We start from the raw sequence: 144,179 nt of genomic DNA, 5'->3' as shown, positions 1-144,179 counted from the left end.
AGAGTGTAAACAACATCGTGGCCCCTGCAATTGTAGGATTCGTACTTTCCAAACTCACTCCATATCAGCTTCTTTATAATGTTCCCAGAACCATTGCTTCAGATACTGCATGAGGCAAGCTTTCTAGAATGCTCAGGGAGCAAGTGGTCTTAGCATAACACAAGATAGAAAACTATGTATACCACGTAATATCATTGGGGACATGTACAACTTGCACTTGGCTACATTTTGCTGCCGTCTTCTCACCTCCTTCTTCCGCTGAAGGCCTTTCCTTCATACTGCAGTTGCCAACTCAAAGCTCACTGTTGCTATTCCCCTAGTGTAACAAGCTTATTCCTTTTTCATAAAGCTATGCTGTTGAATCTCACACTTCCCAGCCACAGGCGTCTGTTATATCAAGACTCATCAAGGTGTTTTCCCTAATGGTATACCCAATTTTCTCTTTTAAAATATAGAAACACTCCAGCCATTATCTCTGTATCTCTCTGCTCTGTTTCCTTTTTTTCCTTTTAAACATCTGTTTATGGTAAAGGGTGTACTAGTGATTTCTGTATTACCCAGCATTATTCAAGGTGCTTTGATATTTGAACTGTAGTAAACAACTGAGTAAATAATGCAGCAGTTCAGCCAGGACAATGAATATGGGGAGGGATGCTGAATCATGTGTAGATATATAAATCACAACACAGCATTAATGTATTCTAAAGTACAAATGCATACAAAACACTGAACGAATAGAGAAAAGGAAGCAACTAGCAATAAAATATGTAGCTGAGTGTAGGGTCCAGGGAAATCTTTACAGGAGGGTTGACTCTATAGGCCCCAAAAGCTGAATTTTTGGATAGATACAAATGATCCAGTGGTTGGCATTCTGGTAAGGATGGAGGGTCATTTGAATGTTTATAATAGCTTTCAAGAACCATAAAATTTTATCAATACAGGTGGAGAACTACTCTTGAGAAGCATGCAAGGTACATTCATGGCTATCTTGTTATGTATCTCATGACTTTGACTGCTTTACATGGCCCCTGGTCTAGGTCTTCCCTACTTCAAAAGGAATGATCATGTAATATGTTCTAATGAAGCATAGTAGTACATATCCAGACGGCTGTGGACATTGTGTTGGCTCAATGTCAGAACTTCATAGGAACACTTGGGTAGATGAAGATTAGAACATGGCAGTCATTAAGCCATGGATAGCAGCCATTGTTGACTCTCTACCTATCAGCCATTCATTTTCTACATGCCCTCCACGTGTCCAGAAAATTCCATTTCCTTTGGCATTTATTGATGTGTGGTTTTGCACGTGACCTTAATTTTGGCCAACATAAAGAAAGAAAAGGTTTCAGAGATCTGGGAATATGGTTTAGTGGTAGAGTGCTTGCCTTGCATGCATGAAGCCCTGGGTTCAATTCTTCAGCAACATATAAACAGAAAAAGCTGGAAGAGGCACTGGTGGCTCAAGTGTGCTACCCCTGAGCAAAAAGAAACCAGGGACAGTGCTCAGGCCCCATGTCCAAGCCCCAGGACTGGCAGAGGAAAAAAAGAAGAAAACTTTTCAGAAACTTTTAAACCCAGAGAATCAAGACATAACAATGAGAATTATTAATTTAAAGTCCTGATGGGATTGATCCAACTGAAATTTACCTTCTTCATGTATATTTCAAAATATCATAGTTAAAATCTCTTTAATAAAGTAAGCTAATATTTTCAGCACAAGCCTCCTTGCTATTTTAAAGTAATAATTGTATGAAATGATCAGCCGACAAGCTGATCAGAGAAAAGTGGCTGGAAGAAATTAAGAATACATTCAAAGAGAAGGGATGGCTTCAGCCTGGTGATCACAACTTGTCACTTCATTATTTTATAAAGCTTACTAAAGAAAATATTGCATCATACAGAAAGCAAAAACAACATGGATTGGAGATAGAAATATTATGAATAAATAAATAAATAAAGCATATTGGAGGATAAATGTGGAGCTAGATTATTAAAGTACAATTGGTTACGTCGAGGTTTATTTGTTGTTGTTGTTTATTTTTTGTGCTGATCTTGGGACTTGAATTCTGGGCCTGGGCTCTGTCCCTAAGTGTGGGAGAATGTTTCTCTGACCTGTGGTGGACTCCATGGCACAAATTTGCCGAGCCTGAGAGCTTTGATAAGTAGACCATTCTGTTGACTCCAGAAGTTGGCTGGGCTCATTTGTTTGTGATCAGCTGAGCGAACCAAATATGTGTGCCAGTTTTCTCTGGGATCTCTTTTATGTCCTGAATCTTAGCTGGGACAACTGGATGGATGTCACCTAGGTATCTGTATTTTATTTAATCTGCAGACTGGCCCCAAAATGCTTTCTGAATACAGAGGAACAGAGGAGGGAACCACCAAGGCCTCTTAGATCCTGAACTGGCATAATCTCCTTTATGAACCTTTCTATTGACCAGTGACAAAAGGCTACCAGCAGATTCAAGGAGTGAGTAAATAAAAGTCACCTCTAAATGGCGACAGCTACAAGGATACAAGTACAGGAAGTTAGAGTTGAAGCCCCCTTTCTAATCAGAACTACATAGTCTCATTACATCATGCCTCTATTATTTGGGACAAACACTAGAAAGTTCATTTTACATTGCAGTTACTCTTTAATGGATGACTATTTTCCTTCCCATCCCACATAATGATTATGTTTTACAAAAGCCAGGTGTCTTGTGCTCACACAGCTCTTACTCCATATTTATTGTAGAAAATAAATGAATAAATAAATGAGTGATTTTTCTCTGCTAAAGAAATACACTCCTGCCAGACAAAAATGTGGGAGGCATTCATAGATTTCCTTCAGTTTTTAGGAGAATGAAGAGAATGAAAGTTCCTCTAAGATTCTATCAAGTAGCAAAACATATACTTCAAGTAATACACACACACACACACACACACACACACACACAACACACACACGCACAGAACTAAACAGCAGCTCTGTTCTAGGCTCTCTGATTCCTTTTTACGATCTCCATTAATAAATGTACTGATTACACTCATTGAATTTGAAAACAGAATCATTAGAATAAAATTATATTTTGGGTCAACTACAAGTACTTTAACTATTTGGTAAATGCACTGTCAGTTGGTTCAGTGAATCAAAACAGTAAGAGGTAACAAACAAAATAAAATGAATGTCTTTGTTAAAAGCTGAATATTTTCCTGTATCTCTTGAACACATTTGGCTTTGTGATTTATGGATAGACTTTCAATTTTCATGCTGTGGAATTATAGTAGTTTTCTCATACAGAATAAAGAACCAGGATTTTTTTTTTAAAGATAGCAATAGATTTTAACTGTTTTTTAAAATAGTGATTTTCTATGCTAGCAAAAACCTTTTTTTATCACTCATCAATTATAGGTTGTATAAATATGAAACATTCCACTGAACAACATTTATGACCTCTTGATCTAGCTGGGCTTTCTTTTTCTGAGTGTTTTATTTCCTAGAGGACTCACGTTTCTATTTTTTTACACTTGAAAATCCACTGAATGGAAATTGCTAAAGTAGTGCTGTGATTAAACTAGCTTTTAAAAAGTGAAAAACAACTGAGAGACATACAAAATCGTTTTTAGAGCTGTGATAGAAAAGCCCTTCTGACATGAATTTTTATTTCCCTTTTTTAAAAACTATGACCTTTGTAGTTTAAGAATTTATATTCTATTTTAAAGCTTATCTTTTCAATGCTCAACTGTTCTGTTGTGCTATTTTACAATATGCAATCATGTTCTAGATGGAAATGAAAATCTTTTTATGAAAAAGAAAAAAGAAAGAAAGAAAAGAAAACACAGCCAATTTACCTGCCTTTCCACTACTTAATAACATTACTCTGTCACTTGCTTTGCCTCAAAGGCTAGTAAAAGTGATTTGTGTAAAGTCCTTTATAAAGTACATTGTCCATCAGATCTGAGTTATAATACAAGCATGTTGTCTGCTAAAATACTCCCCATGTTTTAACTCTTCTGTTTCATATTTTTTCTCCTAGCTCTTCCAGGATCTCTTGATAAGTCTCCTCTTTTTCCACACCGTGATGCTCCTGAGAGCTATAACACTTTTTTACCAACCATCAACTGATTGGGGATTAGTATGCTCTTTTAATATAGAAATCATAAATCAAGAAATACAGCTTCCTTAACTATTGGCAACCTCCTGGAATTTGAATAGCCAAACGAAGTGGGTTTTTGTTTATTATTGTAGTTTCAGTATTGGAGCATGAATCCAGGGCCCTCAAGGTACTAGGAAATCACTGTGCTCCTAGCTCAATCTATTCACCTTTAAAAGAAAGACTACTTGTAATTTAAGATGTAAAATATTAATGGGGGAGATGAGAGTGCAGAATTCTATAGATAACATTTGTAAAACACAAGTACTGATGGCTGAACAGACTGTGAGTAGATGTTTCTCTGAGAACAGCCTAGACCTGGAAACAATGCTATCTCCATGGCAGCTCTTACCAAGACCTGCTGTTGTTTTCATTTTTTGTTGTCTTTGCTCAAACCATATGGCAGAGAAGCAGTACATATTTGTAAATAAATATAGCATGTGTCTAGGAAAAAAATAAAATAAAATACATTGTCAATAGTCAAAAGAAACAGCCTATTCTCCAATTTTAAGAACTATAATTCGCTTGCATAAGATGGGGAGTAATTAAAAAAGAAAGCTGGGGCTGGGGATATGGCCTAGTGGCAAGAGTGCTTGCCTCATGTACATGAAGCCCTGGGTTCGATTCCCCAGCACCACATATATGGAAAACAACCAGAAGTGGCGCTATGGCTCAAGTGGCAGAGTGCTAGCCTTGAGCAAAAAGAAACCAGGGACAGTGCTCAGGCCCTGAGTCCAAGCTCCAGGAATGGCCAAAAAAAAAAAAATCAAAAGAGGGAAAGAAGGAGGGAGGGAGGGAGCGGGAGAGAGGGAGGGAGAGGGAGAGGAGGAGGAAGGGAAGGAGGGAGGGAGGGAGAGGGAGGGAGGGAGGGAGACGGAGAGAGGGAGGGAGGGAGGGAGACGGAGAGAGGGAGGGAGGGAGGGAGGGAAAAGGAAAGGAAAGAGAACAAAGAGAAAGGGAGGGGGAAAAAAGCAAAGAAAGACCAAAAAACCCAAACAAACAAAAAAGCTTTTCCATTGAAAGCATGGAATGAGAAATTCAAATGTTAAATATTTATAGATTGAAATAAATACTCTGGAAATATAATGTTAAAATTTATGGTGAGTTACATTGTATACTACTATATATTAAAAATATTTCTAATCACTAAAAGACTTTCAAGTTTCATCACAAGACCTGCAACAGATTTGCTGTCTTGAAATAGTTTATATGTATGTGGTTATGTGTGGGACAAACTTTTGGAATCTAAGGAAATACTTTCAAGGCTCCAACTGTGCTACTTCTTGGTTATACAACTCTAAGCAAATTATTTTACATCTGAAATTGCAAATTTCTCATATGCAACTTAGTGATCATTACAGACTGTAAGTCATAAGTATTGAAACTAGTATTTTGATGTTTAGTGTAGTGATTGGCACACAGTGAAAGCACAGAATTAGCTAGTTATTTGTGTAAATTTTGACAGGAATGATACATTAGTGTCTTTTAAGTGGATAAACCTATGCTACACATTCTACGACAAAATTTAGGCATTTATCAGCCCTGTGAGGCATAGATATTGTCCATGAGACATAGATATTTACAAAGTAATTTCCTAAAGTATAGAAACCTGATCTACTTCACATATGTGTAATTCAAAATGATTGTCTCAGTTTGCCATGTTGTTCTTCAAGCCATTTAACATTTCCTGTATCTCTGAGTAATTCCATTCCTGGATTAGATGCTGTAAATATACATCAATTTAAAGCTACTAAAGAACTTGCTTCAGATTTCACCCTAAAACACATTGCCTCTCTTGCAGACTACTCAGACCACATTTAATTCTTTATGAAACTGATCAGGAGTATTGATCTTATTACCTATCAAGTATCACCATAGAAATCGTTTTATAAGGCAAGTAGCTCTATCTATGATATTTTCTACCAAGATCTTAAACTACAATGCTAGAAATTAAATTTCTAGATCTTATTACTTTTCTACCTCCCAGCTTTTAGATGGTAGCCAAGTAACAAAACCCCAGGTTCATATATTGGGATTTATGCCAGTTCTTCGATGGAATCCACCAACTTGAATGGAAAAAATATCTTAATTCTTGCTAGACAGTATTTGAGACATACAAGGAGAAACACTTTCACCCGTACTAGCTCAAAAAGAGGACTCAAAGACAAGTACAGCAACAGCAGGACTTTAATAGGGGTCTTGCAAGAGCAGGTGTCTGATAGGCACACCCTAGGCAAATATAAGATGCCATATATATGCCTAGGCCATGAGGTGCCCACTCTCCCAATTTTCTTTGGCTGAGTACTATGGGATTCACATTTTTGCCTGAATGTCATCTAATTTACATTATGTTCTATGGGTAATTTAATGCACCACTTGAGGTTGTATATATATCCATTATTACATGTACTATTATTATTATTTAAAATATGAAATTCTAAAAACAACTATAGTGTTGAAAAAGAAAGGAAAAGACAAGGAAAAGTAAAGAAATAAATGGAAAGAAGGACGGGAAGGAAGGGGAAGGAAAGTATGGTCCTCTGAATCAGCCCGATCCTTCTGTGAGCTGATGAACTGTGGTCAACATACCACTTGATTAACCAATAGAAAATGGGAAATCAACCTTGGACATAATCCCTAACAATCAGCAATCATAGAGAACTGAAATATGGTAGATTCAAGGGAGAATCAAATAGTGTAGTTCTTTGGAAAGGCAAAAATCAAGTTCAACAAAACAAACACCAGGAAGTGGATATTTGAAAGGAGTCAAGTAAGGAGAAGTGATAGATGAATGAAGAGTAGGAGAGGAAGAGAACTCTGTCAAGAATCCAATGTAGGGCTGGGGATATGGCCTAGTGGCAAGAGTGCTTGCCCTCCTATACATGAAGCCCTGGGTTCAATTCCCCAGCACCACATATACAGAAAATAGCCAGAAGTGGCGCTGTGGCTCAAGTGGCAGAGTGCTAGCCTTGAGCAAAAAAAAGAAGCCAGGGACAGTGCTCAGGCCCTGAGTCCAAGCCCCAGGACTGGCAAAAAAAAAAATAAAAATAAAAATAAAAAAAGAATCCAATGTACATCCTACAATGTTAAGAAGAGTGAAGGAAATGAGGGTAGGGGAGGGATCGGTGAAAACATCCAAAGAGGTGACATTACTCAAAATGTGTTATATTCATAAACTGCTCTGTTATGTTAAATGGCAATTCCTTGGTACAGCTACTTGAAGATAATTTTTAAGTCCTGTAGGCACTCCCGAAATATAATAATAATGATCATTAGAGCTATCTGCTGTTGATTTCGTTGACAGCAAGCCCAGGAAGCCTAGCTTTCTCTACAGCCATACTAGCACTAAGTGGTACTTCTAAAATTACAAAACAACAGATTATATGATGAGGAAGTTTGTAGAGGGAAAGCAGTCCTCTGATCTATCTTTTGCTAAAGCACACTGCACATGAATCTTTGACCTCAAATCAAAGTCATTTTCCTGACGAAACTCTATTTTTAGTAGCTTTCTCACTGTTTTCTCTAGATTTGTATCCACACGTGGAGCAAACTGAAATGAACGTGCTATTGTCAGAATGTCAATTATGACTTGAACAAATATATTAACATGTAAATAGTCAAACCTTTTCACTTTTTCATTTCCATCAAAATAAACGTTCCTTTGCCTTGAGTTCTGAACCTGCTGTGTTACCATTCATACTGCCAAAAAGAAAAAGGAAAAATGAAAGGAAAGTTTACATAAGCCACAAAGTTGAAAAGAAGCAGTAAGAAAGGAGAAGAAAAGGAAATGTCTCAGAACTATAGGAAAAAAATATAAATGTCAATGGAAAAGTTGCAGAAAAATACTCAAATCGATACTGCAAAAGGTAGGAAAGCTACACAGCCTCATCTTGTATTACAACATGTATGTTATCCTTAGAAATCAGTAATACACAAATTCAAGCCAGTACATAATACAACATTCATCCAGTAGATTGGGAGAAAAGTAAAAAAAGTTATGAGAGTGATGTGTTTTGAGGAACACTAAGATTAAGAACAGTAACAATCCCCATATTATTAGTGGGAATTTTGGGTAAAACTTCTTGCATAACACTGAACAAAATATGAAAATTGCTCACATCAATATACTTTAGAAACAATGGCAGACTTGAATTTGTGCGCGTGCGCGTGTGTGTGTGTGTGTGTGTGTGTGTGTGTGTGTGTATGTTCTATTTCTAGGGCTTGAACTCAGAGGTTGGGTGCTGTCTTGAGTCTTTCTTTCTCAAGGCGAGCACTTTAGCTACAGTTCTACTTCTGGGTTTTTGGTGGTTAATTGGACTTTCATGGATGGCTATGAACCATGATCCTCAGATATCGGTATCCTGTATAGCTAGGATTATAAGGGTGAGCATTCAGTGCCCAGATTCAAAAACATTTTTAAAGAAGAAAAAAAAGGTATATTGTATTCATAAACTGATTTGTTGAATGGCAACTGCTTTACACAGCTTCTTTTTTTTTTTTATTTTGCCAGGCCTGGGGCTTGAACTCAGGGCCTGAGCACTGTCCTTGGATTCTTCTTGCTCAAGGCTAGCACTCAACTACTTGAGCCATATCGCCACTTCCGGCTTTTTCTCTTTATGTGGTACTGAGGAATCGAACCCAGGGCTTCATGCATGCTAGGCAAGCACTCTACTACTAAGCCACATTCCCAGCCCCACAACTTCTTCTTAAAGTTAATTTAATATTTTAAAAAATGTAGAAAAGGGAGGTGAACAAATGTAGTCATGGTATTAAATATGCACTATGCAGAGAGAGAGAGAGAGAGAGAGAGAGAGAGAGAGAGAGAGAGCTCAGTCAGAAGGGAAAAATGGAAAAGCAAAGGAAGTTTTGATATTGTCCAAGAAGCATTACCTGACTTAAGAAATTGTAAGCCAATAAAAAATCAACACAAATAATAAACCCTGATGAATGTTGGAAGGAAGGAAGGAAGGAAGGAAGGAAGGAAGGAAGGAAGGTAGGAAGGAAGGAAAAGAAAAGGATCTGGAAGTGCTCCTGGGCTTTGTGGGATCTGGGGAAGAGGGTGAAAAGAAACATTTGGGAAGTTCTATTACACAGAGACAAACGTAGCTTCTTGTCAAGCCTAAAAGTTTAGAATCAGTGTTAATTTTATTTTGAAAGTATTTTCATGGGGTCTGGTAAGATTCAAAATAAGTTATGTATACACTTGTGTGTGCTTGTGTGTGTATATATATGTGTATCTACATTGTGAGCACAGACAAGACTTGTAGATTGTACCTATCATCTCAACAATTGCCCTTTTAATCTCAAATTATATTTAATACCTTCAGCTTCTTCTTTAACAGATCTATCTTGATTTCTTATTGATAGGCAACATGAATATGCTCAAAATTAAGCCTACCTTTCCCTGAAGCAAGAATCTTTTACAGACTAGTGAGCTATCTGTACAGTTTATGCAAGATTTTTTTTTTTTGTTTTGTTTGTTTTTTTGGCCAGTCCTGGGCCTTGGACTCAGGGCCTGAGCACTGTCCCTGGCTTCTTCCCGCTCAAGGCTAGCACTCTGCCACTTGAGCCACAGCGCCACTTCTGGCCGTTTTCTGTATATGTGGTGCTGGGGAATCGAACCTAGGGCCTCGTGTATCCGAGGCAGGCACTCTTGCCACTAGGCTATATCCCCAGCCCCTATGCAAGATTTTTTTAAATCTCCCAAAATGAACCTCTTGAGATCTCCATTTGCACTCTTTGTGCCCTTACCAATATCCAAATGTATCATTAAACAGTTAATCACTATATGTGTTTTCAATGGGTCCTGACAGGCATTGGCATTTGATGGTATAGCACATAAGCTCCTAGGTCAAAACTGACCATAAATGTGGAAAGTTTCCCTTGAAGTCTTTCTCATCTGTTTTTATCTCATTCTTCTTGGCAAATATCAATTCAAATAATCATTTATCTATGTCTAGATGATTACTATTCCCTTTTCTTTGTATTTTTCCATGCATTTGTTCTTCACAGAACTTCCTTTTTACATTCATCTGAACTCCAACTTATTTCACTATGAAAACAAGTATATATATATATATATATATATATATGTATACATATCACATTTCTAGAATACTTTACAATTTGATAAATGCTTTTACATGTATTATCCCATTCATGATCTTTTCATCATATTCATGGGCTAAAAAGTGATCAGCACTGAGGGACAATTTTACAAATAAGGAAAGTAAGTCAAAACAAAGTTATAAATGAGATTACAAAGGAGGAGAAATTCAAGTGGAGATTTTGAATTCCACTTTTTTCCCCGCATTTTCCAATATGCCATGATTAAATGGTTAACAACACTGTGGAGATGATTAGAATCGAGCAAATTACCAGATGTCCAGTGTTTGTTGCAAGTGGAAATTTGCACAGCTTTCACTCTGGATCAGATAATTTGGTCAGTGAAGCTTCTATGTGATACAAATGTTCTGCTGTGGTATTTTCTCTCTCTCTCTCTCTCACTCTCTCTTTGTCTCTGTCTTTGTCATTCTCCCCCCCCCCCTCTCTCTCTCTCTCTCTCTCTCTCTTTCTTGATCTCTGGGAAAAGCACACTGCCCTTTAACTTTCATTTCATCTGTGTCTCCCCTGCCTAGGAAGAAGGTGTTGTTGATTTAGGACCTGAAGACTCCTCTTAAATCTAAGATTGATGTGGATAATGTTAAACTAGACTTGCCAAACTCAGGTTATGTATGTGTGCTCACATTGAGCACCTGAGAGAATAGCTGGTGTCAACAGGGCTGTGATGAAACCATATAAGAAATGAATACAGCTTACCATCATTGCAGCTACACCACAGCATCAGGGAACAAGAGGGAATCTTGTATAAAAGAAGAAAAGGAAAGGGAAGAAAGGAGGATTTGCTCTGGGTTAAAACCAAAATGTGATATTTAACATCTGTAACTCTCCTGAGTGAAGATATCACTATATAGTCAGAAAAAAAAAAACTATTGCTGTTGCTCAGGTTTTGGAAAGACAATTTTATTATTCTTATATTGTTATACTTTAAATATGTAATGACTACTTTTGTCAACATTTCACAGGGAATGAATCTTCCCCATGTGATATTTCATAGAAAAACTAATTTATTTTGAAAACATATTCTTGTCTGAATAAATGAGGATCATCCTCTATTTTTAACATGTTAATATTAGAAAAAAAAACCTATAAAAATGCCCCCATAGCACCTGGCATGGAAAGCAGAGGAAAAAGTACATGTCACTGAAGAAGCTCCTACTAGGGCTGGGAATATGGCCTAGTGGCAAGAGTGCTTGCCTCGTATATATAAAACCCTGGGTTCGATTCCCCAGCACCACATATATAGAAAGCGGCCAGAAGTGGCGCTGTGGCTCAAGTGGCAGAGTGCTAGCCTTGAGCAAAAAGAAGCCAGGGACAGTGCTCAGGCCCTGAGTCCAAGGCCCAGGACTGGCAAAAACAAACAAACAAACAAAAAGAAGCTCCAACTATGTGTCCCAATCAATACGGATAGCTCATTTTATTTGACAGCAATCCTTAACATAAGTCATATGACCTAGATATTAAAATCAAGAAATCAAGGTTTAGACAGTTGGAAAGCATAACCCAAAGCTCGCAAGCAGAAAGTGACCAAAGCAGAATTCAAACCAGTTAAACTGAAACACAAAATGTCTTCCCTTCAATACCTACGCCTCTTCCACTGGGCATAGTACCCACCATGTGCAAGGTGAGCCACTGATGGTAACTGAGAAGAAACATCAGTCAAAATGAAACTTGTCCTAATCTATACAGAAGCAATGAAAGTAGAAAATGATCTGAGGAGAAATACATATTAAAGTAGGGTTGTTTCCTAAAATGTGCAAAGAATTGTTTTTGTTTTTTTCATCAGAAAACACTTGGCAGGAAAAAAAATTAAACTTTTAGTATACTTTGAAGGCTGTGTTTAGTTTGATCAACAGAAGTTTGAACAATGAAAAGTAAGTTAGAGCTAAGATGTGGAAACATAGAAACATTCTATCATCTTTCTTTATATTTCTTCTGTAATTTTTGTTAGCATACATTAGTTGTAATGCATGCTAAGGGCTTTATTGTGATGTCGCCACACAAGCATACCAATCTAGCAAATCAAGCAAAGCCAATCTAGGTTCTTTTTTTTTTTTGCACTTCATTAGGATATATATATATATATATATATATATATATATATTATCAAACAGAATTACAGAGAGGTTACAGTTTCATACATTAGGCATTGTATACATTTCTTGTACTATTTGTTACCTCGTCCCTCATTCCCTCCCTCCCCCTTCTCCCTTTCCCCTCCCCACCCCCCATGAGTTGTTCAGTTCATTTACACCAAACAGTTTTGCAAGTATTGCTTTTGTAGTTGTTTGTCTTTTTTTACCCTGTGTCTCTCGATTTTGGTATTCCCTTCCAATTTCCTCGTTCTAATACCAGTATATCCGGTTTCAAATATACCCAGATAAGATACAGAGAAAGTGTAGGTACAAGCACAGGAAGGTGATACAAGAAGATCATCATTAATAGAGGCTACAGTTACATATGGCACGTTGAAAGTAGCTACAACAATCATTTCCATAACATGGAGTTCATTTCACTTAGCATTATCTTATGTGTTCGTAAGGGTATACCTATTGGGCTCCTGTGATCCTCTGCTGTGACTTGCCTAAACCTGTGCTAATTATTCCCTATAAGGGAGATCATAGAGTCCATGTTTTTTTGGGTCTGGCTCACTTCACTTAGTATAACTTTTTCCAGGTCCTTCCATTTCCTTACAAATGGGGCAATGACATTCTTTCTGATAGCGGCATAAAATTTCATTGTGTATATGTACCACATTTTCCTGATCCATTCGTCTACTGAGGGGCATCTGGGTTGGTTCCAGATTCTGTGTGATTATGTTTTTGTTCTTTTGGATAGATACCAAAAAGTGGGGCTGCTGGGTCATAGGGGAGTTCTATGTTTAGCCTTCTGAGGAATCTCCATCCTGCTTGCCAGAGTGGCTGAACCAGATTACATTCCCACCAACAATGAAGTAGGGTTCCCTTTTGGCCACATCCCCTCCAACAGTTGTTATTATTAGTTTTCTTGATATATGACATTCTTACTGGGGTGAGATGGAATCTCAATATTGTTTTGATTTGCATTTCTTTTATGGCCAGTGATGTAGAGCACTTTTTCATATGTCTCTTGGCCATCCTCATTTCCTCATCAGAGAAGTCTCTTTTTAAGTCTTTAGCCCACTTGATGAGGAGGCTATTGGTTCTTGGCGGTTTTGTTTTGGAGGAAGGTAATTTTTTTAGTTCTGCATATGTTTTAGACATGAGGCCTTTGTCTGTTGAATGGCCAGTAAAGATCTTCTCCCAATCTGTGGGCTTTCTGTTTATCTTGAGAGCTATGTCCTTTGCCCTGCAGAAGCTCTGCAGTTTGATGCAGTTCCATTTGTCTAACCTTTCTTTGATTTGTAGCCTTTCTGGGTCTTTGTTAAGAAAGTTCCATCCTGTGCCAAGGAGCCCAAGTGTTTCTCCTTTAATTACTGTTTTCATGGTATCTGTTTTGATTTCTAGATCTTTGATCCATTTGGAATTGATTTTGGTGTGGGGTGATATATAAGGATCTAGTTTTAGTTTGTTGCATGTGTTGAACCAGCTTTGCCAGCACCATTTGTTAAAGAGGCTATCTTTCTTCCAGACTATTGTTTTAGCTCCTTTATCAAAGATTAAGTAGGCATAGTAGTTCTGTGGGTTCATTTCTGGGTCTTCATTTCTGTTCCATTGGTCTTTAGGCCTGTTGCGGTGCCAATACCAAGCTGTTTTTATTACTATAGCTTTATAATACAGCTTGAAGTTGGGTATTCTAATTCCTCCAGCACTGTTCTTTCTGCTTAGGATTGTTTTTGCTATTCTAGGTCTTTTATTGTTCCATATGAATTTCTGGATTGCTTCCTCTATTTCATTAAAGAATGGTGTTGGGATATTAATGGGTATTGCATTGAATTTGTAGATAACATTTGGCAATATTGCCATTTTGATTATATTAATCCTTCCAATCCAGGAGCATGGGAGGTTTTTCCATTTCTTTAGTTCTGCCTTAATTTCATTTTTCATGTTTTTAAAGTTCTCATCGTAGAGATCTTTCACTTCTTTGGTTAAGGTTATTCCTAGGTACTTTATGTTTTTTGTGGCTATTGCAAAAGGAGTTGTTTTCCTGATTTCAGCCTCGGTCTTTGGGTCGTTAGCAGAGAGAAAAGCCGTTGATCCATTCTAGGTTCTTAAATATCCCATTCCTTTTTCCCAAAACAATTTCAATAGCATTCATTGTTCTATTTTCTTAAAACAAACTACATCAACCATATTCAGCCTCATTCACCCGCCTCATTAGCTCTTTCCCCTCCAAATGGCATCCATCTTTCTCAATGGAGCCTGCCTCACTATCCTGTCAAGAATTTCCCCTTCTTTTAGTGTGTTAATTGATTGGTAATTAATTGAAAGAGGATATGTAGACTTACGTATCCTAAACTTTGTTCAGAAAAACCATCTCTACTGCTTTTCCCCATCAATAGTTCAACATCATGTTTCCCAACAGCTTTCATTGAGACCCTTTATGACAATTCCATCTATTCCTGCAATGTTTTATTAAGGTTATTGATTCTGTCTTTCCCCTCTTCCCTTCCTTTGTCTTCCAAATTGGTCCCTTAGTTAGAATCATGTTCTGTGTATACACATATAAAATCTATGTATATAGGTATATATGACTATATAGAGAGATATGTATAGAAACACATAGTTACATATATATATATATATACATACACACACACATATATATATATAACTCTATATATGCACATGTCCAGGAAGATGTACATTGTTTAGGTCTAGCTCCATCATCTTTCACAGGAAAGTTGCTTACCTTGCACTAATTGGAGAAGAATAACAGCATCAACAGCTGTTCTCTTCAGCTCATTTCCAGACTGGCATGGGGCAGTCAGTCCCAGTGCTAATGAAACCAGCACTGTGAACAAACTCACTTACTTCTTGGAATAAAACCCATAGCAGTTCCACAAGCTGTAACTTTAAAGTGTTTGTGTCTTCCTGTACATTTGTAACTTAATGGCACTAATAGACAATGTGGAAATGATTTTTTTTTGTCTAAAATCACTCCTGGCTATGTGTTAGATTTTGCCATTAGACTCCTCCCCTTAAAAATATAGTGAAATTCAAAAGCAAAAGGGGCAGTTTCACTGTGCCAGGTATAAAAACACTAGATAATTTGATATTTGTGCAAACATCATAGAGGATGCTTACACAAACCTAAATGGAATAACCTACTGCACACAAAAGTGGTGTAATAGGCAGCTGGCTCCCAGGGCTATAATGGAGAACACATCACCACACACAAGAAGCAGAGGCAAAGCTGATTTGATCAAGAGACCCAGAGAACATGAAGTGCTAAGCTGCTGCCAGGATAACACACTGTGCTGCTTCATAATAAACTTCTTAAAAATAGGAGTACATTTTAAAGTAAAGTAAAAAGTATAGCAGAGTATCAGGCCTGGGTGGCTCTTCTAGCTACTCTAAAGGCTGAGATCCAGAGTATTGTGATTCAAGGCTAGCCCAGCCAGAAAAGTCTGTGAGATGGTGTCTTCAAACTAACTAGCCAAAAGCAGAGCTGGAGGTGGGCCTCAAGTAGTAGAGCACAGCTGGTCTTACAGGCTGAGTGAGTGCAAGATTCTGCCTCAGTACTATCAATATGTGTGTATGTATGTGTGTGTGTGTATGTGTGTGTGTGTATGTGTAGTATAGTAAAACAAATAAGCCAGTAGCATAGCCATTTATGATACATATTATTGCCATTAAGGATTATGTACTAAGCATAATTGTGTATGCTGTATTTTTATGTGATTTTGAGTATGGTAAATTCCTTCACACCAGTATTACCACCAACAAATGAGGAAATTATTACAGGTTAGAATGGCTACCACGTCACTTGGCAATAGAAAAATTTCAGCTACATTTTAGTCTTTTGGGACTAACTTTGAGTACATGATTCATTATTGACAGAAATGTCATTAGGAAGCTTGAGATTATTTTGTTTGGGCTAGAATTAAGTGAAAGTTATTTGGTGTTTCAGGCAGTAATTAAAATGATAGTCTGCGGAGGAAAACTCTAGAGGGTCAATTCCCAGCAGGAATATTTGCTAATTGTGTTAGGGGAAATTACTTAACTTACTTAACTTTTTATATCTCAAATTCCAAATCTATGAAGTAAGCCTAGTAATAACAATATCAGCATGGCTCAAATATAAGTTGTTATAAGGATTAAATAATGTAAGCATTTTATAGTGCTTCCAAGTGATAAGCATAGATGAACATAAATTGTTTTAGCTTGCATCCAACAATTTACTAAAATACTCAGAAGAGCTTGAAAAAGAGAAACACTAGAGTCCACTTTGAAGTTTCACTCTATTTTGAAAACCATTTAGTGTCTGTTGAAAAGACCAGACTGCTGTCCTTTTTTTTAAAAAAAAAACATCTCTATGTCAATAAGTCTGGTCTGTATTTATTTCTCAACTTAATTTATCACATTGAAATTGAAAATAGTTCACAAGATTATGCAAGAATACTGGACAATTTCACTTCAGTTCCCATTGACTGGTACAAGAGTTGGCAGACTCTCAGTTGGCCAAGTATTCTGAGTACTACTGCAACCCCCAGCTTCTTCATCAGAGGACAAAGAACTCACTTAGGGCATTTAGTCTGCGGAAAAGAACTAGTTTTCTATGTATTTAAAATGCAAGAAGAAAACATCACAATATTATTCTTAAGAGATAAAACTTGTAAAGCTAAAGTAGAGAACATTAGTCAGAAATCTCAAGAAATTGTGACAAAACATTACAGGTCTAATGGTGTGAGCAATGGAAATTCTGATTCTCTCAGTTCTTTGGTCAGTAGGCTATAATATGTAGGTGCTGTCTGTTGTGGTTGCTGGCAAAAGCCCTCTGGTTGGTTTATAGACGATTGTTTTTCATTGCCTCCTACTTGCATACAGGACTCTAGCATCTCATCCTTTTTTTGAGAGAGTCCTTGCCTTACAGAGGTAAAGACTTCATGCTTACAAGCTAATTTCACTGTAATTACTTTTACAAAGTTTGTCCCCATGGACTAAACCAAACTGTAGGCTGTAACTTCAACATAGGAATTTGAAAGAGAGTACATAGCTCTGAAAAAGTTTGCTTATGAAAAAAATTTAAAACAAATTTAGGAACATGAAATGTGTACACCTGGAAAAACTAGAAGTTTACGCTTTATAACAACGAAGTAGACTGTCAGGAGGAACAGATAGGAATGTACAGAAGGAGTATTAAAGAAAAGTATTAAAAGCTGGAACAACATCACTTTGACAATAAAAAAGTAATTTTTTTAAGCTGGAACATAAAGTCATAACAAGAGCCCAACGACTTCCAAATAACTTATTACATACGTTAGGTAGACTAGTTATTCTCAAAGCCTTTAATCCAGGAAAAGGGATGCTATAATTAATACCATATCCTTAATGTCTAGCAGTTGGTTAAATTTCATGTTTTCAGGAAGAGAAAGAAAACTTCAAAGATAACTCTTAAACTGAAATATTTGGTGTGATGAACAAGATGGAAAAATAAGGAAGAATAATAGATTAGTAAAAATGATAGGTAAAGGGAATACAGAAGGTGGAGCAGCATAGCAAGCAATACAGTGTCAATTCCCAGTACTCAGTATATATGTGTATGTACATACTTATATACATCTACATATGTATGGGGATATATATGTATATATATATATATATACATTAATAAAGAACACAAGCCCAAGGAAACTCAAGGTCAGAATAAAAAGCCTTATGTAGAAATTGGCTCAAGAAAGTGGATAGATGAATTGTAGGAGAAGAGAAGAAAAGCTGCTTCAGAAACAGCATTTACAGCATTCGCAAATGTTAACAGAGGATCAAAATAATGATACACAATATTGACAATAATTCTAAAACCATAAATGTAAATAAGCTCAAATAATACTTTTAATAAAATCTTGATGTGATTCTTCTGAAAGTTACTTTAATGGAAAAACCAACTCATGCTGCCTTTTGTCCGTGCTGTACTTCCAGAACATACTGCAGTAGATGGCTAAATTAAATAAATATTGATTATGTTCTTATTGTCAGCCGGATGCAATGCTAGTTGCTGGAGATGTAAAGATAAATGTTATTTGATTTCTCACCTCAAAGGGCCTAATTTAAAAGATAAAGCTGAAGACATCCAATAGTTACTCTTAAAATAGTAGCAAAAAGCATCTAAAAATATAGAGAAGAAAGGCTGAAAGTTCTGACTATAGAAAAAAAGAATGATGGATTTTTAATGTGGAAATGGAACATTTAGTGCCCATTTAAAGTTGTCAGCCTGAAGTGTCCTTTCTCAGCTTCACACCACTGCTCATGGTCTTCCAGGGCTAATGTCTCCAAGCTTCAGGTTTCAGGCTACACCTAATTCATTCCTCTAATTACTCCAGAACTTACATTCACTCCTCCCATAATTTGGCAGAAGGGAATATAAAGCACACTCAACTTTCTCAATATCACGCAGTTGATTAGAGCAGAGTCAATATAATAACTAACTTAGCACTGTTAATTGTCTGAAACGTGGTGAAATTTGAAGAAAAAATATATTCTAGGTCATTCTATAACATTTGCTCTATTGAAATACTTGTTGATTTCAAATGCAACTCACAGGGAGCTTAATTACAGAGTCCCCAAGACCTTGTCCTAACCCTAGATTTAAATTTAACTCTTATAAGATGAACTTAAACTCTACAAATGTGTTTTAGAGCTGAGATAACAACGTCCTGGAAACAAAAAGTGAGAATAGAGACTAAATCTTTGTAAACAATAATAAGTCCACTCCTGAAATCAATGTCCTGTATTCTTAGTTGTGCTCAAGCATACAACAGAAAATGAACTATCTGCTAGAGTCCTCTCACACAGAATTTTGATGGAAGGTTTTCAACATTTCAGGCAACAGCACCAGATGGATTTGAAAGAAAGTTGCTATGAAGTCCTTCTGTGCGTTGGCAAATAGAAACCAACCGAAGCTTTGCACTTTATCCAGACTAACTCCTGCTGGGACTCCCAAGTTCTGTTTCCTGCACTAGAATGGTCTGGTCTGAAAAATTTCCCACTGAGCATTGTGGTTTTTCTCTGCACTTTTGTCTCTTTCTAACAAAAAAGAAACAATAAATTTAATCTGAGTAGTCAAAAGGATACAATTTTTCTGAATAAGTACAAATTTCAAGTGCTGCCCGAGACATGACAGCTGAGAGAAACTGGGGGATAACAACAATACCTCTGGGGGAAGATGGAGGGATTCTGAGTATTTAAAGCTATGGATAGGCAGACATATGTATTTGAGTCTACTGATTCCTTTCCTTTCTGTGTGCACTATGACTTGTGTAGTAGATTTGCTATATGAAACAGATGGTAATTCCTTCCTCAGAGAGAAGAGAAATCAACATACCAGTCACCACCCTGTTGGAAGGGTCTGTCTTTTAGATTGCAGCAGTTTTTCCACCTGGAACTAAATTTTTCAGAAAGCAAAGCACAAGCATTTCCAAGAAGAAACCTTTTAAGTTGTATCTGCATAGGGCAGGCCACCTGGGCTTAAGAACGGACCATCTGTTCACATTGGCAATCTCCATGAGAGGCAGGGAAGCTACTGCTAAATTGAAAGCTCCACACAGTCACTGCTGGTTGACAAGGGAGCCACCAAATGGCTCCCCGTGCTGTGAGCCATCCATGGGAGAACATTGAGGCCATGGTGAAGAGCAAACCCAGCAGATGCCCTCCACGGGGAAGAACAAGCAACATATTTGCAAACCATGCTTCTGGTCATATTTGACTTGTGAAGGGTTGAGGTAAACAAGCACATAAGTGTTGGCCTACTTTGGAGTGGGGAAGGAGAGAATGCACTCTCTTGAAATAAGATAGGCATCTTATCATATTGAATTTAGGAATTTAGTGAATTTAGGAATTTTGTTATAACATTTATAGTGTGTCCTTTTGTACCTCCATTCCCAGCAAATCTAAATTCCCTTTTGTGTTGAGATCATTTTTCTTTCCTCCCATGTCCAAGTTTTTCAAGAGAAGTTCCATCAACCCACCCTCTGAAAGAGAGTTTACAGATATCAAGAAGTGAGGAGCAGTGGGTGAAACTTTCCACAGGGAATGGGAAGAGTGTGTGGCCATGGAGGAGAGCTGAGGGGTTCTGCTTTGCTACCTTCTGTTTCTGGTCAGAGATGATTCTTGTCTCATCTCTTTAAGGAGCCAGAACCATTGGTGATAATCTTGAATCCATCCATGCCCCATTCCATCTTTCACACACTCATCATTATTTGACTTTTCAGAGCAACATATAAAAATTGCTTTTCATCTTCATGGTGATTTCAAATCTTTCCCCTTTGACCATGGGGAAAAAGTTTCTTTGAGTGTTTGTTTCTGCCTTTGGATATGTTTTAAAACAAAAATGGTCTCCAAACCACCACTAGTAGAACAGAAAGGAAATGAGATACACGGAATACATATGTATTTGTTCTTCATGGCATAACCTTAAATATCCCAATACATTATAGTATGTTTTCCTCAAAATACCTATACTCATAGATACTATGAGTCTCCATGTAAGAGGTTAAAAAAATCCAACAACTTAGATTGAGGGAGGTACTAAATAACCAGGCTTGTTCAGATTGTCAATAAGCCAAGCCAGATAATTCTTGCCTATAATCCCAGATACTCAAGAGGCAGAGATAAGAGATTTAGCATCTGAGGCCAACCTTAGAAAAGGTAACGGAGGAGGAGGAGGAGGAGGAGGGGGAGGGGGAGGGGGAGGGGGAGGGGGAGGGGGAGGGGGAGGGGGAGGGGGAGGGGGAGGGGGAGGGGGAGGGGGGAGGAGGAGGAGGAGGGCCAGATTCCTCCAAATCTCCCTTTTCAAATAGGTCCCACCCTCTCCTCTGAATTTAAAAGTTTTCCCAAGAAAATTCAAGAGTGCCATTTTTTTACTGTTTATTCCAGCCTTTCAGTCAACACCTGAGGATACATTCAGGCTATTTCATCTGGACTCTACAAGATAGAGTTCTAATTTCACCATTGCTAGCTGTCAGACAGGGTTGACCTAATTGATTTTACATTCAGCCTTTGTAAGTGTTCACTTCTTTGACTCTCCTGAGGCTTCTCTGTTCTCAATCCATTTCCTTTTCTTTCCTTTTGTCTTAAAAAAGAAGAAGAAAAGGAAAATAAAACATTCACTTCTTTACAAATCAAAGTCAAGTTCCATTAGCTCTGTATCTGTCTTCTACTCCAACAATGTTACTGTTAAAAAATCTCTTACTACCATTTTATACTCAGCCTTGTGTGTGTGTGTGTGTGTGTGTGTGTGTGTGTGTGTGTATGTGTGTGTGTGTATTTTCTTTGGACATAAGAATCTCAAGGAGCTGTGAATATGGCCTAGTGGTAGAGTGCTTGCCTCATATACAAGAAGCCCTGGGTTCAATTCCTCAGCACCTCATATATAGATAAACGGCCAGAAGTGGCGCTGTGGCTCAAGTGGCAGAGTACTAGCCTTGAGCAAAAAGAAGCCAGGGACAGTGCTCAGGCCCTGAGTCCACACCTCAGGACTGGCAAAAAAAAACAAAAAAAAAAAAAACAAGAATCTCAAGGACTTTATTGCTCTGGCTAGTTGCACAACATGATCCTCAGATGTCAGGCTTTTAAGTAGCTAGGATTACAGGAGTGATCCAATAGCACCCAGGCCCCTGTCAAGTTTATCTTTGACAAAAAATAAAATAGTATGGGCACCTACTGGGATTACAAAAACAAAAAAGACTCCAAGTTTTTGTAGCCTCTTAGAGCTCTAATAATGCTTATTAGTCCTTACTGTAGATATATAATCATTATTTATAAACTTTATGATGCAGAAACCAAATTCTTCCTTCTGTTCACTATCATCAGACCTAAAACACTGCTTGGCATTTGTGTAGTGGTTGAATATTTGTTGATTGCGGAAGGCAAGGCATAAGATAAAGCATGTGCCTTATGTTTCCTGGTTTTTCTTTTCTGATGTGATCACAAACCAATCTTTACCCTTCAGCTTCATGATAAAGAGTTAGATTGATATACTGACTTCACATATAGGTATTTCTCCCTTCCCTTCCTTACATGGTTTATTAGCCACTATTGTAAGTAACTCACTGATAAATCATGGAAAAATGTAAAGAAGTAATATTTCATTATTTAGCCATTTGTATGCAATCAGTACCTACTTTTCTCTGCAAACTCAGCAGAGAAACAGACTCAATATGCTCTTCTACTTTTTTCTATATACTGTCAAAGACATATTTCTTACATTTGTGCATTTTGTATATTTTCATAAAATACATTTATGATTCAGAGGCAGGGGGGATTCTATAAAAGTGTTGCAACCTGTTATTATGAAAGGAGACAATTCTTGCCAGAACAAATTTTTTCAGTAAGCTTGAAAAAGATTTGTGTAAAGAAAAAATGTGGATTGGGATCTACTGAGAGAAGAAAGCATTGTGCCCCAGTTCAAACATCCTAGACTATGCCCTCTTGATAAGGACAAAAGCATCAGGCTCAAAGTTCAGTTACCTTTCAAGACCTTCTTGTTAGTTTTACTGTTATCTTGATCTGCCAGGATTGTGGCATGCAATTCTGACTTTTGGAGTTGGGGTCTTTTTGGTGGTGACATAATATGTTACCAAGAGAAAATGAGGCTTACTGACCACCTTCCACGTGGATGTTGATTTTTATGCAGTACAGAGAGTAGATTTTATAGACAAATTATATCTCAGGTTCATGCCTGTGTACAGTTTAAGGTAAATGGAATATTCATACATATGAGTAGAATATTCAAATCAAGTAAAATATTCATATATGCACACAGTAACTTCCCAACTTAGGGGTTGACATTATGAATATATATATTGCATAATATATACCCATATACTTATGGGTATAAATGAATATATAGATATATAAATAATATATAATAAATATATATGGATATATAAATACAAATGAGCAATACATACTTGTATACATACTGACATGAACATATATATCCAACTTTGTAATGTCCACAAGTTTAATTTGCTATATTTAATTCCCTCTATTTAGAACCAGGTAGAAATCAGGCTTAGGATATCATTGAGGGACAAGAGCCATACCTAGAAGCAAGGAAAGCATAGAGGAGAAGGAAGAATCTAATTTATCTCCTTGTGTAAAAAAGATACATCTCTGTTACTTTTCTGGGAAACGTTGAAGATGATCACTCAGTTTCTTTCATCCTACAGTTGGTCTTGAACTGTCCAAAAGCTAATGTGATGCTAAGAAGAAAGGAAATTGGATGGATGGAGAAGTTGAATTTGTTCAAAATGTACTGTTTTCATGTACAGAAATATAACAATGAAATATCCTCTGCAGTGAATCAAATATATACTCACATGCATCCTCACCCAGTGAAAATTACAAGCTGCATCTTAGAGCCTGGATTTAAAACTTGTTATAGAGAAGCTGAGAACTGGTAGCTCATGACTGTAATGCTAGCTACTCAGGAGACAGAGATTTGGGGATCACAGTTTGAAGCCAGCCCAGACAGGAAAGCTGATGAGACTCTTACCTCCAATTAACCACCAAAAATCTGGAAGTGGAGCTATGGTTCAAGTGATAGAGTGCCAGTCCTTAGTGAGAAAGCTAAGGAACAGAACTCATGCCCTAAATTCAAGCCTCAACTACCAAAGGAAAAACTTTTGATTTAAGTAGTAGATGATGTAGCACATCACTCCAATGCCTCTTCAGAGTCAAAACACTCCACTTGGTGTCATTGGCACATCCCTGTAACCCTAGCTACTCAGGAGGCTGAGATCTGAGGATCATAGTTTAAAGCCTGGGCAGGAAAGTCCATGAGATTCTTATCTTTGGTCAACCACCAAAATTCAATAAGTGGAACTGTGACTCAAGTGGTAGAGCACTATTGAGCACAAAAGCCCAGGGACAGCATCCAGGCCCTGAGTTAAAACCCCAGGACCAGAACAATAACAAGAAGATACTCATAACATGCTGGTAATCAATGCCCATTGAAAGATGTGTTGCTCTCTGAAGGAGAAACTATGCCAGCTAAGGCCATGCCCTCTCCCAGGAGATGAGAGCAATCAAGACAAGATGATGCAAAACACAAACTATAGCTAGCTATCTTCCCTTTGTAAAAGGCTGTATCAGCTGCAGAGGACCCTGGGGGATGAGCAGGGGCTTTGAATTGCTATGGTGCTGCAATTCAGCATCTCCCTCTGGGTCCATCCAGCTCCCACAGGTGCTGTTCCTGAGAACACTCCCAAATATCTCTGTATCAGTCTGTTTTTCAGGAATCTAAAGTAAAGCAGTGTAAATAAATGTCCTTCACCGGGGCTCTTGGAGTTTGGGGAATAAATCAAATACAAGTGATGACCTGATTTGCTTTGACAAATTTCTTCCCACCAACTCTATCTTTAAGGAGGAGAATATTCTACATTTATTATACTTTCCATTCCATCTTGCTGGCATAATTCCAGTGAAGAAAGACAACATGTGTATGTCGATAAGTAGCTCTTTCTACTTTTCAACTTTGTGTAGGCAAAAACTCTGCAAAAATAGCAATAAACCTTTTCTCCTTCTCTGTGGTAATGAGAGCATGGAGTATACATATCAGCCAGTTTGAAACAATGCTGAGTCCTTGCTTATTTTCTGCTCCAGTAACCTTTATTGAACAGCAATCCTGTTGTACATGAGTAATATTTGTTTTATTTGGGGGGCTCTACAATTCTTTATCTAAAATTCATTGTATACCAAGTCTCATCTAGACTTCTCTACAGCTGTTTATGAGAGCAAGCTGGCTCAAGGGATTGGTGGCTACAAAAATAATTCAACATAATGTTATAGTTGCTTTTTACTGTGATGCAAAACAAATATTCTAGGGCTCATTTCTCCAAAAAAAATCCCTTCTTAAGTGAGAGAATCTTAGTGAATATAAGCATGCAAAATAGTTGCTTCATTTTCTTCCATGAATTCAGCAATACTATGCTAAGGGAAAGTCTAATGAGAAAATACTGAGCATTGATTGCCACATGAGAAGCAGGAGTTTTCTGAAACAGATGTTTTGTATATGGGTATACATCTCTGTCCCATTTCTATCCATAAACTGCTATAAGGCCAAATATTGGATAATACAAATGTCGAGGATTAGAAAACAAACATAGGAAAGAAAGAAATGAGCGCACAGTTTTTCCACCAAGCCACAGTGATTTTTTTTGTATTTGTGTCTCTAATAATGCTCCAAAAGCAGAGCTAGAAACGTACATATATTCATTCCATTGTAATCGACACTTTTTGCAAGCTATATTAGATCAATTTTAAAGCTCTGAGAGAAGGACAATAGTGAAATAAAGGAAGGAATCTAAGTTCCAATGGCACTGACTTTACAAGAAGTCTTTAGGGGAGGTGGTAGGGAGTGAAGGAGACAAAGATTTCAGTAGCAAAACCAAATTCAATTTTTCTTAGAAAGAACTTTAGAATGGGCAAACACAACTTCTCTAGAAGCAAAGATTCTACCAGAAATGTTCATGCTAGAACCACCAAAAGGAGACAACAAAAATGTCTCTTATAGCAACATTACAGGGGCTCTACCTAAGACATGTAGCATTCTGTTTCCAAAAAGGAGAACCAAGATTGACAGGGAAGAAGTTTCAAAGTGTCTTAATTAAACTAAATTTTAGACCGTAGGCTGCAATTTCACATGTCATGTCTGGCTACTTGCCACTGTTGGTCAAATAAAGAGAGATTAGCCTCTTTAGTACATATTCAGCCATCCTCATGATACACACGATTTGTGCATTTAAATGGACAAGGAGAGAAATATACGCGTAGTTTAAGAGTCCCAGTCACAGGCTGGGTATGGCGGGCCCTTATCTCAGTTTTGTTTTCTAGAGAGCATATGGGGTAAGTTTTTGGAGAAGTTATTGCTCTCAGCACTAATCAGCATAAACAAGTCATCGTAGACTGCTGGGTATTCTGTCCCTAAGTGGCCCTGGTATTTCTGAGCAGTATTTTCTATACCTTTCCTTAAAGATGTTATTGATCGGTCCTGTCCTTCTTGGAACCCAAGGTGATTGTAAAATGACTGCAGAGAGAATGGTGTGCTAAGCCTTTATCCTATTTATTGTTGTTATAGTTGTTGTTGATTCATGGGCTTAACCAAGGCAACATTTAAGTACCTTTTCCATTTTTACTTGACTCTAGGAAGACTCACAGTGTCATTTTCAATCATCTCTAGCTCTAGCATTCACTAAGTCTACCCTCCATCAAAGGAAGGGACACAGCTTTTAAAATACCCTTTAAAATGAGGAATAGCATGTGCATATAAAAGAGGAAAGGGCTGATGGCAGCTGCCCTGGGGTAATACATACCTCTGTATGTATTTTGTATTAGATCAGATAAAGTCTTGGCTGGTGTATTGCTTTTGTCATCTCCTTTTTATCTCCTCCTGAAGACTTATGGGAAATGTTTCCAGACAGAAAAAAGGGGGAGAATAAGGGTGGTTTTGATCCACTGTGTAAATTCTAGGCATAATCAAACAGTTGTTTTTAAACACAAATGAGCCTATTTCTTTCACTAAAGCTCACAGGATATACTGATTCTTGCCTTCTATAGAGCAAAACACATCAGTCTTTAAAATTATTTCTAATCTCAAGATTCTATAAAACAGGATGCTTTTTCTAGAAATAGCTACCTCCAGATCAAATGGTTTTATAGAAATATCTACTTCTACTAAACAATCACATTCATTTTCCTATCAGCAGCACCATCTTCTTTCTGGAAAACTCAGCAATACTCTAATAAACTTGCCTTGTAGAAAATCATATGTGAGTAAAGAAAGGAAGAAGTAGAGAGCCCATGTTTGGGTCTATAAGACTTCCTATGGAGAACATGTGTGTCACACTTCTTGATGCCTTAAGCAGCGCATACAGTGATGTGACAACTCAGTAATTTTTGTATAGTCATGAATGTTTGACGAATAGAGTTGTGTATTATGCAATTGGAACCACCCAAACAGAACCCTGATGTGTTTCTTAAATCCTAAGAAAGGCTAATATATTCTACTGAATTTTGCTTACACAGACTTAGTTTAATTAGCTGATAGTATAGAATAACAATATATGTGACATCCTCATAGTTCTGTATAACTAGATTCATAATTTCTGTTCATTATTGCATAGAGCTCACTTTCTCCTAATTCAGAAATAGATTTTATTTCCTCATGGTGCCCAAGTGGCCCAGCAAACTTAGGGTGCTTTGAGGTAGGTAATGAAGTTATGAACAGAGTACCTCATAGAAAGATTGGGTCACTCATATAGGCCTTCCAAAGATTTAACTAAACTATAACTCCTATCTTTATCCTATTTCTGGGCAGAAAAACCTTCCTATTACCCCTGAGACATGTAGGCTAACCCTGGCACAGCCTGCTGCTGCAGCAGCTGTGAAAACCCAAACTTAAGGCCATAGACAAAGACCATGGAGTTTGACTTGGTCAGGTGCCCCAGCATCTGTGCTTCCAAGGTGATCATGAATGACGCTGGTAATGGGCAGCTCAATGTTTCTGGCTGTTATCCATGTACCCTGGAGGTCCACATGATCTAACACTTTCTACAAGTGTCCTGAAATCCTGACACCCATTCTCCTAATTACCGATTAAGAAGTTGCAATTGATTCAAATACAAATTACAATTTCCCAAGGCCTTCTATTAGCCTGGTAACAGATGGACTGCTATCTGGCCAGATTCAGAGCGGCTTGACTTTGCTCCAAGTTGTGTTCTGCACACAGAAAAGCTTTGGGATAATGAAGAATTAGACCAATTCCTTAGGTTAGATGCCTACTCTGCCTTTCATGTAGAGGAAAGTCACTGGACCAAATATTCTCAAAAATATGAATGTACATCTTTATCTTTGTATTTCCTTACACGTGGAGCCACTGATTTTTCTCTCATCACTTGGATGCATGAAGCCATTTAGAGCCTGGGGATTAGGGAAGTGCCAAGGGGTATATTCAGCAATCACAGCACAATTAGAGTGAAGATTTGGTTTCTACCTCTTAAAATTGAATTCTAAGACATACAGCAAGACCGTAGCAGAAACAAAGATTTACCTAACAGAAACATTCATGTTAATTTTCTCATCATCTTTCTCCTATTGAAATATAAAAATAACTCCATGTCAGCTTGTTCTTAAAATTTTACAAAGTAGCATTCTTTTCCCAAATAGGAGGGGAAAAACAACTGGGAGCGATTTCTAGTTTCCACAGACTGAGAGAAGAAAAAGAGGATCCATTTAAATAAAAAATGAAAATGCTGTGTTAAAATTTTCTTATCTGGGCCCAATTCCTAAGGGAGAGAAGTAGTGAGAGTCTCAGAGTACAGATCTCTGTTTTGTTTTGCATACCATGTTAACTAAGAGGAGAGAGAGAGAGAGAGAGAAAGAAAGAGATCTGAGAAGTTTAACCCTGCAACCTAATAAGATAATTCAGAAGCAGCAATAATAAAGAAGAGGAAATACACAATAGATTAGATCTTGAGAGCCACTATTAACAAGACTCCAAAGTGATGGTGATAGAAGTTTATGCACACCTCCTTAGACCATATATGTAGTGTGCTAGGCAAATCTTAAGGTGATCTCCTCCATTTTTGCACTTGTAGGTTTGGAGCTCTTGCCTCTCCTTTTGACTGACTTCACATTAACCAATAAAATGGGGCACATTAAAGGGGATACCATGTCCACAATTAGGCTTCTAATATTATAACTTCTATTTTACTAATGAGTTTTCTCTTGCTCTCCCAGTTTCCATGTATTGGTGGAGCAAAAACATAGAGAGGTACAGATAGGAAATAGCTAGAAATAGCAATCTTGTCAGCCTGCCTCTAATAGAATATAAGTAACAAAAACAATGTTTTCTGGAAGTTCTAAAATATGAACAATAAGATGAAGAAGCCAGTCCAGTAAGTCTGTTTTCTGGTAAAGCATCTCTTCTTGGGTTACGGACAGTTTCCCTATGTCTCTCTACACTATGCACATGGGTGTAAAGAACCGTGTTATGAATCCCTCTTCTTATGTGAACGCCATTCCTATTGAATGCAATGAACCTTAACTACCTCCTTAACGGCTCTATTTCCAAATACAGCCACAATAAGGGTTAAAGCTCCAGCACATAAATCTGCAGACACAATTCATTCAAAAAGATGATAAACCCTGATAAAAATCTGTTGAGGTTATTCAGCATACCACAGCTTTGAATGCCAGCTTTTCAAAAAACAGAAAATTCAATAACAACAAAATAGTTGTTGGTTCCAGCTGTTTACAATTTCCATTGAATCTCTTCTATCATTTCATTTCTGCTAGTGTCATGACCACATCCATAAGAGCTTATCATTGGCTAATCAAAATGATTTTATTCAGTTTATACTATTTACTTCACAAAAGAGCGAAGTAGATTTATATTTCCCATTGCTTATGAACAAAATAGGGTCATCCACTTTTACTTTGCAATGAATTCATTTTTTGTTCATACTTTCTCCCACATCCACTTGCTGTAGTTGGACTGTAATAACTGCCTGAAATTGATCATTTCCATTGAGAAAGATACTTTTCGAGGGACAAGTCAGATACATCAAATGTTTTCCCTTTCATATTAATAAGAGAGAAGAGCCTACTTAGACTTCTATGTTAATCTTCTATTCCCTTCATGCTCAGAGCAATAATTAACCCTATTGTAGTACCTCTATGTTTCTAGTGAATTTTGTGTACCCATTCAATGTGATATTTGGAAAATACAATGGTCAGGTTTTATGGAAGCATGGGTCAACTGTCAGACTCACTCCACAAAGAATGACAGGAAGACAAGAAAATGAGAACCATGAGAAAAACACTACATAAATAATACTGGAGTCACATGTGTTGAATACAGACACACTGAGAGCAAACCAGGAAGATGATAAAACTGTCTTTAAGAGGATACTTCCCAATGTTGTGTTTCCATTATGTAGAAAATTGCTTCTGAAAATAACTGCCACAAAAAAAGAAAGCAAGCAGGTGAAAGAAATATGAAAGCAAAGAAATGTGAAAGAAACTTGAAGTGCCCTTTGTTTTTCCCAGCCATTAGTTATACAATTCAAAATCAGGCAAATATGTTCAAGGACACATTGACTATGAATTTAGGCTTTATAGCCCTGGGGTGGGGGGAGAAATTCTATTTGACACATAAAAAGATCAATTGTGGTGAATACAAAGCAAAATCGGTCCACCAATTCTTAGGTGCTCTGCTGGTTCCTTTCAATCTTCACAGGCAGTTTCACTGTTATGGTGATTTTTCCCCCACTCTGCATCTTTTCTCTGTTCTTATTCTTTATTGAGTTTAATTACAGTTATTGTTCATGGGCTGTTGAGCTTAAAAAATCATTTGCTGTCTTGTATATTTACCCTGCTCTTGATTCATTCACAGCTGTTCATCAGTGCCATGCTATTCAGACCCGGGAGTGAACTCACTTATCTCTACAGAGCAAGAGAAGCATTTTCATTTACTGAAAGCCCATAAAGGGAGAATAATAAAATGATTACAATGATAATGTTTGGTTCAGTTTATTTAAGTTTTCTTTATGTGTCAATATTGTGGCATGTATTTGATGATCTATTGTCATTAATTCCTGGAAATGATTCAAAGAATGAAGCTTGTTACACCTTTTCTAGAAAGATTAAGTCAAAGTCTACAGCCATCCTGGCACCTCTTCCTCACTGCTAATATCTAGAACTAGTTTTACCCTAGAGATATAATTCAAGAAAGGTCAAATAAAATGTATATGTAAAAAACTTTTGCTGGAGTGTCTTGTATTTCCACACTTCGAACTCAAATTTGTGTGAAGGCATTGTGTTGAAACAATTTTCTCTTACATGCAAGCTGTTGCCTTGGAGAAAGAACACATTAGCTAGCTACCATTAGTATGTGGAACTTGTTTCAGTGATGAGAGTAGAAGTCATTCACCAACTTAACTTCTTTCAGGAAAAAGTGATTCAGCACTAGCATTATCCAAGCATTGTTTTGGTTTGGCTCTTAATCATTTATGAGACCCTGTGTTGAATGTTTGGTTGCTAGCCTATAGTGCTGTTTGGAGGTTGCTGCAATCTTCAGGGGGTAAAGATAAGATCTAATGGGAGGAGTTTATGTTAGTTAGAGTGTGCCTTTTAGTATACTATTCAGACACAAGCCCCCTCCATCTTCTTTGTTTTCTGGAAAAGGAAACCAAAGAAAGTAAATGAGATAAAGAGCTGTGATTTACCATTTGCTGCAGGCCATTCTGTCTAGCCTCACAGTGAAGCCAAATATCTTTCCTCAGGCATTTTGTTACAGCAATGGAAAGCTGACTACTAGCAGTGAGCACTGCCCAGTAAAGTCAATCTCTTTCACTGAAATTTGCTAGAGATCTCAATATGGCAAACCTAAAAACTTCCTGTTTACCAAGTAAGGTCATTAAATGATGTACTATTAAAATGACTGGCAGGGAGAAAGAGAGAGAGAGAGAGAGAGAGAGAGAGAGAGAGAGAGATTTAAGGTTATGTAAAATTCACATAAAGTTATTGAATCAAATACTCCACAGAGTATCATAATCTGGATTATCTACTATCTTGCCATTATGCAAATGTTAAAAATTCTTCACATTTAGATATAAATCAATTGATGACATAGGCAAAGTTTTACAACTTACTTAAGTATTAAAGAAACAGAATACCTATAAAAGCAAATAACTTCTTAATTGCTCATTTTCTCAAGGAGTTTGTGGCAATCCAAGGTGACCTATATATTCAGATTTTGTGTTGTGTCCCGAACTAATGTTTGGTGACTTGAGTAAGACAGAAGTTTGAATTAGATAAAGACATAAAATCACATAAAATCAAGGCTCATAAAAATGTATTCCTATCAGTTTCTTGCCAGTGGGGTGGACAGATTTAAAGATAAAGGAGGAATTAAAATATTTATATGCTTTACCTTTTATTTAAGGAAAGCCATTCTGATGAGACACCAGCATTTAAAATGTACAGGACTTGAAATGTACAGCATTTAAAATGCCAGGTACAGGTGGCTCATGCCTGTAATCTTAGATACTCAGGAGGCTGAAATCTGATATCTGAATTGCAGTTTGAAGCCAGCTTGGGCAAAAAGTCCACAAGACTCTTGTCTCCAATTAGCCATCAAAAAGCTAGAAATGGAGCTGTGGCTCAACTGGTAGAGGCATAGCCTTGAGCAAAAAAGCTAAGAGGCTCGGTGTTCAAGCCACAGTACTAGAATTAAAAAAGAATTACTTAGGAGCCTCAGAATTACAAAGATGTAAATAAAATTTAATTGGATCTCTGTCCTCATTAGGAATTCATCTAAATCAAACAGGAATCAAAGGTAACTCTCTCTCTCCCTCTGTGTGCGTGTGTGTGTGTGTGTGTGTGTGTGTGTGTGTGTGTCCCCTACTCCTCCCCCACTCTCTCTAAAGGACAACATTTCACTGGACCTCAAAATGTTTATACTGATAGCTTGTGAAGAAAAATTCCTTGGTAATGAAAAGGTATCAAGTACTCCAGGAAACAAATTAGACCATATAAAACATAGATATAAAACTATCAGGTACAAAATAGTAGACAAGGTTGTTCTTTTTAAAATGATTTTTTTAAGATACATTATAAAACAAAACCAAGATACCAAGCAAACAAAAACATACAGGTTTCCAGGAATTCCTAACTCACATCTGTAATCTTTGCTACTCAGGAGCCTGAGAACTGGAGGGTGTTGATTCAAAGCCAGTCAGGCAAGAAAGCCTGTGGAAAAGTCAGTAGAAAAACCATCTTCAGGTATGGTGCAGGTGCCATGAGCAAAGAATCTGAGTGACAGTCTAGACTATGAGTTCAAGCCTAATAATGTCACACAAACACACATACACACACACACATGCACACATATGCTCATACACACACAGATTGATTTGGGAAATAGCAAACAATGTTTTAAAAGGAGAAAATGGTAGCTAGGCACTGGTGGCTCACATCTGTAATCCTAAATACCCAGAAAGCTGAGATCAAGGATGATTGTTTGAATCCAGCCCAGGATTCAAGTCCAAGAAAGTATGTAAGACTGTTATCTTCAATCAACCATCAACAAGCTGAAAACAGAAACATGTCTCAAATGGTAAAGTGCTATCCTTGAGCAAAAAAGCTCAAGGGCAGCACCCATGTCTTGTGTTCAATTCTTGGGTCCAACATAAAGTATAGAAGGAAGAGGGAGGAAGAAAGGACAGGGAGAGGAAAAAGGAGGGGAGAGAAGGAAAAAGGGACATGCGGAGTGGGAGAGAGAGAAATATAAAACTTAGACAAATAGCAAATCAGATACAAATTAAGAGATGACTAGTGAACTGAAAAACAGAAGTATGCTGAAAAATATTTATGGAAGAAATGATAGGAAATAGTGGGCTGATAACCCAGGCAGATGAAGGAGGCACATCTACTAAACAAATTTAGAGACACGAAGCTAGAGAAGAGAGAATTTGATGAGACGAATGAAAAATCTTTCTCAGCTGATGAATGTTCACAGTGAGGAAATTAAGTGTTAAAAAGCATAAATACAAAACAATAGCTCCTTCCTCTTCCTAAAGAGTCCTCCTTCTACATTCATGTCTTTTAAAAAATGTTTAATGAAATCTAGATTCCACATAGGGGAGGACACATGTGATATCTGAGTATGGCTTATTTACCTTAATATGACAATCTATACCTGCATCCATTTTCATGGAAAATGACATAGTTTTATTATTATTTTTTTATCAACTCTTTTTTTTAATTTTTATTATAAAACTGATGTACAGAGAGGTTACAGTTTCATACGTTAGGCATTGGATACATTTCTTGTACTGTGTGTTACCTTGTCCCTCATACCCCCCTCCCCCCTCCCCCTGTCCCCCCCGAGGTGTTCAGTTCACTTACACCAGTTTTGCAAGTATTGCTTTTGTTGTTGTTTCTCGTATTTTACCCTTTGTCTCTCAATTTTGGTATTCCCTTTGAATTTCCTAATTCTAATACCAGTACACACTGTTTCCCATACACTCAGATAAGATTACAGAGATAGTGTAGATACAATCACAAGAAGGTGATACACGAACATCATCAATAGTAGAAACATGGGATGTTGAAAGTAGTTACAACTCTGATATAACAATCATTTTCATAAAATTGAGTTCATTTCACTTAGCATCATCTTATGTGATCATAAGGGTATAGCTATTGGGCTCTTGTGATCCTCTGTTGTGACTTGCCTAAACCTGTGCTAATTATTCCCAATAAGGGAGACCATAGAGTCCATGTTCCTTTGGGTCTGGCTCACTTCACTTAGTATAATTTTTTCCAAGTCCTTCCATTTCCTTACAAATGGGACAATGAAATTCTTTCTGATAGAGGCATAAAATTCCATTGTGTATATGTACCACATTTTCCTGATCCATTCGTCTATGGAGGGGCATCTGGGTTGGTTCCAGATTCTCGCTATGACAAATTGCGCTGCAATGAGAATTGTTGTGCTGGTGGCTTTACTTTGATTTTGTTTGTAGTTTTTTGGATAAATACCCAAAAGTGGGGTTGCTGGGTCATAGGGGAGTTCTACATTTAGCCTTCTGAGGAATCTCCATACTGTTTGCCATAGTGGCTGAACCAGTTTACATTCCCACCAACAATGAAATAGGGTTCCCTTTTGGCCACATCCCCTCCAACAACTGTTATTGTTAGTTTTCTTGATATATGACATTCTTACTGGGGTGAGATGGAATCTCAATGTTGTTTTGATTTGCATTTCCTTTATGGCCAGTGATGTAGAGCACTTTTTCATATGTCTCTTGGCCATTCTCATTTCCTCATCAGAGAAGTCTCTTTGTAGGTCTTTAGCCCACTTGATGAGTGGGCTATTAATTCTTTGCGGTTTTGTTTTGGAGGAAAGTAATTTTTTTAGTTCTGCATATATTTTAGATATGAGGCCTTTGTCCGTTGAATGGCCGGTAAAGATCTTCTCCCAGTCTGTGGGCTTTCTGTTTATCTTGCGAGCTATGTCCTTTGCCGTGCAGAAGCTCTGCAGTTTGATGCAGTCCCATTTGTCCAACCTTTCTTTGATTTGTAGCCTTTCTGGGTCTTTGTTCAGGAAGTTCCATCCTGTGCCAAGGAGCCCAAGCGTTTCTCTTACTCCTTCCTTTAGTGTTTTCAGGGTGTCTGTTTTGATTTCGAGGTCTTTGATCCATTTGGAATTGATTTTGGTGCAGGGTGATATATAAGGATCTAGTTTTAGTTTGTTGCATGTGTTGAGCCAGTTTTTCCAGCACAATTTGTTAAAGAGGCTATCTTTCTTCCAAACTATTGTCTTAGCCCCTTTATCAAAGATTAAGTAGGCGTAGTTCTGTGGGTTCATTCCCGGGTCTTCAATTCTGTTCCATTGGTCTTCAGGCCTGTTCCGGTACCAATACCAAGCTGTTTTTATTACTATAGCTTTATAATACAGCTTGAAGTTGGGTATTGTAATTCCTCCAGCACTGTTCTTTCTGCTTAGGATTGTTTTAGCTATTCTAGGTCTTTTATTATTCCATATGAATTTCTGGATTGCTTCCTCTATTTCATCAAAAAATGGTGTTGGGATATTAATGGGTATTGAATTGAATTTGTAGATAGCCTTTGGCAATATTGCCATTTGGATTATATTAATCCTCCCAATCCAGGAGCATGGGAGGTTTTTCCATTTCCTTAGTTCTGACTTAATTTCGTTTTTCAAGGATTTAAAGTTCTCCTCAAAGAGGTCTTTCACTTCTTTGGTTAAGGTTATTCCTAGGTATTTTATGTTTTTGGAGGCTATTGCAAAGGGGGTTGTTTTCCTGATATCAGCCTCGGTCTTCGGGTTGTTAGCATACAGAAAGGCCATTGATTTTTGAAGGTTTATTTTATATCCTGCAACTTTGCCAAAGTTTTGCATCAGCTCTAGTAGCTTGGGGGTAGAGTCTATGGGATTCTTTAGGTATAGGATCATGTCATCTGCGAAGAGAGAGAGTTTAACTTCATCTTTACCTACTTGGATCCCCTTTATATTTTCTTCTTGCCTGATTGCTCTGGCTAGGAATTCTAGTACTATGTTGAAGAGCAGGGGAGAGATTGGACATCCCTGCCTTGTTCCTGATTTTAAAGGGAATGGCTTTAGTTTTTCACCATTTAGAGTTATGCTTGCTGTTGGTTTGTCATAAACTGCCTTGATTATATTCAGGAATGTTCCCTGGAATCCCAGTTTTTCCAGGTCTTTTAGCATAAATGGGAGCTGGATTTTATCTAACGCTTTTTCCGCATCCAGAGATAAAGCCATGTGGTTCTTTAGCTTGCTCCAGGTGATGTGGTGGATTACATTAATTGACTTGCGTATATTAAACAAGCTTTGCATCCCTGGGATGAATCCAGTTTGATCGTGGTGTATGATTTTTTTGATGATCTGTTGAAGTCGATTGGCCAGAATTTTGTTGAGAATTTTTGCGTCTATGTTCATCAGGGAGATCAGTCTGTAGTCCTCTTTCCGTGATGAGTCCCTGCCTGGTTTTGGGATGAGGGTTATACTGGCTTCATAGAATGAGTCTGGAAGTGAACGTTCTCTTTCAATTTCATTGAAGAGTTTGAGAAATATTGGTGTGAGTTCTGTTTTGAAGGTCTTGTAGAATTCTGCAGTGAATCCGTCTGGGCCTGGGCTTTTCTTGGATGGGAGATCATTTATTGCCGTTTCTATTTCAATACTGGATATGGGTCTGTTTAGGAGGTTTAAATCTTCATGGTTCAGTTTGGGGATATGAATTTTTTCTAGAAAATCCTCCATTTCTTCCAAGTTCTCGAATTTGTTGGCATAAAGGTTTGCAAAATAGTCCCTTATTATTTTCTGAATTTCGGTTATTTCTGTGGTGATGTTACCTGTTTTATCTCTTATCTTGTTTGAGTGTGCTGCCTTTGTTTTTTGGTCAGGATTGCCAGGGGTCTGTCTATCTTGTTGATTTTTTCAAAGAACCAACTCTTTGTTTTGTTGATTCTTTCTATCGTTTTTTTTTTTTTGTCTCTAATTGATTTATTTCTGATTTGATTTTAATTATTTGTTTCCATCTATTGACTTGGGGTTTGGCTTGTTGTTCTCTCTCAAGGAAATTAAGGCGCATCCTTAAATTATTGAGTTGCTGTTTCTCCAGTTTGTTGATGTATGCACTCAGAGATATAAATTTTCCTCTGAGTACTGCCTTTGCTGTGTCCCAAAGGAGCTGGTACTTTGTGTCCTCAACTTGGTTGAATTCCATAAACATTTGAATTTCCGTTTTAATTTTTTCAATGACCCTCTGATGGTTCAGCAGTGTGTTGTTTAGTCTCCATGAATTGTAGCAATTTCTGTGGTGGCTGGTTGAGTTGAGCTCTAATTTTATTCCGTTGTGGTCTGAGAGAATGCAGGGAATGGTTTTGATACTTCTGAATTTGTACAGATTTTCTTTGTGCCCTAAGATGTGATCTATTTTGGAGAATGTTCCATGTGCTGCCAAAAAGAATGTGTAATCTGTCCTTGCTGGGTGGAATATTCTGTAGATGTCGATTAAGTCTAGTTGGTCTATGCAATTGTTTAGTTCTGTGGTTTCTTTGTTCAGTTTTTGGCGTGTTGATCTGTCCAGAGGTGATAGTGGAGTGTTAAAGTCCCCAACTATCAATGTGTTTGGGTCTATGAGTGATTTTAGAGCCAGTAGTGTTTGTTTGATGAAGTTGGGTGCTCCTGCATTTGGTGTGTAGATATTTAGAATGGTTATTTCTTCCTGTAGGAGAGATCCTTTTACTAGTATGTAGTAACCTTCTTTGTCTCTTCTTACCTTTTTTAATTTGAAGTCAATTTTGTCTGATACTAGGATTGCAACTCCAGCCTGCTAATGGGGGCCATTTGCTTGATAGATTTGTTTCCAGCCTTTCACTTTTAGAAGATGTTTACTTTTGCTGGATAGATGTGTCTCTTGGAGGCAGCAGAAAGATGGATCTTGATTTTTGATCCAACTTATGAGCCTATGTCGTTTGATTGGAGAATTAAGTCCATTAATGTTGACAGTTAGGATTGAGAGATGACCGTTTGTTCCTTTCATTATCACTGTCTTGTTTAAAGCTGTGTCTTCCCATTTCTTGATCTGATGTTTACTAATTAGGGTTCATTTCTCTCTCTGTATTGGGATCTTGATTATTTTCCCTGTATAGTACATCTTTAAGGATTTTGTGTAAAGCTGGTTTGGTGGAGATATATTGTTTCAGTTTTTCCTTATTGTGGAAGACTTTTATTTGACCTTCAGCTATGAAGGAGAGTTTGGCTGGGTACAGAATTCTTGGTTGGTAGTTATTTTTATTTAGAGTTTGGTATACTTCATTCCAGGCTCTCCTTGCTTTCATGGTCTCTGCTGAGAAGTCTCGGGTAATTCTGATTGCTTTTCCTTTATATGTGATTGTTTTCTTTGCCCTAACAGCTTTGAGAATTTTTTCCTTGCACTCTGCCTAAGCTGTTTTTATCACAATGTGTCGGTGGGATGTCCTATTCTGGTCTGGTCGATTTGGGGTTCTAAATGCTTCTTGTATCTGTATAGGCCTTTCCTTCTGGATATTTGGGAAGTTCTCAGCTAATATTCTGTTAAATAGGTTTCCTATCCCATTAACCTCTTTCTCTAAGTTTTCCTCAATACCTATTATCCTTAAATTGGGCTTCCTGATCGTGTCTTGAATCTCCTGTAGCGATCTGTTTTATTGATTGGACTGGATTTGTATTGATTTTTTATCTTTCTCCATAGAATCTAAGGAATCTTCAGCTCCCGAAATTCAATCCTCTGCTTCAGTTAGTCGGGACTGTAGGCTAGTTACTTGATTTCGACTCTCTTTTGCTTCTGACTGGTCTTTCTTGATAATTTCCATGTCATTTCTTTGGTCTTGTATGGACTTCTTTACTTCATTAACTTCATTACTTTGGTTTTGAGAGTTGTCTCTCAAATCTTTAAGCTGGTTAGCTATCTTTTCATTTGACTCTTGAAGTTCATTTATCTTTCTATTTGTGGATGCCATGAAATTCTCCATTAATTTTTACTTTGCCTCCTCACGCTCTAGAATAATTGACTGAAGAGATACGAACTTTTCATTTATCATGTTTATCAGTAGACTTTGTAGAGCATTTTGAGGGTTCTCTTCTATGTCTTTGATTGGCTGCTCTGCTTCCTGCTTGTTTTGAGTGGGAGATAAGACTTCATTGTTTGCCATCTTTCTTGTGTTTCTTCTGCCCATTTGAATTGGGGATGCCAGTCTACCAGCACCTGTGAGCACCTTTTAAGACCCAACGCAGCCCTTACCAAGCACTGTTGTGTAAATCTTACAAGTTCACAATTATGTACAGATACCCTGTATACCTGTCTATAAAATTAGATTTGGTGTTCCTAAAGAATACAATCTCAATATAACAACTGATCCTGCACCCTGTATTCAGTAGTTACTTATTTACTGTTACAACCCTATAAGCAATTCTTGTTTTTATATTAAGATCTTTTAGGACTGGCTTTCTCTATGAACCCCTTTGATTCACTCTTATTAAGCTAGGATACCCGCTATCCAATAACCAGGAGTCATTGGAGACTGGAGGTCCAGGCAGTAAGTTAGGAGGGTAAGTTGGAGGTAGTAAAGAGAATAGAGTAAAATGTATTGGGGAGGGGAGGTGGTGATTTTGGTTTAGTTTCAGTGACATGGAAGTGTCGAGAAGAGTAGAATCAGTAGAGAGAATAAGGTTGCGATGATAGATAATGGAGAGTTAGCAGAAAAGAGTGGAGCTGTTCTTCATAGGGAAGTAAGTTTTAAAGAAAGAGAATGCAGAGAGAGAAATAAAGTAAAAGTAGTAGGAGACAGACGCACACAACAGAGAATAATTATTTAAAAAAGAAGATAAAATAAAAAGGAAAAAAATTTTAAAAATCAGCAAAGGAACAACCCAAACAAACAGAAAAGAAAAAAAAAACTTGATTAAACAAACTGGTAAAAATAGAAAACATGGGGAAAAAAAAAAAAGACGACATTTCCAAATTGAAAAAAAAAAAATATTTTTTTTAAAGTTTAAGAAATGTTGAAAAGATAAAGAAAAAAAATGGAGTCTTCTTTGTTTGGGTCGTTTTTCCCCAGTCTCTGGTTTCCTTATGATGGTCTGCAGTCTATATTCCTGATTTTCTGGGTTTGGCAGAATTCAGCTTGCTCCTCTGTTTGCTGCAGGGCCGTGGCCTTTACAGACTGCCTTTGAATGGGCTGGGAACTCAGCAGGGAGGGGCGCCTCTGGTCTCTTTTACCCAGCTGAGAGGTGCTTGCCTGTGCAAGGCTTCTGCCTCCTGCACCGGGCGGCCTCTTTTGCGGAGGTGGCTTTGGAAAGCAGCTCCTTTTCGGGCTGGGAATTGGGCTTCCTCTGTGACGGGACCGTTTAACTGTCTCAGGAATCTCAGTCTGGTGTTCCCCTGCCGCTGGGAGCTGGTGGCTGTTTTCGCTTTAAATTTAGAAGTTCCAGCGGGCAGGGCGGGGCACCTCTGGCTAAGCCAAGGCCCAGGGCACACCTCCCACCTGGGCAGGGGGCGTTCTCCTGGGCGGAGTTGGCTCTTGCTGATTGGTCTCTCTTGCCCTTTTCAAAGATGGCTAATTTGACCTCGCTTTTCCCAGGCCCGCTTTAGTTTCAATCTGGTCTGACCCTATGCCAGTGGCAAAGATGGCGCTTTGCTCTGGCGGTGGGGGCAGGGCTGCCTTGCCGGAGTTGCTCTGTGGTCGCGAGTGAGAATATCTTTCGTGGGTACTCACGCTTTCTCGGCGATTTCAGGTCATCCATGCTCAGCCGCTGGCGGGTCTCCACTGTGTGCTTTACTTCCGTGGAGTGCGGGTTGCTGTGATGGGCACTGTGCTGGTGCCCGACACTGGCGGGGCGGTGGGAAACCGCCCAGAGCTCGAATCTGTGTTTTCAGATGTGCAAAGTCGGTTTTTCCTTCCTGGCCAGAATCCCTGTACTATTACAACTTATGCTGGTTGTATTTCTAGTGGTAAAAGTTTCTATGGGGTGAGAAATCTGCAGTGCTGGAGGGAGCTGAGCTATTGCACTGCAGCTGCCCTGCTGTCTTCCCGGAAGTCTAGTTTTATTATTTTTACTGCTGAATAAAACTGACAAAGATAATTCTTAATACCAGTATGTTTTAAAAAATAAACAAAATTTCTTTTTTTTTCATCAAAGACATCTTTTTATTTGGAACTAAGTTTATATTAATATTGCCTAATTCTATTTTTTTGTATTTTTTTTTCAAATTTTTATTATAAAACTGATGTACAGAGAGGTTACAGTTTCATACGTTAGGCATTGGATACATTTCTTGTACTGTTTGTTACCTTGTCCCTCATACCCCCCCTCCCCCTTTCCCTTTCCCCCCATGAGGTGTTCAGTTCACTTACACCAAACAGTTTTGCAAGTATTGCTTTTGTAGTTGTTTGGTTTTTTTACCCTGTGTCTCTCAATTTTGGTATTCCCTTTCAATTTCCTAGTTCCAATACCAGGTTTAGGCATGTCATAGCAGAGCATCACAAGGCCCAATAGCTATACCCTTATGAACACATACAATGATGCTAAGTGAAATGAACTCCATGTTATGGAGGCAATTGTTATTTCACAGTTGTAACTACTTTCAACATCCCATGTGTATCTGTAGCTTCTATTATTGATGATGTTCTAGTATCACCATCCTATGGTTGTACCTACACTATCTCTGTAATCTTATCTGAGTATATTGGAAACCGTGTATACTGGTATTGGAAATAAACAAAATTTCTGAGTCATAAATGTTGGTGTCAGAAAATAAATAACACTAAATATAGTAAAATATTTTGTGGCAACCATAATAAAGATATTATATATCATAATGTTGGTGAGATACAGATAAATATATATATATATATATATATATATATATATATATATATATATATTTTTTTTTTTTGCCAGTCCTGGGGCTCAAACTCAGGGCCTGGGCACTGTCCTTGGCTTCTTTTTGCTCAGGGCTAGCACTCTACTTCTTGAACCATAGCACCATTTCTAGCCTTTTCTGTTTATATGGTGCTGAGGAATCGAATCCAGGGTTTCATGTACATTAGGCAAGCACTCTACTGCTAAGCCATATTCTCAGCTCCTAATCTTTTATTTAAAATGAAACATATATACTTATTAATTTAGAAAAGAAACAGTCTGAAAACTAATGAGCAAACCATTCAACTTAAAATATTAACATTTAAAAATCTCTATAATATTCTCTCTTCTCCTGAAAAACAACTAAAAGAAGATAAGTAATAAAGATAAATGCAAAAATACTAACATTGAATTGCATTATTTGAGAGAATCAACCAAAATAAGCAGTAGTTGCTTACAAAAGGCTAATAAAATAAACCAGCACCTTGGGTATTTTAAATGTAGACATAAAACATATGATTGGGTTTGAAGATATATTAAGAATATAATGATCCAGTCATTTTATCAACCAATATTTTGTTTGCCTATTGATTTATTTATTGTCAAGGTAAAGTACAGAAAGGTTACAATTACATACATTAGGTAATGAGTATTTTTCTTGTCCAACTTGGTAACCTTCTCTCATTTTCCTCCTACCTTCCCTCCTCCCCAATCCCCCATCAATTGTATAGTTCATTTACAACATATTTTCTTGTAAGTATTGCTGTTGCATTTCTTTGCCTTTTACCCTTTGTCTCATGGTTTTAATGTTCCCCTTCTATAATTCAGACAGACATATATAAAACACCCAGGGTACTAGAATCAAATACATTGACAACAGGGGCTAAACCATAGGTAAGACGAACAGAGGAAAAAATAAATAATTTCACATAGATGGAACTGAAGACCCAGAAATGAACCTGTAGACCTATGGCCACCTAATCTTTGATGAGAGAGCCAAAAAAAAAATAGGATGGAAGAAAGAGAGCCTCTTCAACAAATGGTGTTGGAAAAATTGGCTCAAAACCTGTAAAAAAAAAGCAAACCCTAAAGCTAGACTTTTTTATATCACCCTTTATCAGAATCCATTCCAAATGGATCAAGGATCTTGAGGTAAAAGCAGATACCCTGAAAACATTACAGGAAGAAATAGGAGAAACACTAGGGCTCCTTGGCACAGTTTGAAACTAACCAATAGTAATTACACAAACAAGTTTGAAAAAATATTTATAACATGAATCAATTTTCAGAAAAAAAATCCTACTTCAAACACTGATGTAAAACACAGGAGAGAACTAAAATATTCATATAATCTTAAGTAAGCAAATGTTTAATTGAAAATAATACCAAATGAAACTACTGGGCTAACATAGTTTTAGAAGTGAACTCAACTAAACATTCAAGCAACAAAAAAAAAAATTACTTTCTTTGAAAGGAAATGAAGAAAAAAGAAAAACATTCCCAACTCTCCTTATGGGTTCACATAACCCAGATGTTGAAACTGGAGAGCATCGTAATAAAAGCAAATAATCATTCAAGGGCTTAAATATAAACATCATGAATTTAATAAATAACAACAACGATTCTAATGTACACATTATAAAAATAGATATTTTCATGGAATTACATAAATATTAAATTAATAAACTGGGGCTATAATTTAGCTTATTTCAGAAACTTAATAGCAGCTAGTCAAAATTCACAAATGTAAACATTTATTATTTTGATTCATATAAAAGTCCCAAAGACAGAAAATGCAATATTATTTACATATTCATGCTCCAATATGTAAAATTAAGGTCAACCAAGAGAATAATGGAGAGCAGTTGTTTAGATAAGGTGGAAATGAGTGAGTTGTAATGGGGTGATACACATTATAGGATATCAGTCCTTGAAAGATGTTTGTAAGATTTTGAGCAAAGTTATTGATATATGGGAGTTTGCATTATTGTTTTTGTTTTAAAATGTGTCTACAGCCAGGTGCAGGAGGCCCAAGCCAATAAACAAGCTACTCAGGTGGCTAAGATCTGAGAATCACAGTTCAAAGCCAATCTGGGCAGGAAAATCTATGACACTCTTATCTCCAATTAAAGACAAAGAAAAACCAGAGGTGGTTTAAGTGGTAGAGCACTAGCTTCAAGCAAAAAAATTCAGGAACAGAACCCTGGCTCTGAGTTCAAGTCTCAGAACCAGCACTGAGAGAGTGACAGAGAGACAGAGAGACAGAGAGAGAGACAGAGTCACAGAGACAGAGACACAGAAGCAGGAGACAGAAAAAAGGTAGGTTGGTAGATGACAGACAGACAGATAGATAGATAGATAGATAGATAGATAGATAGATAGATAGATAGATAGATAGATAGATAGAGTGTGCCTTCCTGTATAAGAAGCAGCTGTGGAAAATAAGTAGGATTTGGAAAGTACCAAATCATGTTACAAATAAAGTGGAAAAGGTAGGTAAAATTCTGGTAGCTTCCATGAAACTCAGGAAATCAGCTCAGACTCACTTATTCAATACATATTTGCTGGCTACTAAGTTGCACATCAAAGAGAAAGAAGAAAAGCCTGTTTCCTGATTCATAATGTTCCAAAATTGGTTGATCAGCAAAGTGGGATTATACCACAATAAGATGAATAAGCACAGGGTCCATATAAGAACTGCTGGAGTGGCTGGGAATGTGATTTAACTGCTAGAAAAAAATCAAAGGCATCATCTAACAAACGAGAATGGAAGACTAGGAATTCTGCCTAGAGCAGAGAAAGAAAAAGGAAATTCAAAAGAGAGCAGAGATTTCTAGGTAAAAGAAAAGTTTGTGCAATCAACAGGTAAAATGTCCAGATTCTTGAGAAATTCAGGTGATTTAATTTTCATAAAAAGAAACCACCCAAAGATCAAACTACACAAAGTTAACAAAAAGAAAAAGGAAAGAAGAGCTGGCAAGTGAAGCCGATGAGCTCAATACTAAGGGTAAAAGAATGGAGCTTAAATAGGAAATGGCTTATTGTAGATTCGTATCATAGAAAGATCCTTTTGAACTATGAATGTTTTCAGTATGGAGAAGACTGGAAGCGGAGTAGACAAGAGGCTTTGGGAAACACTATTGATGAGAGATCGGATTTGGGAGAGAAAGGAGGAAATACAAGGATCCTACATGTATGTATAAATACACAGACAAGAGCATGTGAAATAATTGATAGTACAGAGTGAGGAAACTGCTTATAGACCGTTCCTCCTCCACTCCCCACACACATTTTATTAGCATCAATAACTTGTACAAGGGAGCTTCATTTAGACATGGATTCACATGGCATAAGGTAGGATGTATCTTGGTCTGGTGACACCTCTGTAATTCTTCCCTACTTTCCCAACCATTCTCAATAAACTTCACCGTTCTATTTTCACACATTTTACTATAATTCATATTTTTTATTGTATTTACCCTCTTTCACTCCTTGTTTATCCTTCTTTTCCAGCTAATACCCACACCCCAGATCAGACCTGTTTTACCTTCTGCTCATTCATTTTTGTAAAGAATATGTTAATCACACAAAAGGGTTTCATATTGGTGTTAGGTCCTCTCCCTGAGGGCTACATGCAGATGCCCCCACCTCATTAAGTCTCCACCCAGTTACCTGGGTAACCTGCAGACCTGGAGGCAGTTACCTCCCCTTTCCCTGAGGTCACCTCCTAATCCACCTGGCCACACCCCTTGCCCCTGCCCTAGATATAAGGCAGGGCTGGGTGGGGTCTCTCTCTCTCTCTCTCTCTCTCTCCCTTCTCTCTGGCCATGGATCATCTTGGCCACAGGCCAGCAGTTCGGTAATAAACATTCTCTCCTGCCTGAATACCGCGTGGCGTTCTCCTTTACCGGCTACCTACTTTAAAAACCTAAAATATATGGTGCCGTGACTCGGGAAGGGCTTAAGAGTCAGGACAGGCGGAATTCCCATCTATTTTTCTCCTTTTTCTGGGAGTATCCCCAGTCCTGACGGCCCTTTTTCCGCGAACCGAACTGCTGTGAGTCGCCACGTGGCACTTTTCACTAATACCATTGCTGGCCTCCACCTCCACCTCCACACCACTTGTCTACCCTGGTGAGTGAAACTGCTGCTGCTCGGGTTCTCTGCCGCTCCGTCCGCCGCTTCTGCCTGCCGCTTCTGCCCGGTAAGCTCATTCACTCACCAGGCGCCTCCCTCCCGTGCTTTTTGGGTTTTGCATCACAGTCACACCCGAGCCGGGACACTGCTAGCACGCCTCTTGACAATGAGGCCTGCTCGAAATACTCGCTCACATACAGTTTTTGCCACTGCAATGAAGACTCTGCTAGCACACCTCTTGACAGTGCAATGAGGCCTGCTCGAAATACTCGCTCAGATATAGTTTTTGCCACTGCAATGGTACATGGTTAGAAGTCACTTATATTCAGGCTCTCTCTCTTTCTCTTTTCCTCTCTTTCTCTTCCTTTTTCTCCCTCTCTCTCATCTTCCTGCTTACTTGCTTACTTTATAAAATTCCCAAGTCGTACCATCGTTGTGTGCCTTGCTCACAAAGCTGCCTCTTTTCACAGAGCTTCGAAACTGAGGCTTGACCACCAATGTGCTTTGTCGGCAAAGATCTAAAAGTTCTTTTCTCCAGCATTGACCACGTGGTGGATATTGGGTTTAACAGGCATCAGCTCAGGTGCCATTATGCCATGCCACGTGTTCTCTGTTAGTGTGTTTGTGTCCTGCCACCCCCCTCAACATGGCATCCCACTGGCGTTTATCAAAATATGGTTTCTTCATTTGATAATCTGAAAATTGTTGTTTGCTAGCAAAATTGTTTTTCTAACCAACCACGTGGTTTTAAAATATTGGGCAAAAAAATGTCATTTACTATTGGAATTCCAAAAGACTCTACTGTTGAAATTCATTTTTGCATGCTGTAAAACCTATGTGCAAAGTGTGTATGTCTGTGTAAATGTCATTTGTTAATATGTTCATCTAGCTATATATCTGTGCTAAAACTCATCACATCTATTGAGTTTTGTCATTGCAGAATTCTGGCAAGTATTTGGTCAATTCTTGACAAGGTACAGGTAAGCTCTAGTCCCCTTGGTCTCGTTTTAATTGGAAATAAAAAAGGGCTTTTGTGACAAAGACGCCTTGGATTGCAGTTTGAAGCCAGCCCGGGCTGAAAATCTCTCTCAAACTCCAACTCCCAATTAATCAGCGAAGAGCCAGGCTGGAAGCATGGCTGAAGAGACTTATCTCTTACCAGCCAAATGCTGGAAGTGGAGCTCAAGTGGTAGAGTACTAGCCTGGAGCAGAAGTGCTCAGGGACAGTGCCCAGGCCCTGAGTTCAAATCCTGTGAATGCCATCAGGGACAAGCCATCCCAGCAACAAGCACCTAGATCCCTGGGACTCAGCCAGTTCAGGGAACAAGGATCATGGAGAGGAGTAAGAGGAGAATTATGTCAGATCCTAAATGGAGTCACTTTGTCTCGCCCTTTCAAAATTAATCAGAGCCGGGGGATCAAGAGATAGTAGCTTGTCCATCTAATGTCCATGCCTGAGTATAAGAACTGTCCAAGTAATCCAATTTTTAATTTTGTGCCCTAAACCCTTCCTTTTGCCTTAATTTTTTTTTTTTTTTTTTTGCCCAACCCCTGCCTCATGAGACTTCTTCCAGGCTTCATTCAAGGACTGGCATCTACCACCAAGGGACCTTGCTGCTCACCTTCTCCAGGAGAGGCCACATTTCTGCCTTTTACCCCTAATGCCGACGCCCCTTGTCAGCAGGAAGCAGCCAGAGAGAGTCTTCGTCCTTTTTCATTACTATTAAAAGGCTGGAATGTTAGGTCCTCTCCCTGAGGGCTACATGCAGATGCCCCCACCTCATTAAGTCTCCACCCAGTTACCTGGGTAACCTGCAGACCTGGAGGCAGTTACCTCCCCTTTCCCTGAGGTCACCTCCTAATCCACCTGGCCATACCCCTTGCCCCTGCCCTAGATATAAGGCAGGGCTGGGTGGGGGTCTCTCTCTCTCTCTCTCTCTCTCCCTTCTCTCTGGCCATGGATCATCTTGGCCACAGGCCAGCAGTTCGGTAATAAACTTTCTTTCCTGCCTGAATACCGCGTGGCGTTCTCCTTTACCGGCTACCTACTTTAAAAACCTAACAATTGGTATTTCACACATGTGTATACAACATGTTAATCAGCCTGACTCCCTCCCTTATTCTCTCCATCCCCATCAGTAATATTCCCTTTAATTCAACAGTTCTCAGGGAGTTTTATTTTGGTTTCTTTATTCACCACTGCAATGCATTTCAGTATTTTTTGCCCAATACCATTCTCTTTTCCTTCCAGCTTCTAAATATCTCAAAGCAATTAGATACATACATGGATGAGAGGTAGATAGGTAGAGAGGTGGAGGGAGGGAGAAAGAGAGAGAGAAAGAGAGAGGTTGGATTTTTGAGACATGAATCTTAGAAAACTAAGTAGAACAGAGAGCCACTTAGCTCTGCAACCGTGGGGGGGAAAATGGAGAAAAATGTGTTTGCTTTAAGTCTGTGGTGTCTCAATCCCAGTTTAGTGAATCTAATCTTAAGCCAGGCTTCAGCCAGATAATAGATTAATGTAGCGATAAAGACTTAAGAGATAATTGTCTTCCTCCGATAGCTGAAGATATGACATAGGATTTAGGTTGTACAGGTAAGTCGTGGAATTTGAGAGGAGAAGCTGAAGTATTTAAAGAGTACTGGTATTCTGAAAGTGGATAAAAATAGAATTTCATAGATAGTGAAAAGTAAATAAAGAGGAAGCTGAGAGTAGAAGAGGAAAGGAGAGAGAGTAGAGGAAGGAGAGGTAAAAGAGAGAGAAGGAGGAGAAAGAGAAGGGAGGAGGAGGAGGAGGAGGAAGAAGAAGAAGAAATGAAGAAGAAGGTGATGATCAACAGCCATTTTTAGGTACTGAAGCCATAGGATCTGGTAGGAATGACCAAGAGAAGTAATTGCTATTAAGGAATGAGGTAAAATTCAGAGCTGCAGATGTTGATCCTACTTGCCAAAGAAAATGAGACATGATAACTTTGATTAAAACTACAAGGTAAGGATAATACAGATGAAATGAACAGAGAATATGCAAACAATAAACAACATACATAATTTGATTCACATCTTGTCACATGGTGGAAATAGAACAAAGCAAAAAAAAAAAAAACCAAAACACACAAACAAATAAAACCAAGTTAGAATCTCACACCACAGGTTTGGCATCTGAGACATTGTGAATACACTGAAAAGGTGTATGTTTTTATCTTTGTACTTAAAATACTATTAAATAAGACTGCTGTGCATAGCCATTGAAATACATTTAGTAACTTTACTTAATACATTTTAGAAACTTCCAATCTGATCCATAAAATGGAAATCCCAACCAGTGTCTCAATGTATTTCTGGATTTCTTACTCAATCTTTTTTCATTGTGTTTATGTATTTTTTTCTTATTTCTGCCTGTATCTTATTAAGACCTTCTTCTTAGTCAACTATTGAGAAAATATGGAGTACAAATTGAATATGCAAGGGAAAATCGTATGTGCAGAACTACATCAGAGCATGAACCTAGTTTAACTACCTTGTAACAAGGGCTAGCAATTAGACCACAGTCAAAGGTGACAGCTCTGATAACGGAAATAATCTCAGAGTCTCTACCAAATGAAAACACAGGCATTGCTGAGTAATTTGGTCTATGGAATCATAATTTAGTGCAATATATTCTTTCCCAATAGCTCATAATCCACATTTGTTAAAGATAATAAAAAGGGCATATGGGTTTCTCATCATACTTTTATCTTGTGCAAATGATTTTTCCTCAATTAAAGATTCATGGCATAGTTTAAGTCATATCTCTTAGAGCTTATACATAATGTAAAACTCTTTACCATGACCATTTGCCAGTAGCAATCTCTTTTACTTTATATTAGCATAAGCAATTCCTCCCTTGTGGTATGCTTTAGCATTTCCTATTAATTTACTTGTAGGTAATATTCTCATTTTAGCCATCTCCTGTGATAACATTAATTAGCATCCAAAAAGAGGCCCTTGTAAGCTACACAATTTGACTCCAATTTTTCCTGTTTTATTAGCATTTTTGACCTTGCCTTCACAATAGAACTGCTCAATGAAAGGAAAACAGCCTTATCTTCCCAATGCCTCCTGCTATCTGCTCTGAGTACAGTCTTATGTACCAAGGAGATCATCATGCTATTCCATTTTACCTCATTTTGTACTTGGGGCATTCTATAAAGTAAATTGGTCTTTATTCCCAGCTGTCTGAATTGTGCTGTTCACAAAAATCTCTTTGAATTTATCTTGTGCCAGAAAATATGTGCTTGCCAAATGTTACAGGTCATTTTGCCTCTTTCCAAGAGGAAGGGGAAAAAAATAGAATCTTCTCCTGCTATGCGCTTAGGAAATGATTTGTCTCAAAGAATTGGCAAAGTCTTCAGGATAAAGAGTAAACTATAAAAGCAAATAAAAGACATCAGTAGAAACAGACTAAACTGTATGTGTAGTATAAAATCATAGGAAGGGAAAAGTGTCTTCATATCTACCCTGGCCAAATGCTCAAAAACAAAGAAAATACTTGTTTGTAGCCACATTTTGTCACTATACAACTTCTGTTTGATTAAGTTCCATAAGAGCATGTTTTCAGTAACTAATATGAAAAGATCTGCCTATTTTCTTACTCAGATGGAGGATCCTTTCCTTTGTTCAACCCCAACCAAAGCACCCAGTGTCTCATACATACCATCTCCAGCAGCAAATACTACCTCACACAGTCTTGGCAAGTAGTGGATAGTCAATAAATGTTAGTGCGTGCGCGCGCACACACACACACACACACACACACACACACACACACACACACACACCATCTCTTCATCAAGATTAGAGTCCATACTGTCATAGTTTTCTTGCGGTGCCATTCTACACTCTAAGCTAAGCCTCATTCATAGAAGGCATAGATACAAAATAGAAAATACAAACAACCAGGTCACTACATCTTCCCCATTCTGGCTTTTACCATTTCCCACATTTTTAGTAGTTAATTGGAGATTAAAGCTTCACAGATTTTCCTGCGTAGGCTGGATTTGAACCTGTATCCTCGGAGTCCTGAGTAGTTAGAATTACAGGAGTAAGCCACCATCTCCTGGCTCATTTGTATAAGTGAGATTGGGGAAGTTCAAAGGGTCTCCATAAGCAATATTCCTGGTCTAACCTTCAGGTTCTTTAATTCCAAATATTAACTGTACCCACATTATATGCCAATACTTGCAAAACAATTGAACTGCAAAATCCACTTGTATGAAGAAGTTTGAGCTTAGGTAACTTGAAGGTAAGAAACTAAAGAATTTGAAGTTTGATTATAAAACTGCAACATCCCCTTGATTTATGATTCCATCCAACCCACGTGGTCCCACAGCTCCTAAAAAACACACACTGCCAGAAAAGAGGGTTTGCACTAAATGTTTTTACTGGATTTTTCTTCCAAGGAGGTAAGGAGACCCAGTACTGAAAGAAAAGTCAGTGCTTTACTCTAAGGGCAAGACTGGGGACAGGAAGTCATCCCAGAGGTCAAAAATCAAGGATTCTAGGCCACATTGAAACAAAATGAGTGATCAAATAACATTCACGAGGCAACCCTACCCTTGGTGCTGGTAGAAATCTCTTAAAAAAATTGTCAGTGGTACTGGTGTATGAACTCAGGACCTAATGCTCCCAAGCAAGTACTCTACCTTTTAAGGCCTTATGTGCTAAGTTATTTTTCAGAGACGATCTCACTCTTTTTCCTGAGACAGCCTTGAAAACCTCCTTATCTCTGGCTCCTTAGTGGCTGGGATTAAAGATATATATTACAACTCCCAGCCCATAGTGAATAACTCTTATTAGGCAATGGCTTGTGGCTATAGGGATACCCTTTTAAGACTATAAGAGGGGAGGGGGAAAAGAGATAAATTTCTTTTGAGGATGCAAATAGTAGAGGTGATTTTTTTTAAAAGACAAAACTCACAGCCTCATTTATTTAGCTACTTCCTAAATTGGGAAATATTTCATCTAAGAAAACCATGAACTGAAGCTACTCAGTCCCTTTACCTGCCTTGTTTACAGCTGTTACAATGAAGAATGTATCTGCTCCTGACACAAGGACAGGTCCCCATGACATCTGCATTCACAATGAAATGGGGCTGACAGTGAAAAAGCAGCCCTCGCTTTCCATTTTCACTTTGAGTACTACATTATAATATGTTTCTCCCCTATCTCCTGAAATGCATTTTCTTTTCTTGTACAGGAAAAATTGTGACTGGACAGGTAATGATCTCCGGAGAAAAAAATGGAGCATTAACATTCTCATAAAAGTCACTGGGGATATCAGTAGAAAGACATTTTTATTTTATAAACAGAAGGTATATCTAATACTCATCTAGCATTTGGACATTCAGCCCTGACACTGTACATGAGTTATATGCACTTATATATTCTCTTCTGTTGCATCTATAAAATTTTAATATCATTTATTCCAACAATAGCTCCACAAGAGTCCTCATTCTTTAATCTGCTACCAGTAACTTTTCAGAAAAAGAAACCTGGACAGGTTTAAAGAAAAACCTCACTGACTTGCTCAGTAATGCATAATTATTCATCCCAGATACGATCAGAAGTTAGATCCAAATGCTGTGTACCTACCCACCAACTTCCAAAAGTGATTGACACATTTAGCAATTAGAATGCAATTTTGAAGGAAATACATTACCAGTTTGACATCTGGAAAGAAGAAATCTAAATACTTATTAGACTCTGGTGAAGATGCGTCTCCATTCACGTTGGTTTCAGGCCTTCATGATGCCATTTTTAAAGTCACTTTCCATTTTCAAAACTGGCATGACTAGCCAAGCCTGCTGCAACTGTAGTTCTGTTTCCCACAGGTTCCAAAGCACTGTTTGCTACCTGAACATGGCTAGAATGGATTCCATTGTTAAGAGATGGAATAATCCATAACCAGGCACATTTCTAAGAATCAAAAATGTAAAGAAAACAATATTGGAGTTGATAATTTTTCTAATGGTTCTAATAAATTAAAGGAATTTTGACATAACTTCTGACAAATATGTATTATAAATTCACTTCTGGCACCTTCCTATTAGCAATGTTGGTGAATGTGGTTGAGAAAGATTTTTTTTGAGAAATATTATTGAATTAAATAAACAATAGACTAGATGGTGATTTAAAATTAACAAGGACTACATAGAAGTAAGAGACAAATTAAGAACTGTTTTGTGTGTGTGTGTGTCAGTGCTGGGACTGAAACTCAGGGCTTGGACACTGTGACTGAGCTTTTTCACTCAACGCTAGTGCTCTGTCACTTGAGCCACAGTGCCACTTCTGACAGTATGGTGGTAAACTGAAGATAAGGGTCTCAGAGACTTCCTTGTCTGGGTTGGCTTTAAATTGCGATCTTAGCTGATGGAGTAGCTAGGACTATAGGTGTGAGCCACCATATCAGGTCAGTTGTAAAACTTGGATACACTGGCCTCAAGTAGGTCCCAGTGTAACCGATTATACTAATTATAGATGTATTAAGAGCCTTGGTTCACAGATACTGTTTCATTCTCCATCCTTTCTAATTTCCTATTGCCATAGCAATATGCCTTTAAATTCCCAAATGCCTTTAAGTTCACAGAGCTACAGGGCAGAGATGTAGTAAGGACCCATCAGGAGTTAGTACAAAGTTCAAACTGAAGTCAAGTCATAGAGTAAAAGTGGAACTCTCCATACAGGTCAGTGAGTGTTCAGAAATATCTGGGCATCTTTGAATTCAGCTGCTATTCTCTTCAGGGTGAGTAGTGAGAAGGGTTTATACCTAACCTGTCACACCTGTGTACCAATTTCCAAGGCCATAGATCTTCAGGGAAGTAGGAAGAGGGCCAAAAGGTCTGTGAAAGCATAACATCTCTGTGAGCTTCACAGAGGTGCATGCTTCTGTTTGCTTCTCTCTCCCTCTTTCTCTTACACACACACACACACACACACACACACACACACACACACACACAGCCAGACAAAGGAAACACGGCAAATATTATTTGAACTATGCCCGATGAAACAACATATTATTTACTATAGCAGAGAACATCCTACCCTATAATAGAGACTAAATGTCTCACTATCAAAATTTGAATTCTATGTTGTTTTCCTATTTTCTGGTGTGAACAAATGACTGAACTTTCTAGATCAGTTTCTTTATCTGTAAAATAAAGGTGGTTTAAAGGATATGGTAAATAATAAAGGCGATGAGACATGTTTTCTAAGATATAATCTACAGGAAGTCCACTGAGAAAAGTGGCAGCAGTTTATTGGTGAGTTACTGCCGGCCACAAAATGGGAGAGTGGGAAAGTGAACCAGAGGAAGGAAGGAAATAAATTAAGGGCGTGATATTAAACAAGTTGCTGCATGTCGACTGGAATGCAGTCTCAGTGGAAACTTGTCAGCATAGGACACAGCTCAGAGTAATTCTGACTGGGGACAAGCTTCAAGAGTATTACCCAGAATTCTTTATCTGCTATTGGTTATAGACTACTTACAAAGATTTTGAACCCTTCAGAGCTCCTGTCTTGTCTTATATTGTCTGACTACCAGGGAGGTCCTATAGCCAAAGAGGATACTTTCATTATAGTAAAAGGTGTTCTGTGAGTACTCCAGTAGGAAAAGGTAAGTGCTTATTAAGGCTCTGCTACATAAATAACATCCATGGAACACTACCTTCTGCATAAGGCACATACTAAACCCCAAGTCAAATCACTACTTTTCAGTTAAAAATTTATATGAAGTCAATTATTTCAAAATGAAAATCCTTAGCATTTCATGCTTCTTAGATATTCCTCATGTTTGTTTGTTTGTTTTACTAATCCTTAGGAAAAATGACTCAACCTAGACATTTGGGAAGTTCCCAAACATGCTACCAGTACTGAAAATGAGGCGGGGTGGGCTGGGAATGTGGCTTAGTGATAGAGTGCTTGCCTAGCATGCATGAAGCTGGGTTTGATTCCTCAGCACCACATATACAGAAAAAGCCAGAAGTGGCGCTGTGGCTCAAGTGGTAGAGTTTTAGCCTTGAGCAAAAAGAAGCCAGAGACAGTGCTCAGGCCCTGAGGTCAAGCCCCAGGACTGGCAAAAATAAATTTTTAAAAAATTAAGGCAAGAGTGAGGGTGACTAAATAATGTACCGAAAGCTTCCCAGAAGGCTACGAGTCTCCTTCCATTTCACAGAAGAGGGCTGTGTCATTTATTTTGACTAGCTTTTACCTTAGTTTAAAACAAGAAGAAATCCAGGTGTTTATCCTAAGATGTCTTTCCTTCCTAAAACTCTGGTGTGGCTTCGTGTGGGAACTGAAGTTCTGTAGCTTTTAGTGACCTACAAGAGATCAAAATAATTATTCTACATCAATGCCTCCCATATATCCTATTTTCCCGATGAATCATCCATTTGGCACATTTATTTTGATAACTCAACTTTGTTGCAGTTCTGTTTTCTTCCACTTTCCTGAGCATTTCAAGACTTCAAACAACAAAAAAAGCTGATGTTTCACATTTCAGTAATGATTGATTTATATTTGGCAATATACTGTTTCTTTAAACAGCATTCATTTTCTATAACAACTTGAACTTGGAAAGAAATAATACCATGATAAGCAATAATATTTCCGGCATGACACATGTGTTGCAAAAAAAAAATCTCAATGGCTGTGCATCCAGACAAAATCATAAAATAAACTAGAAATTTGGCTCAAAGAAAACAAAACAGGGAACAAATGGATTTTAGTCCTAGGAATGAACACATGATTATGGATCTGAATAAGATTCACATTCAGAAGGAAATCTGAGTTTGCAGATGCAAAATAGATTCTCTTCTCTCAGAAGGCCTTGACCAAATGACAAGAGAATTTCAATCAGTACTTATGAACAATGAGTCATTCTAGAAAGAATAGGGGTTCAAAGAGAGAGACAGACACAGAGACAGAAACAGAGACATACACAGAGACAGAAGCAGACAGACAGACACAGAGATAGAGAGCAATGAGGAAAGGCTCAGAGTAGATGAGAAAAGTCCATGAAAATATTCTTTCTAAATCATAAAATATATGTCAGTCATGATGTCAGAGTTGAGTAGTGTTTACTCAACTCAAATAAAGTAAAGTCAAGACTGTGGAAACAGGCATACACTGAAAATCCCCACATGGAATTTTATTACAAAGCAAATGTTAGCCAACCTGCCACTTATTGTATGTCAGGGACTTTACTGACTTTGAAGCCCCACCATTGTCTATCCATGTGTCAAGTCCTAAATAAATCCATGTGGATAGGATAATTATACTCCAGGTATATGTGGAAGAGAAGATAAAAATAGGAATGAAAAGACTTGATTTTCAAGTGAAAAATCATGTTATCTGATGAGGCTTTTATCAGTCCTTGACATTTATCTCTAGCTAAATTAATAAATACATTTCTGTATGTTACTCCTTGTTTGTTGGAGGGGCCTTTGGTGTGGGAGGGTAACATTATACATGAGAATATAATAACATCCATCCTATTCTAGAAGGTCCGAAGGTCCTCTGAAGGCCTACTCATTGTGAAGTTAAAAATGATGCACTTAACAAGTAAATACTACAAATTTAACTGCTGAAAGAGTACTACATGTAGCACTTTTCTGTGCATCACCATCAGCAACAACGAATGCTGCACTGAAAGGTAGAATTTGAAATCCCATCCATGGCTTAGGGAGTTCTGAGTTGGATTCTGTGCTTCCACAATATCTCCATGTGACTGTGCATGGATTAGATTTTGGGAAGTGCTTGATTAGAACACTGTGCAATGTTTAACAATCAAGGACGTCTAGTGAGACTCCACTTAAAATAACATTTCACCATTTCTTTCTATTACTATCTTTACCACCAGGGTACGTTATGTAATGATAACCCGAAGGACAGAGACCCCTATAAGCCTAGAATCGCTGCACCACCCCCCGAGTTTTGGGGTATGTTTACTAATTTTGTGTCTTCTCTATTTCTAATGTTACATCTGAACATCATCACCCCGTTGCGACCCCCTCCCCGTTCCACCCGGCCTGTGGTACCAGCTTCTGTTAGGTAATACGGTCCTCCTAGTACTGGTACCATTTGCACTCTCATTCTTCCAGTTCATAGAACGTAGTTGATTTCATTTCCTAATCACTTGTATACCTTCTCAGCTTCCTCTGTTATCTATATATTCATTCTTTTTTGAATTATATCACTTTTAAAGATTTCAAATGATTTTTCAGATTTCTAAGTTCTCCTTAACTTATGAAGTGGCTCTTTCTTCTCTCCCATCTCTTTCCTCTCTCATTCTCCTTTCATCTGTTTCAGTACTTCTAACAATCTGTATCTATGGATCAATCTTTACATACTCTAGATCTACCATTTCCTGTCTTTGTGATCTTAAGAAAATTCCTGTCCCCAGCTAATTTTGTCAATTGGAAAACAGGAATAAAATTCCTCATATTGGTATTATTGGTATTAAAATGGAGATTATTAAAATGGAGAAACAGATTAGGGAACTGAAACCCTGCTTCCAGCTCTATCTAGCTGTATGCAGTAAGGAGTAAAACCCTCTGTTCCTTGGGAAAATGTGATTACTGTAGAATTGTCTTTGAGGACTAACAAAACATGTTTGAAATATGTAGTAGAACAAGAACATGGTACCCACTAGTGATCGGCAATTGTTATTTTGTACACTGCCACATCATTATCATGCTTATTGCTGTGAATCAGGGAGAACATTGCAAGTGGTACCCCTTTTCATTGTATTTATTTTCCCATATTTCTTCCTCCTGCCTAAAAAATAAAATAAAATTCCAAGTCAGGAGCTGGTAAACTGCAATCCTAGCTATTTGGGAGGCTTAGATCTGACGATCATGGTTCAAAGCCATCCTGAGCAGCAAAGTCCATGCGTGAGATTCTTATTTCCAATTAACCATCAAAAAGCCAGAAATGGAGCTGTGACTCAAAGTGGTAGAGCGCTAACCTTGAGAATAAATAAATTAATACATAAATAAGATGGATGCTGTGGCTTACACCTATAATCCTAGCAACTCTTGTGACTGAGATCTGAGGATTGCAGTTTGAAGTCAGCCCAGGCGGGAAAGTCCATGAGACTCTTATCTCCAATTAACTAACAGAAAAACCAGAGTGGCACTGTGGCTTAAAGTAATAAAATGCTAGCTTTGAGAAAAATAGCTCAGGGACAGCCCCTGGGCTCTGAGTTCACGCTCCATGACCAACAAAAAGGTAAGATGAAATAAATAAGCAAGTATGCTCAGGGATAGCACTCCAGCCCTGACTTCAAGTCTTAGGGGAAAACAATTCTTGCCTACTCTTACTGTTAACTAATAGTACAAATGGTAAGAAAGTTGACTTGTATTTTTCAAAAGACAAAACTTAACTCTTAATGTTTTCTTGTCATCGGTGATTTAAAAACCAAGCAAAACTATAGTAAAATATGTCTATGATCCTATCTTTCATGCTTCAAAACAAGTATTTATCACAGTGAAAGTAGAAATGACTATTTACATAGGGAAAATTGCACAGAAATGAGAATAGATTAAAACTATGTACAACCACATGGATAAGTCTCTCAAGTGTAATGTTGAGTGAAAGAACCCAGAGGGCATCTGGGGTGGTTCAATTTACATATGATGTGAGAAGTCAGAATAATGGTGGCATCACCACTGGTGATGGGATAGGAGCTGATGGATGGATATATTCTAACCCAAAAGCTCTGCTCCCAGATCACATTGTTTGTCACACAGATGTGCTTTGTGAAAATTCATGTGACTGAACAAGTATGTGTGTGTGATTCTCTGTTTATGCTTTAATTAATGAGGAAGACAGGTAAAGTAATTCATTCTCCCACCAGGAAAACAAAACAACTTGAAATACAATGCTTTCTGTTTACATTTGCCAAGATCCTTTCTCCTGCAATCCATGAAATTGATAAGACTATGACATACTTTAACTTGAACAGAGGACTACTGCTTCATTATTACTTCCTTTGAGGGTATCTTGGTGAAAGATACAATTAATACTGTCTTCTAGTTCTTGAAAGAGTACAAACTGTACAAAACATTTTGGGTAGGAAAGAAATCATCAACTTCAAAATGGTCAAAAGAATGTTTTTCTAGTCCCAGGTCTGTTTTCTTGTTTATTAAATGCCTTGTAGAAACACATGAAACCCACTCTATGCTGCATTTTCTTCTTCAGCAAAATATTAATGTTGATACTTCAGGGCTTCCTATCTGGGGTGTATACACAGAATATAAGGTTACCAGTATATCGTAAGTAAATTTCCATCCAAACACCAGTGGATAACTAAAGAGTTCATTTATATGACCTGTTTCTGTGACTTACTTACATTAAGTTCTTGGGCTTTTTTATCCTAAACAGACACAAAACAAAAAATTGGGGCCTAACAAAACACAAAAATGGGGCTTTGGAAATTGCACTGAGATAATGTCAGAACTCCTAAGAGTGTTTTCTGAACATGGGCTGATTCACACTCTATTCTAGTTGGTATCCAACACTGTCTGTATGTTATCTTAAAATGCATGCAAATATCTTCTTTACCATCCTCAAAGAATCTGGAAGAAAGATCAGTGCACCTGTCCCTCCACCCCATGCTTTATAATTGAGCGAAGTCACATCCTTCCTATTGCACAGGCTTTCTATTGTAAGGAAGAATATGCTTGAAAGCCATTCATAGAAATGCCATGGCTGTTACAATGACCTTTGTAACAAAAGGAGTGAATCTAGTGGCATTTTGGAGCTTTCTTGTATTCTAATTGAATATTTCATTTCCTTAAAAAAAAAATTGACCTTTGTCTCTCTCCTGTACCCAGGTTTGAAGAGTTTAGAGCAATTGCAATTACAATGGGACCTGACCTATAGAATCAGATTCAGGATTCAGGTCACTTTCCTGAGATGGACCCAAGATTTAGTGAGAGGTCAGATGTTAGCAGGAAGAACAGGCTGAAACAGAAATGCTGAACTTAGTTGACTTACCTATGAGATTGGCTTATGGTGTACCTTAAAATACATGCCTGGATGGGAATTAAGAACCTGGCTGGTCAACACAAAAATAGGAAAAGATCTGAAATCCAAGTCAACTAATCTGCTCAGCTTGGTCCAGTGAGAGTTTGTATAGTCTTTGCTGTGAAAGGACACTGGCCATGAAACTCCAACTAGCAGAAAAATTTTAACCTCTTCCACTCTGATGGCTAGACATGGTTTCTGCTTCATTGGGGTAACTGTCAACTGCAGGCCTATGGCAGGAATCCACAGTCAGAAAATTCAGCTTCTTTAGCTCATTTGTCCAGCACTGAGGGCTTCACTCAACTTCAACCATGGCTTGTGAGTTCAAGGCAAAACTCTCCAATGATGATTACACTGTCAATTACAGAACTCTATGTAAAAGAGATTCTCTGCAATGCTGATGAGAGCCATCCACTCAGCCCAAAGGAGCAGATTCCTGACAGAAAATACTGTTCAAACCCTTGTCAGACAATAGGTATTTTCAGGGGGAAAAAAGTCTTTGTTCTTTGAAATTTAAAGTTGCCTTCATATACCTTGAAGCCAATTCTCATAAGGATTTTAAGTGCTTTAAAGAAGTGAAGGTACTCTATTTGTTGCCTTTAGTAAATCTATATATGTTCATTATCAAAATTGTGCATTGAGCTTTTATGTTTTATATCCTTACTAATGCTTTGTCTGCAAAAATCAATCAACTACCAGAGAGGATATTGCAGTTGGCCATTCTGAATTTTTATTAGCTGCATACAAATTTTAAAACATTGTTACATCCTTGGTGAAATTAAGCTCTTATCTTTATGTAGTTACCTTCTATGTAACAAGGTCCATTTTATCTGATAATAGTATAATTGAATCATCTTCATCTTGATTATTATTTCCCTGGGTTTTTTAAATCCCATACTTGTATTTCTTATCTTTCTATCACCTTCCTTATGCATTAGGCATAAGGCATTCTAAGGCATTCCTTAGGCATTCTAAGCAAATTTGTCTTCTAACTAGTATGTTCATCACATTTTATTTATCTCACCTACATATGTGTGTGTATAAAGCATGCTTATTTCTTCCATATAGTTCTTATTTTTATCTATTTATTGTTCTATTTTTCTCTTTACTGTTTCCATTTTGTTGCTTATCTTAGAAATCATTTGTAAATTATCAAAGGAAATAAGCTTTCAAAAGGAATCAAGTGAGCAGGGCACTAGTGGCTCATGCCTATAGTCCTAGCTACTCAGAAAGGTAAGATCTGAGGATTCCAGCCCAAGCAGGAAAAAGTCCATGAAACTCGTATCTCCAATTAACCACTACAAAGCCACAAGTGGAGATGTGGCTCAAGTGGTAAAGTGCTAGCCTTCAACAAAAAAGAGCTCAGGGAGAGCACCACGATTTTCAAGCCCCAGGACCAGCCCAAAACAAAACAAAGAAAAAAGGAACTAAGAGAAACACAACATGAAGAATTAATCATTAAAAATATTAGCAGTAAAAGTTAGAAGATTTATACAACAGGAAAAGATATTGTTCAAAAAGAAATGTACCCTATCTGACTTATGTAACTGTAACCTCAGTGTACATTACTTTCATAATAGCAATAAAAATTCATGCAAAGTATATTATTAGTAATAACAAATATAAAGAAAAATTAAAACTCTAGAGGAACAATATCTTCAATGATGTTGTAAGAAGGCTAAAAGATCTTCTTGGAGTAGATCATTTTCTTAGAACATTAAAATTTTTCTGAAAACATTGTCCAAAAATTACTTCGATTATTCTAAACAATATTTAGAAATTAAAATTTGATCTAAATTAGATATAAATGTGGAATTAAATTTAAGGTAAAAGTTGTGTGATTTGAAAGCAAATTTTCTAAAAATGGTTCTAAACGGAGAATCATTTCTCTAAAGATCGGTAATGTGGAAGGATCCTTCATGGAGACATTGGTCACTACAGGCCTTCTTCTCAGAACTTTCCAATTATATCCTGTGCACTTTATTAAAATTCAGTTACTGCTTTATGCCTATTGTCAGATATCTTTGGAATATTAACCTTTTATCGCATATATGGTTTGCAAATATTTTCTGCTATTTCCAAGTTGGATCGTTATTAGTTAACCATTTCCTTGGCTGTGGGAGAGCCTTTTTGTTTATGTACTATTATCCTATTTTCCCATCTTCACTTTTGTGGACTGTATTTTTAGGGTCCTATCCAAAATTTCATTGCCTCAAACAATGTCATGGCGCTTTTCTACTGTTCTCCCACTAACACAAAACCTCGATAGACACAAATAATTGCTAAAAAAAAAAATGTGTATATTGGTGTAATGTGATCAGATTGACATTTAAGCAATTTAAGCAATTTAAAGGGAGATGGAAGAGATGCCAGACTGGAAGCAAGAAACCCTTTAGGTATAAAAGAATTCTATTCATAGCTGCAAGATGTGACCAAGCCTAAACTAAATCAGCGGCATGCTGTAGTGATTCATGGGTACCAACAATATTTGCAAAGCAAGAATTTTATTTTGTCTACCATTAGATAGAAAGTAGAGCCATTCACAATAACATGAATAAATATTTTCAATGGCTATTTAGTATCATTTTTTATGGTGACATGGCCCAGTAATTACTAAGTGAGAAAAAAGTAGCTGTGAGAAAAGCAAGTACTTATTGAGAAAAACAAAAATCCTGGAAAGATGTAGGAGAGAAACTAGTAAATGCACAAATGCAACAGCTAATACGGAGAACTAGATCACCAGTCTCACTGAAACAAATGAGTGATTTTTCCCAAGACAAGGTCTTACAGATAATTTAAATACAATTAAACAAGGGGACAAGCAAAACAGAAACATTGCAAGTGATCCTGGGTTCTATTTTTCCCCATTGGACACAAATCTTTGTTCTACAGAAGAAAAGGCCCCTGTTAATAAGAATTTCTGTTTTGTATTTCAAATAGTTAACCAGCTTCTGTGCTGTTTTTCTGTTTTAGATCCATGATCTATTGCAATAACATACTAGGAGCAACTTCTGAAAAGCATTTCATAAACAAATACCATTATTTTAATTGCATGTCAGTGTTTTTATCACGTTTGCAAGAAGAAACACAGTCATCTTTTTTTACTTTTCTAGTAAAGGAGAGAGGAACAGATCCCAGGCTGTTGTATTCCTTGCTTTGCATGCACAGGTCAATGAAGAAAACTGTTGAGAAGGGGAGAGGGTGCTTACTTACAGTAAGTGTCATGGGAAGACTGAGTTTCTCTTTAACTGAACAATAATTAGGCTATTGGTGACTGCAGAAATATCAATTTTATGGAATTCATTGAGATATTCTACCAGATAAGTGGGCAAAAAAGGAATTGCTGAAATATTAATTATTCCTTTTTAAATATTTAAGTATTTAAAGTATTTATTGAAATGACAAACACATGAAAAAGTGCAAACAATATTTAAAAGAGGGTTATACCTGAGTTTACTTATATGTTAAAAATTTAGTGAAGTCAAATGATGAAGGGATAAGAAACACTGGATAAGTGCAGAATACCTTACCTATGAGGTAACCCAAATATTTGGTAAATGAGTGAATGAACTGAATTTTGTCTACTGTTTGATAGTACCTACTTAATTATAAAACTTTCTTAGCCTAGAGAGTAGCAAAACATTATCAAAATATAGTATGTGAAAAGTAAAACAAATTATGATATGTGCACTGACTGACTTACAGACATGGCAGTCAAATCACAGAAAATTTCTGAGCTCTGTCGACCCCAAGCTTCCTGTCACATCCTTGTCATTTTAAAGTTTCTCTTCTCAGAGCCTTACAATCTGAACTGCAACCTCATTCAGTTTGTTTCCCAAGAAAGGCACACATAGTCCTGTGCTTTACACATAGTAGACCCTCAATAAAAGTTGTATGCTCCTTATTTCAAATTCTGTCTAGATTTTCTGACTTACCTGTTTAATATTAAGTATCTATTTTCTGACTGAAGGGGAAAAATAATTCAAGGTAAACCATGCAAATTGTCAGCCTTTTTATATAACCTGACTGAAGGTAAGTCTTCCAATTTGAAAAACTTTGCTGGTATTATTGTTTTTAATATATAACTGAGTACAGGCATGGATATTTCATCTGGTTCATAAGTTAAGTGAAGATGGCAATAATGGTCCGGGGCATTATATAGGTAGTGTAGATGCTTAACATGCAAAGTATTTGGTTCAACCTTTGCCCTGGAAAAAGTAAAATACAATCTTTTACACATTTATTAAAGATTTTTAAATATATTCTGACTATATAATAAAGCATTACAAAATCTTTTATACTTTGATTCATACTTTGTATCTTCCCAAGTCTTGAATCATCCAATATCTTATACATATTCAATAAGTGAAAATGCAGAATATAGGGTTTTTATTGTTTTGGGTTTTTTGTCCATAGTGGGGCTTGAACTCAGGGCTTGGACACTGTCCCTGAGCTCTTTTTGCTCAAGGCTAGCACTCTACTACTTTGAGCCACCACAGTGCCACTTCTGGTTCTCTAGTGGCTAATTGATCTAAGAGTCTCACAGATTTTCCTGCCCAGCCTGGTTTTGAACCATGAACCTCAGATATCAGCCTCCTGAGTAGGTAGCATTATAGGCGTGAGCCACCAGCAGCTAGCTAGAAATAAAGTTTTTTTAAAGAAATTTTTCTATGCCATATTTTTCCTTGAGCATGTTATTTGTTACAGGGAAGATTTTGTTGTTCATGCTCATGACACATAAAAAATGAAATATTGCATAAACAATTCATTTTCATGATAGTCCAGTTAAATGCAGAGAAGGTTTATTTTCTTACACATTAAACTATAATACCTATTTTCATATATATTTATGGGAAAGTATTTGAATAATTCTGGTCTATATTAAGTCTAGTTCATAAATTATAGTACTAATTGAAATGAGGTTATTTTGAGTGTACTTGTATACTCTATGAATTGCTAAAATTAGGTTCTAAGACATATTCAGCCATATACTTTTTCACATATATACTATATATTTGTTAATGCCATGCACATGAAAAGAGTGAATGAGGGAAGGAATTTTTTAAACGATGTCATGATTCCATTTAATTTTGATTCTTTCCTGCAATGTAAAATAAAAGAAGATATAATGTTACATATTGCCAGTAATAAAAAAGCAAAGTGATTAGCATATTTCAATTCTATTTATTTAGATGACCCTACAATTGTATTCCTTTCCATTTGAGCTCTAAACTTAGAGCTTAGAAAACACCACATAATTATGCATTGTAAGATGTTTTGTACTGATGCAAAGACATCAGGAAATAAAACATTTAATGGCCAGGTTTCTTGTAGCTCTACAACTTTGGCTAAGTTATATAGTTTTTCTCATACTCCATTCCCCTATCAGCCACTGAAGAAGTTTACCAACAAGTCTCACGCTTTTCTCTCTCAAGGCCAAGTCAAGGGTAAGTTGGTGAATCTCTGAAGTCTTTAAACATATAATTTGTCCTCCAATATGTTATTGGAAAACCTATTTAAGGAATAAACACATACTGATGTTTGCTGATCATATTTCTTCGGTGTTAATGTTAGCACGCCTTTTGTCCCTGAAAACTACTAGACTGATGTAAACATGATCAAATTCAGATGTAATGTTCTCAGCATATATATTTTGAGAGGTAGCATTGTGTTCTACTAGAGGCACATATTGTTTGTCCACTTTTGGTGCTATTAGCAACCATTGATAATCACTGCAGAGATTCATAAATTCTACAAGATTTTCTAAATTTTCTCATGGTCCAATCATACAGAGACATTGAAAGAAAGTGTTTGTATTCAATTTGATGCAACTTTTTACTTTTACTTCTTCAACAGAAGTGAAATGGGCATAACTACAGATTTTGCATAGGCATTTTCAAATAAAAATATTTACAAGTCTGTAAGAGGTACAGAATGGCAAGTAAGAAAGTTACACTTTAAGTGATGCTCAAATTTAACCAAAAAAAATTCATTTTGTTGTAGCCATGGCAAGCATCATCTGTTGGTTTTCACTCTAAATAAGAATATATAGTAAGAAAGAATCCTAGAATGCTTTAAGAAATCCAGTCTTTTAGCCTTTGCATGAGAAACTTGAAAAAATATTTCTTTCTGTAGTGCAAATAGGAGTGACAATTTCCACCTTTAGCACTGACAGGAAGGAAGAACTATTTACCAAATTTAGCAATAACTTTAATGAGAAGACCCCCTTCTAGTTAAGCTGCAGCAGAGCAATTTTCCAGAGTGCATAGAGATGAAGTGATATTCCCACGCACGTTCACGCACTGGGTGAAAGAGGGGCCTCATTATAAGCTTCCTGAGCTACCACACTAGGACATGTACCTGCACTGGAGAGAAGCATGGTAGAACTGAGCCACGGCATAAGTAGCTAAGCCCAGAGAGTGGAAGGCAATCTCTGTAGTCATCATCCAAGGCTATTTCTGCAGCAAATAATTGCATGTGAGTCTTGTCTTAGTGCCCATGTGATCTTTTGGCATAGAGATGGCACATTCAACAAAGCCTCAAAAAGAGCAGTTTCCACTGGAAGTGCAGGCAAATCCATATCTGAAGTACAAGGCACTGAAATGAGCAATCAGTGATCAAAGAGAAAATAGATAAAATGTAGATATAGATAGATATTTATATAGATATTATATCTATATTTATATGCATTTAGAGAGAAAGAGTTAAGTATCAATAAGGAAATCATAGAAAAATTTACCAGGAAAATTCCAACAAGATATTTGTGTTCCACAAGGTTATGCAAAATATCTAACATTAAATATATATTTCTTCATAAAAAGTTTCATACAACGATGAAGTTTCTAAGCATGCTAGGACTTAACAGTCTTAAACTGGGTACCAGTGGCTCATTCCTATAATCCTAGCTACTTGGGAGGCTGAAATCTGAGGATTGAAGCCAGACTGGGCAGACAAGTCCCCATGAGACTCTTTTCTCCAATTAACCAGAGAAAACTAGATGTGTCACTATGGCCCAAAGTGGTAGAGCTCTAGCCTTTATCAAAAGAGCTCAGCAACAGCACCAAGGCCCTGAGTTCAATTCACAGGACTGACAAAAAAATCTTTAAATAACTATGCCTTTCACCATTCATTCATTTCTTCATTCTTTCATTCATCTAAAATTTGAGCTTGTATGTCTAAACATTGGAGATATAGAAGCAATATAAAGTTCTATCCATCTGACTTTTAAGATATTTCAGTAGTGTACCTTGTCCAGTACAATTATGACTTCCACTTATTATACTTCAATAAAAATGTGATACAATATAAATAAGAAAGAAATATTTTACAGATAGCTTAATAAGTAAAAAGTCATTCTAAGTGAAGTGAACCAGATCCAAAGAAACATGGACTCTATGGTATTCCTATTATATGAAGCTTATAGTCTTAACTGATTTTCTAAATCAATGATCTATCTATCTATCATCTCAATATTAAACTATAGTTGTGCTAAGTTCCTCCCAAAGAAATTACTGTAGTGATAGGAGAAGTTGCAATGGGAATGTGACCTATCCGAAGAGGTCAGATGCTTCAGATGAAAAAGAAGCAGGAGAGAGAAATGTACTGTTCTAAGGAAATCACACAACCTCACATAATTAACAGGAATATAACAAAGAATTAAAAGACAGCTCAGTGCCTGGAGTTCCAAGGTGAAAGAGAATGGTATAGGAGACGTTTCCAGAAGAAAGACAGAGGTATGGCCAAGACAACTTGATACCTCATATTGGAAATACTGTTTGTCGTCTTAAGAGATTATTGTGTGATTTAAAACAGGACTGTGGAGGAATAAGCAGTTGGAGGGGTGATGACAAACAACAGTAACATATTCAGATCTAAGTTTCTAAAGGAATTTCTGACTACTTTGTAGAGAACAAGTTAACCAATGGTAGTTTTAAGCAGTGGTCCTATCCAAACTGTACCTGTGCATGCATATAACACGATTATCTATTTACTTTCCTTGAAAATTGCTAAAAAAAAAAAAAAAAGACCTATGATTGACCAGTGATATACAATTCAGACATTCGTAACTACCTGTTCCACTTCCACTGGAACTTTTGGCTGCTGCTAGGAAAAAACAACAACAACAACAAAAAAAAAAAACAAAAAAAACGACAGTTACAATCAGAGTGGTGTAGGGAAAAGAATACAAGCTTCGTGAAGGGACACACTTGTCTCTAAACCTTGGCTTACCATCACTCAATTTGGAGATATTGATTATTTATTGTCAGGTCTCCCAATCTGGGCACGTCTAACATTGGAGACTTGGTAATTTGGGATTACAAGGGGTTTATCTGTGCATTATAAGATATTTAGACAGATCTCTGGCTTCTATCCACTAAACATCAGTAGGCTTGCTCTCTTTTGAGAAAGAGAAATGTCTCCAAATGTTGCCAAATAGTGCATATTGGAGTAGGAGCTCTATGTACTGTCTTAGGTAATACTGTAGCATCAAAATACAAATACATAATTGATATGGAGGTAAATATTTGGAATAAATAATTATAATGAATTATAGAGTGCACATTAGCCCACAAAATTATAAGTAACATTTTTCTTTGGTAGGGATCAGAAGCCTTGGAGAAGAAACTGTTAAGATGCAGGTCTCTGAGGCCCATGACCTTCAGAGCAGCTGAAAACCTGAAGAGGATTCACATCATCTGAAGATGGAAATGAGCTGAGAGCAAAAGCTATCAACTCAATTCCTGCATGGGTTTTTACCAAGAAGCATCTCTGATTTTCTCTACACAGAAGTACCTATTCATGCCCCCTCTTATTGTGTCCTCCAAACAACCCTAGCAGTATTTTCATCATTACAATGAATTATTATATTCTAGAAGAGAATAAAACTTTTATTATACAATCTGTTTTGAACAGGAACCTTTTGTTATTTTTAACATACCACTTAATTATCTAGTGACAGCTTATAGGCTTACTTTAAAAGCCTATTGATTGGAAGATTGATGGTTTAGAGCCTGAATAAGCAAAGGACAGACTGCAAACATTTGGGAGCTCATTTAAAATGTTAACATGATCTTATCACCTTAGAAACAGCCTTTTTTATGGGGCTCATTGAGAAAATAATTGTCTGTCCTAAAATCTGTTAGAATTAGCACATATATCCAAAGATCTATTAAGAGATTAAAGTTTCAAGATTATGCAGTTACTACCTACCACTTTATGTTTATTAAACTCCATATGGTCTGAGACTTGGTTACCAAAGAAATGCTTGTATTTATAAAAGAAACTGTCCTAGAATTTTCTCCTTTAGGATAACTGTCTTCCTTTTAAGATAACTAGATTTATAATAACAGGTTTCATTAAAAATTTGCTTTGGAATCTGCATGCCAGTGGCTTATGCCTGTAAACCTAGCTAAAGCCAGAAGTGGAGCTGTGGATCAATTGGTAGCAATTGGTGCTAGCATTGAGGAAAAATAAACAAAAAACTCAGGGATAGTTGGTTAATTGGAGATAAGTGTCATAAAAACTTTTCTGTCTGGGCTTGGAACCACAGTCCTCAGATCTCAGCCACCTGATCTGACAAAGGAAGATTGGAGGCCACTGGCTGTTTTAAGCAGCTGGAAGTCCAAAATCAAGATGCAAGCAGGTTTGGTTCCAATGGACTCTTTATGTACCTGACTTGAAGAACAAGCATCTCTTAAAATCTGAACTCTTTCCCTGACAATATGATGCAATGAATTGCAACAAATTTCACTCAAAATTGACTACAATTAGCCTAACTTACTACAAAATAGTCAATTGTAACAAATTTACTATTACTACATTTTAGATGCACTTGAGTTCCAAATGAGAAAACAGAGTACATGGAATTTAACAGTTTTTTTTTAAATTCCCTCAGAGGATTTGATATTTTTTTCTTGTTTTCCAGATGTAGAGCTTATTACCTCATTATTCTTTTGAATTCTTCTTTTTTGGTACAACCATATTTATTTTATTTAAATTATCTTTAAGTAGTTGCACAAAGGAGTTGCCATTTAAGAAAGCAGTTCATGAATACGATTCATCTTGATCAATGTCATCCCTTTCAACATGTCAGAATTATATTTTGTTACTAAATCTTCTTAGAAAGTAGACATTCTCTTGAAGGAAATGGGTGAGTGTAAGAGAGCTAGAAAATCACACAGATTAGAAGCAAAAGCAGTAATGATAAGAACTATGGACAGACTATGAACACAAGATTAAAACCCTCAGATCTTGCGAAGGAGTCTAGACCTAGTACAGGGGACATTGAAAATTAGCAGGGACTGTTCACATCAAAGGATAAAGAATGAACTAACATTTTAGAGCAATATTCCACTTCATGCGCATCATTGCTTCAAATCAGATGAAACAGAAAGCATGCCTTACTCAACTAAGAAGTTTTAAATTAAATTTAAGAAATGAGATACAAAATATTTGTTATTACCAGTGAGTGGGTCCTGAGTACAAGTAATAGATCCATACATCTAATAAAGTAGAAATTATCTACTATTTCTTCAATTCAGAAATGTGAATGTTTACCAACTCTTTCATAAAATTTATTAATTCTCTTCTCACCAAGTAGTAAGTATGACCATGGCTTAAAAATCTTGCTTGCCACAAAAACAATCTAGAGAAGAACTTTCAGATAATCATTGTTATCTAGAAGATAACTTGTAGATAACCATTAAGAAGTACTTTAAAGGACGAGGTAAAAGTACAAGAAATGTATCCAATGCCTAATGTATGAAACTGTAATCTCTCTGTAATTCAGTTTGATAATAAAAATGTTAAAAAAAAAGAAATACTTTGCTAAGGATGATTTTTTTTTCAAATTTGTATTGTCAAACTGATGTACAGAGAGGTTACAGTTTCATACGTTAGGCATTGGATACATTTCTTGTACTGTTTGTTGAATAATTACTTTCTTGTCAAAGTGATGTACAGAGGGGTTACAGTTTCATACATAAGGCAGTGGGTACATGTCTTGTACAATTTGTTATATCCTCCCTCATTTCCCCCCTCCCCCTCCCCCTTTCCCTCTCCCTGCAAGAGTTGTTCAGTTGGTTTACAGCAAATGGTTTTGCAAGTGTTGCTTTTGGAGTCATTTGTCTTTTTATCCTTTATCTCTTGATTTTGATATTCTCTTTCCCTTCCCTAGTTCTAATACCAGTATAAACAGTATCCAGAGTACTCAGATGAGATACAGTGATAGCACAGGGGCAACCACAGGAATGGGATGCAAGAGGATCGTCAACAAAGAAGAAAGCTATGGTTTCACATGGCATGTTGAAAGTAATTACAACAGTGATATAACACTCATTTCCATAACATGGAGTTCATTATCTCACTTAGCATCATCTTATGTGTTCATAAGTGCATAGCTATTGGGCTCTTGTGATCCTCTGCTGTGACTAGCCTAAACCTGTACTAATTATTATATAATATAAGCTTCACTCTAAACTCAAATACAGAAACCTGCTCTCTCTAAATGACATGCAAATCTCCATGCAAGATTCTAAACTTGAAACCTCATTAGCACTGGTTTCAGAACCTTTATCTGTCTTTTCTTTATTCTAAAGTACATTCTCCAAAATTGCTGGTTATCACACCTTTCAATGACCTTTTAAAAGCTGCCAAATACGGTCTTTCAAAAATGTTAGACTGTGAATGCAAAGTGATCCTTTGACTGAGATGAGTATACTAACATAAACAAAAGTTAAATAGTTCAGCTACAGAATTTATCTCAACAACCATGAATCAACAAGCTAGAGTTCATTTTAACTCTTTTGTTTCTGTGGTGACATATTTCCATCTACTTATTATCTTGTTACCAATAATTAGACCAAAAAAAAAAAAACTAGTTTGGCTTTTCCTAGTGCACTCCAAAATAGAAAAGGCAAGGATCTCCCAGAACTCAAACACAACATAGGTTGCCCCTTGATCCTTCTTGCTTTTAATATGTCTTTATACAAATACAAAAGATTCCCTATCCCTTTTTAAGGCTTAAAAATGGCCTTATATGTCTAAGTGATATGACTCTAGACAAAGCATCAACCCCCTGAGACAATGAGTTGCAGAAAGTAGAAATGTTCATTGTTTTGCATCACAAGTAGCTCATTACACATTTTCCAACAAAATAAAACATTGTGGTGACCTCTCTTGACCTGACTGGCACTTTCTCTTAGGGCAGAAAAAGGCAAATTGACTCTTTCTTCCAAAGTAATAACAGCAATGACAACGTAATTGGTATCCAAGTGGCACCTTTCACAGGGACTGCTATAAAGCTCTACATCAAAGGCCAGCCCACCACGAAAAGAAAAGATTCGAGTTTAGCACAAGATTTGGCTGAGTGTATTTTTGAAGTGCTGAAACCTTCCAGTGGCCTTGGACTTTTACCCTCCCATGTCCTCTTGAATAAAGAACTGGTAGTTCTTTAAGACCTTCTATTAAAACAAATACCATTAGCCAGAAAGTGAAGCAGAAAGACATATTATTTATCACTGACTGTGTCCTCAACACATATTTGTCTCTGATGTGCCCTGGGATGTAAAATACCTGCAATCAATGACACAAAGTCTGTTCACTCAGTAACCAGGGCTGTTGGTTTGCTCAACATTTAGTATGTAACTCAATCCTCACAACAACACTCTGCTACAGCAATAGTATTATCTCAGGGTTAATTTTCTTTTATGTTTGGTTTTTTGTTTTGTTTTGGGGGTTTTTTGTTTTGTTTGGTTTGGGTTTTTTTGGTTGTAGAGCGTGAACTCAGGGCCTGGGTACTGTCCCTGAGTTCTTTTGCTCAAGTCTAGTGCTCTACCACTTTGAGCCACAGTTCTACTTCTGGTTTTTGAGTGGTTAATTGGAAACAAGAGTCTTATGGGGGCTTTCTTTCCTGGGCTGGTTTTGAACTATGATCCCCAGATCTCAGCTTGCTGAGTAGCTAGGATTATAGGCATGAACCATCAGCACCCAGCATTATATAGTTTTATTGATTGTAGGATTAAGACTCAAAGATGTCTTCAGTCACATCCAGAAGCGGCGCTGTGGCTCAAGTGGCAGAGTGCTAGCCTTGAGCGGGAAGAAGCCAGGGACAGTGCTCAGGCCCTGAGTCCAAGGCCCAGGACTGGCCAAAAAAAAAAAAAAATGGTGACACTAATTTCCATTAGGTAAACAAAGAATGGGATTAATTCTGATCATGAGAAGAATATTATAAATTGGACACCCTCTTCAAAGAGGTTACTAGGTAGAATCATTCTGGCAGGCATTATGATCTCCATGTTCAGGACATATAAGAGCACACAGAAAAGAAAGTTGTTTCATCTCTGCTGAAAAGCAGGTGGTGAATGTGGTTAAAGACATATACAGCACTGGAGTGTGACTGGGCCTTCTGTACTCATTGCTTTTGGCTTCTGAGCATAGCATATTGGAAGCAAATTGAACAACTGAAACAAAGATACTGACAGCCAGTCTCTTTCAGTGTGACCAAGATGCAGGTGGCCTGGCAACAAGACTGTAGATGCTCCACATTGGCAAGGAATAACACAAGAAGAGAAATAGTCCAAAGTAAAAAAAAAAAAAAAAAGCATGCCAAAACATATCACAATGTCAGCCTCAAGATGCACAGTAATCTTACATATACAAATGAATAAAACTTTACAGGAACTTATATGAAATTTCCTCAAAGATGTAGGAAAGAAATGCAGCAATATAAATAGTGAGATTGGCAAGCAGTTACTAATGAAATAGTAGCATCAAGAACTGCATAGTTCTCCATCTGAGATTCTAAGAGCACATTGAGCCTTTGTCTCTTAAGTTGGTGGGTCTCAAACTGTGGTCCAATCACCACCCTTAGCCCTGGCAATAACTAGGAATGTGTTAGATATGCAAATTTCAATCCCTTCCCCAGACCAACAGATTGAGAAACCTAATCATCATCCCTAGTTTGCACATTAGAAAAAATTACACTGATTGGTTAAGTATAATGATTCCAAAGTCAATTAAGTAATAGAATTTGATTAAAATTGGTTTTATGACATACTGTACTCTCAACATGATCAACTAATTTTGAATATAAGCAAAATTGTGATTTTTTTTTCCATGATGTTGGCCATTAGATCAGGTTCTCTAAAGAGTGCATTCCTAGTCACAAAGTGATGGAAATGATTTCATTATCTCACCAAGTTTGTAAATGGGAGCATGTGAATCATGCACCTTGGAAAACCAAATCTGCCAATTATGTTGAACTTTGTCAAATTTATTAATTGTTTGAATCATGGTTTCCTTTCTTTGTGTAATGAGCACATTAACATTTCCTGCCTCAGGGATGCCATGTGGATCACTAAGAAGAGATTTGCAAGTTCTTTACTACATCTGTTACATTTCCTATTATGTCTCTTTTCTGCTCTGAGAAGACTGAGTTACTCCAGGGCTGTGTATTAGATGAAAGTCACCGTAGAGTCTTTGTATAGATTTACAAATCCAGCCATGGAAATCTGACATATTTTCTTTCATTATCCACAATAAAGTTTATACTTTGATAGCATTGACATTTGGGATCTGGTAAACTTTGTTGCTTCTTGTCCACTGAAGAACAACAGCAGAACTCCTCATATGACATGGCTGTTAGCAATCATAAAATGTCTTGATATATTGTCAAATCCTCCTATGTGCAACCTATGGACCTCATCTTCAGTCACATACTAGAACTTAGTCTCAGTGGGATTGAGACATAAGTGAGTTAGTCTACCCAGATACCAGGGAAACATGTATTAAGTCTTCCAAGGGGAGTTTTTGCGAAGTGGACTTATAAAATCCCCATTTTGACACATAGTTAATTTTTACAAAGAACATATTTACCTAGAAGAAGCAAATTTTTGAACTGGACCAAGCAATTTAATAATTTAGGTAAAACAAAATTCAAGTATTAAATAAATACTGGTGTTGTTTGCCTTATAATTTTCTTAATTTACCCATATTACACTGTTAACATCAGCACACCATAAGCCACCTGAGAAATTCTTGACAACTCCCATTAAAATATCATCTCTATTTTTGTCAGTCATGGAGCTTGACCGCAGGTCCTGGGAACTGTCCCTGAGCTTTTTCACCCAAAGCTACTACTCTACCATTTTGAGCCACAGTTCCATTTCCAGTTTTCTGGTGGTTAATTGGAGATAAGAGTCTTAGGGACTTTCTCCGGCCCTCCACTGGCTTCAAACTGCAATCCTCAGCTCTCAGCCTCCTGAGTAGCTAGGATAATAGGTGTGACTCACTGGCATGTGGCTTACTTTCTATATTTTTAATAAATCATTATAAACATAACTAATAACTCCACTATTCTCAGATATAACTTTTAAGGTGTTCAATATTCTGCCCTTAATATAAAAATATTTTAAACCTGGACTCTAGTGCTTATGCCTATAATCTTAGCTACCCAGGAAATGGAAAGTAGGAAGGTTATGGTTTGAAGCTAAGCAAGGCAGAAAACTCTAAGACATCTTATTCTAATACATCCAATTAACCAGCAAAATGTGGGAATGTAGACCTGACTCAAGTGGTAAAGCACCAGCCATGAGACAGAAAGCCAAACAAGAGCATTCATCCCTGAGTTTAGCCCTGGTATATACACATACACAGGCATGCATGTGCACACACACACACCATTTTTCATATGATTGATGTGTACCCATTCACAAAGTAATGAATAAATGAATGCATATTGTTCAACCCCCTCCAGATGAGTATTGGGCTCTATAATAAAAGAAGCTGATAACTCTCTTAATTACTTTAACTCAACTATGTTGCCTTTAGGAAACAGCTTGGAATTGAGTTGTAGAGGGTCCCTGGGGTCAAAAGATGAAATGGTAGCCAGGAACAAGAAGATGATAATAATATCCAACTGATGAGTGTCTGCTTATAAATTTATTCTAGGGGATAAGAATTAGTCTATGAATTCAGCATCATTGGAGTATTTGTAACAATGTCTTACTTAACCATCCATATGGGTGGAATAATCAGAATACTGGTCTTGATAATTGGAATGCACACTGGTGATTGAATCTAGCTTGTTACATAGTAAGTAGTCTGAATGCTTGAAATAATGTAAACTGTTTCTTGTTTAGATTAATCCATATAGCTTGTCCATTTGGTGTGGTCCAAGTGGTCAGATTTGCCCTATATTCAGAGTGAAGTGTAGTTTACTACAGAGTAGAGAATATAACTAGGCCAATTATTATAAATTGGTCCACAGTGTACCTAGAGTTGAGTTTCTCAGATGTGACCAATTTAGGCAGGAAGGTCTGCTTGGAGTTACCAGTCCAACTGAGCCATCATGTCTAAACTCACTGGGGCCCAGGTAATTGGATGATTCACCAATGTTCTACCAAGTCTATTTCCCAACACTGTGTATAGTTAGATATTTCATTAGTCATTTTGGAGAATGACTTTTCTACCCGGGCTGGCTTTGAACCACAATCTTCCCAGTCTCATTCCATTCATTCATTTGCCAGAGAAATCACAAAAGCCATACTGAGCTGAACTGCAGAGGCATTTTTCATTCTCTTAGTTGGGAATACCACTATAAATTAAAGGGTTGGGTACTTATTTCACTCAGGCAGCCTCAGTTAGGTTGTGTCTTTTTTTTTTTCTTTCTTGACATTCCAAATGACATTCTTTCCAATTCCAGCTCCTAGATCTAGACACAAGGCAGAACCTTCTTTTCTGATGAGATTCAAAACTCTATTTCACTGTTATCTGAAAGAAAAGTAACCTCACCGAACAGACAAACAAAAAGAAAAGTCAGCTAATACAATGACTGTGTCCTTCACCTTGTGGTTTACTTTTTTACTGCTCTTGTTCAAATAGTTATTTACTGGATCAAATGCTTGTCTGAAAGGCACTCATGAAACATAAGCAATCCTTTTTTGGTTGTTGTTTCAATTTTTTTGTTCTTGTTTTTGTTTTAATACCAGGAGGAAGCCTTCCAATGACGCTGACAGGGAAGAGCAGATGTCTGCAGTTTATTTTTCTTGATTGGGTTTTAATAGAATTTGCATAGGGCCTTATTTATTTTCACTTTATCTCATTAGGGAGTCTGGATTCCTGGAGCCAGTGAGGGCCAATGCTGTCCTGGTTGATGGATGATGAAGCTGTGTGACCAGGATCATTTGCAGAAGAGCCTGATCCTAAGAAAAGACAGAGAATGATATCCACTTCTGGGTAGCAAATGAAGACCAACTGGTACAAATTCTTTCCTAGGGTCGCTAGAAAATAACCATAATGATCACTCTAAGATGCATTATGTGAAAACTCTGCTAAGTACTTCATGGGATTATTTTAATATATTTATAGCTGTGAGTAAAATGTAGTCCTACAATTCCTTATCAGCAGCTGTGATATCCAAACAGCACATTCACAATGGTCTCTGGCAAACTTAATAAGGGAAAAACTAGAACTATTATGAGCCTACAAAATCCTCATTTATTCCATTTTGTGTGAATATTCATATCCTTACTACAAAGTAGTACTTTGGTGATTACAGGGTGCTACATACTCAGAGAAGGAAGATGTGTAATTACCTTTCTACATGCTAAAATAAAAACCTACTTAACATCTAGAAAATGCTAAATTTCAAAATCTGGTCCCAAAGTGTTTGGAGAAGTGATTGGGATATTATTATTATTATTATCCAAACACTAAGGATAATGTTGATTTGCGAAAGCTAAACAGGTTGTAGCTAATGTACTTGTAGGAGAGGTGATCTATGTTTGGTGAAATAGGACATATTTATATAGAATTTAAGTATAATTTAGGTCTTATTGGTTAAGCTATATCTTCTTGCTCCCTTAGCCCTCCTCAGCCTTTCCTGGAAAGAAAATCCTTTAGTACCAGTAGAATGGCTGTATAATTTGTCTAACCTGGGTTCCTTGTGGAAGATAAGAGAGTTCTAATCATAATTCCACCAATACAAAAAGCACTAAACAGGACAGTCTGGTGCAAACTGGGACAAATAATTTTTCATACTTATATAATTCCCTTATTCCAAAAATGCACTCCAGATAGAAGCAATCACTCTCCTTGTGGTAAGTTAACACTATTCTTACTCCATTAATCTGCACTCACCCCCCCCCTTACTTTGTCCCCAACGCCTTTCCCAGAAGAATGAGCCATTTGCTATTAAAACTTTTATTTTCTTCCTTTGAAATCTTTCCACCCTTCAAGACACAGTGTTAGAGAAACCCAGTTCAGGAAGCTTCCTTTCATTTCTCAGTGCCTTCAATATAGCACACTTAATGGAAATGATCCAGTACCATGCACACCAATGAAATCCCTGGCTGTGTGAACCCAGTGTTAATTGGTAGACATCTAAAGTACATGGTTCTTTTTGGTCTTTTAAAATGGAAAATTTCCTTAGTTGTTAGACTGAGCTTTCTGGGACCAAACTGCACCTAGATATTTTTCAGTAAGTTTCCAAGATAAAGAAAAAAAAAGCCACTTGATGTCTATTAATTCTGCCAGACACCAGAACTAACACTCTTTCTCCAAGAGGAACATTTGCTTACCAAGCACATCTCATTGACCACTCTCAGGCTCTGTATTTAAACTGATGCTACTCTAAACTGTGGCCTGCATAACTTCCTTCAGAAATACTCGAAGTCTTTGTTAAAATCCCTACCCTAAACCTGCTATTTTAATTTGCTTTCTGGACCAACACTCAAAACACTACATTTCAAATATAGTCCCAGGTGATTATGAAACCCAATATAACAAGAAAGTACTGCTCAAATTAAACTAGATTAAATGCTTTCTTTAATTTCTAGTACAACAATCTTCCTTCTTTCCTTCCTTCATTATTTAGCACTTTATTCATTTATTCTAAAAAATTCAAGAAGTAGAAAACAGCAGCAAACAGGAGCATTTGAAAGAAGAGACATTTGATTGCATTTTCTCTTTTTCCCTCTGTCTCTTTCCTTCCTATAGCTGAAACACATACCAGCACCTAACCATCAGAAATGACAACCCACTGGGTAAGTAAGTAATAAAGTAGAATGTGAAGGAAGTACTGACAATTATTTACTTATGTATTCAGTAGTTTTAACTTCCTTGATCATTTTCATAATTATATAGACTACATATGATTTATATATATTATTCCAGAATAGAAGCTATAATCCACTTGTGGTTACTGAGCCTTTGACATGTAACTAGTCTTAACTGAATCCTCTAGGAATATAAATAAAGCCAATATTTCAAATATTTTGTGTATGTGGAGAGAGGGAGTCTGGGGCTTAAACACAGGCCTGAGTGCTGTCCCTGAACCCCTGAGCTTTTGTGTTCAAGCTTATCTCTCTACCTCTTTGAGCCACAGCTTCATTTGCAGGAATTTTTTGGTAGTTAATTGTAGACAGGAATCTCACAAGCCTTCCTGCTTGGTTTAGAATTACCATCCTCAGATCTCAGCCTCCTGAGCAGCTAGGATGCCTGGCATGAGCCACCAGCACCTGGCTTAAACATTTTTATAAATAAAAATTGTGAATTATTTCATTGGTAATTTTTGGAGTGATTACATATTGAAATGCTGAGGACATATTGTAGATGTAAATATATTGATAATAATAAACTTTGCTTATTTTTATTGTATTCAATGTGATACATTTGAGTAGATGGTTCATATCACTTCTATTGAGTAGTGTTGTAGTAGGTGGTTACAGTGGTGCCAAAAGGGTACGAAGTTAAGAGAGTAGAGAGCCAAAGGGCAGGAAAACAATAGCCCTGGAAACATTACTTCTGAGAAAGAGCCTAGGGCTAGCATTAAAAAAAAAAAAAAAAGATGCCTATGGAATTTTAGTAGAAGGACTCAACCCTCTCTTTATCACTACCTGGCATCACATTTATTGTGAATAATATTTGTGCATGTTTGCTTTTTTAAAAGTCTTCTTCCCAGAAGCTAATTTTAAAACAGTTTCAAAGAGAAGAATGCCATCCTACTCCATCAAATGCTAAGTACTCAGTCAATATTTGATAAATGAAGGGTGATGCAATACTATCAACAAGTTTACGCTTTCAGGATACCAACAACAAATGCTATTCAGGAGGCTGAGATATTGAGGTTCACAACCAGCCAGATCAGGCAACCCCTAAAGAATCTTACTGTAATTAACTAACAAACAAAGCCAGAACTGAAAATGTAGCTCAAGTGGTAGAGTACCAGTTGTGAGTAGAAGAACATGTGAGGAGCTGAGTTCAGGCCTCCATACTGACACATTGCATTCGCACACATGCACACACACACACATACACACATACACATACACAAAGTTTTTCCTCACTATTTTGCATAAGCTTTGCATAGGTTTTTGCATAGTTTTATGTAGTGCACAGAGAGAAATACACATAGACAGGGAGGGGTGATAGAGTTAAACATCATCTCCTGAAGCAGGCAGGCTGAAAGTCCTGAATCACACATCATTCTCTTTTATCTAAAGCCCCATTTTTTCAAAGATGTCATGTTCTGCCTTATTTTTCCACCACAGATAATTTGGCCTTGTGAGAAGTACTTCCTTTGTTTCTTATGGGTTTGTGCATTGTCTGCAAGGGCAGTGTTGGGGCAACAGAATCCTCCAGTGGCCTATTAATGTCTGGGGTCAGAGAACATTTTTCCTGACTGAGACAGATAGGAGACATAAGTATTCCTATAGTCATGTCTTTCTCTCAGAGGATTCTAAAACCCTAATCACCACTTGTCTTCTTTACAGTTGTTATGGTGATTCAACATGTTTGGTTCTCTTGCAGGCCTTCAGATAAAGTGAAAGAAAATCAGATATCAAAAAGATACACTAAAATTGTTCATACCAGTAATATTCGTAGCACCTTCATGGTATTCATCAATACAGGATGGATAAATGAATTATGGTATATTCATCCAGGGATTACTGTATATTAATAGAAGAAAGAAACCACAATGAAACCAGTACCGTGGATTGACCTTAAAACAAACCCAGACTATAGTTATGTCTTGTGTAATTCCATACATACAAAGTATGAAATCAAAGTAAGCTCATTGTTAAAAATATGCATGTTTGACCCTCTTGGGAATAAGAAAGGAATGCAGGGAAGTCTTATCCAAGTCTGGTTGCATAACCATATTCAGTCTGTGATGTCACTGAACTGCACACTTGAAATAGATACAAATTTATCATAGCATATTCTACTGCAATAAAGAGTAAAGGATAAAAACAGCAGGAAAAGTAGCAGAGAAGGAAAGAAGTAGAAAGGAAACATCAAAATCTTTATTTGTTATTGGCCTATGGACTACCTAATGCTACTGGACTCAAGAAATGTCCCAGCTAATACCCATATAAAAGATAAAAGCTCACAGAAATTTATAACCACTATAAGAAACTCTCAACATCTATCCATCAATTATACTTTTTGAAATGGAGAGAGTAGGAAACTTCCAGGCCAATCTATCACCTGGCCTTGTTGTTCCGGGCTCTTTACTGCAAAAATTCCTGTCCTAGTCTTTGAAGAAGCAGGTCGTATATAGGAGTGCTAGGACAGAAGGGGATAATAATGATCATCTAAAATCCACTCATGGGTGGGGGGCTACAAAATTAGCAGAAAGATAAACAGGAAAACCACCAAGCAATTATAAGGACATTTCAATCCTGTGGAAAAAGTTCAAGAAAGAAAGAAAACTTTCCAGAAGCTTTCTATCATCTGAATTTCTATACTTCATTATGATTAATTATAGGCCTCTATGATTATTATTTCTCAAAAGTAAAATTTGTTATAGAATGAAAAGTGCATGTGTTTATACATTCAACACGTATTGATTAACTATTTACTAAAGGTCAGGTACTATGTGAGATGCTGACAATATAAGAATAGATGAGTTGTAGTCCTCGGTTTGAAGATATCATAGATCAAAGGGGAAAGATAAGTAAATAATAATACAGGTAGAAATAGAAAAGGCACATATTGTTTTAAATGGCAGAGATAAACTGGTGCTAGATGGTAGATATTGAAGGAGAGTGTGTTTTTTCAAAACAAAAGTCCACCCAGCTACCTTGGAGGGGTACAAGATCTTTGATGGGTAGATGAGAGCCCATGGTGGAATGCCACAGCAAGAATACATTAACTCCAAAGCATATTTCATGAAACCAACAACGAGAAGTCTTAAAACTCACAAGGCCACAGTTGCATTCTGATGAGTCATCAAAATCTGAAGTAGTTATCCATCTCCTGGACTCTTCTCGCTTGACCTACTCAAGAAAATTTCCACCTTCTATTTCAGTAAGTTGACTGAATTCTTCTCTTCCTCTATGCATCTGAACTTGAGTGTTACTGGTTATCATTGTCCTGATTTTAAAAGTCTGGTATTTTATCTTACACTTTCTAGGAAATGCGCATACTTAACATCCTCTTTTAGGTACTCATTTAAGAGGAAGGAATCCAAGCTACAATGAAAAGAATGTACTTTCTCTACAGAAAGCTGCCCAAAGGAGATGCTTCAGCTGGGATTTTAACACTGTCAGAACTTCTTGGAGCCAATAAGGGGTGGGGTCTCTATGTTTAAAAAAAATAATTCAAATCCAGAAAGATATCGATTGTTTTAGAAGAGATTATAATATACACTTTCAAGGAAATGGCTCTTGAGTCACAGGGTCTTGAAGTTATCCTGTAGAATACAAAGATTATTTATGCAAAACAAATTTAAAGGAAATCAGTGTAAATAAACATCCCATAGCCCCTTTCTCTCAAAGATGTTTGAAAATGTCTGGCTGCTCAGGAAATGCTATCTGGAATGAGTTAAGAAGAAAGGCATGCGTAGAGACAAAGGATCTTAGAATATCATAAACAAATTTTACTAAACTAATAAAAACAGATAATAAAAACAGATGTGAAAAATCTCTCATCTTGAAAGTACACCTGTCAAATTATATGTATGAACTCAAAAGGCAGATTCAAGATTATGAACCTCTAAAAATCTAGTAATCTTTTATACATGTTTTTTAGCCATTTACCTTCTCACTTTGCTTAATAAATATGAGTCTTGGTAGTGATTTCCAACTGTTTCAAGTGCTCACAGTGCTCTCTGTAAACCAATTATATTCTTGGCACTCTAACACAAAGGATTAATAAATTCCTTCCTCTGTCTGCATGTTTACCTTATCATTTACTTAGTGTTTTGTTCTAATATTTTCAACATTTTGTCCTGAATGAAGCTTAGTTCTTCCCCCTTTAAAAAGAGACATAGTCTAGTGGCAAGAGTGCCTACCTCATATACATGAGGCCCTGGGTTCGATTCCCCAGCACCACATATACAGAAAATGGCCAGAAGTGGCGCTGTGGCTCAAGTGGCAGAGTGCTAGCCTTGAGCAAAAAGAAGCCAGGGACAGTGCTCAGGCCCTGAGTCCAAGCCCCAGGACTGGCCAAAAAATAAAATTAAATTAAAAAAAGAGACATAGTATTTTTTCTTCCTTTCTCTAGAGTCATCAAAAGTTCCATCAGAGTCAGACACTAATGGCTAATGCCTGAAAATCCTAGCTATTCAGAAAGCTGAGATCTGAGGACCACAGTTCAAAGCCAGCAGTAGTAAGAGAAAGTCTATGAGGCATTTATTTCCAATTAGCCAGCAAAAAGCTGGAAGTGCAGCTAAGACTCAGTTATAGAGTATTTGTCTTGAGTTGGGGGAGGAGGTGCCCAGGGAAGCACCTAGGCCCAATATTTTAAGCCACTGGACTGACTGACCAGAATGTACACACACCCAAAAAAAAAAAAAGCTTAGTTAATTAAGAACATTATCATGCTGGATTTCAACCAATTAAAAGAGGCATATTTGGCTTTCTTCAATTTTTCAAAATTTATTGTAGGTACTATTTTGAGTTCATTAACTAGATTCAATTATTCCCCAATGTTCAGTATACACTTTTTCAATTACTATAGGTACAATTAGTGTCAACTAAAACTGGATTTTTAAAATAATTATCATAAAGAGTTGGACACTGATGGGCTCACACCTGTAATTCTAATTACTCAGCAAGTGGAGATCTGGAGAACTGCAGATGGAGGGGAGCCTGGGCAGAAAAGTCTACATGACTTCATCAACAAAATAATAAGCAAGAAGCTGGTCTGAAGGCATGGCTAAAGTGATGGAGTACTAGCCAAACAAGCCAAGCATGTATGACGCCCTAAATTCAAACTTCAGTACAAAAAAAAGATCACCAAAAAGAATTAAATTTCATCTTCTTGAAGCCATCTCTCCAAAAGTCCAGTTTTTCTCTTCCAGTTCCATCAGACACTGATCAGGTAACATTATGCCAACCTGATGAATGGAGTCTGAGTGTCATCAATAGGGTTTCTCTAGAAATTTTGTCTTTGGAGAAACTGAATGCGGCATGTCATTCTTAGAAGGATGTTTTTGAGGATGCACAGGGAAGAGAAATAGGTGAGGATGTGTCATAGTCCCACACCATTTTGTAAACCCATCTTTGTTCTCAGCACTACTCCTTAGCCCAGCTTCTGTCTTGAGGATTTCCTTGTTAATGGCTCGAATCACAATGAATCACAATACTTTTCATGGTATCCTTTCCAATGCACTTGCTACTAGTAAGGAAATAGGGGACCCGATTATACTTGCTTCCTTGCTTCCTATGGTTTACTGATAATTATCCTCTTCTATATTCTTCATGCTTGTTTGTTGACAACATTCAGAAAACTTTGGTATGTTTTTGTTTTGCTTTTATATAAACATCAGTGCATTTCCTAGATTTGAGTAGTACGTTTTTTGCTTTCATATTTTCCCTTAGCTGAAAACTTAGAGATTCCAACTAAGAACTCCAAGTTATATGAGTAGATTATTGATAGTCCATTGCTGTAAAAAAGGGTTCATAAGCTCATTGAAGATTGGATTTGTTTTCCCAGTCCTATATAAATTCAGAAGATATCCATAACATAGTAAATAATCACTACTAAATAACCTTCTCACATGGTACCAGTAACCATATAGAAAATGTAATCTTAAAATGGTCTCCTCATAATTGCAAACTAAACAAAACAAGAAGATGCCTTAAAACACATTTAACAAGTAAGAGGAACCTATGCAAAAAATTATAAAACTATGTTAATGAGTATGCAAGAAAATAACAGAATGATGTGTTATGTTCCTAAAAGATGAAAGGGGTGGGTTTATGTCCACAGATGAATTATAAGTTCCACACATAGCCAAGAATTTGCCATAAAATGGAGTCAAGAAAAATATTGGATGAACAACAAATCAAAGAAAGATTAGACAACTGGGATTACATCAATCTGAGGAGTTTCTGCATGGAAAAGGACATAGCTTGCAAGATAAATAGAAAGAACACAGATTGGAGGAAGATCTTCACTGGCCATACAACAGACAAGGGCCTCATATCTAAAATATATGTAGAACTCAAAAAATTAAGTTCCTTCAAAACATATCCTCCAAGAACCAACTGCCCCATTAATATGTGGGCTAAAGGCTTAAAGAGAGACTTCTCTGAAGAGGAAATGAGAATGGCCAAGAGACACATAAAGAAGTGCTCGACATCCCTGGCCATAAAACAAAGTTAAAATATGTACTGTGAAATATATGTACTAACTTAAACATAATAAAAAATTTTAAAAAGAAATACAAATCAAACAACGTTGAGATTCCACCTCACCCCAGTAAGAATGGCCGTTATCAAGGAAACTAATGACAACAGATACTGGCTGTAATATGGCCAAAAGGGAACCTTACTACACTGCTGGTGGGAGTGTAAACTTGTTCAACCACTACAGAAAGCGGTATGGAGGTTCCTCAAAAGGCTAAAAATAGAGCTCCCCTCTGATCCAGCAACACCACTTCTGAGCATTTACCCAAAGGATAACAAACAAGGGCATACTAAACCTATCAGCACAACCATGTTCATTGCAGCACAATTTACCATAGCTAAAATATGGAACCAATCTAGTTGGCTCTCAGTAATAAAATTCTATTCTATCAGAAAGAATGACATTGCCCCATTCATAAAGAAATGGAAAAGCTTGGAAAAAATCATACTAAGTAAAGTGAACCAAACCCAAAGAAATATAGACTCTATTGTTTCTCTCATTGGTAATAATTAGTATATGTCTATGATAGTCCTAGCAGATAATCACAATAGCTCAATAGCTATGTACATATGATCACATAAGATGATTCTAAGTGAAATGAACTCAAAGATATGGAAACAAGTGAATTATCATTGTTCTTGTTATTTTTAATGTACTTGTGAAATTATTTCTCTTTTTTTTGTTATCTTCCCTATGGCTTTAATCCTGTTGTCACTGTATTTGATTTTGGTACCCTGGCTATTGTACATATGTTTGTCTAAATTAGGGAAGGGAAGGGGGACATCAAAATGGTGAGACAAAGGGTAAAAGGTGAACCAATGGAACAGCAATACTTGCAAGACAGTATGTTGTAAACTAACTGTACAACTGAGGGAAAATTGGGGATGAGGGAAGGTGGAGGAAAAATAAGGGAGGAGGTAATAAGTTTTGTTTTGTTTTTTGCCAGACCCACGGCTTAAACTCAGAGCCTGAGCACTATCCCTGGCTTCCTTTTGCTCAAGGCTAGCATACTACCATTTGTACCACAGTGCCACTTCCAACTTTTTCTATTTATGTGGTGCTGAAGAATCAAACCCAGGGCTTTATTTATGCTAGAAATGCACGGGACCACTAAGCCACATTCCCAGCCCTGGAGGTAACAAATTTGACAAGATATGTACTCACTACCTTACATATATAACTGTAACCCCTCTGTTCATCACCTTGACAATAAGAAAAAGTAGTTGAACAATGAACGAATTCTATTTTTATATCAGCTCTAAAATATTGTGAATTAATCAAAGGAAAGTCTGAAGTAAGTTGATGGATATACTTTTTACTTCAAGTACTCAATAGCCTTACACAACTAGTCATAATCTTATTAGACAGCTCAGATATAAAACATTTCCATTATCATGAAAAAGTTCTTTTGGTTAGCCAAAAGAACAATAAGCTATAGAACAATAAGAAAAGTCAGTTCTAAGACCAGTAGTATCTGAAAGCTTGTTTGAAATGCAGAAACTGGGGCCATATTCCAAATGTTCTAATCCAGAAACACTAAGGGTATATCCTACTTCCCCATGCATCTGAGCTCTAGAAAGTCCTCCTACAGTTAGTTTAGAGCTACAGCTCTAAACTATTTTTCCTTCAAGCCCCATGGCAATTGCCTCCACTAAAGAGAGCAAGATGGAGACATTCCAATGCAGTTGCTAGTGCAGAAACACTTGCTTTTCCTCCCCTTACTTTCTGGGTCAAGATAAGAACAGGGGAGCAGGGGGATAGGTAGATTCTATAGTGTAGAAATAACAGTTTAGAAATAGCAGGAAGTCAGGACATAATTTAAATAGAAGAATTTCAGAAATGCCTGTGAAGTTCATGAAGCCTTGCAACTTGTGATCACTCATGCTAATACTAACCCTGCTGTTATGATGGTATTCACCTGTGAGATCTGACCTGAAATGGTGATTGGCATGAGATTCTCTGGCTCAGAACCCAAGTAAATTGAAGCATCTTGCTGCTAGAGATCTCAGCTAGGCTTTGCCCCTCTTCATTGTTATCCTCACTGCACCCTTAGTCTTCAATTATGAACTAAAGAAATATCCAAAGTATTTCAGACTAAGTCAAAGAATTGTATAACCTTACATTCTTTCTGGAATATAATTCTTGCTACAAGAATTGTCTCCAGTGCTAGATGGTTACTGGCTACCTGCTGTCATCATTTTCAGGGAGGTGAAAATGTTCTCTACTTGTTTTGATTAGTGGCAGCCGGTGGTTTAAACAACAATTTCTTCAAAGAGATGACATTATAAGTGCTGGAGACAAAATGATGTTTGCATGTCTTATACATATCTATTTGAAAATATCATGAGATATTTGGATAAAGGACATTTTACTACACAAGACACTTTTAGAAGCCAAAATGTACCTAGTGCAACAGTGTCTTTGTGATTATGTATGATTTCTTATCATGCTCTAAATGTCCATCTACAGATCCGTGAGAGAATGTCCATGGCTTAGTCCAAATCCTAAAAGCCTTTGAAATAGTATGGGAAGGAGGCATTATTCTGAAAGAAGAAACTTAATAGGAGCTCCATACCTGTTTACTGTAGTCTGTGCTCTAAACAAAAAAGCATTCAGATGGGCTGGGATGTAGCTCAGTGGCAAAGTGCTTGCCTAGCAAGTACAACATCCAGGGTTCAATCCCCAGTACCAAAAAAGAAAAAGACCAAAAAAAAAACACAAAAAGCATTAAGGACTGCAATGTAGTTCAGTGGTAGAGTACATGCTTTTAATACACAAGCCCCTGAGTTCAGTCCCCAGCAAGACACACAAAAAAGCCCACACAGTCATATATATACTTTTACATTAACTCTGTAGATAGGAAACACATAATGATTCCATTTATATAGATGACAAAACCGAAGATCATGGGGTGTAAAAGTCTTGTCAAAGTTACCCAGCTAGTAAATGTCCATTTCACACTCTGAGTCAGAAAAGTAACATTCATTTCTACTTGTTAGAAGGGAAACAATGGCAATAGGAGCAATGTTGTGAATATTGTTAGCTTGAAACTTGCTGAAAGCAGTTCTTAGATGACCTCACCAAATAATCACACACACACACACACACACACACACACACACACACACACACACATGCACACCCCACACAATGACAAAAGTGTGTTGAGGGATGTGTTAATTTGTAGTTATAATCTTACAATATATAAGTAAAGTACAGCAAGCCATCACATTGTATACCAGCAGTGTCTATATCTGTATCACTTCTCAATTATGCTTCAATAAAACTAGTTTGAGCTCCTCTGGACTTCACTTTTCTTGGATTCCATAGGCTACCTCTCAAAGCCACATAACAGATCTGAGAAGTGATGAACTTTCCGTACTAAAAGTGGTTGTCATCGCCTGAGCTGTAGAACATCCAAGTGATGGAAAAATCAGTAATGAGAGAGAAACTGGGACTACAGGTTGTCACTTTGGGGTTTCCTGTCTTTTGGTAAAATGCTAATTCTTCGGTGTCATAATGGCTAATGGGTTTTTGAAAGTTCTGCAAAACTTAAGAGCAGTAGTCAAGAATAGCAGCTACAGGGCTGGGGATATGGCCTAAAGGCAAGAGAGCTTGCCTCGTATACATGAGGCCCTGGGTTCGATTCCCCAGCACCACATATACAGAAAATGGCCAGAAGTGGCGCTGTAGCTCAAGTGGCAGAGTGCTAGCCTTGAGCAAAAGGAAGCCAGGGACAGTGCTCAGGCCCTGAGTCCAAGGCCCAGGACTGGCCAAAAAAAAAAGAATAGCAGCTACAGAAGTTCTTTAACACAACACTGCATCCAAGATGTTTGGCTATCTGTGACTTCTGTGCCACAGCTGAAGTAGAAATACAACATATATTGAATGTGCACTATGTGATAAAGCACCGACATCAATGCTTTCAACATGCATTACTTCTGTCCAATTTCATGATGAAACTTTGAGGCAGGCGTGATAGATGTCCTTACTATGACTTGTTTGACTTCCTTATTCTCTCAACAATCAGTTATTGAGCTTTTTCTATGTGGTATTCCCTGAAGAGAATTGTTTGGAAAGAGAATCTGTGCATTCAAATCACTCATTGATTTCTGGAAGTGGCGGGGGAGCTGGGGGGATAGTGATGGCATGCATGATAGAGCACTGAAATGACAAATATAGCCCCAGAACATTATGAGAATCATGAAAAGGAGCAATGAACCAAAAAGAGGCTGAAGCAGTGAGTAGTAAGTTAATCATACAAAAGAAAAGGATACAATTCCACAGGGGAAATTTGCTGAAGAACCAGAGAACAATCATGCCACAGTACTAGGGAGAAATCATTAAAAAGTAAGGGGAGATTTTTAGAAAGCAGTATGGGAAATGCAAGAGAGGTCAGGGATGGGAAATAGAGTTAGCCATATTGAGAAACTTAGCTACTTTGTCTGAGTTTGAAGGTTCCACTGAAAGGAGAAAGAGACAATCAGAGCAGCACTTGAACTCAAGTATTCACCGTATTATAAAGGGTAGATTTGAGAAGAGTTAGGGTGCTGGAAAAAAGTGGTACATAGCACTGCAGTAATCCAGGTACAAGTTGATAAAGACCTGAACTTTGGCAGGAGAAACAAGAATGGAATGAAGAAAATTAAGAAATTTTTATGGGGGGGGGAATGAATGTCAGAATCTTAAGGTAAAATCAACTCTACGAAATTAAATACTTTACAGTAGGCTACATGATAAGGATGGGGCAAGGTCTAGAATACAAACTCCAAAATGGGATACAAGAAAAATTGATGAAGAATCCCTCTTGTATAGACCGCACACTTTTAATCCAGGAAGTAATCAATGCACTGTGCTTACCTCCATACATGTATACTCATTAATCCATAATTTGTTTGTATAGAGGTTTTAACTCAAGGCCTCATGGTTATTCAGCTTGCTTGCTCTGTTGGCCCTTTACCACTTGAGCCACAACTGAAACCCCTGCTTTCATGCTAATTAAAGGTGGAGTCTCCCCCTTTCCCTCCCCCCCCCCCGGAGGTGTTCAGTTCACTTACACCAAACAGTTTTGCAAGTATTGCTTTTGTAGTTGTTTGTCTTTTTTTTACCCTTGTCTCTCAAATTTGGTATTCCCTTTCAATTTCCTACTTCCAATACCAGTATACACGGTTTCCAATATACTCAAATAAGATTACAGAGATAGTGTAGGTACAACCACAGGAAGGTGAGGGAGGGGGGTATGAGGGACAAGGTAACAAACTGTACAAGAAATGTATCCAGTGCCTAACGTATGAAACTGTAACCTTTCTATACATCAGTTTGATAATAAAAATTTGAAAAAAAAAAATAAAGGTGGAGTCTCATGGACTTTAATACCCAGCCAGGTTTTGAACCTCAAGCTTGAGTAGCTAAGGAAACAGGTATGGGCCACGTTCATTTGGAATAACATTATAAATACATTAAAATATCAAGATGTAGCCTTGAAAATCCAGCTGCATCTTAAGAGGTAAACCCTCAACCCAAAGGAGGACCATTGTTTGGGAAACAAATATTAAAGCAGAGTTGGATGACTTCCGGGAGTGAATTGGGAAATAGTGAAAGCAGGAAAGAAAGAAAAACAGATATAAAAATAACTTAGAAAGCAAAGGACTCGATGAGGCATTACTTAGAATTTTCTTTTACTGCAAACAGTTTGAATTCTTTTCTGTTTGTAGCTAGAGAGAAAGCTTTATGACTGGATATCCTCTGATTCATCCAAAAACAATTCAGTAGCATTATCTGGTTAGGTAAATACAAAGTATATAACCACACTCATGAGCAAAAAAAGGAGAATTTTTGCATCTGGCAAAGCCTGATCCTTCTCATCTCTTTGGGAGCCAGAGAAACTGCTGGGGAGAAAATGGCACATTTGCATAAAGACTGATGAGTCTTCTGAGAGGAAAATATGTAATTGCATCCAGAGAATTTGTAGTAGTACAACCTTTTCAATGGTCCTTGCCATAAAATAGCCTCATGTATCTAAAGGGAAGGTCAACGTTATATGAGACAGATGATCTGGCTGTAAGCATCTGGGGAAAACATGAAGGATACTAGTGAAAGTCCATTTGGACAGAGCTCTACTCTCCATAGTGTACATTCACACAGAGACATCTGTTATTGTATAGCTCCAAGATCTCTTTGGGATTCCAAGTATGGCACCATAGCAAGACCCTTCAAGAGTCGGTATGACAATGTATCCATGCATCCTTGTACATTCACTGGACTATCCAAAAGGCATTTTTACAGTGCTGCATGCTGTTGATACAAAAGTCACAATAGCAAAAGGTCTGCTCAATCCTCCAGCTCCCTAGCCCTGGACCACTGTACCACTGGACTGGATTATCAATGATGATCAATTGTGCACCATATGGTTAAGAACTATAGAAAGTTCCCAAAAGAGGATTTATAGGTTGTTTTTTAATAGAGTCTGCAGGTACTCCACTAATTATTTATAACAACAAAAGTCATGCAAATATATGTGTGGCATAAAGTGAATATAGTGTGATAGTGTGCTATTTAATAATTTTTTTATTCCATTTATTTACCTGCTATTCTATTTAGCTTACTTTGGATCTGCTGCTCACTCTATTGTTTATTTTATTGTGTTACAGAGCACTCACTCACCCATTCCATAAAGGTGCTTTATAACAACATTACAAGATATACTAAAAGGCACTTAGAACATGAAATTTACAGGAAGAAAATAGTGACATCTTTTAACTTAGTATCTTAAGTCTGGTCATCAGTACTCCAGTTAAATTCCCTTTGTCATTCCTGTTCCTGTATTCTAATATGGCAGTCTCGTAGCTGTTTGTAATTAAAGCAGAAGGCTAAATTAAAAGCGAGAGGAAGCAAGCCGGTTTGTCAGTCATATTAATCCCTCTGAAATCACTGGTCGTTCCAATTAACAGCCTCTTTCTGAGACATTTATTGCTCTTGGCTTGAACTGAGGTCATTAAAATACTCATGAGCAAGGTCCTCAGAAAGCCTGTTTAAATACTCTCCACAAGAGCTTGGGCACCACTTTTACTTTGCATGGATTCAGAGAGAAGCCATAATAAAGCAAGCCCCAAGGCTGTCATCTTTGCTTTCTTTACCTCGTTTTATTACCTGAGTTCATGAGCCTGTTCAGAACTCACTCCTGGATATCATCCATCATCCCAGGGAGAAACCTATATACTTCATTTAAAATGTAGTTCTGAAAGAAAGCAAACATATAAATTAAATAAACCCATACATATGGCATAAATTCCAGCCCCCCTGAATATGATTTTACACATTGACTTAAAAGATGGCCGGGCATAAAAAGCTTGCTACATGGCAAGATGAATCACAGCCTCTTTATTAACCTATGCTGAATTAGCCTTCTCACACTGGAATATTTTATAGCATTATTTTATTGGCAGTCACTGTCACCAAGTAAACTACAAAGCAGTGACTGATGTAGTAGAACTCGACAGCTTGACGGATCTAGATTACTTGTAAAAGAGAAGTATTTTGCCGAGCGTTGCAACGATAAAGCAATCTGATGCTCATAAAAGGAGACAGTGGATGGTGGCCAGTATTAGCTGCAGTTGAGCTGGAGAAAATGACCTGGTGAATTTCTCACATCACAAACCCTAATGTTTTCCAATGCTTCTGTTGGTTTTTGTTTCAGTTTTTGGTTGTTTTCATTTCTTTTATAACAAACATACTACGTTTCATTGCTGTGCTCAAATGAGACATTTATTATACACTTAAGTCTGGAAGGGAAGTAACTAGATTATAATATAGGTAGCTGCTCAAGCTGAACAGAAAGCATTTATATGCAAGGAGTGAATGATTCTTGTCTTTCTCCCCTAAACATTGCAACAGATTCTTTATTCATCCAGACAAGACTAACTAAAGCTTTTTCTTAGAAGAAAAGGAATGACATATTAAATAGTTTCCTTGGTGCTATGAGTTTGAAATTTTAAGAATGCAATGCCACTTAGCATTACTCAGTAATAGGTAGAATTTATTTTATGCAGTGTAGAAGAAACCTCAGTGTCATGAGCATAATTTATTTTAAAAAATGGCTAAAGTCCATTTACCTGAATTAAAGAAAAGGAGAGATTTCTAGGTGTGGAGGAATAAAACAGGGATGCCATTGCTCTTAAAGAAGATACTAGGACCCTTAATTTCTTCCTCTTCTTTCTTTTTCAGTTCCAGCCATTAGGTGAGATTGTACTACACCACATACTTCAGTCCACAATATACTGCCTTGCCACAGAAACAACTGAGGCAATTAATCATGGACTCAAAGCACCAAAACTATAAGCCCAAACAACCTTTTCTCTTTTTACATTAATTATCTCAGGTATTTATTACAGTAGCAGAATGCCACACCAACATAAAGTATGTATCACATGGTAATTCTACTTATTTTTAATATTTGAGAAGGCTTTATGCAGTTTTCATAATGGCTATACCAATTTACATTCCCATCAACGATTCTTTCTCCACATTCCTTCCATTGCTGTTATATTTCCTTTAACTAATAATTTCAATATGACAGGTAGAAAGTGATACATCACTATACTCAAAACTACAATGCAATGATCGGTGATAGACAAATACTTTTTCATATATTTGTGAGCAATTTGTATGTCTTCTTTTAAAAAACATAGACTCTTGTCCTTTGCCAATTTAAATTGGAATCTTTCCTCACTATTAAGTTGTTGGAGTTCTTTGTGTTATGGAAATAACCCCTTCTCAAATGCACAGGTTACAAAAGCTTTCTCCCATCCTCTACTCCCTCTCATTCTGTTTACTTTGCTATTCAGCAGCTTTTGTTTAATGCAATCCTATTCATTTACTTTGTTTTTATTGCCTGAGACTTGAGGGTCAAATCCCCCCTGAAATAAGATTAGATTCTGGTTATATTCAATTCCCCAAATATATAGCAGAACGATTGGCATGTAGAAAACACTCATTAAGCTAGGTGCTGGCAGCTCATGCCCATAATCCTAGCTACTCAGGAGGCTAAAATCTGAGGACTTGCAGTTCAAAGTCAGCCCAGGAAGCAAATGTACAATAAACTACCCAGAAAAAGCCAGGAATGGTGCTATAGCTCAAGTGGTAGAGTGCTAGCCTTGAGCACAAAGAAGCCCAGAGACAGTGCTCAGGCCTTGAGTTCAAGCCCCAGAACCAGCAATAAATAAATAAATAAATAGATAGATAGATAGATAGATAGATAGATAGATAGATAGATAGATAAATAAATTTTGTTGTCTGAATAAAGGAAAAATAATCAAGGAGATGCTTTTTAGTTACAATATTCAAATCTAAAATTTAAATCTAGGTTATTATTTATGATATAAAAAACTGGACCCCATTCTTATTTCTACAAAAGGGATAATAAACTATTTATCCCATAAGGTTACAAAAGTAGATAACATGTTGGGACATGTAAATGGTTTATCTCTGGTTGAATCATAGCCTACAATAAGTCTTGCTTCATTACCTCTTTCTGATATTGCTATTTCAACTCAGAACATTTCTACCTGCAGGTAGCAAGGCACCTGAGTTACAGTGCCTTGAATATATAATAATATAATATCTGTAATATATAACATAATAACATATAATATACTCTTTTTATATAAACTATATGAGTAAGAGAAAGCTGCTGAGATTTTTTTTCCCTAACACTCATTGACTCATGTCAAGAGTAGAACTATCATGCTGGGCAATCAATTCATATCCACGGCTCTGAATAAGATGACACCGTCCCAAGATTGCACATCAATAAACATCACAACTTATGCTGTGTGTTATAAAACCAGGTGTCACTCAACTCATCTCCTGAATTCCAGATTGAATCCTTCATGGATTTTTTCCAGCAGTGAAACATACCCATACCCTACAAGTTTCTAGCTTTCTCCTTGTCCTGCTTAATTTTTCTCCCTATGATTTTTTAATACATGATTTTGATCACACAAACACAGAGACAGAGACAACGAAAAAAAGAGGGGAAGAGCTATAAATTTGTGGGCTATAAATTTGCTTTCTGTTTATCCTCCAAAGCTAAAATGTAATGGCCTTGAGAAAAGGTGTTCATGTGTGTTGTGCCACTTGCTTCCATCAAGGAGCATACTTGTAATATACAGATTGTTTCTCAGTAAGTCTTTGTTATTATTAGAAAAGATTAAGCCTATTTCTCATCTTTCATTGAGGAACATTGTAATTCACATTCTTTCTGTGTTTAAGCTCCACTGTTCTTAGCAAATTGAATTTTGAGATGGCTTCTTCACTTGTAAGCATCAGTTCACATATGAGAAAAGACAAAAATAGTAGGGCCAAACCTGAAAGAGTTCATTTCATACACTATGCTCTTTCTCTATTCTTAAAAAATTATGCTTCCCTAAATCATCATGACAGATTTCCACTTCCATAATATTCATCAGGACTGTGTCTAATGACTGTGGGAATCTAGCCGCACAGGAATCTAGTAGCCCAGTTTAGGCTTCCTAGTAAGCAAAGCTGAAGAATTAGAAATGGAGGGAGTCAGTAGAGTTTCTGCCACAAATTTCTTACTGATCTTAAATATTATTTATATATAATGAATGAATTTTTATTTAAAATACCATGTATTCCAAATAACGAGTCCTTGATACCACAGCTTATAAAAATACAGGTACATAATTTCATGTTAAAGAAAGATAAGAGGAATATAAACCATTTTTTCTAAACTAAAGGAGCTATAAACTGACCAGTTACATGTCGTTTTTGGAAATGTTTCAAATTTACACATTTTGGGGATGAATCTCACTTGTCAGATTGATTCAGGTAGTAGGCAACACTTACCTAAAAGTTAACAAAAGGTTCCTCAGTTACAAATAGCCTAAAAACAAAGATAATGGCTTCCCTTCAAGTTTACTCTGTTTTGAAGCTTATACACAGTGTCAGACATTGAATCTATGCTACAGTATTTTAAGGTAGGATAATTATTTACAGTGTAAACACTGTCATCCTCAGGCTGGGAATGTGGTCTAGTAGTAGAGTTCTTACCTTGTATACATGAAGCCCTGAGTTCGATTCCTCAGCACCACACACACACAAATATATATATATATATATATATATATATATATATATATATATATATTCTGGCTATATATATACATATATAGCCAGAAGTGGCACTGTAGCTCAAGTGGTAGAATGCTAGCCTTGAGCAAAAATAATCCAGGGACAGTGCTCAGGCCCTGAGTTCAAGCCCCAGGACTGGCCAGAAAAAAAAAATACACTGTCATCCTCTATTTAGGATTTAGAAAAACAGAATTCAGAGAATTTGAGCAACATTTCAATTTAATAGAGAAAGAGTAGGATCTGATCTAGGTTTGTGTTCACTCAAAGTTGTGCACCCATGTTCAGTGCTTCACTTCAATGCATTTTATTGTAGTGTGTCATTAGAAGTTATACACTGCAAAATAACAGACTGATTTTTTTCTCCTAAGCCAGGCATTCACCCATCCAATCGAAACTATTTTCAAATTGATTGAAGGTTCACCATTGCTCAGAATTCTTGGATCAAAGAGAAAATAGGTATTTACTAGATTATACTGACTTTCTCTAATTAAAAAAAAAAAATGAGGGAGTTAAGTTGTCAACTAGACTCCTAGACTGGCTCTCATCAATACCATGTGCCATTGTCAACAAAGCAAATCTTTAAACAGAAACAAAACTTGTTAAAACTAAAAGTAAAACTGTAACCTCTGTAATTCAGTTTGATAATAAAAAATATATATTAAAAAAAAACTAAAAGTAAATTTTACCAAGAGATAGACTGTTCCATGAACAGAACTCCGTAGTCTCTGTCAGTTCGCATTTGCTCTGGGGCTTTATGAACTTCTACAAAAACTGTCTTGATCAGTTTCATGCCAACTCTTGGGAGCATTGCCAGTTCCTTCCTAAAGTATACAGTTTTTGTCTTTCAGAGTTTGAAGTTCATGAATTAAAGAGAAAACAGAACTTACAAATTGCCTTGACTACTTCAGTTTATAGCATTTCTTCCTTGTCCAGACAGCATTCCCAAAGAAGGAAAGCAGGAAGAAGAAGACAGAATTTCCTTCCTCCTTATAAAATAGAGCTGGACCAAAGTTTAAAAATGAAAGAAAAAGAACTACCATTATTGAGAAACTTTCTGTACCAGATTTTTCATATCTATCATTTCTCTGAATCTTGTGTAACATGTATTATTATTTTCATTACTTCCCAGAGGATAAAACTGAGACTCACAGGGACTCAAGCTTAAAAGCAAGCCCATCTAGCTACTGCACAGATTTTACGACACATCTGCAATAACTTTCAAGAATTGTCTTTAGCATTCCCACAATCCAGCTGTGGCCACACTTTAGCTCTCTAAATTTCTTAAGATTATCACACCAGGGCCAACATGAATCAGTAAAAAGTAGGACCCTCTAAGCTAAAGCACCAACAATCTCAAACTAATTGGAAGTTTGTTCTTTCTCAAAACTATTGTCTTAGAAGTAAGAGTAGTATAGAAATTAACTGGCAGCTCTGCTGTATCAGATAGCCAGACATCAGGGTTTTGGTTTTTTTTTACTTGAAATAGTATATTCACCTGCACTAGATAATGAATGCTGAAATACTGCCTAGATTATGGATAAGAGGAAAAAAAACAATAGTGGATTGGCAAATCAAATGGAAAAAGTCATTAAACAGACTTGAGATTACCTGAAAATGGTTCCTTGTAAAGAGAGATTCAATACAATCTATATATGTTTGTTAAATAACTGCTTGTAGAACATATATAGCTGTAACAGATGAAGTAGGAAATGTTCTGTCGGGTTGAAGGCATTATCTGTTAGCCACATTGCTAAGTGACTCACACTTATTAAAAGTATGGAACTGCTTGAGACTAAGCCACACCCAATCAGTAAGCTAAACAGTAGCTGATCAGTAGTGGCTATCCCAGGGCACTGTACTTACTAGGCAAGCACTTTGCCACTAAGCTATAGCCTATTGCTATCTTTTAAAATAGACTGTTTTTCATTTGTAAGAATGAGTTAGCTCTAAATAGAAGAGGTACAAATAAACCAGGAAAGGACATTGTGGAAAGAACCTGGCCTTTTTCTTTTAGAAAATAAAAAGGAGAAGCAGTATACATAAGCCTATTCAGCTTATTTGGCTTTGACAACTAGCTTACAGTGTTGTTTTAGATGACATGAGGAAAAATAGTCAGAAGACCTCAATTTTCTGTAAATCAACTGAAAATCTGAATAGTTTTCCTTTGTTAAATATAAAAATAAAATCATGGCCCTTGCTCATAGTAAGTATCTCAGAGCTGTTTAGGCACTTTACTACAGGCGCTCTGGCTCCTGGAGTTTGACTCTCCTGCTCCAGACCTGCCATACCTTACATCTCTGTGTGTTTCCTTCTTTCCCCCTCTCTTTCCTTCCTTTTCTTTATTTTAATTTGCGCTAGTCCTAGGGCTTTTTTGCTCAAGGCTAGTGAGCCACATTTCCTCTTCTGACCTTTTTTTTTTTTGGGGGGGGGGCAGGGAAGGGGAGATAATTGGAGATAAGAGTCTCAGTTTCCTATCCAGGCTAGCTTTGAACTACAATCCTCAGATCTCAGCCTTTTGAATAGCTAGGCCATGAGCCACCAGCACTGAACTTTTCTGTGTATTTTTTCAAAATGAAAATATTCTATATACTTCACACATTGTTCACTTCTTTGCTGAATGTCATCATAAGATTTGTGTTTTAATATTTTATAAAATTGTTTTTCACATAAGTTTTATTAGATTTGACATCAGGGTTTTTGAATCCCAACATCAACCTCTTATTCTTGATTAAAGCTAGCACATCAGCATCAGAGACTAAATTTTACTCACTAGAAGTGTGAAAGACAGAATGTTGGAACTGGAGGCATGGCTCAAGTGGTAGAGCTCCAGCCATGAAAGAATAAGCCAAGCAAATGCATGAGGCCCTGAGTTCGAATCCCAAAATCGGAACAAAAATTAATTAGCTAATTTAAGTAAAATTAAGTTAGATGATGTGTTTGCTTCTGTTTTAGATATATGATGAGGAAAGTAACTGGGTTATTTATTTCTGATAGCTTTTGGTCAGAGTTTAATTGAATGATAGAAGCTAGCTGTGAGTCTTAAGTTCAGTGGCTATGGATACTGTTAAAGTTCAGTAGTTTCCATTGCTTAAAAAAAGTATCCATGGACCTCAGGGGACAAAAGAAGTATTTTCAAACATAGGGCACACTGTCCTTCTTGGTTTGGGGGTTCAGGGTTTTGTTTTGTTTTTCTTTATTTTGCGTTTGTTCTTGAGACAGGGCCTCACTAGCTAGCCAAGGCTGGCTTTTTGCTTATGAGCCTCCCAGCTCAATCTCTGGAGTATCTACAAAGAAGGTGTCATTTTTCTTTATTGAAATGGATTAGTCTGGAAATCCTCCCACAATATCATCTTCTTATTACAGCAACTTGTGTATTTTATTTTCAGGAGATAGTTAAAAAAAACAAACCTGGTTTTCACATCCAAATGACTTTAAGACCTTTCTGAAACTACAGTTGTAACAAGAGGATGATTGGCAGGCAACAGAATATCTACAAGTTTCTTGTAGAATTTTAAAGCTTTTAATTAATATTAATACTGAAGTTATGTAGGGACCTGCTACCATTATGCAATATCCAGTTGCAATCATAGCTTATGAGTGACCTAGCTGAATAAGGAAAGCAAAAGGCAGCTTCACTAGCTTCCCTATTCACTGATTCCCATAGGGCTGATTCCTGCAGAGAGGTCTGCAGAATATAAAAGAATATTAAACAGCCTCCCTTTCCCAAAGGAGTGATTGAAGAGCTTCTGAAAAAGCCCCAGGCACACAGCAGATTGGCAAGTCATGTCCCTGCTAGGGTAATGCCACCATCCTACAGACTCAAATCACTGATTCCCCTTTGAAATCTCTCTTTGTAACTCAAGATCTAAAGAGAATAAGAAGCTTAATAATCAGGGAGTGTCAGGACTTGACCAGAAACCTCATTAAATGTGGTCATATTCTTGCCTGAGAAACTTCAGTGCCTTTGCTAAATGGAATGAGAAGATTATACAAAGTTGCAATGCAAAAGATTACAGTAAGTTGAATTTTACAAATAATAAATATAAAGTGCTAAAGAGCCCCTCACTGCTCCTACAAAAGCCATATCCTTCAAGTCTATTATGTGGATGGTAACAGTGATTAATGCTCAGTGAAGTGGTTGAAAGCTTCTACTTCAAACTCCTCTAACTGTGTGGCTTGAGTCCTGGTGTTGCTACTTCCATGACTTTTTCAAAAAGGAAAAGGCAAAACTTGAATAGGAGAATATGTTCTGGAGTTTAAGATACAGGTCTATTTCCTTGTACCTATTATATGTGATATGCAAATTTCACAGAGCTTGTTCTGAAGCAGAATAATAAGGAATGGAAAAGGATCACATTACAGACTGAAGAACAATTTTCTGGCTTATTAGAAGAACTGACATTGTTCTAAGTTGACAGAGATATCAGAGGCCTGTTCTCCCTGGGGTTGCTCCAGTGGACTGCTATAACCTACTTTCCTCTAGCAATTTCACAGCAGGGAGTCAGTATAGTTATGGTCATAGGAGGAAATTAGAATCCATTTTTATGATTAAAATCAGTGTGGTTATCTTTCTGCTTCTTTAACTCCAAGTATACAGACACCTTGATTATGAGAGAAACATATAGGATAATTTCAAGACTATGGAAGAAACAGTGAAGAAGAAAGAGCACTGGGTTCAAGCTTGAGGGCCTGAAAATCAGTCCTAGTTTGGTTTTATTATGTCATGATACTAAATTAGGTGAATCCAAAGTCACCATAAACTTCATCGGCTGAGAGTGGAATGACTATTCTGCAGACTTCTCAAGAAATGTTTAGAAGATATCAGTCCAAAGTACTTTACAAATCAACATGTTTTGTAAGCATTTTCTTTTTTTCTTAATAATTACTTATTTATTGTCAAATTGATGTACAGAGGGGTTACAGTTTCATACGTAAGGCATTGGGTACATTTCTTGTACAATTTGTTCCCTCCTCCCTCATTCCCCCTCCCTCTTTCCCTCTTCCCCCATGAGTAGTTCAGTCGGTTTACACCAAATGGTTTTGTAAGTATTGCTTTTGGATGTAAGCATTTTCTTTTAGCATGTAGTTTATGCCCATAATGTAACATATAAAAGTAACACAGCCGGCCAAGCACCAGTAGTTTAGTCTTATAATCCTAGCTACTAAGAAAGCTGAGATCTGATGATTGTGGTGGAAAAACAAATCTGAGAGACTCTTATAACTAATTAACCAGCAAAAAACAGAAGTGGATTTGTGGCCCAAGTGATAGAGCACGAACTTGAGTTTTTAAAAATAAAAGCCATGTGAGAGAGGCACTTAGTTTAAGCCTTAGTACCAGTATGCACGCATGCGAACACACACACACACACACACACACACACACACACACACAAGACAAGATACATAACATCTGTGTCTTTGAAATCAAATAAAATTAACTTGATGCAATAGAGCCTAGAATACAAGGAGAAAAATGAAGCTTGAGAGTTAAGCAGGGGCTACGTTATGCACAAATTTGAAGGCCGTACCTTGTTGTCTGTCCTTGCTTAGCAGTTGGAACTGGTCTACGTCTGAGCAGTGTTGCTCTTCTACTTTCTTGGTGTTTCTCATTTTCCTCAGTTATCTGGATACTGAACTAGAGCTTGCTGGTCCATTATGACTTGCCTTTGAGTCAGGCCACATGTCTGTTTGCAGCAGGCAAGGCTAGGCTGCTCCAAATGGGTTCAGAGAGTTTCAGCAGAACAAGAACAAGAATGGGAATCTCCTGGGGTGTAGGCTGAAAGTCATGTGATGTCAGTTGCATTACGCATCATTAGTCATTACAACTTCCAAAGCGAGCCTAGATGTGAAAAGGGAGAAATAGACATTCCTTCTATCATTTGTTTTATATTTATTTTCCTTAAGTATTTGTACAAAGGTGTTTCAGTTCAACTAGTCAGTTTGTGAGTGCAATGCATCTTGATCAATCTCCTTGCTGGGCAAGGTGGCAGACACATATTGCAAAGGACTTTGGGGAACAAAGCCTGGAGGAAGTACAATGGCCGCTTTGCAATCATTTCACTCCATACATGCTAACAAGTTTGGTTAGTGTTGTCAATGCAATAAAAAGCCACAGACAGGGCTGGGGATATAGCCTAGTGGCAAGAGTGCCTGCCTCAGATACACGAGGCCCTAGGTTCGATTCCCCAGCACCACATATACAGAAAACGGCCAGAAGCGGCGCTGTGGCTCAAGTGGCAGAGTGCTAGCCTTGAGCGGGAAGAAGCCAGGGACAGTGCTCAGGCCCTGAGTCCAAGGCCCAGGACTGGCCAAAAAAAAAAAAAAAAAGCCACAGACAGTTAATAAATGGCCCATCATTAATGGTATATAATAACAGCAATAATAACCCTTTACATTTATTCACCATTTACCATTTCTCTGTTTACAAAATGTTTTATAGTAAAATCTCTGTCCGTGTGTGCGCACGCGCGCGCGAGTGTGCATGTATGTGTGTGTGTGTGTGTGTGTGTGTGTGTGCTGGGACTGGGTCTTGAAATCAGGGCATGGTTTAGGGTTGAAATCAGGGTTAGGTTTTTGCTCAAGGTTAGTGCTCTAGTACTTAAGCCAAAGCTCATTTCTTTTTTTTTTTTGTTTTATGTTGTTTTTTGGGGGGGCCACTCCTGGGCCTTGAACTCAGGGCCTGAGCACTGTCCCTGGCTTCTTTTTTGCTCAAGGCTAGCACTCTGCCACTTGAGCCACAGCGCCACTTCTGGCCATTTTCTGTATATGTGGTGCTGAGGAATCGAACCCAGGGCCTCATGTATATGAGGCAAGCACTCTTGCCACTAGGCCATATTCCCAGCCCTGCTCATTTCTCTATTTAGTCTGGATAATGGGAGTGATGAGTCTCACAAACTTTTCTGTCAAGGCTGACTTTGAACCTCAAACCTTGGAACTCATCCTCCTGAGAGAGCCCCCATGCCTAGCTTTATGTGTGCAATATCTTAGTTAAGTTGCTCAAAAATCTTGACACAAATACCTATTTTCAAGCAGGAACTAAGAAGAACAAAATCCATATAGCCTTATGGGTACCCAAGAAACAGAAAGCTAACCAAAGGCCAAAATGAAGAAAAATATACAATAGGGTGTATCATTTTTAGCACCAATGATTCTGCTGTGTACTATAACTCAAGTCCTTGGTGTCCTCTCATCCATATTCATAGGTACTTTTCTACATAATTGTTTACTGAATTGCTTCAGCTATGGGACTTTCTTTTAAATAGCAGTTAAAGTTGGGAGTCTTACCAAGCACTGATGTCTCCCATCTGTAATCCTAACTACTCAGAAGACTGAGATATAAGGACTGTGGTTTGAAACCAGCATGGGCAGGAAAGTCCATGAGATTCTCATCTCCAATAAACTACCAAAAAAGCCTAAAGTGGAGCTGTGGCTCAAGTGGTAGAACACTGGTCATGAACAAAAGAAGTTCAGTGACAGGCTCAGGTTCTAGTACATGTATGCACACACACGTGCACACACACACACACACTCAGAAAACTTTTCACACAATTCATAGAGGAGCCATGTGCATCATGAGAAGCTGCACTCTGTCTGAAGCATTCCTTCTGCATTATCTGGTTCTGATTCAGATCCTAGGGGAAACATTTTATAATTCCATCATTTGTCAATGACTGAATTAAAGCATGAAAGTTTTTTTGTTTGTTTAATAAACATTCTATAGACAGCATTCCACTAGAATTCTGTCTGGTAGAAAGGCAGCCTCTCCCCTCCTGGCCCCTCCCTTCTGTCCCCCTATTCCCCGCAATTCACTCCTATGAGGTTTTACCTCCTTTTGCACATCATTTTAATATTTCTGATCTATTCCTGGGTCTGTTCTTTAGATTCTCCTTTGAACAAGTTATAAGAGCAGCTCAGTACCTTCATGGTGAATTAAATACAATCTTAAAATTTTAATACTTACATTAAACTTATGATTTTTACTTTTGATGATAATTTGTTTTTGTTTTGGAATCTGGGTTTGTAATCAAGACTTTTAGCTTCCTAGGGCATAACTCGAGCCCTTTTTGTTTTAGCTATTTTTATTAGAGCCTTTGGCAAAGCTATTTTTAATAAAATGTATGATTCTCCATTTGATATACTAGGCAAAAATTGTATATTATCAAATTCACTTTTGAGAAACCCTTAAATTGTCCCTAAAATACATTCTTTCTGAAATTTCAGTTCATAGGAGTTATTTTCAAAATGTAAATATTTCTGTAGTGGTCTGCTCCCTAGGGAATCCCAATGCATTTTCAAAGATTACTGTCTACTGCAGTTTCTTATTTGCAGTGTCAGTTTCTGTCTTCTGTTGCGCGGAACACATCCTGTGAGTCAACACATAGGTTTGTAAAGATAACATCAGTGACTCTCATTGTTGGCTTATATTTCTCTATTCGTTAAATTTATTCTTCAAAGATCTACTCGTTTTTCTCGATCATTCAAAAATGTGTTTCCTTCCTTTTTTCTTTCCTCCTTTTCTTTTCTTCTCCCACTCTTCTTCACTACCAGTCTTCCTTCTTTCCATTCTTACCTTCTTCCTTTTCTTTCCTTCTTTTATTTTTTCTTCCTTTCTCCCTCCCCTCCTTCCTCCCTCCCTCCCTTCCTTCCTTCCTTCCTTCCTTCCTTCCTTCCTTCCTTCCTTCCTTCCTTCCTTCCTTCCTTCCTTCCTTCCTTATCGCTTCCATTCTTTATTTGTGTTAGCACTGGGACTTAAACTCATAGCCTGGACACTCTCTCTGACCATTTTTTCTCAAAGATAGCACTCAGTGAGGCACAGCTCACTTCCACCTCTTTTGGTGATTAATTGTTGGAAAGTCTCACAAACTTTTCTTTCCATTCTGGCTTTGAATGGTGATCCTCAGATCTCAGCCTCCTGAGTACCTAGGATTATAGGTATGAGCCACAGCATATAGCTTCTATCTTCCTTCCTCACCTCTTCCTTTCTCCCCTACACTTTTCATTTGTCTTCCTTCTTTCCTTTTGGTACACTTTTTTTTTTTTTAACCAATCCCAAGCCTTGAGCTCAGGGCCTGAGCACTGTCCCTGGCTTCTTTTTTTGCTCAAGGCTAGCACTCTACCACTTGAACCACTGCGCCACTTCTGGCCATTTTCTATATATGTGGTGCTAGGGAATCAAACCCAGGGCTTCCATGTATATGAGGCAAGCACTCTTGCCACTAGGCCATAATCCCAGCCCCTTTTGGCATACTTTTTAAACATGTTTTTGTATTTCAAGGGAAAAATGCACATCTTTTTAAAATATGCATGTCCTTAAAATATGCTTATCTTTCCTGAAGGTTTTGCATGCAAACATCATCTGATTCAGCTTTGTATATTCACAAACTGTGAGAAGTCAAGAAACATGAGACTATCACATTTGTGTTCATTCATTTCCTTATACATCAGATATAAATAATTTTTTAGTTTCTTTTAAGTCCACACATACTCTCAAGTTATTATACTTTGTTGAATATCTCACATCACACAAAGTTGGATATAAGGCTAAAATACCTACAGCTTGACTCTTATGCACACTAATATGTATTTTTAGCCACCTTGGAAGGAGTTTTCCAAATGGTTGCAGTGAAAAAGCAGAAGGGCTGGAGTGGAATGTTAGCTACTCATTGCTGTGTCAAAATACCTGAGAAAACAACCTTAAAAATGAAGACAAGTTTTAGAGTTTCAGTCCATGATCCTATGGTCACATTGGTTATGAGCTTATCCTGTGGCCAAGAAGGCTGCTGACCCCAGGAAGAAGGGAAGAAAAAGAATCTGGATCCTCATTTCTCCTTCAAGGGCACATCCTGAGTGACCTATTTTGCTTCACTATGCTTCCCTTTTTCCCTTCAATGCCTCAGGCTAGTGACCTAGCCTTAGACCTCCATAACCCTTTTGGCATCTTTAAGATTCAAACCAATACAGGTAGAAAATAGGAAGTACAGACAATATGTCAACTCTCCATATAGAAATCAGAACAATTATTTTGGATGCATCAACCACAAAGATATTATATTCAAAAAGTTATCTGAACCACACATCACAGAAAGGAAACATTGTCAATGTTCATTTGACAGGGAAACGCTGTATTCTATTAGTCAAGATCATTGATTTCAGAAATAATTCTGCCTGCATAAGTGCTCAGTAGGGAATATCTTGGCATACAGAGCCTTTGGAAAACTTAGCCATTCATCATAAAGTCAATGGGAATTTTTCCTTGGCTCAGCATTTTCCAAACTAACTTTACGGGATTCAATGTTACTACCAAAGTTACTAATATTACACTGATAGAGCCCTAAATAATAGTTTTAGGTGAATAGAATCCTTTTCAAAATATAAAGTGATACTTTTGAAATGGCCATAGAAATCACTTCCAAGTTATTTATCAATTTCATTAGTGATAATGTATAATGTCATCCAATATTACAAATTAAGAAATGAAATTAGACGAGACTACCAGAAAGAAAGAGTTTGAATAATTATATCTGTTTGTTATTGGGATTCATTGGCTCATTTTTCTCTCTTTGTGCTAGTTCTGGGACTCTGCTATTGCATTACTTAAACAGTGAATTGTGGCAATAAACAGGTGACATCATCTAGTTGCTGATGTTGTTCAATTTCAGTCACATTAAAGAGTTGCTTACAGTTTTGAAAGGAAGATCTGAATTGCTAACCAGCCCCACAGCCTCAAATGGAATTTAAATTAATTTTTTCATTAGCAAGATAATCTGAGTTGAGTCTATTCTACATGCACTTGACACAGGTCAAACCAGGACATTGCTTTCTTTGGTGTGCTAGATAGGAAATGGGCAACACAATAAAATCTAGTGGTTTCAGAAAATAAATTAATTAAATAAAATAAACATATGTATTTGTGTGCATAAAATACAAAATAGATTCTGTGTATAAGCTAGTCACAATATAACACAAACTCAGATTACCACTGTACACACATCTATTTGTGTTTGTTCTTAAGCAAGAGCTTAGGATTTTTTTTTTCTGAGCTCACAAAGCAAAGTTTATTTTTTTAAATGACTAAAAACTTCTGGATAACCATAGCAGAGTAAACAGGAGTACTATCAACAGCATCATCTAAAAATTCTCTAAAAGAACTGAAAAGGAGTGGAAGATAAAAATTACTGTAAGCAAGCTGTCGAGCAAATTTTGGGAAATGAAAATTAATGCAAGACAGTAACTACTGTGCTCCAAATTAAGCTGATAAAAATGAGTTATGACCAGCTGAATAAACCAATAATTCATCAGCATTTCCTCCCTCCAGCCATGTTACAGATGCCCACAATGTAGACCTGTTGGATATACCTATTCTGCACACCATCATTTTGTGGTCAGGAACATTACCTTGTAAATTAGAATGGGATGTGTGTGTGTGTGTGTGTGTGTGTGTGTGTGTGTGTGTGTGTGTGTGTGTCAGTGCTGGGGCTTAAACTCAAATTGTTGCTCTCTACCTTTGCTTTTTCTTTCAAAGCTGATGCTGTACCACTTGGGCTACGCCTCTCCTTTTGACTTTATAGATCATATACACCAAGCTTTGAACCTGCTTCCAGCTTTATAGAGGCCTGTCACCTTGGTAATTTTCTTCCATTCTATAAGCCTCCATTTCTTCATGGGGTTAAATTGGAATCAGTATGCCAGAACTGTGATCACTTCATGTTTGCAAACATGGGGCATATACCTGGCCCACAGCTAACAGCTAGGGCAGCCCACTGTTGCACTGAATTACAATGAAATGTTTCGCTGCTTTTCAAGGTGTTACCACTCATTTTCTTTGGTGGTAAATATTTTGCTGATTACCAGACAGGTATAAAAAATGAGACGAAAACATTAGGAAATAAGATCAATGTGATCTAATGTATCCCAGCTTTAAAATATAAGTACATTGTAAGCAGTACACAGAGAAAGAATATATAACCTCATGCAATAGGGCCTTCTTTTTAATCTCAAGTATTACAAAATATAGTTGTTACCTTTTTCTTGTTCTGAAGATATTTACCAAAAATAGGGAAAAATTATCTTGATTTTCTGCTTTCCAATTTTCAGGAATAAGTCTACCCTCTTGACCTGTATCGATTTCCCAAGGTTCATGAAGTATGATCTGAGTGGCCTTATTTTTTTGTTGTTGTTTATTTACCTGCAGAGAAAAGAGTAAAAACCTGAGACACTCCAAGCACAGTATGCTAAGCCTCCCTGGCTGTAACACCCGTCTGCTCTCATTCATGAAATTTATTAACCATAAAAACTCTGACACTTGGTTTTTCAAGGCCAAGCTTATACTAGCTACAGAAAATGGATGGAAAATAAGCTCTTCCTGTGATACTCTGGGGGCTGGCACAGTTGCAGTCGACTCCCCGGCCATGCTACTGTTGGCCTGAATTTTGAATCACCGTGACTGTCTCCCTAACTATATACCAGGCAGAATTTTTCAAATCTCTGAGGAAGGACAAAGCAGAAAATGGCCATATAAAAGTGAAGCTAAAATGATACATTTTAGTTGCAAAAGAGCCAGTTTGCTGGTTTAGCACTTTTGCCTCATATATCTATTAATCATAGGACAAAACTTCAAGCATCAATTCTATTTGGGGGACTTAATTAGACAATACCTATATCTCTTAAGGCCTACCCTTGTTAATATTAAATTTTAAAGTATTATGCATCACTGCTTAGCTTTTAGCATGGAAAAAGTCTTAGAATATATATATATAATGCCCTAGTCTTCAAATGTGACTAAAATTACATAATCTTGAAGAATAATAATCGTGTATTTCTTTCTGTCCCTCCCTCTCTCTTTCTACACAATGGTAGACACCAGCCTTATTTAATATTGCTTTTTAATGTCTCATGAAATTATTTGTATTCTCATCAGCCCATAAATTTTTTGCTAGAATGAGTAAATTTTATTTTCTTTTTTTTCTCTTATTTATTGTCAAAGTGATGTACAGAGAGGTCAGAGTTTCATATGTTAGGTATTGGATACATTTCTTGTACTGAAACAGTAAATTTTACTTTAAAACAAAAGCATTGGGTTTTTTTTGCCTTTGCTTTTAAGACTTGTTTTCCAAATCCTTTTGTCTTGTTCATTGTGCTTCAGTGGATTATCTCACAATCCCCATGCTTTGGTTGAAACATGTGCTCTAAACCCTAAATATACATGTAATAAAGATGTGTCTGAACAAAGCAGCATTTCTCAAGATGAGTGAATCCCTGGTTTATGCCTTTCACATTTGTAAACACTAACAAAAGTGCTGTCACCCAGCTTATATCAGCTTATAAAGGTAGACAGACATCAGTCAATTTTCACATTTTCCTATTTATCCTTATGGTTCAGGTAGATGGAGTTTGGGGAAGCATGGAAGAGTAGGTACGCAGAGGAAGTAAAAGGTTTAAATATCTCAACTACTAGCAAGGAGGATGAGATCTGGAGGATTATGGTTTAAGAACAGACTGGGCCAAAAGCAATCTGGAAGACTCCATCTCCAATTATCATGAAGTATACAGAGGTGGGGGAGTGGTTCAAGTGGTAGAGTATCAGCTATAAAAGAAAACCCCAAGCAAGAGCTCAAGACCCTGGGTGTAAGCCCCACCACAGGAGTTCAAAATAGAACTCCTGTATGTGCCAAGAATACCACTACTTGGTATATATGGAGAGAAATGTTGTTCTTATCTCAAAGAGCTATCAGAAGCTGGGTAACAGTGGCTCCTACTTGTAATTCTAACTACTCAAGAGGCTGAGATCTGAAGACTGTGGTTCAAAGCCTGTCAGGGCAGGAAAGTCTAATAGACTTTTCTAAGGAAGGAAGGAAGGAAGGAAGAAGGAAGGAAGGAAGGAAGGGAGGGAGGGAGGGAGGGAGGGAGGAAGGAAGGAAGGAAGGAAGGAAGGAAGGAAGGAAGGAAGGAAGGAAGGAAGGAAGGAAGGAAGGAAGGAAGGAAGGAAGGAAGGAAGGAAGGAAGGAAAGAAGGAAGGAAAGTAGAGCTGTGGCTCATGTAGATGTAGTACAGCACCAGTCTTGGAAGAAAAAGCTAAAGGATAGCAGCCAGGTTTTCAGTAAAAAGCTCCTGTTCTGGATAAAGAAAATGTGGTACCTGTACATAAGGGAATATAAGCCAGCCATACACTAAATGAAATATTGTCATTGTCATTTGTAACTACATGGATTGAATAGGAGGTCATCATGTTGAGTGAGGTAAATTAAAAGACAAAAAGCACATAATCTACCAAATATGTATTATTAAGAAAGGCAGTCTCAAACATGTTAAAAGTATAATGGTGGTTACCAGAGTCTCTCAGAGAGAGGTGAGGGAAAGTCATGCAAAGAAGCTGGTTAATGGGTGCTAAATTATGGTTCAACGGGAATAAGAAGTTCTGCTTTTTGCTATACAGCAGGGTGAATATGAATACTATAATGTACTGAATGCAGTTTTGAAAGCTAGGAGAAAGGATTATGAAAGTTTTGATGTAAATAATTGAGAAATGTTTGAGGAGATAAATATTTCACTTGATTTAAACAATGCACAGTAGTTGTATGTGCTCAAGTACCCTATTTATGAGTATGATTTTTAATCTTTATATGTATTAAAAATTAACTTTTAAAAAGATTAATGTGAGACAGGCATTGGTAGTCATACCTGTAGTACTAGCTACTCAGGAGGCTGAGATCTGACTATTGTGGTTCAAAGCTAACAAGACAAAGTCTATGAGACTCTTATCTCCACTTAGGCAACACAAAAAAAGCCAGAGCTGTGGATCAAATGCTCAAGGATAGTGTGAAAGCCCTAATATCAGGAAAACAAAACTGGGGGGATGAAATATGAAGATGCTGTCCCAATAATATTATAAACAAATGCCCCATCTGTGATCTTGAACCAATCACCTCACCTCTCTCTGGATATAGGTGTAATTACTATCAAATGGAGACAGTTGGAAAATAGCTTTTCACATACAATGTGAAGAGTAAGAGAAATCATGAAATATAAAACTACTGCCCTGACTTCTAGCACATAATGGTCAGCAATAATATTATTAAAAATATTATGCTGGAGAATTTGTTGAGCAAGTAAAGAAGTACCTTCTAAACAAATGTTTGCAAACTTTGATGTACATATATGCCATATTGACAGCTTACTGAATCACACACCCTGGTTTATAGTGATGGGGTAGGGATACCTGTCTCACTTTGCTCCTATAACCTCCCCAGGTGAACAGTGCTGGGGCATGAACCATATGTCAAATAGCGAGCTCTAGATCATACATGTGCTCAAAGACTTCCACCACAGAAACACTTCATGCCTGAAGTTCTCTGTTCAGATAAGCATTCATTAAGGGTATGAATGTGATGGAGGCCATTTGGAATCTACAAAAACATGGAGCAATCACTAGACTACTACATGGGTGTACAGACAGTGGTTTAATTGTTTCTTCAAGTTCCCATTTTTTAATAATCGACAAGGAGCAACTTAGGCACAGTTCCGAACCCCCTAACTAAAAAGCCCAAACTTTTCCTAAAGCACAAAGAAAGGCATCAGGAAAAATCACCTCAGAAAATTAGAATGCTTTATTAAAGAGAAAATTCTTGCAGAGGGAGAAAAAGGAAATGTTAGAAGCGATTCTGACACACATAAAATAGATAAAAGACTCGCCCAATGTCAGATAAAACCAGTCCTCTGATAGTCACACAAGGCTGAAAGCGTCAGTCATTCTTCAGATTTCTGTATAGGCCTGAATGCTATAAAGAACTTGACTTGTACCACTGATAATTAAAGTATTATCCTTTTCAAGTATTTCCTTTTCCCACTGATAAATTTTCCTCAGTCAGAGCTACCATATTTGTATATAAATTAGAAATAAATTATAGACAAGCAAATTTCCTTTCTTTGCTCTGCTTGCCATTTCTTTGAGGAATGGAAGCATAAAAAAAGAACGCTACTTCCATTCATTTTTTTCTCTTTGCAAGAAAATTTAGAAATCAGTCAGTGAACAATTCTCTACCTTCCCATCTAAATTATTTTACTGCTAATTTTCCATCCTGCCTATTTCTAAAAATAATAAGACTCATGCATTATACATGTTAACACTAACACATTCCTTTAGTGAATGAAATGGCTTTATGTTGCAACTATTTTAACTCATATCTCCTGTTAGAGGGCAAAGTCAAATTCCAATTTCAGTTATTTGGGGCTTTTTCTAACTCATCAATAGCAGCAAGTAAGGGTCAGGCAGAACCCACTGGGATAAATGATTTCCCAGGAACAGCTAAAGTGAAATTTAAAAAATCTGAAAGCATTCAAATCATGTTAAGTGAAATGAGCCAGACCCAAAGAAACATAGACTCTTTGGTTTCCCTCACTGGTAATAATTAGTATATGTCTAGGATAGTCCTAGCAGATGATCATAATAGCTCAATAGCTATGTACCTATGAACACATAAGATGATGCTATGCGAAATGAACTCCAAGTTATGAAAACTAGTGGTTTATCATTGTTGTTGTTATTTTCAACGTGCTATGTGAAATTATGCCTTTTTCTTTTGTTGTTCTTCCCTATGGTTTTACCTCTGATGTCACTGTAACTGATTTTGGTACCTTGGGTATTGAGTATACATTAATTGGAACTAAGGAAAGGAAGAGGAATATCAAAATGGAGAGATAAAGGGTAAAAGTCAAACGATACAACAGCAAAACTTACAAGACACTGTGCTGTAAACCAACTGAACAAATCAGCATGGGGAGGACTGTGGAGAGGGGAAGGTGGGAGAAAAATGAGGGAGGAGGTAATAAGTTTGATAAGAAATGTACTCACTACCCTTATTATGAAACTGTAACTCCTCTGTACACCACTTTGAAATAAATAAATAAATACCTGAAAGCAAAGACGTACTGGAAGTTATGCAGAGAGTTTCAGGATTCCTACCACAGGAAAGTGTTACACAGCGAAGTGTCCATGCCAACATAATTCCCAAACCTTTCTTCCAAAGATACACTTGAATTTTTTTTGTCTTGGAAAAGGTAGATACAATGGCAGCTTGGACCATTGTCTGAAGAGCATTATTAGGAGTAACAGGACATGTTTCTACAAAACAATATATTGTTACATTCCTTCAGCACTCTACTGAAAGCTTCCCTGTACTCTGATCTGGCATAGATGAAATGTTCCAGATAGTTTGTCTTCCTCTGGCGATTTCAGTAATAGGTCTAATACTCACCACCGACACTCTCAATCTCCTCCAAAGAAGCCTGGACAGCATAACTCAGAACATTCTTCAGGGTTTCTTCCCTCAAGCTGTTCCACCATTAAGGAAAAAATAACTGTTGAAGATTTAATTATGTATGTGCATAAAAATAAAACCCTTAAACTCCTCAGTGAGACATAGTAAGAGAGCCTTCTTATGAATCTGCTGATATTTCAACTGTTTGAAGCTCATTAAGTTAATCTTGGACCCTCTAATATATCATGCACTCATTGAAAAAGAAGGCTTATTGTCAAATGACAGGAGGTAACAACACCAGGCTACTTGGCAGAAGGTAAACCGACTGTGTCATGAAGTAAACTTTTTAATCAGGACTAGTACTACTTTCATTTTAGAGAGAAAACAGTAAAATCTGTCTGTGAGATGGATTGATAGGTTTAATAGCACTTATTACACGGGATTTACCAAAAGAGAAATTCAGACCCAGAGACTTAATAATGCTGATAGTGTCATCCATCTTGCCCAAAGAAAACAGCTAATCTACTTTAGTCCTGAGTTCATTAAAGACTGATTTTCTTCCACTTGTGGGAGATGCAAGGTCAGAAATAAGTCACCTTCACCTAGGTATGTGCACATAATTCCTCAGAGAGGTAATATGACAGACTACAAAGTAGAAAACACAAGAATATAAAAGCCATAGATACCATAGAGCACACTGAAAAGTAGATTATTGACACACCAGTTGAGGATTATTTCATGTAAGAGGGTGGGAGACAAACAGGGGCTCAGGAAGTAATAAAATAAGAAAAGAGAATACGATATACTGTAGAGGAGAGTACAGAGGAGAAAACCGTGCAGTCCAAAGAGATCATCCTTATGTAATCTGGCTGGTAAAAGTAGCCCAAGTCTAAGCAAAAAGAAAAATTTTTTAAAGAAGCACATCTCAAAGAAAAATATCCCATTTAGCTAGTTCAAAAAAGGTGTCACAGACATGACTGTAATTGTACACGGAAAGGCAGTTTCAATACCTAGGAAGAAATAAAAGTTCTTTCTCTTTCAGCCAGGCACCAGTGGCTATAATCCTAGATACTCAGAAAACTGAGATCTGAGGAACACAGTTCAAAGCCAGCCAGACAGAAAAGTCCATGAGACTAATCTTTAATTAATCACCAAAAAAGCTAGGGGTGAAGCTGTGACTCAAGTGGCAAAGAGCCAGCCTTGAGCATAAACACTAAGGTACAGCACCTGGGCCCTCATTTTAAGCCCAAGTACCAACACACACACACACACACACACACACACACACACACAAAGTTAATTCACTTTCTTATTCAGATCATGCACACAGATTTTGATTGAAGACAGTCATCCCCCTAAATAAACATTCATACTATTTATATACTATCCACAAGAAGTGCTGGCTCATATTATCAGGCAAAATTCACAAGTGTGGTAGAGTATAAATTTTCACAAGTGATTTTTATTAGAACATTTTCAGGGCAAAGATGAGGCATATTTTTAAGTAGTACCTATATCTCAAGCTGTTCATTAATTAGCCTGTCCTTTTTCAAATGCCATGAAAGAAAAAAAAATAATAAAGCAAGAAGAAATAACTTCAAACAATACAATAAAAAACTTCGTTTCCATTTTTTGGAGTTCATTTTGATAAGAATCATTTTATATGGTCATATGCACATAGCTAGTAAACCATTATAATCCTTTGGTTTATTCCCTTTTGTCACTATTTTTTATTTCTGTACCCTCTGTCTTAATTTATCTGATTTGGAGAGGGGAAGGGGAATCAGAAATGGTGGGACAGAAGGCAAAGCAGTTCAGCAGTGATACTAATTAGACACAATGTTGGAAATAAACTTTACCCCCTTGTCAGAAAGGGAGAAAATGAGGGAGGGGGTAACACTGTTCCAAAAGAAGTGTACTCATTACCTGAGTTATGTAACTGAAACCACTCTGCACCTGTATAATAAAATTTAAATTTAAAAAAGAGCTATGAAGGAAAAAAAATATGCAGTAGCTAGTAAAAGACTCAGGGCAAAAGACCTGGGCTCAATAATGTTCACACCTTGGAATGCTAAAAAATACAACTCTCTGAATCTAACCTAAGCCTAAAATGAGTGAGGACATAGTACTGAAAAATCCTGCTCTACACAGTGTGTTTCTAAGTGTTCTACATGTATTATCTTAACTTTAAAAAAAATATAATGCTGCCATTTCAGAAGTGACAAAAGGAAGAGATATTTAATTCATCTCTGAAGGTCACATATGTGGGAAGAGGAAAGGAAGAGACATTGGAATTGGGATTTAGGAAATTTGGTCACATAACCTGAACACTGAAATACTTACTGGGACTGCTGTTTATGCAAATGTACAGAACAGGGTGTGGCATCAACTACTGGGCCAGCTTTGGATGGCTATCATGCCAATGCCTTTCACATTACAGGTCTGTGCCACCACACCCCACCAAATGGGCATTCTTTTTTAAAAGGCTCACAGGAGGATGTTGATGTTTTTGGTCGGTTGGACACTGTTGGAATAACAAATATCTACATGATGTATATTTTAAAGAGAACAAGGACATCTTCACCAATGAACTGGTTCACTGAGACCTCATGGATGTAGATCTTAGCTTCCCTGAGTAGCTAGAATTACACATGTAGGCCACCCACACTCAGCCAGCCCACTGACCTTCTAATTGCTGCTTACCTCATTGACTATGGTCCTTGAAAAGGTCTTCATTGTTTTAGAACCTGCCTGCTAGAATCCACTGCCTGTACCCATCAGAAAGTTCAGTAAGATAGTGACATAAATTTTACTACTCTAGTAAAGAAAGAACATTGTGATTGAAAGTTTTCTAATAATTTTATTCAAATGTTCATAGGACTCAATGTTAGAAAACAATGCAAAGGTATCCTACCATTTTTATTGAAGGCCAAATGTGGTATAATTTAATCATCCATGTAATTTTCTCTAAACATGAGTTCAGCACTGATAAGAGAAAGGCATCCTTTCTCTTTGTAGAGGAAAAAAGAATTGTATTAAGGAGAAATTATTCCACTCAATAAAAGTCTAAGGCAGATTTTGCAACCCAGGAAAATATGATCTGAAAAATTACTCATTAATATTTGTGTAGCTAATTGGCTCATAACATCCTGTAAGTGCCATTTGCTTAGATTTCAGAGGATAAAAGAGACCGATAATAATCAGTGTAGAAAAAAATCTGATTCTATTGAAATAACAGCTAATAATAGTTTACATATTGAGGGTGCTAATTCCTTCAAATACTTCATTTAAATCTGTTCACTGTTCAGTTATGTTAAATATTATTGCTAATGATGATTTTTACAAACCTCTTTAGATTTGGAATTTGTTATGTCATTTATTCTTACTCTGCAACCAATCAATTTTTAAGGAGCTTTTCAATGTCTCAAACTTGTTATTTCTTCCTGTCTCAAAAATGGAGAAACCAAACATGATCAAATAAACCAATGCCTTAAAGTATTTATGCAGTCATTCATTCATTTGCATAAAAAGCCTAGACTTTGGCAGTTTAGTAATACAGAATATCAGTGGCTGAGTGTGGTGACACAAAACTGTAGTTCATTGGGAGGTGGTGATCAGAAGGAGCAGATGCAGTCCAAGCAAAAGTTAGTGAGAACCCCTGCCCCCACCAATAACTAAGCCAGGTATGTTTAGGATCCCAGCTGTGAAAGAGGTATAGGTGGGAGGATCAAGGTCCAAGCCTGGCCCCATACAAAAACCACAAAACTCTGTTGGAGTTGGTGGTTCACACCTATAATCCTAGCCATTCAGGAGGCTCAGAGCTGAGGATCAAGGTTCGAAGACAGCCTGGACAGTAAAGTCTGTAAGACTCTTATCTCCAACAAACTACTCAGAAAAAGCCAGTGGTGCTGTGGCTCAAGTGGTTGAGCACTTGCCTTGAGCAAAAGAAGCTCAGGGAGAGTGCCCAGGCCCTGAATTTATACCCAAGACCAGGAAAATACAACAAGACTCTATCTGAAAAATAAATCAAAGCAGGACTAAACAAAGTTCCAAAAATTGTAAACATAGCAAAAACTGTATTTAGAGACACCCCCCCCCCCCCCACACACACACCTTCTCTTCTTATATCTCTGAAAACTCTTTTGTCATTTTTTGTTCCGGTTGAGCTGGTGAAAAGTCATCAAGTAGATACATAGCTTTTCTTTGTGCCTATGTGTGCAGGTTGGGCATAGCGGCTCCTGCCTTCAATCCCTGTGATTCAATATAAATTATTGCTACATTTGCAACTAAAAGAGAACTTGAAAGATGAACTCAGAGTTCCCACAACCTACTTGAACCAAAGGCAATAATGTTAGCATTATTAATTATCTAATGCTGTTTAAAGAATGAGAAGTAGAAAGGTTAAAAATAGTTACCATAGTTTTTTCCTCCATTTTTCACTAATGCTAAATTATGGATCAGTTATTTGAGAGTTTGCCTTATATATTCAAAGAAAAGAGAATTAAAATCCAGAAAATGGGGCTGGGGATATAGCCTAGTGGCAAGAGTGCCTGCCTCGGATACACGAGGCCCTAGGTTCGATTCCCCAGCACCACATATACGGAAAACGGCCAGAAGCGGCGCTATGGCTCAAGTGGCGGAGTGCTAGCCTTGAGCGGGAAGAAGCCAGGGACGGTGCTCAGGCCCCTGAGTCCAAGGCCCAGGACTGGTCAAAAAAAAAAAAAAAATCCAGAAAATGTATATTCTGAAATCTCATTTTTCTTTTCTTTTTCATTATCTTTAAAGTAGCTGTATAAAAGGATTTCAGTACAACACGTCAGTTTCTGATTACAATGCATCTTGATCAATGTTACCCCTTCCATCATTCTCCCTCATCTCTCCCAACTGCAACCACCCTTTCAAGTTGCCCAGCTCAATTTTCGCACAGGTACATCTATAATATCTTCTTTTTATCTCCCTAATCTCTCTGAAAAAAAAAAACAAACACAGGTTTACCTCAACTTGCCAGCCAACTGCATTTGATTGGATGAGTCTGTCTTATTATGAAATCACTTGAAACTGGGTTAGCTTGGGAGTTACAAATATCATTTTCCAGGAAAGTAACAGAAATATGAGTAGGAATTTACCACCATTCTCCTTCAGATCCTACCCCATTTTTTTTTTCTGCCTAATGCAGCATTCTTCCAAGGAATAGCCCATGGGTATGAACTAATTTGCACAGTGGCCTTAGAAGGTACTCTTCTAATTGCTTCAGCTGAAATCCATTTACTTTATAGCCCAATAAAATTCTATGTGCAATGGTAAATAAAATCATGTGGACATGGCCTCAGTGCATGGTTCTCTGGGCCCCATTTGCAGCCCATGATAAATTAAGGGAAACAAAAAAAATTGTACAAAAGGATGCAATTAAGCTGAAATGGTATATTTCTGGTCTCTGATGGTATCTGCTTACATTCAATCCCTGCTTGAAAGCCAATCTTCATTTAAAAGCAAACTTGAGAAAATATCTCTGTAATACAGATGAACCTCATTTGGCTGGATGTTGATGTGCAAAGACACCTTTATACATTAAATTGCAGTGTTGTCTTCTGTACTTGAAATTTCACTTTGTCATTTTTAATCACAATGAGCAAATGTCATCCTTAATAATAGCTTTCTGATTCTCTATAATGCCTTTCAACAAAGGACTCGAAAGCACTTTTGCAAATATTAATAAACCGAGATTCACAACAACTCCCAGAGGCATCTGTATTGGAGGCTGAAAGGAAGCCCAAAGTCATGGAGTGACTTTGCTAATCCACACAGGGAGCTGAACTCAAGGAAGAGGAATAAAATTGATCACTCTAGTTTCAGCCAGCCTCACCTCATTTGAGCTAGCCAGGCATTTGGGGGTCCAACCAGAATCTTAGGCCTTCCCCACACATGCTGCACCACATGGCACCTCCATCCACAGCCTCTGGACCACATACTCAGTTTTACTTATTTATATTTCACTTAGAAACACCTGGTACCAACTTCTAAGTTATTCGTACACATGAGTGGTTCTTGTAGCCAAAGCCATGCCTTCTTCTGTGATCACAGAGATTCTCCCCATTCTTCATTCACTTCTGAAGAGGCCTGGAAACCCTCCTATGGCCTTTTACTTTCTTTCCTCTTTTATGCTCAAGAATCATGAAGCTCCCAAGAGAAGGAGGAAGCAGTAGGAAATTCTTGAATAGACAACACATCCCTGGGGGGAAAGTGGATTTTGGAATCTGAGACTTCAACTGAGAGTAGTTTTTCATAGAGTTCATAATGGTTAACAGAGGTAGTTTCACACATCGAGTGCAGAGTGGAGATTGAGTCTGGGGTTTCATGCCTGTAGGCAAGTGCCCTACCACTTGAGTGAAGTAGTGTTGAATATGGAATGTTTTCAGACTAGTCAAAGAATGAGGGTTTCCCTTGATTAAGATGCTAGCATCTTAGTCCATCTTTCTGGTAAAATAGGATTCATCAGCCCATAGTGATTAAACATAATTTCAGGGTGTTTTACTGCTCACAGAGCCTCAAATGTTCTCTCTGGGTTGCATTTCTTTGTCACTTTATTTCTCCTTCAGTACATCTATTAGAAATACATAACTCCCGTTTCACAGACAGAGAAACTGAGTCAATGAGCTTGATGAAGAGAGTCCTTCAGTGACTCAGAATACAAAGCCAGTGAAGACAAGGCTCAAATTATGATCTGCAGTCTCATTTTCTTTCACCTAGAGCTTTTCATGAGCCATTTCCACTGAGTGATCACTATGACAAAACAAAGCCTGTCCAGGTGTGGAGACAATGGGCTTAATTTCCTTGGAGTTTAAGCATTACCTTTCAAGTTCCCATTCACATCACAAGTTCTTCCAGAGGAAGACACTATTTGTGTTTGAATGACTTCTAAATTGCCTTACTCACTAAACTTTCTAGATTTTCAGTAAAATGAATACTTCAAGAAAATGCCCACTGTCTGACCTGTAGTTTCAGTTGCCCTTCTCACACCATTGTATGCTTCCTGTTTATTCCTATATCTTGGGTTTAAGATCATAGTCTATGCTTTTTATTCTAAAACAATATGTGTTTATAGTACGATGGAACTTATCAATGATCTTCTGAACCACTCTGCCACACTTTGTATCACTGCCAATTGTATTGCCACCACTAGTGAGCATTTCATTCCCACCATTAAACCTGAAGACAATGCAGGACTCAAAGCTTTAGGCTTCCTGTGAGAGTTTATACACCACTAAATGAGGATTTGGGCCAGCCATGAAACCCAAGTTCATCTCAGCTTATTTGGTACCAGATGCTTTTGATTTTTATGGTGGTTAGAGGAGAAAATGAGTAGACCCTGAATAGAATCCAGGAGATGTTTTCTTTGTTTCTTTATATTTATTTTTTCAGTCGAGTACCAGCAGAACATCCCATAGCCCCCCATGGGGTTGTGTGATGGATGGTGTCCAGCATCAGCATCGGACAGTGGCTACAGGGCATCATTTGCGTATAGCACTTTCATTTTTCATCGGTTTAAAGCATGCATACAGATGGTTTTGCAGCTTTTTTCCCTGGATACTTACTTCATAAAAGTGGTTGTAAAAATATTTGATTCCATAATGCAGGAGAGTAAGTCTAAACTTTGAGAAATATACAAGATAATGTAAAGTTACAATACAAGGCTGGAGCACTTTATGAACATGCAATTGGACCAGAACCCACAGTGTACCTTTCACAGTATAGGATTAAATTAGCACTGAAAAGATCTGTTATGTCCGGATGCTATAGTGAAAATGAACTAAACAACCTGTGGGTAGGCATTGAAGGAAAACACTGAGAGAAAAAGAGAAAAAGGATGACATTGTCCACAAAGAAATATAGTCGTTACCTGACCTATGTAACTGTAACCCCTCTGTAAACCACCTTTAGAGTAATAATAAAAAAATAAAAATTATGAATACTATGATATAATGCTTTCTGAGTATCATCCTTTCCAACATATGTTCATAATATAATTCAAACAAACATCCTTACATAAAATAAACTCTGTTGCTTACAGAATTAAGGGATTTTATTGCCCCTGTTTCTCCGAGATGAGCAACTCCCTTAGTCTTTGGTGGAGATGATAGCTTTCTATACTTTCAATACTAAGCTCCTGCTAAATAAAAAGCTGTGAGCAAACATTCTGAGAGAATGTCAAAGGTGCTACTTCTCAGACATTTCCTAATTTTATCTTCCCAAAATTCTTGTGAGAGAACATTGATATTTCTGCTTCACATGTGAGCCAACTGAGGTGCAAAGAGGTTAAATAGTATTTCCTGGCATGTAGCTGGTCTGCCTGATTCTACAATGTTTTCTTTTTCAGTTAACTAGAAGTCATACAACTAAAATCCAGTAGGCATAATCAGCCTGATTCTTATTTTTGAAAATAAAGTTGATTGGAACACAGGTATGCCTGCTTGTTTATATATTATCTAGGGATTAACTGCAAAAAATCAAAGGGCCAAAACCTAAATATTTATGTCCATTCAATCCATATTATATCCTCATTGTAACTCAACTCTACCATTGTCCTGTGATAACAGCCACAGAAATTTTCTAAGTATATTGTTATGCTCCACAAAGAAGTCTGGTTTGGGCCTGCAGACTGTAGTTTTCCAGTCCCTCTCTGGCATGACATTATATACCCTAAGGTGAAATTTTAGAGGCTCCTTTACAAATATATAAAGTATAAGTTCTATGTGTGTATGTGTGTGTGCATGTGCATGTTGTCGCACTAGACATTGAACTCAGGTGCTTACACTTGCCAAGCCAGTGTTCTACCATTTAGTCAACACCTCTGACAGTCTTTTATGCTGGTTTTTGTTTGTTTGTTTGAAATTGAGTGTCCTGGACTTTCTGTTTTAGCTGAAGTAGAACGACAATCATCCAACCCTCAGCTCGGTAATTAGCTAGGGTTGTAGGTGTGAGCCATCAGTAGCATTTCTTTTTCTTCTTCTTCTTTTTTTTCTTTTTTTTGCTTGTCTTGGGGCTTGAACTCAGGGCCTGGGCACTGTCCTTGAGCTTCTTTTGTTCAAGGCAAGCACTCTACCACGAAAGCCACAGCACCACTTCTGGCTTTTTCTATATATGTTATACTGAGGAATCGAACCCAGGGCTTCATGTTTGCGAGCCAAATACTCTACAACTAGGCCATATTACCAGCCCACATCAGTATCATTTCTACTTATACTTTTGGTAGGTGATTGAATAAGTCAAGGAATTAACAATCGTTTATAACAATTTGAACTCAAATTTTATTTTCTGTTTTTTATTTACTCCTTTTCCTATTGTATTGTTCTTTTATCTTATTCCTTTTATTTCTTTTATATTGCTTCTTATTAGCAGAAATGCTACAAACATAAGCCTTTATTTGAATACTTCTTATACAAAGACAGCTCTCAAAATAAGAAATATGTACATACAAGTTTTGTAGTTTGTCTACAATAATTATTTTATATATATATTGTTCTTATTTTATATGTATATATTATTCATTCAGATCTGGTTGAATACACAGACAAAGATTTGGCCTTTATAAGTGCCATGATTTTAAAAAGCAAAATACCCTGCAACCCATCACACAGCATTACCAAGAGCAAAGGAAAGCCTGAGAGTGTTCTACTTAATCTCTCAGCCCAGGTAAACCCCACAGCTCTATGAACTGGCTTCTGAAATGTGTTCTCTATCCACTTATCTCACCCAGCATACAGTCTTGATTGACACTACATTTCTCAAGTGAAATGAAAACTGGTGCCAAACCCAAATGCCCAGCCAAAGGAAAAGAGTGTATTTGGCAAGAGAACATGTTTTAGATGTCAGTCATGTGGAGTAAGAATTCCAACCACGGGGAGGCTGGCATTTTGCAGAAGAATAAGAGAGAAGCATGGTCCCAGCTTTACAATGTTCCACAAAAGACTGCCACTGCTCGAGGACCAAAACACAGAGCTATGATTGCACCTCTACATTATTATGAAAATGATAATGTACAAGGTGGCTTTAACCAGATTTGAGCTGTGGCAGAATGATAGAGAGATGCTTTTGTTTCCAAAGTACCTATATTTGGTACCTAAGTACAAAGAAAGTATTTAATAAGAACTTAAGGAATATCACTATATTCCAAGTCAAAATTATAGAACAGATTATGTGTAGCACTTAATACACTGCAGACACCCTTCTAGATGTTTGCAAATACTAATTCATTTAACTGCTTAATAATCTCTTGTATAAAAATAATGACCACTTTCACATACATGGAAACAGTCAGAGATTGTATAATTCCCCAATGCCCAGCTCAGTGGTCCATGTGTGCTCTTTACTACTTACCCTGCTTCTCCAAGCCTTCAAAAGTAGCTGTCACAGGTACATTAATTTAGCTCATCTCTGAACCTCTGTTTTCTCATGGATAAGAAGAACATACACGTTCTTATTTCATCTCACAGTTGCAGACATTAGAAGCTGAAAAGAAAATTATGCAATGGTATTTAATTGCAAAAGTCACACCTGCTCAGCTGGTTTATCACAACATCAAGCATTTCAAAAAAAAGTTTGCATTGATTGTTTCATTATTTCCCCCCCCAAAAAAATCTAACAACATAGATCATAATTTCAAAACTTTACACATTAAAAAAAAGAACTTGAAACTTTAGATCCTGAAGGGTTTGTTAAAGGGTTGTTAAAGAGCCATGCCCAGTAAAAAAGAAAGGCAGGCCTATAATTGCCAAACCTGAATTGTGATCACTTAGTTTGTTCTCTACTTGTGGTATGAAAAAAAGTCTACTGCTAGCAAAGGAGCAAGAAGGTTCAAGCTATTTGAAAAGGGTTGGATCATGCTGGAGTTCTCAAACAAAGCCCTTGAGCCTGGGACTAGACACTCAAAATTCATCTTCAGAAATATCAGTTGAGCCAAGCTAGTCCCTCTGGCTCGCACCTGTAATCCTAGATACTCAGGAGAAGGATGATTTGAAGTCAACCTGAGCAGAAAAATGCACAATTCCCCATCTCCAAAACAGTGATCAAAAAACCAACCTGGATCCAGGCTCCAATGGATCATAGCTACTCACTCTGCAGGCTGATATCTGAGATCACAGTTTGAAGCCAGCCTGGGCAGGGAAAGTCCTTGAGATTATCATGTCCAATTAACCACCAAGAAGGTGGAAGTGGAGCTATGGCTCAAGCAGTAGAGCACTAGACTTAAGCAAAAATGCTTAGGGATAGTGCCAATGCCTTGAGTTCACTCTTCACAACCAGCACGCGCGCACACACACACACACACACACACACACACACAGAGAGAGAACTGAAAAGTGAAAATATAAACTCCTAAGCATTAGTTCCTAACTACTAACATATCTGTGTGGTGTTTCCAGAGGAGACTGACAAGTGAGACAGTCCTATTCAGACTGCACTGACTGGCAGTGTGACTCAGGTGGAAGAGCACCAGCCCAGCAGCCAAGCTGAGCAAATTAGAGACCCTGAACACAAACCCAAGTATCGGCCAAATAAATAGCTACATAAGAGAGATCCCAGTTAAATTATGATTGGGAGTATGTGGAAAGTGAGATATAAATCCAGTCTTTCTCCATAAAACCATGTTCATAGTTCTCATTACAAGACAAAGTAACTTTATGTCAAGGTGTCCAGAGCATCTTGGAGTTCCACAGGAATTGCTTCCAGGTAAGTTGTGTACCATCTATACATTTGGTTCTCCAGCATAAACCAAATGTTTATATCCATACAGATGCAAAATATATTAATGAACTGGCAAGTTAAGTGGAATATTACACAGAAGTATTTGATTTCATGAAATTTATATTTGAAAAAGGAAATCCACATATGCAAGTTGCTCCAAACATACCTAGGTTTTCCAGTAACTGGAACAACTATCAGGTTTTTAATTAAAATAAATTAAAATGAAACAAAACTTCTAAATAATTTCCTCAGTCACAGTAATCACATTCCAGCAGCTGAAGAAACACATGGAGTTTACGACCACATTAAATAAAAATTTCAGGGATGTAAAGTCTCCCTTCTCCACATGTTCACCTTTTAGCTCCCAGGTAGAGCATCTTCTAATTCTTATTATTCTACTTCTTGTACTATCTCAAAGAAATCAAATCACAAATTAGATTCAGTAAGATTCAGTATAATGAGAACTGCATTGGGACTTAATAGGAAAAGGACAAGTGGTAAGGAATGCTTAGCTAAGAGACAAAAAATATTGGAAAAATATCACACTAAGTGAAGTGAGCCAGACCCAAAGAAATATGGATGCCATGGTTTCCCTCATGGGGAATAACTGGTACATGTTTAGGTTAGTCATACCAGAATAGCCCAATAGCTATCCCTGTATGAACACATAGGTGATGCTAATAATAATAAACTCAACATTATAGAAACAAGTGGTATATCCGTGTTGTAATTATTTTCAACATGCCATGTGAAACAATATCTTTTTATCTTTTCTTTTTCCTCTCGTATTCCCTTCCCATGGTTTTAATCCTAGTATCACTCTATTTGATCTTACTACCCTGGACACTGTATATACATGTGTTAGAACTAGGGAAGGGAAATGGAATACCAAAATTGTGAGACAAAGAATAAAAAGACCAACCATTCCAAAAACAATACTTACAAAACCATTTGGTGTAAACATCTATAAACTCAGGGGAGGGGAGAAGGAGGGGAAGGGGAGGCAGAGGGGGTAAATGAGGTAACAAGTTTGATAAGAAATGTACTCACTTCTTACATATGAAATTGTAACCCCTCTGTACTTCACTTTGACAATAAAGGAACAAAAAAAATTTAATTAAGTAAAAACAATAATGGAAGGAAAAGAAGGCTAGCAAGGGCAAATAAGTCTTTGGTATTTGTTTTTCTTTGCTAAGGATGAAAAACTTTCCAATGCTATGGGAAGTTCCAGTTTAAAACAAGACATTAAAAATATGAGAAAAACTTGGATTTTATAGAAAGCCACATTTGGAGGTGGTAAGTAAATATGGAAGATTAAGATAGATTAATATTAATAATTGAGATATAATAAACAGTATTTATGTTATAGTATAATATGTAACATTATAATATAATAATAATTAATAACTCTTAATCTATGTCAAGGGGAGAGAGGAGGAAGGAGAAGAAGAGGAGCAGCAGCAGCCAAGTGCCCATGGCTCATACTTATAACTCTAGCTACACAGGAGGCTGAGAGAATAACAATTTAAACCCGGCAGAGGCATACAAGTCTGTGAAACACTATCTCCAATTAACTAGTAAAAATGCAGGGCTAGAGACATGGCATAAGTAGTAAAGAGCTAGCTGTGATTAAGAAAGCTGAGCAAGAGCCCAAGACCTTAAATTAGAGCCCAGGACACTGGCAAGAGGATAAGAGACGGGCAGGCAGGCAGGCAGGCAGGCAGACAGACAGACAGACAGACAGACCAGCCAATTGACAGAAAAAGAAAAGAAAGGGAAGAAAAAAATAACAAAAGGAAAGGAAGGAAAGAGAAAGCACCAGTTAGAAGATGAATGCGAAACAATCCTGTTAATTCAGAATTCCAACAAAGGGCTGGGAATATGGCCTAGTGGCAAGAGTGCTTGCCTCATACACATGAAGCCCTGGGTTCGATTCCCCAGCACCACATATATAGAAAATGGCCAGAAGTGGCTCTGTGGCTCAAGTGGCAGAGTGCTAGCCTTGAACAAAAAAAAAAAAAAAAAAAAAAAAGCCAGGACAGTGCTCAGGCCCTGAGTCCAAGGCCCAGGAATGACAAAAAAAAAATCAGAAATCCAACAAAATGCTGAATTCTTCTATAAGTCTTGATTCAGCACTGAGAGACAGATCTATAAAGGATGCACAATAAAGGAATAGCGGGTTCTGCACTAACTGGTGCTATTTACTCCCTTTGTGTTTCAACAATACTTCAAAATTACATTTATAACCCCAACTCTAAATCACTATTCTCTTCAATCTACAACTAACGTAATTATTTTCCTTAATGCTTGGATGCGTCTGAAATTTCTAGGGTATTGTCAGAAATAGTTTTGACAACCAATAATGCAACATATGTACAAGATACTTTTCAGAGCTCTCAAAGGTTGACTGAAGAGACTCCAAAAATCTGGAACTAACCCTGGCAACAAAAAGTTGATGTGACAAGTTTGGAATTTTGGCCTGGTTTCACAGATAGTTAATTTCTTTTCTAGAAGATTGCATTTGTTTGTTGAGTTTCTGCTGATACTGCATAATAGTTATCAAGTCTGTGGAAGCATCTTTGGGTAAAGAAAGTCTATGGAAATATTCCCAGCTAATTTATATCAAGTCAAAGATAATTGCCAGCTGCATCTCACCTCCAGTGCCAATTCCAGGCACAAACTAATCAACAGTAAAAATCAGCTCTCCACTTGAGGCAGCCTCTTGTTTGATCTCTCACACAGTCACATTCTCCTCTGGGGAAGCTTGGGGTCCAGAGGGAAAAGAACAGCTCGTCCATGCGATTCTCAACCTTGTGTGACAAGAGAATTAAATGATGTGGCTAAGAATGACCCACAACTACCCTCTTTATTCCCAGGATAGACCAAAACACTTGAAATAGCGATTGCTTTAGGAGCCAAATTGGCTGCAGAGATGAGAGTCTGCTATTAAACAAATCTGGAGGTTTGTCAAATACTGGAATGATTTAAAGCTACAGCTGGGCAATAGGTAGATACACAGGTTTGTTTTACATTTGTATTATTATTTTTTATGAATGTGGTCAAAATAAAAACATTACAAGACCCCAACTCCCTGAAATATAACTAAATCCAAATATTCTTGGTATATTTATAAAGTATGTCTATCTATCTGTATACATATAGTATATCTTAAATAATGATAACATAATTACTTGTTCTGTTTGAAAAATATCATACTGCAAATTCACTGGTAAGTCTTTCACATGCATGGAGATTAACTAGAGATAATGACTGAAGACAAAAATATGAAATCATAAATATTAGAATTAATATCTCAAGTTTTACAACTTAATGAACTGATCACAGAGTTCACATGTAGGTATTTTTAAAAACGTATTCAACCAATATTAATAAAGAGTCTTCCATTCCAAGTTTAATGTCAGGATAGTGGCCAAAATTTCACCTCAATCTTAGGAGAACTTGAATTTCTGGATTTGGTCTCCTCCCCTAAAATGGAATCCTGCAAAACACCTTTGTAGATCTTTGAGGTAGCTAGTGATTGAGGCATGCATAATTCTGCTGCTTTGAAAGCACAAGGAATTTTTGTTTGAGAAATTGCAAAGAGAAATCATTAGGTTTCTATCACCTGGGCCCCAAAGAAGGGAAAGAGGAGGAGCTCTAGCTCTGAATGTAGAGCAGAAGTCAGCTCAGGGAAGGAATGCTTGGGGTGGGGAGGTGGGGGGCGCACCGGGAGCTGACTGTAAAAAGATCACTGTCTTTAGACAAGCTAGCATCTCTCCCCAGCCTAACTCCTAGCCAAGAGAATGGGATGGTGGTATCTTAATGATGCTTCCTTAGCCCTGGGTGCTCCTCCCAGGGTCTACTTTAGGACTAGCAGCCTCTGATGAACCATGTCACATTCCACTGTCAGTTCTGGTCTCTCTGGCTGTATTTTCTATATTCTTCCTTCAGAAATAGTAGAGCCTCTTTCCTTTTACACGACATGAGTTCCTGGAGGTCTTGGGTACATCAAGGAGGCAGAGGAAAACTTTGAGAAAGAGTGACGTGGATCAGGATATATTGTGTTCATAAACTGCTTTTTTAAATGGCAACTCCTTTGTGCAACTACTTAAAGATAATAAAAAAAAATTTAAAGATGACACACGTGCAAAAAATGTGAGAGTTCTGTCATATTGGCAAGTAGGATTTAGAGTTAGTTTTCTTCTAAATGACATTAGTTGCATTCTAAACTTGTAGATTAAGTCAGCTTTAGATATTTCTGGACTAACTTACTTTGGAAGTCATATCAACTTTGTGAAGGACTGGGTAATAGCAAGTGAATAGTTTCTGAATCCCAAGTCAGTCTGTGTAATAATGACAGCTATGCATTCATGTAGCTGTGTGGTGTTGAGGATAAAGTTCAATTTAAATTCTTTAGTTATACTTAAATGTTTGGACTTAATGACTAATAGGTCTTTCTCATTTTATATTTCTTTCTATAAGAATTCTTTAAGAACTCAACTACAAAATACATATTGAAAGTATATTGAAAGCTGGGTGCTTGTGGCTTATGCTATAATCATAACTACATAGAAGGCTGAGAGCTGAGGGTCCTAGCTTGAAGCCAGCCTTGGCAGGAAAGTCCTTAGGACTCTTGTCTCTAATTACCTACCAAAAAAAACAAAGGTGCAGGTGGGGCTGTGGCTCAAATGGTAGAGCACCAGCCTTGATCAAAACAGCTCAGGGACAGCACTCAGGCCCCCCATACAAGCCCCCAAAGTCTCTCTCTCTCTCTCTCACACACACACACACACACACACACACACACACACAATTGGAAAAAATAAATCTACTGTACTAACTGAAAAAACAAATCAGAGGATCAAAATCTTAGTTTTCTCCTTGACATAAACTCTTTATGATAGCTCATTTTTTAGCTTTGGCTAATGAAAAACTCAATGAAGATTAGACAGGCTAGAAATATTGGTAGTAGTAACAGTAACTGCTATAATCATGAAGCATTTTTAGGTGCTTGCACTACTCCAAGCACTGTTTCTTGGTCTTAATTTTGTAAACTTGGTGTTGTTTTACAGAAGAGACAAGGCATAAAGCTTTAGTGATATGCTTTGTGCCACCTAGCTAATGTGTAGTAAGTACAGCCTTCAGACAGTTCTGATAGTAAACCTGAAGCAATTTAGCTCTACCTTCCAGAAGATAAATGAGCACTGTTGAACTATACTTTCCTTTTCAGTCTTCCTCAATATATTCAAAAGTCACTTTGGGTAATTGAAAAATTTGTTAACTTGAGATCAACAAAGGGTGAATTTCAATGCTTGAGCAAAATGTAGTCAACAAGGCAGATACAGTGGCTCGTGCCTGTGATTAGGAAGCAAGGGTTAAGAGGATCTGGTTGAAGGCAGCCTGAGCCTCCCCAAAAATTTGTAGACAAGAACCCATCTCAACCAATTTTTTAAAATAAAAGTTAGATATCATCTCATATCCTTGTTTCCCCAGCTACATGGGAAGTACAAATAGGACCACTTAGGTGTTCCCAGCTTTCTTTAGGAAAAAGAGACTCTGAAAAATAAGGAAAACAGAAGGGTTGGGGTAGAGCAGTAGAGCACTGGTCTAACAAATGTAATGCTCTGAATTAAGTCCAAAGTACTGTGCCCTCCCCTCCCAGGAATTAACAGTGGTCTTGGAGATGTAAACACACCATGCTAACTTTGGGCATTTCTACTGACAAGCAAACTGAATGGTGCCATCTCCTCAGATTCTGCTAGCAGTTGAATTGCTTTTCCTCAAAACAGCCTTCTATTGTTATGAATATCAGTTCACAAAATACTAATGATAAAGAATAAGTAAGGAAAAAGTGATCTTTAAGCCCTGAGATTGCACAGAGAGAAATTCATTTTCAGATTCACTCAAGCCCTCTTTCTAGTCATGTTGCTTCCATGAAGTAGAGAGCCTTTTTATCCAAATACATTAGATTCTTCTTCCTGATAAACAGGAGCCAGGGTTCCAAGCAGTACACATCAAAATAGCAGTGGCATTGTGTCAGTTGTTAAAACACACAAACACTTGTTTAAAAAATAAAGATGTTGGGGCTGGGGGGGATATGGCCTAGTGGCAAGAGTGCTTGCCTCCTATACATGAGGTCCTGGGTTCAATTCCCCAGCACCACATATACAGAAAATGGCCAGAAGTGTCGCTGTGGCTCAAGTGGCAGAGTGCTAACCTTGAGCAAAAAGAAGCCAGGGTCAGTGCTCAGGCCCTGCATCCAAGCCCAGGACTGGCAAAAAGATAAAAATAAAGATGTTTGGCTAAGTGAGTTCTATGGTATTTTCCAATCTTTTCACTATCAGGCTCCTTTTGTTTCTTTAACTGGAACTCTAAGGCTCTTGTTATGACAATAAATTGACTTTTTGTCCTCTGTATTCTATCAAAGAGAATATTTAAATTATTTTTACAGTAATAATCCTCCCAGGCCTAAGGACCTCAAAACATACCAAAGAAAACATTAAGAGATGACATATTATGCAAGTAAAAGGTGGATATCCTCTCTTCTGACTTCTGAAGTTCCTATAAAAATATGCAACATAAATCTTGCCATGTAAATTATTTGGTAAATGATATTCTTCAGTTTCATTTCTAAATTATCCACAAGGAATTAGGACTTTATATGAGCTGTCACTATGAAATTCTACCTCCTAGAATACAGATTGAATTTTGAGAAGAAAGAAAATCCAATGTGGTTAAAAGCCAAGTTGCTTTATTACTTTATACTCTTTGTACCATTTTATACTTTATACCTTTTACTTTTTGTTGAAATTTTTTATGTTTAAGTATAACCAGGCTGCTTTTACACCTCTCCAGTTTAATAGGCATTCTGGAATGGTAGATGCTTTCTGTCTCTCTGTATCTGTCTCTGTCTCTGTCTCTGTCTATCTATCTCTATCTCTATCTTTCTGCACATGCACTCACCAGTACTGGGGCTTGAACTCAGGTCTAGGCATTGTTCCTTATCCTTTTCACTCAAGGCTAGTGCTCCACATCTTGAACCACAGCTCCACATTAGGCTTTCAAAGCAATAACTTTATTGTTATGATTAAGGTGTTGTACAGAGGGGCTATTGTTTCATAAATCAGGTCATGAATATGGTTCCTTTTTTTGGACAATGTCACCCCTTTAATTTCCCTCAGTTTTCCCCTCCCACAAGTTACACAGGTCATTTTCCACATAATGTATACTAAATAGTGTGATTACATCTGTCCACCCTTCCTCCTCCCTTTCTGCCCCGCCCCCGAATTCCCACCTCCAAAAGGGGAAAAATCAAAGCAAAACAATAATAATTAAAAAAAAAAAAAAAACATGTTTCCATTTCCTGGAGTTCATTTCAATAAAAAGTATTTTTTTATTTTTTTCTTAATAATTGTCAAAGTGATGTACAGAGAGGTTACAGTTTCATATGTTAGGCCTTGGGTACATTTCTTGTACTATTTATTACCTCCTCCTACATTCCCCCCCCTTTCCTCTCCCACTATGAGTTTTTAGTTGGTTTACACCAAAGAGTTTTGCAAGTATTGCTTTTGTAGTCGTTTGTATTTTTATCCTTTGTCTCTCAATTTTGATATCCCCTTTCACTTTCCTAGTTCTAATACCAGTATATACAGTTTCCAATGTACTCAGATAAGATTCAGTGATAGTTGGGGTACAACCACAGGAAGGGGATACAAGAAGATCATCAATAATAGAAGCTATGGTTTCACATGGCATGTTGAAAGTAATTACAACAGTGATATAACCCTTGTTTCCATAACATGGAGTTCATTTTACTTAGCATCATCTTATGCATTCATAAAGGCATAGCTATTGGGCTGTTGCGATCCTCTTCTGTGACTAGCCTAAACCTGTGCTAATTATTCCCTATGAGGGAAACCATAGAGTCCCTGTTTCTCACTTCACTTAGGATAATTTTTTTCAAGTCCTTCCATTTCCTTACGAATGGGGCAATGCCATGCTTTCTGATAGAGGCATAAAATTCCATTGTGTATATGTACCACATTTTCCTGATCCATTCATCTACTGAGGGACATCTGGGTTGGTTCCATATTTTAGCTATGACATATTGTGCTGCAATAAACATCATTGTGCTGGTGGCTTTAGTGTGTTCTTGTGTGTGTTCTTTTGGGTAGATGCCCAAAAGTGGGGCTGCTGGGTCATAGGGGAGCTCTATGTTTAGCCTTCTGAGGAATCTCCATATGGCTTTCCAGAGTTGCTGAGCCAGTTTACATTCCAACAATGAAGTAGGGTTCCCTTTTGGCCACATCCCCTCCAACAGTTGTTATTGTTAGTTTTCTTGATATATGACATTCTTACTGGGGTGAGGTGGAATCTCAATGTTGTTTTGATTTGCATTTCTTTTATGGCCAGTGATGTAGAGCACTTTTTCATATGTCTCTTGGCCATTCTCATTTCCTCATCGGAGAAGTCTCTTTTTAAGTCTTTAGTCCACTTGTTGAGGGGGCTGTTGGTTCTTTGCAGTTTTGTTTTGGAGGATCAAAGACCTCAAAATTAAAACAGATACCCTGAAAACACTAAAAAAAAGGAGTAGGAGAAACACTTGGGCTCCTTGGCACAGGATGGAACTTCCTTAACAAAGACCCAGAAATGCTACAAGTCAAAGAAAGGATGGACAAATGGGACTGCATCAAACTATAGAACTTCTGCAGGGCAAAGAACATACCTCGCAAGATAAACACAAAGCCCTCACATTGAGAAAAGATCTTTACTGGCCATACAACAGGCAAGGTCTCATATCTAAAATATATGCAGAAGTAAAAAAAATTAAAAGTATTTTAAATGTCTAGTTACACCTTTCTGTTCCTCCCCTGAGTGTCTCATTTGGTCTATTTGTGTGTGAATGCCTAGAGTCCTGTGTAGATTACCATGTCAAGTTATAGTTTACATGGAGCTCATACATATGAGAGAACACATGCACCATTTGTTTTTCTGAGCTTGGCTTAACTCACTTAGCATTGTACTAGGCCCAGGATCCATTTCAGGTTTCTTCCTGGCTAGTTGCAAATAAGAATTTCATGGCCTCGTTCAGCCACTCTGAAAAGTGGTATGGAGATTCCTCAGAAGGCTTAGCATAGAGCTCCCCTGTGACCCAGCAGCCCCACTTTTGGGCATCTACCCAAAAGACCACAAACAAGAACACACTAAAGCTACCAGCACAACAATGTTCATTGCAGCACAATTTGTCATAGCTAGAATTTGGAACCAACCCAGATGTCCCTCAATAGATGAATGGATCAGGAAAATGTGGTACATATACACAATGAAATTCTATGCCTCTATCAGAAAGAATGGCATTGACCCATTCGTAAGGAAATGGAAGGACTTGGAAAAAATTACACTAAGTGAAGTGAGCCAGACCCAAAGAAACATGGACTCTATGGTCTCCCTTATAGGGAATAATGAGCACAAGTTTAGGCTAGTCACAGGAGAGGATCACAAGAGCCCAACAGCCCTTATGAACACATAAGATAATGCTAAATGAAATGAACTCCATGTTATGGAAACGACTGTTATATCACTGTTGTAATTACTTTCAACATGCCATGTGAAACCGTAGCTTCTATTATTGATGATCCTCTTGTATCCCCTTCCTATGGTTGTACCTGCACTATCTCTGTGTCTAATCTGAGTACATTAGAAACTGTATATACTGGTATTAGAACTAGGAAACTGAAAGGGAATACCAAAATCGAGAGACACGGGGTTAACAAAAAAACAAACAACTACAAAAGCAATACTTGCAAAACTGTTTGGTATTAATGAACTGAACAACTCATGGGGGGGGGGAAGGAAAAGGGGGAGGGGGGAGGGGAATGAGGGAGGAGGTAAGAAAACAGTACAAGAAATGTATCCAATGCCTAACATATGAAAGTATAACCTCTCTGTTCCTCAGTTTGACAATAAAAAATTAACAAAAAAAATAATAATCTCATGGCCATTCCTGCCTGGGCTAGCTTTGAACTGCTATCCTCAGATCTCAGCCTCCAGAGTAGCTAGGATTACAAGTGTAAGCCACTGGCACAAAGAGTCACTTGATTTTCCAAACTATCTGTTTCCTAGACAATTCCCGAAGTCAAGTAGTTTTGTTTTGTTTTTATTATATGAGGGTTTTGAATAACTTAAAGTCACCAAGTTGGGTATGGGATATCAATATTTCTAATAAAACATATTAAGTAGACTCCAATCTTTTTATATTCACTCCATACAGTTTCACAAGGTCATGGTATCATTGCAAAAGCAAGCAAACTTATGATTCAGTGTTACCAATAATATGCAACTGATTAAAATAAAATTATTGGATTCTTAGCATGAATGTATCACTCTGACATTTCCCATTAATCTTTTTTTAGCTGTGAGATTAAACTAGGAAGGAGGCTTCTGATCCGAAAAACCAGGTTGACACCCCATTCACCATGAAGACAAACATATTGCTATCTTCAATGAAAAATACACACTAATGCCAATCAGAGAAGGTTTTCCATTTTAGGTACAGCTCATATGAGCAGAAAGGTAAAGGAAGGCTGAATTAAAGAAAAAACTTTGCCTCCTAAAACATTTCACCCATGGAAAGAGTAGGAAAAAGTTACTTTATCACCCAGTCCCAATGCCACCATCCTCTATCCTCTCCCCTGATGCCCAGCTCAAGAAAAACATACACCTTTAGTAGTGTAGATGCCTTTGAAAAGGCAATAGATCTAAACCTCATGTTCTAAAGGGCTACTTATATGTATAAATGATCATAACCAGTCCTGTTGCTGAAGTCAGAATTCTAGGCACTACATTTTTTGTTTTTTAGTTTTTAGTTTTTGTTGTGTAAGTACTAGGAATTGAACTCAAGACCTAGACACTGCCCCTTACCTTTTTTTGTTGTTGTTGTTCAAGACTAGCATTCAATCACTTGAACCACAGATCTTTTTCCAGCTTTTTTGCTGAGTAATTAGAGATAAGATTGTCATGGACTTCTCTGCCCAGGCTCCCTTTGAACTGGGATCCCCAGATTTCAGACTCAAAGATTGACAGATAAGAGCCACCGGCACTTGACTACTACCCTTAATGTCATACTTTCTCATATACTACATCAAATCATATTAGGTCATGCTAATTTTATGTCCAAAACATTTCTTCAATATTTTCTTTTGTTTTCTTATTCCATTATTATCATTATTATATCCATTATTATTCAATTATTATATCATTATTATCATACACAAATCTCCAGTTCTTTGGAAATCTAAGAACAGGAACTATGGCTGGTTTCCTGATGCAGAAACTCACCTATAGAAAAAACTTGGCAAAGTGTTTCAACACAGTAGGAAACACATTCATGCAAATAAGAGGAATGAAGTTTTAGAGAACAGTATTGTGGAAGATTTGTGAGTCCCACAAAATGTCATTCCACGCTTGTTTAATATTCCTTTTGCCATCCATCTCCTATCTCCTATCTAGAAGGTTATTAGAAGAAAAGTTTCTAATAGAAGTCTGAGAAAGAAAGAACAGATTCTAGAAACAAAATCACAAAATATTATTCTGCTTAAATTAGGGACGGAACCACAGGCATAAGCTCGTGATCTGACTATACCTTTTTTGAACAAGATTTCTTTATTTTCTTTCTCTCTTACTTTCTTTCCTTTTTTTGTCACTTGTGGGGCTTGAACTCAGCATCTGGGTGCAGTACCTGAGCACTTTTTGCTCAAGGCTAGTGCTCTACCACATTGTCTCACAGTGCCACTTCTGGTTTTGTGATGGTTAATTGGAGATAAGAGTCTCACAGACTTTCCTACCCAGGCTGGCTTCAAACCACAATCTTTCTATCTCAGCCTCCTGAGTAACTAGGATTACAGGCGTGAGTTACCAGGGCCTGGCTGAGCAAGATGTTTAGAAATGGAGCCAGGCTAGCAGAGCATGGTATTCCATCCAAATATTCCTGCATACAGTACAGCAGGGTCATTTTGATTCAAAATATTCCCTTGTAAATATTTCATGAAAGCTATTGAAAAATGCTCCTTCTGGTGAGGTTATATAAACAAGGGCACTTCCTTTGGCCCTTTTGACCTCCTTGACATCAAACAGAATTTTTGCCTATTTGTAGAAAGTTGCGGGAGGGAAGGTCTTTTTCAATAACAACTCAAATGTCACAGCTACAGAGACCTCAAATATATCAAATGAGCAAGCCTAGTTCCCATAGCTTGCAATGAAATTTTCATCGCTGTATCAAGGGGAATTTAAGTTTCTAGCAAAAACTGTTGCAGCTTTTCAAGAGTCAAGATCACTACTAACTTAATGGTATTTAATTCTTATTTATGAACAATTGCATATTGTAGCTCCTTTTCATGGCATCTTGATTTTTGAGTAGATGTTCTTTATTAAACTCACACTAATTTTAATTTTCAAAAATTTAAGATTCAGTGCATATGTCATGTAAATGTCTTTGCTGTCATAAGTTCATTTTCAGAAGAAATAGCACTGGTCATGCTTTAATGCCATCTGTCATTTTAGTGAAGTCGACATAGGAAAGGTTTCCTTGAGCTAAGGTAAAAAAAAAAAAAAAAAAAAAACAACCAAATTTGTATGTTGTTGCTAACCAAAGTGCAGATACCTTAAACAAAAATTTTGTGACATAAATTGATCAGGTTTATCAGATTGGAAATTTCTGATTCGTTTCTTTAAAACTCAATTACCTTGTATATCAACTTCAGTGGTTAAACCGATAAAATTCCAAGGCATAATGTACATAATTTCACAGTCTGGAACTGTAAAATAATATAAAAGGTTTGTTCATTATTGTTGAACCACACTGTTGTTCAAAGGCACAGTGCATTTTACGTTATTGAAACTGATTTAAACAAACTTACATCTTCTAGCTCCAGGAGAGAAAAATACACATCATAAAGTTGGCCAATACTTTTTATTAGGAAGCAATTTTGTCCAATGTTTGAAGACTTTTAAAAATCATTCCAATTGTGAAAAACAGAGAAGGAAGAATATGGATCTCTCATGGACAGAGGCAAAGAATATTGAAAAACATCTATAATGCACAAGAAAGTCCTCCAATGTTTAAACCTCTATATTTCCAAGTTGTAGAAATCCTGAGTTAGAAAAACCAAGAGGACTGAACTAAATAATAATGATAAAACCACAAAGTCAAAATTGGGTTTCAGTGTCATAATAAAGTATTAGAGATGCAATACTCTAGAGAAAGTGTTGAGAGAAAATAAATTCATTTGACAATCATATTCCCAAACTTCAACTTTATAGTAAATCTGATTGTCAAAAAGCATCCCCAAGGGGCTGGGGATATAGCCTAGTGGCAAGAGTGCCTGCCTCGGATACACGAGGCCCTAGGTTCGATTCCCCAGCACCACATATACAGAAAACGGCCAGAAGCGGCGCTCTGGCTCAAGTGGCAGAGTGCTAGCCTTGAGCGGGAAGAAGCCAGGGACAGTGCTCAGGCCCTGAGTCCAAGGCCCAGGACTGGCCAAAAAAAAAAAAAAAAAGCATCCCCATGGGCTGGGGATATGGCCTAGTGGCAAGAGTGCCTGGCCCTGGGTTCGATTCCCCAGCACCACATATACAGAAAACGGCCAGAAGCGGCGCTGTGGCTCAAGTGGCAGAGTGCTAGCCTTGAGCAAAAAGAAGCCAGGGACAGTGCTCAGGCCCTGAGTCCAAGCCCCAGGACTGGCAAAAAAAAAAGCATCCCCATAATCCTTACTACTACCACTCGCATCACCATCATCAGCCTGTATTGTTTGAGGAAATTAAGGTTGTCAAAAGTTGAGAATTTCCTGGAGTCCCTCAGAAAAACATAGTGAAGATACAGGCCTAAATTTCACATATACACAACAAGAAAAAAATCTCATCATTGAAGCCAAAGCATTATCATAATGACCACCAAGATACAAAAATCATCGTTGACTCTTGAAGAAATATTTCTGCAGCTTGATATTTTATGTATATCACCTTGAATCTGCCAGAGGAAGGTTGTTGGAAAATATACCTGAATATATAGTTGACATCTGTAGGCTTTGGGGGGAAAAAAATCACATAAAGAGCATTAGAGTGAGAACTTCTTTCTGGACCTGAGTCTTTCCCTGACTTATTGTGTAGTTTTGAAGAACAACTCAAATGTTCTATATCTCAACTTCTTCATCAATAAAAATAGTTACCAATTTGATATGGTTATGCAGATTAAATTAAAACAATTAATATAAATGTATTTTGATTTTATAAAACCATTGAAAATTAATATCATGATATGTCAACTCTTCTACTTCTATTGTAGTGGTAGATTTCTACTCAGCTTTGGACAATGAGTACGCTAAAATATGAGTCACTTACCAATAAAGGATGAAATTCTTTACAACATTTAATGTTTTGCTAGATTCTTGGACTTTGCCAAGAATGATGTTATTTTCAAACTATTGCATAATATACTGTAAGAAGCAGATTGCTAAGAGAAGTAGCTTATAACGGGTAAAGGTGATAAATGTATTTTGGCACATCTTCTAAAGCCCTGATCATTTTCTCTCTAGCAAATATTCTGTTTCTTAGCTAACAGAATCTTATCTCCATTGCAAATGGCAATATGCTCAGCCCAAGGGGTGAAGTATAATCTTGTCTATGCCATCACAGAAATCCCTATTTCTGTAAACAATAGGTGTAGTCCTTGCCAGTGAGCTTTAAGAAGAAGCACCATGAAGGGAGGAAGTTTTCCTGGGAAGGGAATCATGTTATCCTCCATGATTTAAAAAGAAAGAAAGGAAAAAATTATCATCCATGATTTAAAAAGAAAGACATTAAAAAATGTCAGGAAATTCTTGTTTCCACCATTGTCACCTTGGGAAGCACACACATTGAGTCAATATGTGTCATTATAGCAGCCATCAGGCAACCATTTAGCTAAAAGTTTGAGGCCCACAGCTAATATCAGAACAGCAGAGCAGAAAGATAGAATGTGAAGGAATTCTGGGAGGCACAGCTGAGCTTGCTCACCAAAACTACAACCACATAAACAGGCTAAGTGCATAATCAGTGTTCTCACATTTTTTTTTTTGTTTCATTTTGTTTTGTTGGTGGTGGTTTTTGTGTTGATTCTGGGGCTTGAACTCCCAGGCCTGGGCACTGACCATTAGTGTTTCTGCTGAAAGCTAGCTTTCAACTATTTGTGCCACAGATCCTCTTCCAGCTTTTCAGTTGTTAATTTCTCACCAACTTTTCTGCCCTTGGCTGGCTTTAAATTGTGATAGTCAAATCTCAGTCTCCTGAGTAGCTAGGATTACCAGGATGAGCCAGCTGTACCTGGTCATGCTCCAGGGTTTTAAGCCATAATTGATTGTACAATTATGAAATTCCTACTACCAATTCTACTTTTGACTCACTAACCTACTTTCATGTAAGTTGGTCATGTCTCCCAATCTTTTATAACAGCATCTAACTTATATGTGAAGGACTCCCTGAAGAGTGAAAAACTGAAGGAATAATCACCTCTTTTTCTGCAAGGACCAGGAATGAGATGGTATCACTTTTCTCATTTCTACACTTGGTGAGTGCTGATTTCTCTACCTGGCATGCCCTTTCCTTCCTTGTCTATTTGATCAACTTCTCATCCTCAAATCTCCACTGGAGATTTACTCCTCTAAAATATCCTCCTAAGCACAGTTAGATGATTTCACCTTTTGGCTCAAGCAGAATTTTTTTTCTTTGTTAGCAAGGGACAGAAAAGATATTTAGATGTACTTCAAGATGGTGAATTGAAGGTCCATGAATCTCTAATTCCAAGGACAGAACTAGCCCTAAAGACTGAATGGGACTATTAAGATTTAGTTGTGATCTTGACATCTCTCCTGTAATGGTCTGTTTTTAATCAAGTTATTTCTTCATATGCAAAGATACATTTAGGAAACTTAAGGACTAATTCTTCCTTTCAAAAAAACCCAGTGGAAAAAGAAATATTTCTCTTTACATAAACACATTTTCGGGACATACTCTAGTTGTCCTAGCTTGAATCTTGGCTGCATAATAAAATGGGGAATGTGCAATACACTTAGTTTAGTAGTGAAGCTAAGGGTGAGGATGATAGCCATAAACAAATCCAGTGGACCAAGAAAAGACAAAATAATAAGTCTCCTAGGGGAATTCCTACAAAAAGAAAAATGGATAAGGATAAGAATAAGAATAATTTTTATCCATCTCATATACCTGACTCCCTGAAGATAGCACTACATAATACTACTCTAACTAATTCAAAAGCATTGACTTTATTGTGTGTCAGGACCCATCCTATGTTGTATTGTATCCTTTCTCTCTCTACTAAGTTATACTACTTATTGGCCATTACATTGGCTAATCCTTTGACAAACACTCATAAAAGAGATTCAGTTGTTATTGTCTCTGGGGTTTTGCCACTTTATACAAAATTGTAAAATCTACAAAAGACGAGAATGTCTCTTACCGTTTGCAAAACCTACCACAGTATTAGCTCCCTAAGTCTTTACTGGGTGAATGGATTTGTGTGGAGTACCTGGGATGGAATTTGAATTGAATCTACTACTCACTAAGTATTACTTCCCATCTTAATCTCATATGCTCAGCATGCATTTCCCAGCTTCTGCAGGCTGCCAGCAAGACAGAGATTCTTGACCACAACACTGAACAAGGCTTAAAACAGAAAGGGAGCTAAGTAGAGATGCTGCAGGGTATTACTAAGTGCATTTAAATCACATACTTAAACAAAGGAAATATTTCAAACATTGAAGGTGATGGGCCAGAGAAGTTGTAGCCACTTATCAACAACAAAGAAGATTTCTCTAGCGAACTCAGGTCACAATCTGAACAAAAATAGAACTCTAAACTCCTTGGACTAAGCCAAAGGCAAATAGCCAAGACACTAACATAAAAACCACTTTCACTAACATAAATAAGCAGCAGGAAATAGCAGCTATTAGTTCTGACTTCAGGCCAACTACAGGTCCTAAGGCCTTGTTCAGTCAGGAAATATCCTTGCCATGTTCTTTAACAGAAAGAAGAACAAACATCTAATGGAGGCCTATGCCAGGAGAAGAGATAAAACGTGAGTATCAAGACTACCAGTCCAAAAAAAAAAGACTATCAGTCCAAAGCTGGGCACCTGAGGCTCATGCTTATAATCTTGGCTATACAGAAGACTGAGGTCCTAGTCTCTGGGCAGGAAAATCCATGAGAATCTTATCACCAATTAACTACCTAAAAAAGCTGGAAGTGAAACTGTGGTTCAAATGGTGGATTCATCAGCCTTTAGCAAAAAAGCTATGGTACAGCATGCAGGACCTGAGTCCAAGGGTTCATGCCCCAGTTTTAGCACACACACTCACACACAAAAAAAGGCAGTCCAACAAACAAGAAAAACCAGAACAAAGGATAGACATGATATGTCAAGATTCTAGAAGCATTAAGAAAGAGCCTCAAAGGAGAAAAATGATTTTAAAATATCTTTAAAATACTTCCTTATTCCACATATACATGCTTTTTGTACATTCAACAGCTACTTGTCTAGCAAGGCATTTTGTTTTGTCTTCTAGAGATATAGTATAAAGTAGCATAGCTCTAGAATACTAGTATTTATTTAAATGCTTTACATTTTTTAATCAAACTCTTCTCTAACTTAAAGACTTAGGAAATTATTTGTTGTGCTTTCTTGCTTTCATTTATTCAAAAGAAGTTATACATAGGAAAAGATAAATGGTAGGAATTATTCAAAGATAGTTCAAAATAAAAACATAGTGTTTTCTTTTTTATTGGAAATACGGAA

This window comes from Perognathus longimembris, chromosome 10 (genome assembly GCF_023159225.1).
Source record: "Perognathus longimembris pacificus isolate PPM17 chromosome 10, ASM2315922v1, whole genome shotgun sequence".
In the NCBI taxonomy this organism is placed as follows: domain Eukaryota; kingdom Metazoa; phylum Chordata; class Mammalia; order Rodentia; family Heteromyidae; genus Perognathus; species Perognathus longimembris.
Note: the sequence above shows the minus strand (reverse complement) of the source record.